This window comes from Thamnophis sirtalis, unplaced genomic scaffold, assembly GCF_051295495.1.
Source record: "Thamnophis sirtalis isolate CommonGarterSnake01/CBP01778 unplaced genomic scaffold, rThaSir2_p1.2 scaffold_1, whole genome shotgun sequence".
Taxonomy (NCBI): Eukaryota; Metazoa; Chordata; class Lepidosauria; order Squamata; family Natricidae; genus Thamnophis; species Thamnophis sirtalis.
This window is the reverse complement of record NW_028261381.1, coordinates 69,973,796-70,105,475: the sequence shown is the minus strand read 5'-3', so window position 1 is coordinate 70,105,475 and position 131,680 is coordinate 69,973,796. Positions and strand designations below refer to the sequence as shown.

The following is a 131,680-nucleotide window of genomic DNA, read 5'->3' as shown; positions in this document are numbered from 1 at the left end:
TGAAACTCTATGGAAAGTCAGAAATAGAAATCCAATCATTGATAAACACAGTCCGAGTATTCAGCACCAATATTTCAATGCAGTTTGGCATGGAAAAAATGTGCCACTGTATCCATAAAAAGGGGCAAAATCACTGCATGTGAGGGAATTGAAATGCCCAATGGCCAACTAATTAAATGCAACGAAAATGAAGCCTACAAATACTTAGGCATTCTGCAATTGGATAACATCAAGCATGGAGAAGTAAAAACTATTGTCAGGCGAGAGTACACCAACAGAGTTAGGAAAATTTTGAAATCTAAATTGAATGGTGGAAATACAATCAAGGCCATAAATACCTGGGCAATACCAGTTATAAGAAGTTGAGCGACTGTGGAAAAAGAAATTGTGTATTGTCCCGATTGTAATTGGAGCCCTTGGAGCAATACCTAAAGGGTTAGCTCGCTATTTGGAAATTTTAAATTTATCAGACTTGAACATTCTGATTCTACAAAAAACCACCCTACTTGGAACAGCTTATATCCTCCAACGTTACCTTAACAGTTCCTAGGTCCCTCGAGCTGTTGAGTTACCAACCAGCCCCAAAGGCTGTGAATCTCACCAAAGATTAACCACATTTGATGATGATGATGGTGGTGGTGGTGGTGGTGGTGGTGGTGGTGGTGGTGGTGGTGATGTGTACAAAATTCATACAGACAATATACTGTTGACCAAGCATTTTTGGAAGTTAAAGAAACCACTTTATATATATATATATAAAGTTAAAGAGCACAGTGAAAAATAATGGAAGAGGTTAAATATTAAAAAAATGAAACTAATGACAATAGGTACAATGAACAGCCTTAGGACTGACAATAAAGATATATATGGTCACCAATTTAGGATTGGTCACTTAGCAGCAGTTAGAAGTTATGATAGATCTCCCCCAAAATGTATTTTTAATCCAATCTTGAAATTCCAACAGAGACCCCACTGCAATCACATGACTGTATTTTGCCACTCAGGAACTGGCCTACATTTATAGTCATTTTCAATGTCACATATAAATCACATGACATGCAATTTACGTTTTTGAAAAATGGGGAACTTCTGTTTTTCAGCAAAAAGCACTCCATGCTATTTGTTTAAAGGCTGCCACCAAAACAGTCGTAAAAATTGGGTCTAGTCACATGATGATCTGTTTTATAACCATCACCGCTTACAACCATAATGGGCAGGGTCGATTATGGCTATAAACTAAGACTGAAGGAGTAGATATCTTTTGCCATTGAGGATCAACTATCAATAGCAGAGAAATAACCATGCAGGAAATACAAGCAGGAAGTGGGCTGGAGTAACATGTATGCTTTTAAAAGTGAAACTGCTCTTTACAGCAAACATAAAAGTGAGTGGACAAAGTCTGCTTAGCAATTCAGGATCGGATTGTGCCTGTAACTTTTCACTGCAAAGTGGTAAGTCTAAAAACCATATTATTTAACATGGATCAACTGATGCTAGTATGGTATTTTGGTGAATGAGCACAAACTATTAGATACATCCAGATAGTTCAAGTAGGAAATGGCAGTATTTCCTTGCACTTTATTTAAGCAATGAAGGGTTAGCAAGCAGCAATTTCATATCACTCACCCTGGGCAGTAACTGATTTGAGAAAAGCTGTTACCTCATATGGCAAACATCAACCAGAAGTTAAACCCCAATAGCTGGCTAAGCGTGTGGGCAGCTAGAATGTTTCAGATATTACTACGCAGACAATTTGCAGATCACTTTGGTTGTTGTGTTTTGATAGCTGGGGCGGAGATTGATTAAATATGAATTTTATTCTGTCCTTGGGATTGACTCAGATCAATGATCTACCTTCTCCCCCTCCCCTAATATGAGGAGAAATATTCATCCCCCTCTGCTTCAGAGTCAGAAACCACCTCCTACAACCTGGAGACTCTCTTGCTGCGTTGCATTGATGGTGGGGTGGGGGTGTGGAAGCAGCAGGGAGAACTTTGTCGTGTCTGCTGAAGAGTTTACTCTTTTTCATAAGCAGAGTTTGTAATTGGCCTATTTGTCCATAGCCAGGTCATATAGTCCATGGAAACTAGGCAGCTGGATTAGACTGATCTTAAAGAATTTCAGTCCAGGAATTTAAAAAAGCAGAACTTGGTTTGCTCTGGGACTGAACAGTTAATAGATAGGAGTTCTTTCCTGCGATACTAGGATACCCTCCAACCCTCAGTCTACATGGACTTACACAGACACTCTCCCCTAAAACACACATATAGAAAGAAAAAGCTGGAGCCGCTTTTGCATTCCAAACTAGGTAAAGGTAAAGGTTCCCCTCGCACATGTGCTAATCATTCCCAACTCTAGGGGGCAGTGCTCATCTCCGTTTCAAAGCCAAAGAGCCAGTGCTGTCCGAAGATGTCTCCATGGTCATATGGCAGGCATGACTAAACACCGAAGGAGCATGGAACACTGTTAGGTTCCTACCATAGTGGTTCCTATTTTTCTACTTGCATTTTTTACATGCTTTCGAACTGCTAGGTTGGCAGAAACTGGGACAAGTAATGAGAGCTTAGCCTGTTATGCGGCACGGGGATTCGAACCACTGAGCTGCCGAACTTTCAATCGATAACCTGGATTTATTCCCTGCTTTGTTATCTGATCTGCATCTTTGCCATCAGATTCTTGCCCACCCCCTGCATGCCAACCTCTATGTCTTGCAAACACTGAACCCCTTTACAGAAGATGATCCAGGATTCCTTGACGTCATCAGCCTGTAATTCAGCACAGTAATTCCCTGTACCATGCAGGGAATCATATGAAATGTCAGACCTTTTCAGATTTGGGGTTTGGGTGCCAATGAGCAGTGAAATTTTCTTGGGGATGAAGAACTTCCAAATAGCTAAAAAATAACAGGTTTAAAATATTGTTTATTCATGAGGAAATAACAGAGTTTCTTTCTTCGTTTATATATAAAATAGCAGATGAAGATGATTTATATACATATCTTGGAGAGATTGAATCACACTCACAAAAGAAAGTTCTTCTTTATATTTAATCAATCGTATACATAAAATATATTGTGTACCATATTTCAAATATTAGTGTATATATATTGTGAGAATCAAGAAATGTAGCCTATTGATCTATTAGATTCAATAAGTCCTATGGGTAATAAAAGGCCCCAGAAGAAAGAGATATGAACCAAAGTTTTCAGCTAGGATGATTTCAAAATTTACCAGAAATATTTGTAATCCTGCTGAACTGTTGCTAAATGTGAAATATGTTTTTTTACAAAATATGCACTTGTATGGATTCGTTTAAACCAGGAAGAGAACTGTTGGAAATGAGGAATTGAAAGGAATGTACACAGTTGTTCACAGAAAGTGACAGTTAGTGAAATTGTGAATCATGTATGTGGTTAGAAGAACAGTATAAAGGATCGGGTTCAAGATCAGCTCAGGGCTCTTTGATTTATAGCAGTCCTTGTAGGACTTGCTATTTCTCATTGGCCCTCTGCATTTATATGTTAATGCAGTGTATTACTGCTATTATATCTTTTATATCTACTCATTTCTAACATTCCAAATTATTAGAAACAATAAACCTCTGATTTTAAAGTAAGAATTATTGCTTGTGTTGTTGCCTTTGTTTCCTAGTAGAATTTTCTTATGACAATAATGAAGAACATGAACTTTAGTTCATAATGGTTCATGATTAGTTTGATAAGCAGAATTAGACTAACACTCCCACTTCCTTCTGCAGTGCTGAAGCCTTTTCTAAAGCAATTACTTTAGATTTTCATGGAGGCCACCTTAATGATGCTTGCCATGCTTCAGTCACAAAGGTTTTATATCAATACCAGAGGTGAGTTCCTACCAGTTCGCACCTATTCGGTAGAACCGGTTCGTCAAATCTACCGAACTGGTTAGAAGAGGTTCCACCAATGGACCTGGAAAGCAGGCCACACCTACAGAAGAGGTTCCAAAAAAATTTGAAACCCACCACTGATCAATACTTATGGGATACAAGCCATCTTGGGTCAGCTGTTCCTCCAGTCATGGTCGAAACAGCTCAATCTCTCCATATCTCTGAAATAGGATAAATTGAATCTGGCCACTTGTACTTCGAGGGATAACTCTAAATTAATATTTTTGATGATCCATTAGGTTTCTTTGAAGAATTTGGCAGCATCAGCTGAGTTTTGCTATCAAATTCTGTAGCAGAATAATCTCATTAAATAACCCATCCAAGAGATTTTATAGATCTGATTGATTCCTGATGGGTGATTGGCAAGTTTCCTGTTGGTGCCTTGTTGAAGCCTGGAATAAAAAAAGTGCCAAAGGCATTACATATGCTTCCTCTAAGAGTGGCTTTTTTCCTGATCACCAATACTAGGCTGCTCCTTGCAAACTGAATTGCTCTGGCAGAGGAAGCATCAGAAGTGATACTTGAAGTGGTGCTTGTAAAAAAAATAAGAAGTGGACATAACAGATATTGGTCTAAGCTCAGGTTTGAACTTACACTGTGATGATAAAATGGCTTCTTTTCAGACTTTGTTTCTTCCAATTCTTTATAAATGTTTTAATGCTGCTTCTTGTCCCTTCTAAGTTCTTTCCTGAAATGTATTGTCTTTCTTAGCTTTGGCCACTCTTTTCTTCACCACAATTTCCACCATTTGTTCTGATTACTTTCTCATGTTTTTTCACTCTGACAGTCTCTTTCCACACTCATCCTTAATGACTTCTTGAAATTCATTCCATAATTCCTCTGGGTTTTTTTTAAATCAATAATGTTAAGGATTTCAAAGCAATTCCTGATGTACCCCTTGAAAATATTGGGAATATATTCAACATCATACCTAATGGTGATATTCAAAAATTTTGCCTACCAGTTCTGTGGGTGTGGCTTGGTGGATGCGGCTGGTCATGTGACTGGGCACACATGGCCGAACAACTGATTCACACACAATGTAAAAGCAGCTAGACTTCACACAAAATGGCTTCTGCAACAAGCAAGAACCTCACAGACAATCAGGCAGAGCTGATTGTCACACAGTTGATTACCGGAACTTTGAAAAACTTTTTCTAACATTTTTTACTGTAGGTTTGAGCGAATAGGTAGTACAAAAATGCTTTAAAAAAGTCAAAAAAGATTTTTAAAAAAGCACAGCTGATCATTGTAACTTTTTAAAAAATTAAGCATATTTTTTTACTACCAGTTTGGGCGAATGGTAGCATTTTTTACTACCAGTTTGGGTGAACCGGCCTGAACCGGTAGCATTTCACCCCTGATCATACCTTATCTCTTCTTCTTCAACTTAAGTTGTATCTTGCATATTATCAGTTCTTGATTTGTTCTACAGTAAACACTGGCCATGCCTTTGATGCTATAATTGAGGTCCTCCACCTCCTTTTAGCAATAATATAGTGATGTCTATGTATAGAGGCATTATCTGCATTGTTTGAAGACAGTCTTAAGTATGTGATCCCTTCAGACCTCATTTTCCATATTAGTTTCTCTCATTTTAATTTTAGATTGGATGTAACCCACAGTTAACATGAATAAAACTGTGAAAGAAGATATTTACAATGCATTGAATGAACTCTGTGAGACGGAATTTAAAGCATTTAAATGGAGGCTCAATTCTATTAATTATGATGAAAGGTCAAACATTCCTAACAGTTCACTGGAGAAAGCTAACCAACAAGAAGTTGTAGATCTCCTAATTCAACATTATGGAAATGATGCTCTAAAGGTGTGCACTGATGTCCTTCAAAAATGCAATAGAAATGATCTTGCAAAAAACCTGGAAGAAAAGAAAGGTAAGAAAACTCAACATATATATGTGTGTGTGTGTGTGTGTGTGTGTGTGTGTGTGTGTGTGTATGTATATGTATATGTATATGTATATATGTATGTATGTATGTATGTATGTATGTATGTATATATATATATATATATTACTTTTATTAAACATTTATAGGCCGCCCTTTTCCCTGAGGGGACTCAGGGCGGCTTACAATAATAGGGGGGGGGGGAGTGCAGGGCAGGACAAAACACAAAAAGAAAATGTGAGTAAAAATAATTAGCGGTAAAACACAACATTCACTCAACATTCGGGAGGGGCGAGAGTAAAGTCTTATCCCCAGGCCTGACGGGATAGCCAGATCTTGAGGGCTGTGCGGAAGGCCTGGACGGTGGTGAGGGTGCGGATCTCCACGGGGAGATTGTTCCATAGCGTCGGAGCTGCAACTGAGAAGGCTCTCCTCCGCGTGGTCGCCAGTCGGCACTGACTGGCGGATGGAATTCGGAGGAGGCCTACTCTATGCGATCTGATGGGACGAAGGGAGGTAATTGGCAGAAGGCGGTCTCTCAAATAGCCAGATCCACTACCATGGAGCGCTTTACAGAAATGTTCTCTCCGCTTAAAATTAAATAGCAATATATAAAGACCCATTGTTTTTTGTTTCCAGGTAAATCTTGTTTAATCAATTTGTTGTTGATGATTATGACTAGCAATGGCACCTTAGCATTTCAGAGTGGGGCTTTCCTTCTAGTCTGAGATTCCTTGTCTTGAGCCTAGAATCAAACCTGAGTTAAGCATCAACATTATCACTCAATTTGGCTCTTTCCTATCACTGTCAAAGAAAATATTAAGCCAAGTTCAAGAAATAGGTCCATTGATCTAAATTTAAGGGAGATCCTTGAAAGTTGAATTGAGTCCATCCTTTTTTCTAGCATGCTTCCTGACATGATATAGAATTAAGGCATCTTACAGCTGTTGATGCTATTGTTGCTATTAGGGAAGAGAGCAAGGCATGTAATGCTGGGTGGATACAGAGAACAAAGAAGCGCAGCGTTCTCTTGCAGAAGCTCCAAGTAGAAAGAAACTGAGAGCTGACTTTAGGGAATTACAGCTTCCAAATATCTGAAAATCTTCTGTGTACATATCTACACCAGGAATCCTAAAATGGAGAGCCAGCAAGTGGCCCCAAAACAGTCAAATTCCATGAAGAAATCCCTTTTGTGCCTTGTTGCAACCTATATGCCTGCTTCACTTGGTCTGACATTCTATTGGATATAGGATTGGGTTTCCAATTTTTTAGTACTGGTTCCGTCAGCATGGCTAGGTGGGGGGCATGTGACTGAGTGGGCATGGCCTACTTGATGTCACTCACACACATGCAGTCACATGCCCCCCACCTAGCCACACCCACAGAAACGTGAAAATTTGTTTTGCCAGCTGGGAAGCTGGCACAGGAGCCTCGGTTTCCCCTGCTGCTATGGCTCTCAGAGGAAAGAGGCAGGGATCCTGGCCAGCGCTCATTTCCCCTACCACTCACCACCACTCGCCCCCTTGCCGCTTTCCCGGCCAGTTGTCCAGCTAAGAATGGCAGGCAGGCCAAGGCTGCAGCCAGCAAGGAGGGGGCAGGTGATGTTCTGTCCCACAGGGACGGCGGTGGTGAGTGGTAAGGGAAGCGAGTGCCAGCCATCATCCCTGCCTCCTTTGTCCAAGAGCCATGACAGCGGGAGAAACCAAGGCTCCTTTGCCAGCCTCCCAGCTGATCTGTTCCATCCAGCTTCCCTTACACACACACACACACACACACACACCGCTTGCTGTGGCACGAGGTGGGCATGGCTGGGGTGAAATCAGGAGGAGAGGGAGGAGAAGGCCATCCCTAGCAGAAGCTTGGCTTTCTCCTCCCCCTCCCCCTGATTTCTCCCCATGGCAAGCAAGGCGCCTCTCAAAGAGAATGAAGTGGCTGTGGGCACTTCTTCCAACAGTGGGGGGGGGGTCTCTGCCTTTGCAGAAACAGAGCAGATGCATGTGCAGCAGCCCCAGGATGTCCACTTGCCTTCCCGCAGCATTGCTTCCCTCCCCTCTCAGATCCAGCACAGCATCTGCATTTCCACCTACCCTAAGGTGACCAGATTTTCAGATTGGAAAAGAGGGACACCCTTGACCGGGGGGGGGGGGGGGGGGGGCTTGATTAAAAAAACTTTTTTTGTCAAAAGGTCACCCCAGGACACTGAAACCAGAATAAATACGAATCTGTTGCCAAACAAAATTTTGATCACGTGACCATGAGGATGCTGCAACGGTCGCTAAGTGTGAAAAATGGTCGCAACGGTCGCTAAGTGTGAAAAATGGTCATCAGTCACTTTTTTCAATGCCATTGTAACTTTGGTCACTAAATGTTTTCCCCCTTCTCGAGACTCCTCACTTCTTCCTTCATTCCTCTTGCTTATCTACCTTCACCTTATCTGTCTTCTGCTCTTTCCCTCTCTTCCTTCCTTCCTCCCTCCTTCCATCCTCTTCTTTCCTCACTCACTCCCTTCCTCCTTTTTTCTCTTCCTTCCTCCTTCCATTCTTTATACGATATAAAATTCAATGAGGGTGAAACACACAAAATCTGGCAAAGCTGCCTTGCACCAACCTGGCCTGCCCATAGAATAGCAGCCACTTTGAGACACATAAACCTGGTTTGAACATATTACATCACAAAGATTTGCAAAGATCACATTTGCAAAAAGGAACATTTCTTGTAGTAAATACATTTTATAAACAATTTAAAAGTAAAAATCCCCCCAAAATAATAAAAAAGGTATTCTATAAATAAAAGAAATCCTTAAAAACCATTGTTAAGTATTACACCAGCAATAATTTATACTGTCACCATTTCAAACTATCATCAGAAATACGAATCCGTTGCCAAACATCAACACTGACTGAGACAGTGAGCACTCAGGCCCACATATTGTTTTCCTAGAAGGGGTTGAGGGGGAACTCAAGGGCAAGGAAACAGGACAATCTACTTTAAAGGGAGTGACAGTTCACAGTCTCCTTAAGAGCTATCACTGGATCCATTGTCACTGAATAATTTTAGTCTGCTCTGCAAATTTCCCTTTTTAGGGAAGGTTCTTGAGAAGATGATAGACTGGCAACTGAGGCGCACTGGAGGAAACGATTATATAGATCCTTTCCACTTGTGTTTCAGGTTGGGTTATCGCCCTGAGATGGTACTGATGACATTCATAAATGGTCCCAGGACATAGGTACTATATTTGTCCTAGTCCTAATTGATCTCTGAATGACTTTGATACTATTGATCACGATATTCTTTTGGCTTAATGTCTGAGGAACAGGGATAATGGTTTAATGGTAGTTGTCCTTCTTCCAAGCAATCTAGAGCTGGGAGAGAGGGCAAGGGGACAATTACCTACTGTAATTTTTACCAATACATGTGTCATCCTGGTCCCTTCAAGGCTGCCTATGAAAGAAAAAGGGGGAAAAGGAAAATACAGGTGAAACTCGAAAAATTAGAATATCGTGCAAAAGTTCATTTATTTCAGTAATGCAACTTAAAAGGTGAAACTAATATATGAGATAGACTCATTACATGCAAAGCAAGATAGTTCAAGCTATGATTTGTCATAATTGTGATGATTATGGCTTGCAGCTCATGAAAACCCCAAATCCATAATCTCAGAAAATTAGAATATTGTGAAAAGGTGCAATATTCTAGGCTCAAAGTGTCCCACTCTAATCAGCTAATTAAGCCATAACACCTGCAAAGGGTTCCTGAGCCTTTAAATCGTCTTTCAGTCTCATTCAGTAGGAATCACAATCATGGGAAAGACTGTTGACCTGACAGTTGTGCAGAAAACCATCATCAACACCCTCCATAAGGAGGGAAAGCCTCAAAAGGTAATTGCAAAAGAAGTTGGATATTCCCAAAGTACTGTATCAAAGCACATTAATAGAAAGTTATGTGGAAGAGAAAAGTGTGGAAGAAAAAGGTGCACAAGCAGCAAGGATGACTGCAGCCTGGAGAGGATTATCAGGAAAAGGCCATTCAAAAGTGTTGGGGACTTTCACAAGGAGTGGACTGAGGCTGCAGTCAGTGCATCAAGAGCCACCACACACAGACAAATCCTGGACATGGGCTTCAAATGTCGTATTCCTCTTGTCAAGCTGCTCCTGAACAACAAACAACGTCAGAAGCGTCTTACCTGAGCTAAAGAAGAACAGACCTGGTATGTTGCTCAGTGGTCCAAAGTCCTCTTTTCTGATGAGAGCAACTTTTGCATCTCATTTGGAAACCAAGGACCCAGTGTATGGAGGAAGAATGGCGAGGCACACACTGCAAGATTCTTGAAGTCTAGTGTAAAGTTTCCACAGTCTGTGTTGATTTGGGGAGCCATGTCATCTGCTGGTGTTGGTCCACTGTACTTCATTAAGTCCAGGGTCAACATAGCAGTCTACCAGGAGATTTTGGAGCACTTCATGCTTCTTCCGTAGACGAGCTTTATGGGGATGCTGACTTCATTTTCCAGCAGGACGTGGCACCTGCCCACACTGCCAAAAGCACCAAAACCTGGTTCAATGACCGTGGAATTACTGTGCTTGATTGGCCAGCAAACTCGCCTGACCTGAACCTCTATGGGGCATTGCCAAGAGAAAGATGAGAGACATGAGACTGAACAATGCAGAAGAGCTGAAGGCCGCTATTGAAGCATCCTGATCTTCCATAACACCTCAGCAGTGCCACAGGCTGATAGCTTCCATGCCACACCGCACTAAAGCAGTAATTGCTGCAAAAGAGGCCCAAACCAAGTACTGAGTACATATGCATGCTTATACTTTTCAGATGTCCAATATTGTTCTATGTACAATCTTTGTTTTATTGCTTGCATGTAATATTCTAATTTTTTGAGATTGTGGATTTGGGGTTTTCATGAGCTGTACGCCATAATCATCACAATTATGACAAATCACGGCTTGAACTATCTTGCTTTCCATGTAATGAGTCCATCTCATATATTAGTTTCACCTTTTAAGTTGCATTACTGAAATAAATGAACTTTTGCATGATATTCTAATTTTTCAAGTTTCACCTGTAAATATATAGAAAGCATAGGAATTATGAGAAATCTAATATACATTATATATGTAGACATTGATAGAAAATATACACCCATGCATTTTTTTTAAAAAAACTCTATGATTTACCAATTTTTATATGTATTTCACTAATTCTAGTTCATCTTTAGTTGCAGATGCTGATGCTTGCCAACTTCCAGTTTTAGTAGGTAAGACAGGAATCATTCAAAGAATTATTGAATTATGTGTAGAACTAACTTTGCATGAGCAGTTTCTCCCTTCTTCTTCCCTTCTATGCAAACTACTGTAAATATTAATTACCTCAAAAACTTTAAAGGAGGAAACTCTGGGATGGTTTTGCAATGCTAACTAGGAGAAAAAGAAGGGAAAGGGAAGAATTCAAATGTTCCCTGCCATCTTCCCAAAGGGAAACTCAGTGGAAAAGCCAGCAGGAAATTGTTCCCACTCTCACTGTTTTTTGCCCTCAGTTTCATTTTCTCTGTAAGGAAAGTTATCTAAAATAAAGTCCCAACAGGGCAGAGGTTATTTAGTATTACGTTATACTTGCCCATTCATAGTTTCTGTTTTTGCACAATTTATTCAAAACTTATAATAAAATAAAGTTTTCTGTCGATTGATTAATTAAGGCCATCATTTTTTTTTCAATCTTAAACAAAGAAATGTAACAAAGAAATAAATAAATTGATACAACCCTCCTACTGCTAAGAATAACACAGAGAATCCATTTCTGTTGTCCAGCCATCATTTCCATGAAATAGTTCAAAAGAAGGTACCATTACAAAAAGTTAAAATCCAAATTTGACTGATGTATATAACAATCTCTCTTCCAAACATAATATACATTGCAAAAATGTATTTTAAATGGGATGTTAGTCTTGGTACATCTCCAAAATAGCAATGTTTATTGATTCTTTTTCTATACAAATGTTCCAGAGAACTACAAATAAAAAATATTATTTTGTTGAAAAAATATTTTTAATAATCTATATTATTAAATATTTTAATGTAGATTTGATGTCAAGATTATTAATCTTATGTTGTTAAATTAGATCCAATCTCTACTTATTTATTGCATTCACATTTTAAAATGGGCAAATCAAAGTGATTTATTGAACACCATTATTAATAAAGAGTAGTGGAATGTGGAGTGTCATAAGTTTTGATGATCACTTCTAATGATTTATGTGTCTCTCTCTCTCAAGTTAAAATACTGCTGGTCCAAATTAGGATGACAACTGGGGTGTCTTTATGGTGGTCACAGCATCTCCTGGTCAGAGGAAGAGTCAGATACAGAGGCACAACACTTAATTGGGTGTCTTGTGTAGGCTAATTTTATTCTTCCTTTAGATTACAGAAACTACATTAAACAAAAATTTGCAACAATCAAAGATCCTAATGCTATGCCTGGTGAATATGTGGCCCTAAACCAGAGATACTCAAAGCTAATCATCCTAGATTATCACCCATCAGAAGAGGAGAAAGAAGATGAAATTCTGGCGATGGGAAGGAAACATCTTGAAATCATCAGCAAAAGAGCTAAATCTTCAGCCAGCATTGAAACGTTATTTAACCCTGATAAATATGGATTAATTCCACAAGTTGTTGTGTTGCAAGGAGCTGCAGGAATTGGAAAAACAATGATGGCGAAAAAAATAATGTTTGATTGGGCTTCTCAACAAATTTACCAAGACAAATTTAATTATGCTTTCTATATCAGCTGCAGTGAGATGAATTTCCATGCAGAGTCCCAGAAAACTAGTATTGCAGAAGTAATTTCAAATGAATGGCTCAAGTGTCACGAAGTGAAAAATGTCATTCAAAACATACTGAAGAATGAAGAGAAGCTTCTGTTCATAATTGATGGGTTTGATGAATTAAGGTATTCCTTTGATCAGCCAAAAGATTCCTTTTGCATTGATCCCTGGAAGAAGGAGCCAGTGAGAATTCTTCTGAGCAGTTTATTTCAAAAAAAGATTCTTCCTAAATCCTCTCTTATAATCACAACAAGACCAATGGCTTTGGAGAAACTCCATCAATGTTTAGAATATCCACGGTATTTTCAGATATTGGGGTTTTCCACAAAAGAAAGAGAAGAATATTTCTATAATTTTTTTGAAAACGAAGACCAAGCAATGCAAGCTTTCAGATATGTTAAACAAAATGATACGCTTTTCACCATGTGTGTCATTCCCCTTGTGAGTTGGATCATCTGCACAGTGATGAAACAGGAGATGGAGAGAGGCAAGGATCTTCAGAAGACACCATACACCCTCACTGCAATATATATGTTGTATTTCTCCAGTTTATTAAAGTTTCACCATAAAGAATCCAAACCGGATGTCCAAGGAAATGTAAAAAGTTTATGCTCTTTGGCTGAAGAAGGAATCTGGAAACAGCAAATACTTTTTATGGAGGAAGAAGTCAAAAAGCACAGTTTAGATCAGAGAGACTACCTCCCCCTCTTTCTGAATCAAAGTGTCTTCAAAAGGGATATTGATCGTATTCAAACCTATAACTTCATTCACTTAAGCTTCCAGGAATTCTTTGCTGCTTTGTTTTATGTCCTAGAAGAAGGAGAGGCGCAGCATTCTGAAAACTGGAATAAAAATTTGCAGACACTGTTAGAAAGTCATAAATCTTTTAGGCGTGACTTTGCAGTAGGATTTCGCTTTCTTTTTGGTTTTTTAAATGAAGAAAAAAGAATGAGGCAGCTGAAAAAAGAATTTGGATGGGAAATTTCTCCTAAGAATAAAGAGTTTTTATTAGACTGGGTGAAAAATAAAATTAACAGAAGAATTAATTTCCGTCGGCAAAAAGAAATCTTAGCTTATTTATATGAGACACAAGATGACAATTTTGTAAATGATGCACTATGTGGTGTCACTGAAATAATTTATCAATGCAATTCTGATATGGAATTGATGATCCTGGCCTATTGTATACAGCATTGCCAAAATTTGAAGAAACTCGTTATTAAAAGCCCTACGTTTCCATATCGGGAGTCGGAAAATTTATTTTTTTCAAAAACTGAGTAAGTATGTTTTGAAAGTTTATAACTCATTGAGCATTTAATTCTGTTTATAACCCTACCACCACTACTCTAACCTTAATAGCAGTAGACTTATATACCGCTTCATAGGCCTTTCAGGCCTCTCTAAGCAGTTTACAGAGAGTCAGCATATTGCCCCCAACAATCTGGGTCCTCATTTTACCCACCTTGGAAGGATGGAAGGCTGAGTCAACCCTGAGCCGGTGAGATTTGAACCGCTGAACTGCTGATCTAGCAGTCAGCCTGCAGTGCTGCATTTAACCACTGCGCCACCTTGGCTCATAAATGTAACAATAGACCAGAAAAATGCCACTTAGAATTATGCATAAACATCTTTGAGCAGTTAAAGAGAGCTCTCAATCCTTGGCAGTGGAAGATAAGAGATGGCTTGGGCTAGGTAGATTGGGAGGATGATTAACTAAAAACAAGCAGTTGTCTATTGGTCAGGTCAATACCAATCAATCACTCTTGCACTTAAAGAACTGGATCATTATATTACGAGGAAGCGCTCAGTTCAAGATCAAAGAGACAATTGCTGTTGAGATCTGAAAGCTGTAGCCATTTAAAATAGAATCACTTTTTTTAAAAGTGTTGTTTTGTTTTCTACATAGCCTGACACTGATGTCTTTAAAGACTGATTTGAAGCCCTCTGGGCCATAGCAAAGTCCACTGTCTTTAAAGACTATATGGTTTTATCTAAAAAATTTAATTCAAACACTACCTTATTTTTAATCTTAAATAAGAGGAGTGGATTGAGAAATTAATGGAATTCCACCCTGTGGTGTGACTTGGACCAGTTTTTAGGAGAATATTTTCTCTGCTTCAGCACTGAATTGGGGGTCATTTTCTAGTGTTGTTGAGGAAATTGCTATACTGAATAAACTGTAGGATTAACATTTAAGGGTTCTCCTATAAAACTTTATAGTTTCGCAATACTTTTAAAAAATATTGTTTTTGAATAAACACAAACAGACAAAACACAACAAACACCACAAAATTATCTTTCATTACAAATGATAAAGAGTGTGTCAATTGGTTACAAAGAGCTTCCGTGCATCCCTTCCAAAGTCACCACCTACAATTCATATCAGGTTATATGTTTTAAATCAAATATATTTATATATATTACTATCATACCTCAATCTTCATATGACTATGATTATTTTTATGTCCTTCTATATAAAATATTCCAACATTTAAAGCAAAACCACATGATGGCATTCCATTATCTATTCTCAATATCATCCAGCAACATTATATCTTTATGACACTTCTAAATAAAAAATTAATTATGTTTAATAACAAAGTTTCTAGACCTCTTTCTTAATCACTGTTTACAATTTATATCCAATTTCCCTTTTATCATGTCAATACAAATATTACATTATTAGCATTATCAATCATTTATTTAGCAACATCCGTCATCATTTCATTTTTATTTTTTATTTTTTGGTCTTAGTTTAACCAAATTTGACTTACTCTTTTTTTAATATTATAAGCTTTTATACATAACAGAGTTTCTAAACTTCCTTTCATGATCACCATTTAGAATTTTTACCAAATTTCTTTTTATCAAGCCAATAAATATGTGTACATTGTTATCATTACCAATTATTTATCTAACTATATCCATTATCACTTCATTTTTAACATAATGCTCTAATTTAAACTAAATTTGACTAATATTTTGTTATTAGTTTTCATATCTCAACCTGTGTCTTTCCAGTAATAGTGTAGTATTATGTCTTTTGCCATTTATGGAATTAGTCTTCTGGTTATTTCCTGAATCAAATTTGTGTAGACTTCTTTTCGCAACTTGTTGCTTTTTGTACATCTTGTAAAATCTCGAGACCCTCTGCCCGCTTCTTTAATCAGCTTATCTTTGGTTATCAGTAGTGCTTTTGTCAAAGTTTCTCTCCTTGGATCCATCAATTCTTCTCTTTTTTCTTCTTCTAAAACTTGAAATCTTGGGTAGAGCTCCTTTCCATCTATCTTCCCTTTCCATGTTCCATTCTTTCCATCTCCAACCACACTCAGTTCACTGTCAATAGCCACAATTATCTTGCCTCTTTGTTCATTTTCCTCTTGGGCTTTTAGGACTCTAACCTCCACTTTTTCCATTTGCTGGATATCTTCAATTTTTCCATCAAATTTTACTGCATTACAATCTATATTTTCCAATTTCTTCTCAAGTCTCCCTGTTGTTTCTAATAATATTTGAATTTCGAACATAATCTGTTGTAATGTTATGGTTTCTTTTTATTGTGTCATACTGCCAACTAGTAAACATTGCCACTCTAGTTTCAAAATAAGATTTTGTTTTCATTTCACTCCAGCTGCCAAAGAAACACCCAAAGAGCACCTGTGTAAACAGCCTGTGCTCTTCTCCTTATCTCTTCTGTAAACAAGCTGAAGCCTTTGAAGTGCAAAATCAAAATGATCAAAGAGAAAAGAGAGAAAGCAATATTCCCAGGACTCAGCCTCCAAGTGGCAGTGTAACTTCTTTTCCCTCTGATGTTACTACCCTCTTTATATTCCTTTTATATCTTCTTTATATTCCAGGCTTAAAAGAAACAAAATTCTTAAATGGAGCAAAAAAGAGAGAAAAAAACCCTCCAAACCAATATTATAAAAATAAAGAAAAAGATTTAATCCATAGGTGAAAAAAGAAATAAAAGAAGAGAAACCAATACTTTAACTTTAAAAAGTAGGGAATACTTGCAAAACTTCCATCCATAAAAAAGGGGGGAAGGATAACATACTGTCCAATATAGCTTAATTTCACTGCTTATTTTTCTTTTCTTTGCAAGTTTAATTTAGCTCTGATTTTTTGGGGGCAGTCTCTTTTATAACAATAAAATTTCCTCATCAGATGGACACACTTTCTCTTTCCGCTTTCCTCCTGTTGCGGAGTTGTTCCAACTTCAGCAACTTTTGGCTGCGCTTCTGTCGCCAGCAAGAAGAGATTATCTTGGATCAATCAGGGACTTTGCGATGTCCCTGAGATCAGCAAGACGTACTCTTCCCTGTCTTCAGGATGGTTTAGGTCCAAAAGGACCATCCAGCGGCAAAAGTATTGACTGCGATATCGGAGCTCTGAGATCACATGTCATACTAGTGCAATGTCAACTCCTGTCTCCCATAGTTTCACAATACTTTTGTTTAATACTTGTGAACTTTGACTTCAATGTAGATTGTTTTCTCCAGTAGAAGGAAACATGGATAATTTCCTCATTGTAGTTTTTAGCTGCTTGTTATTTGTTGGAATTGAAGCTGTCTGAAGGGCTTTTTCCAGATTGCAGTGTCTTCTTCTGCTGTAGCCATAGGTGTGAGCTCATGTTCTGCTCAGACTGTGCTCACTACAGCTCCCAGTGAGACCATTTCCTCCTTTTTTAAAATATATTTTTATTATTTTTACATTTAAAACAATGCAGCACCGCGAAGTTGAAGTGACCATACATTCACATTATATACAGCTAGTCTCAACCATTAACAATTAGCCTACTTAATACATTGTCTATCCTTCTGTCCAATAACAATATATACAGTTTGTTCCAGTCTTGTCACCTTGCCTTATACCAGTCATAAAATCTGTTTCAGACTTCAAAATATTCTGATTCCCCTTTATTTTTAAGTTCAAGAGTGAGCCTATCTGCTTCCGCACGGGCCAACACTTTTCTGATTATATCTAGCTCTGATGGTGTATTTTCTTTTTTCCAATATTGTGCATAGGTTATTTTCCAATATTTTTTTGCCTCCTTGCACGTCCACCACATATGATAAAAAGTGTCTGGTGTTTTTTTACACTTCCAACAATTTGGGGCCAGATTTTTGAACATTTTGGAGAGCCATGCTGGGGGGAGATGCCATCTGTAGAACATCTTATAAAGATTTTCTTTATACGCCGTAGCCATTGTTAGTTTCTGATTAACTATCCAAAGTTTTTCCCACTTGGCCAATTCTACATTATAACTGAAATTTTTCACCCAGGCGACCATAGTTTCTTTGACATGTTCCTCCTCTAGCTTGTATTCCAACAAAAATCTATACAACACTTTGATCAGCCTATTTTCTGTCTGTATCAAAAGTGCATGTTGTGTAATCTTTGGCAATACCTTCCTTCTTCCTATCCTGTGCAAACCTTGATTGTATCTGTAAATAAGACCACCATTCTACTTCCACAAGTAGAATGTCAATCACTTGACATACAAGTGATGTCAATTCTAATCTAGTTTTGATCTCCCCCTGTCTGTTCAATAACTCTTTATATGTAACTATATTTTCCATATTAATTAAATTTGGGTGTATGTATGCTTCCATCGTAGATAGCCAAATGGGTATTTTGGTGTAGTGGTCGTGTTTAATTTTGTTCCATATTAATAACAGGGACTGTCTGACATAATGTCTACTGAAATATTTATGTGCAGGTCCTTTTTCATACCAAAGGAAGGCATGCCATTCTACTTGGAGGTCATGACCTTCCAATTTTCCAATCTTTTATTTCTCAACATTATCCATTCTCTTAGCCATGTTAGAGTGGCTGCAGTATAATAAAGTTCCCAATCTGGTACGCCAAATCCTCCTTTTTCCTTAGTGTCTTGCATAGCCTTGAGTTTTATTCTTGGTTTTCTTCCCTGCCAAATAAATTTCGAAACCAGTTGATTCAAATCTTTAAAAAAATCTTTTTCTAATTTAATAGGAATAGTCTGAAATAGGAAAGAAATTTTGGTAATACATTCATTTTTATGACTGCGATCCTACCCATCAGGGACAGTTATAGGTTTTTCCACCTTTCTAAGTCTTTCTTAGTTTTATTGATCAAATTAGCATAGTTATCTTCTTTGATGGTCACACATCTCGCAGATAAATGTATACTAAGATATTTGACTTTTTTGACAATTTGGATACCCAATTTCTTCGTTAACTCCTCTTTCGCTTTTGATGTCATATTTTTAACCAACATTTTAGTCTTAGTCATATTTATCTTTAAACACTATTTTCCCATACTCTGTCAATTCCTCAATAAGTTTCATACCAGACTTTATAGGATCCTCTAACACAAACACTAGATCATCCGCAAAAGCCTGTAACTTAAATTGTTCCTTTTTGATTTCTAGTCCCTTTATCTGTTCCTCTTTACATACATTCCTGGCTAAAACTTCTAAGGTTAATATAAACAGCAGCGGGGATAGGGGACAACCTTGTCTTGTACCTTTCTGGATTGCTATACTTTGCGTTAATTCACCATTAATTATTACTCTGGCTTTTTGATTTGTGTATATTGCTCTAATCGTGTTTATAAATTTATCCCCAAATTCCATGTGTTCCAATTGTTGATGCAAAAATTCTCAGTTCACATTATCAAATGCCTTTTAGGCATTGAGAAAAAATAGTGCAACCTGTTTTTCATTATGCACGTCATGATATTCAAGAATGTTCAGCATAATTCTCATATTGTTTTTAATTTGTCTTCTGGGGAGGAATCCATTTTGATCTGTGTGGATGAATGATATAAGGATTTTTTTCAGCCGTTCTGCTATTATTAGAGCAAAAAATTTGTAATCTGCATTTAGCACTGAGATTGGTCTGTAATTTTGTATAAGCATCTGATCTGTGTCTACCTTAGGTAATAATACAATATTAGCCACCATCAATGATAACGGTGTCTTCGCCTCTTTAAACACAGCATTATAAACTTCCAACAGCGTTGGAACAAGCACATCCTGGAACTCTTTATATATTTCCGCTGGCAGCCCATCCGGCCCTGCAGCTTTATTATTCTTTTGTCTTTGTATGGCTTCAATTATCTCTGATGTTTTAATGTCTTCATTGAGCATATCCTTTATTTCCTCTGGTATCTTTGGCAGATCTGGCTTTTCCAGATATTGTAGTATAGTGTCGGTTTTCTCTTATATAATTGTTCATAGAACTCTTGGGTAATCCTTTTCTTTTCCTCTAGTTGATAGCAGATCTCACCTTTTTCATCTTGTAATTTATTGATCCAATTCTCTTGCTTTTGCTTCCTCAGCCTATAGGATAGCCACCCCCCTGGTTTATTTGCATTCTCAAAGAAATTTTGTTTTGCTTTTTTTATAGACTGTGTCAATTTTGGTTTTTCAAATATAGCCAATTCATGTTTGATCAATTCCACACTTCCTTTTGTACTTCTATTTTGTGGTTTCTTTTGAAGTTCACTCTCTAAATTTCTATACCTTACTTTCAACTCTCTTATTTTTTGATTCTCAATTTTTTTCTTCCTAGCTGTACCAGATATTGTGACCGCTCTTATAAATGTCCCAGAGGTTTTGTATGGATGTGTCTCCTGGCCAGTTTTCTTTGAAGAAAAGTCTTAATTCCTGATTAACTCTTTTAATATATTCCTGATCCTTTAGGATTGTTCTATTGAATAACCAATAATAACTGCCCTTCTGTTTTTTCCACATAATAGCAATAGCAATAGCAGTAGACTTATATACCGCTTCATAGGCCTTTCAGGCCTCTCTAAGCGGTTTACAGAGAGTCAGCATATTGCCCCCAACAATCTGGGTCCTCATTTTACCCACCTCAGAAGGATGGAAGGCTGAGTCAACCCTGAGCCGGTGAGATTTGAACCGCTGACCTGCTGATCTAGCAGTAGCCTGCAGTGCTGCATTTAACCACTGCGCCACCTTGGCTCTTATAATCCTCATGGGATTGTAGTCAGCCCATAAATTGGGTTCTATATCTATCTCCTTCACTTCCGAAATTAACTCCATCGACATCCAGACCATATCTATCCTTGACCAGGATTCCTGTCTATTCACGTAGAAGGTATATTGCTTTCCCTCGGGACATCTTTCTCTCCGTACATCATAAATATTAAGTTCTTCAGCCATTTGGAAGAATGACCTTGGCAAAATTCTCCTAGCTCCTTTTCTCTTCTTTCCACTTTTATAGTCCCATTTCTGGTCAACTATAGCATTGAAATCACCTATTAAACAGACATTTTCATTTCCCATCTCTCAAATAATGCTATGTAGTCTATAATAAAATTTTTCCTGACCTTCATTAGGTGCATATATTACAACCAGTGATACCTTTTTTTTGTTTAACATTATTTCTACAATTAGTATTCTCCCTTCCTCATCATGAAAAATTAGTTCCTTCTTTCACTCAACCTTTCCTTCGGTATATTTCTATTACCTTCCAGTATATTCGGTTTGTTCTATTTTCGCACTAACATTGAAAAGCCACAGTATACAAATACAATCATGGAATTTAACACATATTGTATTTCCCCCCTCCCCCCTCCCCCTAAATCCCCACCTCCCTTCCCTCCCCCCGAATTCCCAAAGACCATATGTGGTATAACTTTTGGACAATCACAGTCTAAAATATCTCTACATTGAACTCAGCTTCTTACTGTTACCCAAATTTTAAACAATTTAAATTGTTACTGATACTAAGCATACGCTATCTGGAGTTTCTTAGTCCCATATTTACTTTTTATGTAATCAATCCATTTTTTCCAGTCTCGTTTATATCTCTCGTTTGAATGTTCTTTGAGATATGCTGAAATTTTGGGCATTTCGGCTAAGTTCATAACTTTCAAAGTCCATTCTTGAATTGTAGGTAAATCTTTCTTCTTCCAATACTGCGCCACCAAGAGTCTTGCTGCCGTTATTAAATACAGAACCAAATTAGTCTCTGCTGCTGTAAAGTCAATACATATACCCAGTAAAAACAACTGGGGGGTAAATTTTATCCTTCTTTTGAAGATGTTTTGCAGGATCCACCATATTTTTATCCAAAATGCCTTGACATTACGACATGTCCACCATATATGAAAATTTGTAGCATCACAAGAACCACATCTCCAACATTTAGGTTGAACATTTGGATACATAGAGGCAAGCTTTTTAGGATCTAGGTGCCATCTATAAAACATCTTATAAAAATTTTCTCTCAAGTTTTGTGCTTGTGTAAATTTCACATTTCTTACCCAGATTCTTTCCCATGTTTCAAGCATTATTGGTTCCTCGATATTCTGAGCCCATTTTATCATACAATCCTTAATCAGTTCCGTTTCAGAAACCATCTGTATTAGTACATTGTATATCCTCTTTATATGCATTGAGCTTTGATCTCTTATTTGTTTAAACAAATTATCCTCAACTTTTACAAAGCCAATTTTTTGATCTGTTTTCCACCTAGCCTGTAGTTGACCATACTGAAACCACGTTTGAACTACCTTCTCTTCTTTAAGTACCTCTAAAGATTTTAGTTGCATCACCCCTCTTTCTGAGATAAGAAGTTGTCTATAGGTGGTTCTATCGTGTTTTTGTTCTACATTCATATTTTCAATTGCATGTCTAGGAATTGCCCACATGGGCACTTTATCATTTAATTTATGTTGATATTTTTTCCAATCCCGCAATAAAGCATTTCTTAAGATATGATTTTTAAATTTCTTATCCATTTTTTTGTTAAATAACAGGTAAGCATGCCAACCATATAACAAGTCATATCCCTCGATATTCAAAATTCTGTCATTAGTTAGATGAATCCAGTCACTAATTGCAGATAATGCCACTGCGTCGTAGTATAATTTTAAGTTAGGTAATTTCAATCCTCCTCTTTCACGTGCATCTTGCATTATTTTCATCTTTACCCTCGGCTTCTTTCCTGCCCACACAAATTTGTTGATACCCTTCTGCCATTCTAAAAGATTCGCATCTCTTTTAAGTATTGGTAACATTTGAAAAAGAAATAAAAATTTTGGTAAAATGTTCATTTTTACTGCCGCTATTCTACCCAGCAAGGACAAATGCAGTTTTTCCCACCTTTTCAACTCCAACTGTATACTATGCCAAAGTGGTTCATAATTATGCTTATATAATTTCCCATTTGAGATTAAAATATTGACTCCAAGATATTTAACTTTTTTAACTACCTCACATCTTAGCATCGCCCCCAGTTCTTCCTTCTGTTTGATAGTCATATTTATAGCTAATATTTTGGTTTTTCCTAGATTTATTTTAAATCCCGAGACTTGACCATATTGATTGATCATGTTCAATAATACCCTACTAGATTCCTGTGGTTGTTCCAATATTATAACCAGATCATCCGCAAATGCACGGACTCTATATTCTTGCTGTCTAATTTTAATCCCTTTTAGACCGCCCAAGCCCCGTATCTTATTCAACAGTATTTCCAAAGTTATAATAAACAATAATGGGGACAGAGGACAGCCCTGTCTTGTACCTTTTTCAATTTGAAAGGAGTCTGTCAGACTTCCATTGACAATGATCTGGGCTGTTTGCTGCTGATATATTGCACCAATTGACCGTAAAAATCCATCTCCTATCTGCATTTTTTGCAATGTCTTCAGCAGGAATTGCCAATTAACTCGATCAAAGGCTTTCTCCGCATCCAAAAATATGAATGCGGCCGGGATTTGATTGTTCTTTCCCAGGTATTCTAAAGCGTTAATAATTAATCTAACATTGTTCTTCATTTGTCTGCCCTGTATAAAACCAGTTTGATCGGTATGTATCAATTGTTGAATTACCCCCATTAGCCTATTTGCTAATATTTTAATTAAAATTTTTATAATCTACATTGAGTAATGAAATAGGTCTATAATTTTTTGGTTGGGTAAGGTCTTGGTCTTCTTTGGGTATCAACGATATGAACGCAGTCTTCCACGAAGGGGGCACTTTCCCTCCCGATTGAATTTTATTGAATAGTTCTCTGAGGGGTTCTACCATTTCTAACTGTAAATTTTTGTAATAAACAGCTGTTAAACCATCTGTGCCTGGTGCTTTCCCTAACTTTAATTGTTTAATTGCCTGCAAAATTTCCCCAGAGGTTATAGGTTGATTCAGCTTATGCCTATGTTCTTCTCTAACTAGGGGGGTTTTCTCTTTATCTAGGTATTTGTCTATATCTACGTCCTTAATTTTATCCCCTTTATACAACTCTGTAAAAAATTCCCGAAATACCTTTTGAATCTCTTCCTGTTGAAACACTTCCTTCCCTCTGTAACACAATTTGGATACATTTCGAGCTTTCTTTTTTTTTCTAATCTGATAAGCCAACCACCTACCGGGTTTATTTGCATTGCAGAAAGTATTATGTTTAGCATATAATAAACTGGTGGCTACCTGGTCAGAGATCAGCATATCAAACTGAGATTTTAATATAGCAATTGTTTCCCTAATCTTTGTATCTCCTGGATTCAATGTTAATTCTGACTCTTTCCCTTTAATTTCCTCTTCCAATTCTTTTCGGTTTTGCCCTTGTTTGTGTCTATGTATTTTGTTTATATTCATTAATACTCCTCTCATATACGCTTTGCTTGCATCCCATACATATTCCATAGATGTACCCTTATTCATATTGAGAACAAAATATTCCAATAGCAATTTTTTACAATCATTAACATACTTTTCATATCTAAATAAGTTTTCATTCAACCTCCAGGACCTTCTTGCCTGGGCTACCCTTCCCAATTCCATCCAGACTGGATTATGATCTGAAAGAACTCTCACCATAATCTTTGTCTTCTTCACCCTGCAAAGTAAATCATTTGTAATTAGTATAAAATCAATCCTTGAAAGAGATTGATGTCTGTTGGAAAAAAAGGTAAAGTCATATTCTTCTGCATGCCTCTCGCGCCAAGCGTCTCGCAATTCAAAGTCGTCCAGCATGTCAAAAAAGGGTTTGGGTAACTTAGCTCGAAATTTGGTGTTCGGGCGAGCTGTCTTCTTATCTCTTTTGGTGTCGATCACGCCATTCCAGTCACCCAATAGTATACAAGACTCAAAGTCCCACTGTACTAATTTAGCATGGAGATTTCTATAAAATCCATCTTGTTGTTGATTAGGAGCATAAATTCCCAAAAGTAACGTCTTTTTCCCTTCTAAGATTAAATCTAATGCAATATATCTTCCAAAGGGATCTGCTTCAATTAGCTCAGCTTTAATGTCTTTTCTTAAGTATACTACTATGCCGTTTTTCTTTTCCATGGCTGAGGTCGCAAAATGTTGGCCCAGTTTGGGGTTAAACAAATATTTTTGATCGGTTGATTTGATATGAGTTTCTTGCAAACAAATTATGTCATTCTTAAACTGTTTGAGATAATGAAATATTTTCTTTCTTTTCTGTGGAGAGTTCAGTCCGTTAACATTCCATGTCAAAATCTTAGTTGTCATTTTTGGTTGCCTGAAGCTTTTTTAGAGCCTCCCGCAAGGCTTGTCTCACCTTTGGTTTGGCTCCTCCCACAGCTTCTGAGCTTGTTGCAATAGCTCCTTGATCAGTGGCCAACGATTGTTGAGATTGTTGCATAGTAGCTTGTTTATCCGTTTGTCTGGTGGTCATACGGTTGGATCTTTTTTCCTTGACTCCTTGCCCTTCCGGGAGAGGGAGATGATACATTTTATCTGATGGTTGTGTGGTTTGCTGTTTATCTTGTTCGTCTCATGGTTTTTCACCATATCCCGAAGATTCAGGGTATCCCATCTTCAGAATCTTATGATAGAAATCACGAGCTTTCCATACAGAACTGAGACGATATCTTTGTTTGTCTATTGTAACTATAATACCGAATGGGGCATCCCATCTGTACTGTATCTGACGCTTTCTGAGCTCTTCCACCAGAAAAGCATAATCTCTTCTGGCTCTTAGCATCTGAGGTGGTATTTCTTTCAAAACAATCAGGTCCTGTCCACCAATTTGAAGCTTAGTATTATAAGACTCTTGTAATATCATATTTCTAGATTCTCTTGTAACAAAGTATATTACCACATCTCGGGGAAGTTGCCTTTGTTTTGCCGCCCATGAGTTAACACGAAAAGTCTTGTCAATCTGCCAATCAAAATTGGATCCCGGTTTTCCCACCAGACGGTCAAAAGCTTCAGAAAACATTTGCTTTAAGTTCTCCTGCTTTTCTTCACGCAGCCCCCTCACTCTTAATGCAAGCTCCATCTGCTTATACTGTATCATAATAATTTGTTTTTCAGCATTATCAATTTTTTGTTCCACCACTTCAGTTTTGGATATCAGGTTAGTTTTAGCTTCATTGAGAATTTCTAAATTATCTTCCATTCCAGAAATATATTCTGTTATCACATTTACAATTCCCATCATATTATCATTCATTTTAGTGACCCTAGTATCGAATTTGTCATATAGAACTTCCATCTCATTCCTTATTTCATCTTTGAACTCTCTAAGCATTTCTAGATTCTGTTCTCTGGACTCTCTAAACATTTCTAAGTTCTGTTCTCTGGATTCTTTGAACATTTCCAGGAAAAATTCTTTTGTTAGTACGTCTCCACTAGGGGGCATAGATGGTGGGGGCTGCAACTTTGTGCCAGGTATGGGAGACGTTTTCGGAGGTAATTTCACAGAGGTTGATTTGGATGCCATTATATTTTGGTTTTAATTATTTATTCTAAATTGCTAATCCACTGTGCTATTTGGAGAAAAAGAAATTCCTCCCCCCACCCTTTTTTTTTTACAAAGGGTTTTACGGAGGATTTCAAAAGAGAAAGTCTGTTTGGAATGTTTGGAATGTCTCTGTATCAACAACAAAGAGTCTTTGAAGGCTTTAAGGGAGTAGGTCTAATTAAATTATAAGAGGTTGTTTCTTTGATTCTGTAGCAGGAAGCCAGAGATAACAAATGCAGAAGCTGTAAACGCCATTTTGAAGACAATTAAACAAAAGAGGTTTTTATAACATTGAAGCTGGTATTTCAGATAGAGAAAAGTTTTAAAGTTCACAAGTTTGGTCTTTGCTCGTATTGATTTTTAATAGTCTGTTTTCTAAAGATTGTCCTAAGGGGGAGGGGTTCCTGTCTTGTGCTGTAAATAACAGCTGCGAAGTTCAGGTCGAAGTTGAATGACTCAGCTTTGGGTTGATCCTCCCCCTCCGTCCACAGCCCAAAAAGAAACAAACTGTGAACTTCAAAGAAGATTCTTACCAGCTGAGATTCCTCACTGCTTTTTTCTTGTCTGAAAAAAGAGTTATCTTCTTGATATTGAGTAGATAACGAACCAGAACTCTGAACTCTGTTAAGCTGCCGACGGCGACAGGCCACTCCCCGGAAGCCGGTAGATTGTTCTTTTTTGCGTAGTTTGTCTGGATTCCATATGTCTTGTCGATCTCACTTGCCATCTCATCCTTTCCTATTCCCAAAGCCTTTGCCATAAGGTCTGCCATCGTGTCTGGTAAATCCTCGCCTTTTTCTTCCTTTACAGTCTGAAACCGTAGAAATTGGGCTGCTTACTCTGATTCTAACGTGGGGACCGTTAACTCAAGTTCTTTGTTTGCCTGAATCAGCCTAGAACTCAGTTGCTCCATTTCCCCATCTCATTCTCCAACTTTCCTTCTATTCCATTTATTCTTTGTTTGTGTTTATTGATCTGTTCCTGGAACTTCTCAAATTTATCATCCATCTTCTGCATCCTCTCCTTTAGTTCTCCAGTATCATTTCTTATTTCTCTAATATCCTTTTTTAGTTCTTCGTGATTTTTAGCCATTACCTCTTGCATAGTCTATAATATCATCTGAAGCTCCTTAGTTGAATTGGATATTTCTCTCTGTAGCATATCCTCTGAAGATCTTTGGTTCGAAGGGCAGCCACTAGAGATGGTTGGGATGCTGGCTTCCTCCCCGTGCCAATTTTCATTAGATTTGTAGTGCTTTTCATTTTTTGGAAGAATTGGATCCCTAATTTAGTTATTTTCCAAAACTCCCACTTTCTTCTCTCCCTCGTAACTTTCTCCTGTCTGTCTGTCTGTCTGTCTTTCTTTCTTTCTTTCTTTCTTCCTTTCTTTCTTTCTCTTTCTTTCTTCCTTTCTTCCCTCCCTCCTTCCTTCTTTCCTTCCTTCCTTCCTTTCTGCCTTCTTTCCTCTCCCTCTCCTCCCTTTCCCTCTCCTCTTCCCTCTTCCTCTACTCAATTATCAATTTTAAGTAATATTAAGGGGTGGTATCAATAGATTCGTATATTATATGAAAACAACTATTATAGGATAGAAAGAGAATTATATATATATATATATATATATATATATATATATATATATATATATATATATATATATATATATATATATATATATATATATATATATATATATATATATATATATCACTTATAATATTCCTATATTTCTATTAATCTATTAATCTATTCTATTAACCTAAGAGTAAATTCTAAGAAAGAATTGCTTATAGTTATTGATTAAATTGTAATCAAACCATCTCCTTAATTAATCAATACTAATGCCAATAATATCAAAACTTGGTGGAATTAATAATCTTATAGCAATAACAATACCAATGGCAGTAACAGTATATTCCTTTGATAGTAGTATTATAACATTAATTCCTATTCTTACATGTGACCCTCCTGAGTTAAGTAATTATATGAAAATGTTCTGGGTCCCCTTGGTCCGGTAAATCTTCTTTCTCTCTCTCCGGTTATTTCTTTTAGTAATGTCCAAAGATTAACATCAGAATTCTCCAATAATCAGCTCTCTTGTTATCCAAGGGGTATCAAGTCACCAAAAGTTCTGTTTTCTCTTAAGGTGTATCATAGGGGGAGGGGGGAATTCCAGATTTCGCCAATAGATGTCATTCTTCCACAGCAAAAGCTACTTACAATTCAAGTCTGAACCTATGGCTGCTGCAACCAACTAACAGCAGGAATGCTGCAATGTGCTCCCATCTACCTGTCCATTCCCCACAGGCCTTCATTCTGCTTCCCACCTCACTGGGTCCCATGCTCTCCTCCTCACTTTGAATCACCCATTGCAAAAAAGAACTCTGGAACACCAGAGTTTTAGTTAGGGAAGGAGGGAAGTCCACTCTGCTCATGGGCCATGTGGCATGATCCCAGCTTTGGCCACCATTTGCAGAGTGATCAACTGAGTTGTGGTCAATCCAAATGGTGTTCACTTCTGAAAATGGGCCATGCAGGTTAGCAGTGCCATCTCTGGTTCCACAGTTTTTCACAGCACCCCATAGATCATATTGAAGAAGATGAGCAAGCTAGTCCATCAGTAGGCTACATGGGCCACTCCCGGAATTCATTGCAGATGGTTTAAAAATGGCACTTGCTTACAGAAAGACAATTGAACAATTGGTGATGACAGGGAAAGAGAAGCATATGGGATCTGGAAGGTTGGGAAACAGGCTAAAAGCCTGCAGGGAGCTTGAATGGAAGGAAGCAAAGCATGGGGTTACCTCAGTGGTGGGGAAGGCCATGGCAGAGCCTGCACTAGATCTCCAGCAATGGGTCTATGACAATTCACAACAGCCAACTTTCCACAGCCAACTTTCCATGGCTGACTCACCACAGGCAACTTGCTGTGGGACAATTCATCATGGTTCATCATGGCTAACTTTCCATGGAAAAACTCACTTTGGGACAAGAATTACACTAATATCAAAGAAATGATGGGATAGAATCATTAAAGAAAGGATACAAAAGGAGGGACAGAATGAAATGTAAATGGCAAGAATTAAAATATATTTTTAATTTCTTTTAAATAATTAAATAGAATTGTTAAATTGTCCCACAGTGAGTTGTCTCATGGTGAGTTTACTATGGCGGTTGGCCACAGCAAATTGTCCCATTCTGTCCTGGAACTTCCCCCTGAAACCCTGGTGTATCCTGTGCTTCATTTAATGACTAAAACAGGGTGAGAATGAATGGAGTAGTCATAAGCCAATCTCATGTGCACTTCCCATACTGGAACAGGAATACATCTATTTATATACATCTATTCAAGAGCCAAGGTGGCGCAGTGGTTAAATGCAGCACTGCAGGCTACTGCTAGATCAGCAGTTCAGCAGTTCAAATCTCACCGGCTCAGGGTTGACTCAGCCTTCCAACCTTCCAAGGTGGGTAAAATGAGGACCCAGATTGTTGGGGGCAATATGCTGACTCTCTGTAAACCGCTTAGAGAGGCCTGAAAGGCCTATGAAGCGGTATATAAGTCTACTGCTATTGCTATTGTGGTTACTTTACAAATAGACTGGAATGCTAATTGTATTTCCTAACTATAGGAACTGGAAATACTGAAGGAAAAGTCTGACAACAAAAATGTGTTTTCCTTCTAGGGAATGGAGTTTGGATGAAAGATATAGGGAAGATTTTTTTAAAGCACTGACAAAGCTGAGAAACTTAACATACCTGAGGTAAGAAACTGCATGAATTTTATCCTAGATGTTATTGATACAGAAACCTGTTCTGAACCCCCTCTTTGCTCGTTCAGAAACGACAGCCACACACAGCTTGCAAAGGAATGTCTTTATCAGTCCCGGCTCAAGCTGGCTGCGAGCCCAAAATAAACATAGATAAATTCTCTGGCAAAAAGTTAAACAGCAAATGCAAAAACAAACTCTCACAAACCAGGTTTACATAAAGCAAATCACTTATCCAAGTGCTTCTTTGAATCATGAACACGAACTAGAACCGGAATGGAACTAATGAACAAACGAACGTCGTTGACTTCTGCCACTAAGGCGTGGCACCATCAGTCTTTTATCCACAGGAGGAGATCCCTAATGAGCCCCAGCTACTTGTTATCTTCTCCTGTGAGCCTCCTGAAACCACTCACAGAAGATTTCTGTGTCAATCTGATAGCAGCTCCAAAGGCTCCTAGCAAGCCACAACACTATCCCCCACTGCAGGGCCCTTCCCCCGGGTCTGACGGTCTGGATGTGGTCGGAATGGATTGTCCATAAGATGGCCCGCACTCATCTCCTGTGTTTCCTCCTTCGTAATTCCCAAATACCTGCAGGAACATTCCCCTTGATCCAATGCTCCCCAGGTATCCGGTGGCCACCACGTCTCCTCCTGCCCTGCGTGGCATCGACACCCCATCCAGGGTCCTCCACCCTCTTCAAGACCGACCCACCAGCCCCCGTGCTGTCGTATTCTAGTGGCAGCTCTAACAGCTCCGGCTGAGCCCTAACACCCTGTCCAGGGTCCTCCATCTCCTCCAAGTCCAACTCATAAGACCCCTTGCCATCGGAGTCTAGCGGCAGCTCTACCAACTCCTGCCGGGCCACCACAGAAACCTATGCATAATAGTTATGTGTGTAAATAATGGACTAGATGGGGTGTCAAACTTGCGGCATCACTTTGTCATCACATGACATATTGCGTACTTCCCCCCTTCGCTAAAATGGGGGTGGGCGTGGCCAGTGCATGATGCATCGGGCCCACGGGCCAGGAGTTTGATATCCCTGGACTAAATGATCTAAACTGGCTTTGGCCATGGTTATCTCATTCTTTAAAATGCCATGCTTGACTTCAAAGTTATTATAAATGTGCTGGTCATGTTCTCTGATAAGGAGGATGGAGAGAAAGTGAAGTTTCTTGGCCTGGACAATAGTCTTGGCTTGGATGATTCCAGTAGTAGCGGAGCCAAAGTTCAGTCCAGTAAACCCCCAGGATGTCTTGCTTTCACCCCATGACAACTCCTAATATAGAAGAATTTGGAAGATCTGAGAGATTTGGTAGGAAAGGAACCTGCAAAATAGCCAAAGCTGAGAAGGAAACTGCCACAGCTGTGTATTGGGTGGGAGCTCAGTGTAGTTGATTGATTGACCTCATTCCTTGAGAGCAAATGCTGAGAACAACTTTGTAAGCCTCAGATCTGTCAGGCTTCCCATCACTGGGTTTCTTGGTGTTTTTCTTTGCATTTCTCACTTGTGACTGGATTCCCAGCCTCAGCCTATGTCAAGCTTGTGGCTAGATTTACATTGCCATTGAACAATATTGATCAAAAAATTCTCAAAGTTCTGCCTGAACTTGCATGTCACTGGAATGGGAAGATATCCACTTCACTACCTTGCTGCTTGGCAGCCATTAGTGCTGGCACAAAATAGATTATTCTGAGCCTTAAAAATAAAATAAATGGAATGTAAGAGAATATAAACTCTGCAAATTTGTTGATTAACTGCCCATAACTATTGCTTTTAACTATTTTTAATTATTATTGTTTTTACCATCTATTTTTATATGTGATACTACTAACCAGAAGGTATCATTTTAATTCTTCTGAGTGATTGCTGTTCTTTCAGTTTGAATGGATGGTCCATCACAGAGTCCTGCAGTAGGCACCTTGCTGAAGTCTTCAAGAAAAACCAGAGATTGGAAGTATTACAGTTGTCCCTTGAAGACACAGATGACAGAGCAGCCAAATTGCTGTGTGAGGGGCTTCAACATGCAGACTGTAAAGTAGGCACACTAGGGTGAATGTTCCATATTTCTTTCTCAGTTTGATGTGTGATGCTTTCTCTTGAGTTCTGGAAAGTATCCATGAAAAGACAGTTACAGTTGTGATATTTAACCATATTCTCTTCAGAGAACTGTTTTCCAAGATACAATTTGATCTGTCATCATAATCGAAAGACCATGAAAATAGTTTGCTGGGAGATATGAGATGGAGAGTGGGGATTTTTAGTAGTGGAGCTTAGAAGTCTATAAATGATCATTAAGCAATTTTTCAAATATCAATGAAAGTGATAAAAGTTTAGAGATAGACTTTACATATTCTATATTTGGTCATTCTTTGTAAATTCTCAAGATACTTAAATTTTTTAAAATTCTATGGCAAGTTTTTAGTATTTATTTGAAATTTACAACAATCTTTTTGTTATTTGGTGGTTTATGCTTGTAAGGTGGCAAGCATGCCCAGAACTGCACAGCATATACCCAGGAAGACTCAGCAAGTTCCAGTAAGCATTTATTCCCTAGGCTAGTTACACACTCAGTTCCCAGCACCAACTTTACACAGTTCAGAAGATACTTCATTTAGACAATTGAGAAGATAATTGCAGAGAGCCAGTTCAGATACCACAGATAATCACATTTCATTCAATAATCATAAAAATACATTCAAGGCTTCTTTTTTAAAAAGATAACTGTAATTTTCTATATTCTGTTCTGCAGGCTTGCAGGAAAGACCATCAATGAATCCAGTAGCAGGCATCTTGCAGAAGTACTCAGTAAAAAACAGAGATTGACAATATTGAACTTGTCTCTCAGGAACCCAGATGACAAACCAATGGAGATGCTGTGTAGAGGACTCAAACATCCAGACTGTACAATAGAGAATCTAGAGTAAGTGATTTTTTCCCCTTTTGGTTTGTAATGTCAACTGGCTTCTTATGCTTAATATTCTGGAATTTCATCCAGGGAGAGGCAGTTCAGTTTCCATACATTATTGCATTCCCTTCAGTTGTCCATGTTTGTTTTTCAAGAAGTAATTGGTTTTTTTTTGGGGGGGGGGACTCTTCCCTGCAGACTTGTTATAGATACCCTGACTGAATCCTGCAGCAGGCATCTTGCAGAAGTACTTGGAAAAAATCAGAAATTGAGTGCGTTATACTTGTCACTCAATAATCCAGATGACAAACCAATGGAGGTGCTGTGTACAGGACTCAAAAATGCAGAATGTAAAATAGAAAGACTAAAGTAAGTGATTTCCCCCCCCCCTTCCTGATTGATCTCCGCAACCATCTTTTGATGGTTACTCTTTTCTGCAGGCTTGGTGGAAAGATCCTGACAGAATGTTGCAGCAGGAATCTTGAAGAAGTACTCAGGGAAAACCAGAGATTGAAAACATTACATATGTTCCTTGATAACACAGATGACAAAATAATGCAACTACTGTGTGATGGGCTCAGTCATCCAGAATGTAAAATAGAAACAATACAGTAACTAATTTTTCCCCTTTCAGTTTATTCTCCAGGACCATCTTTTGATGGTTAATATTTTGGAAATATATCCAGGGAGAAGCTGTTAAATTGCTGTACATAATCACATTTCTTTCAGTTCCTACAAAGCACATTCTATGCTTGATTTTCAACAAATAACTTTAATTATTCAGCCTATTTATCTGCAGGCTAAATCTAAAGACCCTGACTGAATCTTGCAGCAGACGTCTTGCAGAAGTATTCAGGAAAAACCAAAAATTGACTGTGTTATACTTGTTCTTAAATAACCCTGATGACAAAACAATGGAATTGCTGTGCGAGGGGCTCAAACATCCAGAATGTACAATACAAAGACTAGAGTAAGTGGTTGTTGTTTTCCTTTCAGTTTCATTTGTACAACTGTTTATGGACTGATAATATTCTGGAAATATATCCAGGGAGAAACAGTTTGGTTGGCATATATGATCACACTCCCTTCAGTTTCCATAAAAATATTTGTTTTTCAACAGGTAATTGTATTTTTTTTCGGCTTTTCTCTGCAGGCTTGATATTCAGTGTCTGACAGAATCCTGCAGCTGGCATCTTGCAGAAGTACTCAGGAAAAACCACAGCTTGAGAGAGTTGTACTTGTACCTTGAGGATGCAAATGACAGAAGAATGGAAGTTCTGTGTGATGGTCTCAAACATCCAGAATGTACAATAAAGAAGCTACAGTAAGTGAATTTTATCCTTTCATATTGATCTGTGCATCTGTATTTTTGGCAGTTAATAGTCCTGAAATATATCCAGGGAGAGGCTGTTCAGTTGCCATACATAATCACATCCCTTTCAATTCCTATATAAATATAGTCCATTCTTATTTTTCAAGAAATAATAATTATTGGCTTCCAGGGGGCGGAGCCTGTCGCCGAAGAGGGCTCAACGGAGCTCCTCTCAGAGATCTGGTCTGTATATCTAAATAAGATCATAGATATCACCCCTTTTTGGCCAGAAAGGGGCAGGGAGTTTTAACTCTGTGGCTAGGGTCTATTCGTAGTTCACAGCCTTCTCTCTTTTTTTGGCTGTGGACAGAGATTAGATCCAGCGTAAGCAGAGCCTTTATCTCCAGCCAGTTCTTCTCAGCTGTTTTTTTTGCAGCCCTAGACAGGCGACTCCCCCCCCCCCAGGACAAAGCAAAGTTGTTTGAAGCTAGGATTAATACGGGCGGGTCCCACCCCTGTGAGATTTTTGCTTTTATTACTATCTTAAACACCAGCCTCATTTGTCACAGAGGCTTCTTTGTTTAAACGGACTTCAAAATGGCGATTTCTCTCCGTTGGTGACTGATAGGGGACGTACTTAGCCGGCTTTATCTTCCTGCAGACTGCTCCTTAACAAAATAATTTTTTTCTTTTGGAAACAGAGGGGAGCGAGAGCGCTGTTTATTTGTTTATTTATAATGCCACCCAGGTCAAAAGCGAAGCGTTTTTCTACGAATGTGCTTAAAGAATCTATGAATGAATCTAAAGAGTCTACTATGAAATCATTGCCCTTGTCTCCTACGCCCTCTACTGGAGAATTCTTAACACAGGAATTTCTCTTTCAAATACTTAAGGATTTTAAACAGGAAATCAAGGAATTTGTATTGGAGCTATATGGTAATTTAAAGTCTAAAATTGCCCAACTGAAGGCGAGTACGTCTGTAGCTGTGTCTACCCTGACAGATTATACCGCTGAAATGGAGAATAAATTGGAAAGCTTGGAGGAGGCTAATTCTAAATTGACTATAATATTCAAACTTTACAACAAAAAATTAGAGATACTCAAGAACAGCTCGTTATGATAAATTTTAACAAGAAGGCATTTGCAATAAGAGTCAGAGGATTGCGCGAAAAGGAGCGAGAGAATCTGAAACAGACCTTTGTTGAGGCCTTCAGCCATGCGGTGGGAAGCCCGGGACTTAATTTTGATTGGCAGATCTGGAAAATCTATCGCCAGAACTCGATGGTAGCGGAACAGCGACAGCTCCCGAGGGACATAATTATATATTTCTCCACAAAAGAATCCAGAAATACGATTATGCAAAAGTTTTACAATAACAGGTTGCGAATCGATGGGCAGGAACTGATTGTCTTCAAAGAAATACCATCCCAGATGTTAAAAGCAAGAAGAGGCTATACTTTCCTAACTAAGGAGCTTATAAACCACCAGATTCAATATAGATGGGAGGCCCCAGCCGGCATTATGATCACATTTGAGAATCAAAGATTTCGTCTCAATTCTGTTTCGGAGGCTCGAGATTTCTACTATAAGACTTTGAAGGCGGGACTTCCTGATTTACTTGGAAAAGAGGAGAGACAAGCCGAAGGAGAAGGCAAGCAGCAGACCACATGGCTGCAAGATGGAGGGGGTAGCTTTCCCTCTCTCGGAGAAGCAGAAGAGCGGAGACCGAGGATTTAGACATTCCAAAATATTCGCCAAAGTTTTGGATTGAATGGGGGTTTGCGATCTCTCTCCGGTAGAAAAAGTGGAACTGGATATTGGTGGTGCGATATTGGGACTGAATTATGTGGATGCTGAATGTATACTTCACGGGACTTGTATGTCTGAATTTTAATTTAAACTGTCCAGGACTCTAAAGTGAAGAGAGTGGTGATGGTAACTTTATTGAACTTTAGTTGGGGAGGAGGGAGTCGGGTAACACGAGATAGGTGGAGGGGGAGCGAAAGCCTGATCAGAGTATTTCGAGTTAAAAGGTAAATTGACCTCTGTGTGAATTATTGTTTGAAAATAAGGTTAAGAAAGTTTATTTGGAGGGACTATGGGAAATAGTGGTAAACATCAGAGAAGCAAGGTATGAGAGTAAAATGCACGCGGAATGATTTATGTTGTTTAAATGCAAAGGACAAGGGTAAAATGCATGCGAAATGATTTACGTTGTCTAAATTCTATTAGAAGGAAAAGCATGATGAGATTATTTTAAAATAGAAGGCAAATTGATTCTTGTGTAAAGTATATGTGGAATGATCCACGCTGCTTAATTTTTATTAGAAGGGAAAGTTTGGTGAGATTATTTTGAGCTAGATTGTATACCGATGTCTGTATAAATTTGTATAAGTTTTTATTTGAATATAAGGTTAGCTGGAGGAGAGTATTTTAAGATAGAATGCAAACGGATTTTTGTGTAAAGTATTATTTGAATATGTGGATAGATCCACGCTGCTTAAATCTTATTAGAAGGGAAAGCTTGGTGAGATTATTTTGAGCTAGATCGTAAACTGATGTCTGCACAAATTTGTATAAATTTTTATTTGAAAATAAGGTTAAGGAAGACGAACTGGAGAGTCTATAGGAGGTTGGGGTAAATAACAAAGAAGCAAGAGACGAGAATAGAATACATATAGAATGATTTATACTGTCTAAATATAAATAAAGATGGGGGGCTGAGCTTAATACAAAGAGCTCTTTTTTTCTTTTTTTCTTTTTTTTCTTTTCTTTTCCTTTTTATAATTTGTAATCTCTTTTTTATCTATTTTATATATATATATATATATTACTTTTATTTTGAATTCATACGATCATAAGATACTTTAGAAGGGGTTTAACAGAAGGCAGTGCCAGGTGTGGGCCCTGGGAAGTCGGGGGGACTAGGGATGGGGATTTATGGGGGGTGGGTGGGTGGGAGCTTATATAGTTTCAATAAGAAGAAGAATGCACTTATATACGGTTGTTCTTTCTTTTTTTCTTTTCCTTCTTTATTTTTTATTTTTTCCCTTGGTTTATTTTACTTTTTATTTCTTTATTTTTTTATCATATTATAGCTCAATAAGAGTTGAATAAAGGAATACACCAAGGGGAGAGGTAGAGGGAAAGAAGAGGGAGGAGTAAGGAAGGAGTAAGGGGAATGTAAGGAGGGTGTAAGGGGAATGCTAGGAGGAAGGGGAGAAAGGAAGGTTTGAGGGGATAGGGAAGTAGGAGGGGAGTGTTAGAGGGAGGAAAGGAAAGTTGGAGGGGAAAGATGGGGTGTATGGAGGATGGAAGTGTCAGGTGGGGTTGTGAATGATGATGAGTTGTGTCTTCTTTTTTATTTTATTTTATTTCTTTTCTTATAGCAAATATCCAGTATATAAGTGATTGTAAAATGGAATCTGAAAATGAATAAAATATATATTTAGAAATTGAAAAAAAAGGAAAAAAAAGAAATAATAATTATTTTTGGATCATTTATGCAGACTTGATGGAGACGTCTTGCCTGAATCCTGCAGCAGGCATCTTGCTGAAGTACTGGGGAAAAATCAGAGATTGAGAGAGCTAATGCTGTCCCTCAACAACCCAGATGACAAAATAATGGAAGTGCTGTGCGATGGGCTGAAACAACCAGAATGTACAATAGAGATCCTAAAGTAAGTGACAGTTATTTTTCCTTTCAGTTTCCTCTGCGGAATCATCCTTTGGCAATTAATATTCTGGAAATGTATTTAGAGAGAGGATTTGCCCCACATAATCACATTTCCTTTAGTTCCTCTAAAATACATTCCATGGTTTTGTCCATGGATATTCTCAATCATCCAGGTTATGGTTGTCCCAAGAGCATGAGTTCCCCCCCCCACACACATTTGTGCAAAAACTGGATTTTATTTTTTTCTTTTGAATATGTTTTGCTTCTCATCCAAGAAGCAAAAATGGAGAGGCAATTCATTTGCCATACATTCCCTTAAATTCCTATAAGAATAAATTGCATGATTGTTTTTCAACAGATAATTGTTATTTTTCCTCACTTTTTGTCCAGTCTTATTGGACGGAGCCTCACCAAATCTAGCAGCAGGCATCTTGCAGAAGTACTCAGGAAGAACCAGAGACTGAGCGTGTTACTCTTGTACCTCAACAATGAAGATGACAAAACAATGGAAGTGCTGTGCGAGGGCCTCAAACATCCAGAATGTACTATAAAGACACTACAGTAAGTGATTTTTCCCCTTTCATTTTGATCTACATCACTGTTTTTGACCATTACAATTCTGAGAATATAACTGGGGGAGGCAGTTCAATTGTCATTCAGAATAATATTCCCTTCATTCCCTTTAAGAATATATTCCAGACATTTTTGTCAGAAGATAAAGGTAATTTTTTCACACTTTTTTGCAGACTTGTTGGATCCATCCCAACAGAATGCTGCAGCAGGCATCTTGCAGAAGTACTCTGGAAAAACCAGACCTTGAGAAAGTTACATTTGTTGCTTAATAACACAGATGGCAAAATAATGAAACTACTGTGTGATGGGCTCAGTCATCCAGAATGTAAAATAGAAACAATACAGTAAGTGATTTTTCCCTCTTTCAGTTTAGTTTAGTTTACTTTACTTTACTTTACTTTACTGTCATTGCACCTCGTACAATGAAATTAAATGCGATCTTCAGTGTACAATGACAGTTCAAGCTGTGGTTGATCTCCGCAACTGTCTTTTGATGGTTAATATTTTGAAAATATATCCAGGGAGAGGCTGCTATGTTTCTGTGCATAATAATCAAATTTTCTTCAATTCCTACAAAATACATTCTATGTTTATTTTTCAACAAATAACTTTAATTATTCATTCTATTTATCTGCAGGCTAGGTGGAAAGACCCTGACTGAATCTTGCAGCAGACATTTTGCAGAAGTAGTCAGAAAAAATCAAAAATTGAGTGTGTTTTTCTTGTCCCTAAACCCAGTTGACAAAACAATTGAATTGCTATGCAAGGGGCTCAAACATCCAGAATGTACAATGTAGAGACTAGTGTACAGTATTTTTCAGAATACCTTTCCCCGCGCAAAAAAAAAGAGGGTGAAAATTTGGGTGTGTCTTATACACCGAATGTACCCCTACCAGAGGCCAAAAATGCGAGGCATGGAGTCAGCAATGGTCTGTGGCAATCCCTGCAGTCTGGAACAGCTGATTGGGGGTATTCCAGCAGTCCGATCCACCCGCCAAAGCTGTGCTGAATCAGGCTGCAATAAGTGCTGAAGCTGACCTGGCTGGTCAGAGTTTGCAGCAACAATCACATTCAGAAAACACACACAAGTAAATCATTTAGCTGGAATAATAATAATAATAATAATAATAATAATAATAATAATAATAACAACAACAACAACAACAACAACAACAACAACTCCGCTGTTGCCAGTCCCAAGCCCGGATGAGAAAGGAGGAGGGTTGGGGTCAGGTTGGCATCTGGTCCCGTAAAAAAACCCCCCGCCAACCCATACAATATGGTGAAAAAACAAATAAGAATTCCATACCGCATCGGTCGTGCGGGTTAACAAGGGCCGCGGCAGATGTTGGGGTCCCTGGACATCCGTCGACAAGTGGGCTACAAGTGGACCAGCCAACAAAACGACAAAAATATAGTGCAGATGAAAACCGTGCCATAATGGCCTGTTACTACAACTCAGAGCCAGAAAAAAGAGGCTATTTAAAGCGAATGTATGAATTATGGAAACAACAATATCCAGATTCAAATGTTAGTGAACAACGACTAGCAGATCAAAGGCGATTTATAATACGGAATAAAGTGTTTAGTGAAGTTGAACATGAGGAAATTCAGGCAAATTGCAAAACCCAAAAAACAATATCACAAGCGGAAATAACTGATATTTAAGACACAACTAAAGACATTATAGTAGAACTCCCAGAAGAAGCTCTCGGGGAGGAAATAACATCACCACTACTAGAACCAGTTATCACTGAACCAACTGATGAACTAACTCAAAAACAAAAAGAATTGAAGGATAAGATCATGGAACATTTTCTGCTTAATGAGGAAAGGCAACGTTTACCATCACTAAAAACTGTGCCTAAGAAAATTTTGGCCTCTATCATGAAAATGGTTAATGCAGTGTTTTCAACAATTGAACCGGAATCCATCTTGGAAACAAACCAGTTAATGTACAGCGTAGCTGTAATAGTCACTAATGAACTAGGCATTAAAATTAAAGTACCTAGTCACACAACAGAAAAAGCATCAAAGCCAAAGTGGAAAATCCATTTAGAACAAAAAATCAAAAAATTAAGAGCAGATGCTAATAACTTAAAGAACATGCATGAGCAACGGCTTAAAAACAACAAAATCATAGATCGGCTAATCAGAAGATATAGATTGGATACAAGAAACATCAATGAAGCTGTAGAGATTGTAAAACAGCAGATAACAGCAACAGCTAGAAAAATTGAAAGATATGAGGCACGAATCATCCAATATGAACAAAATCAGCAATTTCGATCAGACCAACGGCATTTTTATCAAAGTCTTAATGTGAATGGTGACACCAAAAGTGAAAAACCAGAAAAACAGGCCACAGTTGAATTCTGGAAAAAATTGTGGGAAAATGCAAAGGACTACAACAAGGAAGCAAAGTGGATACATGACTTTGAGAAAAGCATTGGCAACAAACAAATGCAAGTATTAGAAACAACAACTGAGATGGTCAAAAATCGAGTTAAAAAGGTAAAGAATTGGACATCACCTGGAAAGGACCAATTACATGGTTTCTGGCTCAAATATCTGACCAATTTACATGCAATATTGGCCAGGCAACTGAATGAAATTTTACAAAAGGGCCAAATTGATGAATGGTTGACAACTGGAAAAACATACTTGATTCAGAAAGATGCAACTAAAGGAACAACACCTGAAAACTACAGACCAATAACATGCTTGCCAACAACCTTCAAATTACTCACAGGCATTATTGCAGATAACATGATGGATTATTTGGAAACAAACAACATCTTGCCAGTAGAGCAAAAAGGCAACAAAAGAAGGAGCAGGGGCACAAAAGATCAGCTTCTAATTGATAAAATGATATTAGAAAATTGTAAGAACAGAAAAACGAACTTGAATATGGTCTGGATTGATTATAAAAAGGCATTTGACTCACTGCCACATAGTTGGATCATAAAATGCTTAGAAACAACTGGCATTAGCAAAAATATTACATCCTTTACTGAAAAGGCGATGAAACAATGGAGAACTGAGTCGGCAGTAGGGAATGAGATCTACGGAATGGTTAATATCAAGCGAGGAATTTTCCAGGGTGATTTACTTTCACCTCTTCTCTTCATCATCGCAACGATCCCACTATCAGTAATCTTAAAAAAAATGAAATTAGGCTACCAAACAGCCAAAGAAGCTGAAAAAATTTCGCATTTACTATATATGGATGATTTGAAACTCTATGGAAAGTCAGAAATAGAAATCCAATCATTGACAAACACAGTCCGAGTATTCAGCACCGATATTTCAATGCAGTTTGGCATGGAAAAATGTGCCACTGTATCCATAAAAAGGGGTAAAATCACTGCATGTGAGGGAATTGAAATGCCCAATGGCCAACTAATTAAATGCAACGAAAATGAAGCCTACAAATACTTAGGCATTCTGCAATTGGATAACATCAAGCATGGAGAAGTAAAAACTATTGTCAGGTGAGAGTACACCAACAGAGTTAGGAAAATTTTGAAATCTAAATTGAATGGTGGAAATACAATCAAGGCCATAAATACCTGGGCAATACCAGTTATAAGATACACAGCTGGTATAGTTAACTGGACACAAGCTGATTTGGACCTTTTGGACCAAAAAACCAGGAAACTAATGACAATGCACTACAGTTTACATCCACGTGGTGATACTGATAGACTATATCTGCCCCGAAAATCAGGTAGCAGAGGATTATTACAAGTGAAGCAAACAGTTGAAGAAGAAAAACATGCACTGGCTGATTATTTAAAAGAAAGTCAAGAACATCTATTAATCGAAGTAAAGAACAAAAATCTACTGAAGGCCCAACAGACGAAACAAGAATACAGAAAAGATGTGATAAAATCAAGAGTGGAGAGTTGGCAGAACAAAGCACTGCATGGCCAATTTCTGGAAAAAATAAAAGATAAAGTGGACAGTGAACAAACTTGGTTATGGTTAACAACAGGTATATTAAAGAAAGAAACAGAGTCACTAATCCTGGCTGCGCAAGAACAAGCTATCCGCACAAATGCCATTAAGGCCAAAATCGAAAAATCCTCTGATGATGCCAAATGCAGACTTTGCAAAGAAGCTGACGAAACTGTTGATCACATACTCAGCTGCTGTAAAAAAATCGCGCAGACTGATTATAAATTGCGGCACAATTCAGTAGCACAAATGATCCATTGGAATTTGTGCAAAAATTATAATATTAAAACAGCAACAAACTGGTGGGAACATCAGCCTGAAAAAGTCACCGAAAATCAGAAGGTCAAGATCTTGTGGGATTTCCGTATACAAACCGACAAAATACTGGCACATAATACACCAGACATCACACTGGTTGAGAAAAATAAGGTCACAATCATAGACATCGCAATACCAGGTGATAGCAGGGTCGCTGAGAAGGAACATGAAAAAATCGCAAGATACCAGGACTTAAAAATCGAAATTCAACGACTATGGCACAAACCAGCAGTGGTAATTCCAGTGGTAATTGGCACATTGGGTGCTATTCCAAAAGCACTGGAATTACATTTAAAACAGTTAAAAATTGACAAAATCACCATCAGTCAACTGCAAAAAGCTGCACTGCTTGGATCTGCACGTATATTACGAAAATACGTTACGACGTCCTAGGCCCCTGGGTGGGGCCCGACTAGTAACCAATGCCAAATCCGGCGAAACAACTGGCCGCTGTGATACAATTGTACAATAATAATAATAATAATAATATACAATACAATACCAAAAAGCAGGTTTTCCAAGGTAGCAGTAAATACAAGCAAAACACAAGCAGTTTCACTTTCAGTTCTCAGTTAAGCCAGGCTTCTTCGTGTCTCCTTGTTGCTCACATGGCAAATACTGTTTCAGAGTCCAAATAGCCCTCATTGGCTGACTTAGTTGCTATGCCTATTGGAAAACGACTAGTTTAAAAGAGCTGACAACGCTCCAGCACAAACCCAGTCAGAGCGATCAACATTGGGCACCAGATGGCCATTTTGAACAGGAAATACAAAGTTGTCTCAGTTCATTGAAATGATTACACATGCCCAACCAGCTCCCTATGATGCAGCCATGGCGCACCGGGACTCCTACATGACCAGGTTCAAGTGCTCCATGGAGGTTAATGACCTTCTCAGCCTATCAGAAAACAGGAAGAGGGTTCTCTTCCTGAGCTACTGTAGGCCTGAAGTGTTCAACAACACCACCAAGGCACTATCCTAGCCAACTCTGGTCCAGAAGGTCACATGGGCCATGCTAGAGAATATCCTAAAGACTCACTACGCACCCAAGTCCTCCAAATTTCAACATGTGCAGCCAGAAAGAAGGAGAGACCATCAAACAGTATGTTGCTGAGCTTTGCAAGGCCGCAGCATACTGGAAGTTCCGAGACTTGGATGAGTTGTTGCTTGACCGAATAATTTGCAGAGTGAGAGACATTGACTTACAACAAATGTTGCTAGCGAAGACTAACCTCCCACTACAAATTGCATTAGATGAGACAAAAGCAACTGAGTCATCAACAAAGTTGACATAAATGCTACAAAAGCATGGCAGTCCAAAAACCATCTGCCGAGCTGTAACGGTACATCGCAAGACTACCAAACACGAGCTATCATCTGACAGCAAGGACGAAGTGTGCCGCCTTTATTTGGAAAAGAAAAAATCAGTGTACAAGATTGAAGGACATTTCCCTCCATGTGCAGGCTGCAGAGGAAACCATCCAAGGGCAAACTGCAGGTTTAGGGATGCCATCTGCCATAGGTGCGACCGGAAGAGGCACCTGGCCTGAATCTGCAACGCAAACCTACTAGATGTGCAACAGTGAAAAACCAGTTGGGACAACCAAAGCCAGCCAGATATAACATCTAAAAATCCCAGCAGAAGCAAAAAAGAGCAGAATCAACAGAAGCATTCCAGACCAAGATTTGGCAAGGCAGCACGCCAAGAAACAAGAAGCTGAGGGTAACAATCAAGATCGATGGGCTCCATGCAGTATGGAAATCAACACCGTGTCATCCCTGACCATCGTATCCTGGGCTACACTGAAGAAGGCCATCCTGAGCCTCCGGAAGAAGCAGCTAAAATGCCAACAACTATGGCTCAGCGATTACCAGGGAAATTGCATCCCTGTCCATGGCTGTGGCACATTCTGGGTGCAGTTTAAATCATTTGACAGGCTTCTCACACTAATGTTGGTGAGCAGCCCAAGCCTGCTCAGCTTGTAGTGGTTTGAGTCCCTGAGCATGGGGATAACCGGCATCAACACCATCAATGATGACAGCAGTGAAAAATTACTCCCCGAGTTCGAAGACATCTTCAGCGGAAACCTGGGCAAGTATGTGAGGACTCCTATCTCATTTAGCCTAGACTCCAATATTGTGCCAATGAGATTGAAGCCCTGGAGGGTTCCTTTCGCCCTCCAAATCAAAATTGATGAAGAATTGGGCAAATTAATTGGCCAGGGAATCCTGGAGCCTGTCAACCATGCCCAGTGGGAAATCCCAATAGTGACCCCTGTTAAACCTGATTGGTCAATCCGCATCTGTTGGGATTATAAGTACAACCTGAATAAAGTCCTGGAGCAAAGAGCATATCCAGTACAATTGTCTAGCATTTGTTTCATAGCCTGGAAAAATATTCGCCAAATTAGATCTGGTGCAGGCCTACCAGCAATTGCCAGTAGATGGCGCTTCCACAGAGGCTCAAACCATCATAACACACAGTCGTGCATTCAAATGCAACAGACTGCAATTTGGTATCAGCATTGCCCCCGGACTGTTCCAAAGTGTTATGGAATGACTTTTGCAGGTACTACCAGTAGAAGTCCTCTATTTCAATGATGTCCCGGTATCCACCACAAATAAGGAACAACTATTCAAATGGTTAAGAATCACCCTAAGCAGATTTAGGGAAAAAGGCCTCTGCATGAAAAAAGAGAAATGCCAAATTGCAATGCCAAAAGTTGAATTCCTGGGGTACTTGGTAGATGGCTCCGAGATATGCCCTACAAATTCTAAAATTAAGGCTATTCAGGATGCCCCCACAACCAGACCGAGCTGCAGGCGTTCCTGGGCCTTCTTAATTTTTACAGCATTTTATTACAACAGAAGGAGACTGTAGTGGAACCTTTGCATCGGCTTTTGGGAAAGAAAGCCAAGTGGACCTGGGGCAAATCTGAAGCCACAGCATTTGCCACTGTCAAACAGCTACTGTCAGTGGACAGCCTTCTGATTCAGTACAGCCAGACTCTCCCTCTGATCTTGACATGTGACGCATCACCCTTTGGCATAGGGGATGTCCTCAGCCACCATCTCCCAATGGAACCAAGGCTCCGATCATCTATTATTCAAGATCCTGTCCATCACAGAATGGAGCTTTAGCCAGTTGGACAGGGAAGCACTGGTTGTGGTGGCAGGGGTCAAGAGGTTCCATGAGTATTTATACAGTCAGAAATTCAAACTCATTACCAACCACAAACCACTTCTTGGGCTTTTGGCTGGGGACTGCCATTCTCCTGTATCCCTCTTGCCATGAATGACTAGGTGGACTATCTTTTTAGCAGCCTAAAGCTATAGACTCACCCATCGCCCCCAGAAAACACTGGGTCGTGCTGATGCCCTCAGCACATGCCCTTTGCCAGAACTTTTGGATGATCCCACTCATGGCACACCAGTTTTGCTTATTGACTGCCTGGACACTGGTCCTGTAACATCCAGGTTGAAGTTGCAAGACATTCTGCAAAAGACAGAACCATTGCCAAGGTTCTGAACTGGGGGTGGAGGGGGTGGCCCAAGCGGCTGGTTGGGGCTGAATTCAAACCATATATGTTAAAACAGAATGAACAGCCTGGTCCAGGGTGCACATTGATTTTGCAGGGCCCGCGCATGGCCAAACTTTCCTCATATTTGTGGATGCCTATTCAAAATGGTTAGAAGTAATCCTCATGACCACCACCATGGCAGAGACGGCCATCCAGGTGCTACAGAGACTTTTCTCCACACACAGCCTACCCAATGTTCTGGTTTTGGATAACGGGCCCCAATTTACAGGCATCCAATTTGAAACCTCCTTAGCAAAGCAAGAATCAGACATGCCCTGGTCGCCCCTTTCCACCTGGCCAGCAATGGTCAAGCAGAAAGAATGGTGCGATCCATTAAAGAAGCCCTTTCTAGAATGGGCCCAGGTAATTGGCAAGCCCGCATTGATAAATTTCTCCTTGTACAGTACATTATGCCAAGTGCCACTACAGGAAGAAGCCCCTCTGAACTGTTGATGGGTCTCTGACTAAGGTCTCCCTTGGACCGGCTACACCCAAACTATTCTGTCGAGACCCAATTGATTCCACCAGTCAACTCCAATCATTTAGCATAGAGGATCAAGTATATGCCCAAGCTATGCTGGGGTGCTCTCTGGGTTTCTGCCACAATCATTGAAATAACTGGCCCTCGCTCTTACCGACTTGAGCTTGAGGGCTCTAGAAGCTGGAGAAGGCACATTTACTAACTCCAAGGCTCACTCAGCCACTCCACTCTTAGGCAACCAAAAATAACTTTGACATGACTTAACCAAGGCCCTACCCAAAAGGAACAAACACACACTCCTTCGACAGACTTCTCAAGCCTGAATGAGCCAGGGAACTTAGCTTGGGAAGCAGGAGTCCAAGGGCAATCTCCAGGCAAATCGGCTCTAAGAAGGCAAGCCGCACCTCAGGGAAGCTTCCAGGTGTTTCCATTGGTTGAGTCAGGAGAAGCAATAGGTCCCTCCACTCCAACTGAGCTGCGCAGGTCTGAAAGAGTTCACAAGCGCCCTGCCTACTTGTGAGACTATGTGACAAATTGGGTAAACCCAATTAAGAGGGGAGGGATGTTATATATTGAGACTGGAGCAATAGGCTTCACCAAGGACTTCCATTCAGGCAGGAAAATACTCGAAGCTGATTGGCTGAGCCGTCTGACAAATCCCTATAAAAAGGCAAGCTGAATCTGTACATAGTTTGCTGAATAAAGAGCTTGTTGTCACTGAAGTCTGAATCCTGTCTCATCCATTCACCCTATCTAACAGTCTCAAACATCCAGAATGTACAATGAAGATGCTAAAGTAAATTAATTTTATCCTTTCAGATTGATTTGTACAAGTGTATTTTTGGCTGTTAATATTCTTGAAATATATCCAGGGAGAGGCTGTTCGGTTGCCATACATAATTGTACCCCCTTCAATTCATATATAAATACAGTCCATACTTATTTTTCAGGAAATAATTATTTTTCTGATCCTTTCTGCAGGCTTGAGGTCTTGCCTGAATCCTGCAGCAGGCATCTTGCTGAAGTACTGGGGAAAAATCAGAGATTGAGAGAGCTAATGCTGTCCCTCAACAACCCAGATGACAAAATAATGGAAGTGCTGTGCGATGGGCTGAAACAACCAGAATGTACAATAGAGACCCTAAAGTAAGTGACAGTTATTTTTCCTTTCAGTTTCCTCTGCGGAATCATCCTTTGGCAATTAATATTCTGGAAATGTATTTAGAGAGAGGATTTGCCCCACATAATCACATTTCCTTTAGTTCCTCTAAAATACATTCCATGGTTTTGTCCATGGATATTCTCAATCATCCAGGTTATGGTTGTCCCAAGAGTGCGGGTTTTCGCCTCAAAAGGCAACTGGACTTTGTTTTTTCCCTTAAAATCATTTCGCTTCTTATCCAAGAAGCAAAAATGGAGAGGCAATTCATTTGCCATTCATTCCCTTTAATTCCTATAAGAATAAATTCCATGCTTGTTTTTCAACAGATAATTGTTATTTCCCTCCTTTTTTTGCCCAGGCTTACTGGAGGGATCATCACCATACCTAGCAGCAGGCATCTTGCGGAAGTATTCAAGAAAAACCAGAGATTGAGAATGTTACATTTGTTCCTTAATAATACAAATGACAAAATAATGGAACTACTGTGTGATGGGCTCAGTCATCCAGAATGTAAAATAGAAACAATACAGTAAGTGATTTTTTTCCCCTTTCAATTTGATCTCCAGAACCATGTTTTGATGGTTAATATTTTGGAAATATATCCGGAGAGGGGCTGTTAGGTTGCTGTGCATAATAATCATATTTTCTTCTGTTCCTACAAAACACATTCTATGCTTGCTTTTCAACAAATAACTTTAATTATTCAGTCTATTTATGTGCAGGATAGATGGAAAGACCCTGACTGAAACTTGCAGCAGACATCTTGCAGAAGTATTCAGGAAAAACCAAAAATTGACTGTGTTATACTTGTCCCTAAATAGCCCAGATGACAAAACAATAGAATTGCTGTGCAAGGGGCTCAAACATCCAGAATGTACAATACAGACACTACAGTAAGTGGTTGTTGTTTTCCTTTCAGTTTCATTTGTACAACTGTTTATGGATTGTTAATATTCTGGAAATATATTTAGGGAGAAACAGTTTGGTTGGCATATATGATCACATTCACTTCAGTTTCTGTAAAAAATACTTGCTTTTCAACAGGTAATTATATTTTTTTTTTTGCTTTTCTCGGCAGGCTTGATATTCAGTGTCTGACAGAATCCTGCAGCTGGCATCTTGCAGAAGTACTCAGGAAAAACCACAGCTTGAGAATGTTGTACTTGTCCCTTGAGGATGCAAATGACAGAACAATGGAAATTCTGTGTGATGGTCTCAAACATCCAAAATGTACAATAAAGTTGCTACAGTAAGTTAATTTTATCTTTTCATATTGATCTGTGCATCTGTATTTTTGGCAGTTAATATTCCTGAAATATATCCAGGGAGAGGCTGTTCAGTTGCCATACATAATCACATCCCTTTCAATTCATATATAAATGCAGTCCATGCTTATTTTTCAAAAAATAATTATTATTTTTCCAATCCTTGCTGCAGGCTTGATGGAGAGTTCTTGACTGAATCCTGTAGCAAGTATCTTGCAGAATTATTCAGGAAAAATAAGAGATTGAGAGAGTTAGACCTGTCCCTTAAGAACCCAGATGACAAAATAATGGAAGTGCTATATAAAGGCCTCAAACATCCTCAATGTAATATTGAGACACTAGTGTAAGTGATCTTTTTTTTTCCCTTTTAGTTGATGTGTCAATCATTTCTTGAGTGTTTATTATTTTGAATTATATCTGTCAGCCCGGATCCATCTTTGGTCAGACTTGACAGGGCTTCCACAGTGGGAAAAGAAGAGTAGTGAAGGGAGTATAGTCATAACAACATTATTTCAAATGAGATCAAGTTCTGTCTGTTGGAACTTGGAGATGAGTGAACGAAGTTTGGTGGCAGCTGAAACAGGTGTTTGATTGGGCTGTGTGATGTGAATGTCACTGGACAGGGCAGAGTGTGAATTTTAGTCAGTGGTGGGATTCAAATAATTCCACCACTCATTTGCTGAAAATGTGAGTATGCGAGGCTTCCGTGCATGCACACATGGCTTCCATGCTTGCATGTCCACACGGCTTCTGCACATGCGTAACTTCTGCCATGCGATGAGGCTCGATTGAGCAGCCTTTCAGGGCCTCTCCCTTCATCTCTGCTCTCTTGGGCAGCAGCTGCTCCTCTTCGCACTGCTGGGAGAGCATCTTGTGCAATTTAAAAAGCGCTGCAGCACAGAAAAGCAGCAGCCATATTGAATGCTTTTTATCTCAGCTGCAGCGCTTTCCAGGTGGAACTTAGAGGAAAGCGGCAGCTCACAGCTGCTAAATTCTGCCTTCTGAACTCTGGACTTTTCTTGCCTCATGAATATGCTTGTATTGCAGATTATAATTTTGCCAGGTGGGTTTATCTTGCTTAGGAAATTTTCAAGTGCCTTGTGGACTCATTGGCCATTTGTCAGCTTTTGGCTGGACTTAATTGGAACAGCTCTGGATTTTTGGGGAACGTAATTGATCGGGAATATTAATAAACCCATTAAACATTGTTATGTGTGTGTTTGAGAGAGCGGCATAGCACAATATCCAAATATTTTGTCCAGGTTAGCCTTCCATGCTGTTCTCATAGTCAATTCAGATTAACATATTAACAGAGTTGGAAAGGACCTTGTAGGTCATCTAATTCAAACCCCCCACCCAAGGAGAAGACTTTACACCAATGATGGTGAACCTTTTTTGGCTCACTTGCCAAAAGCATGGGGAGTCAGGGGGGTTGTGTGCGGGTGTCCCACACCCATAATGCAATGTGCAACACACACACACCCAGCATGCATGCACGCATGACAGGTACAACCCCCCATTTTTTGCATGAATTTTTCACCCTCCCCAGGCTTCAGAGGGTTTATAGGAACCTGGGGAGGATGAAAAGAGCGTCCCCCCGCCCCCCAGAGGCCCTCCGGAAGCTTCAGGAGCTTCCCTTAAGCCTCCAGAGCACAAAAACCTGCCCCTACAGGCAAACCGGAATTTCAGGAATGGACTCCCAGTTTGCTTGTAGAGCCGGTTTAAGTCCTCCGGAGCCTTCCAGAGCCTTCAGAAGCCTTCCAGAGGCTTCTCTGAAGGCTCCGGATGATGAAAAACAACCCTATAAGGAAACCAGAAGCCGGTGTGCTCATAGTGTTGTTTTCGTACTCTGGAGCCTTGAGAGAAGCCTCCAGAAGGCCCCTGAAGGCTCCAGAGGGCTTAAACTGGCCTACAAGCAAACTGGAAGTCTGTTCCTAAAATTCCAGTTTGCCCATAGGGCTGGTTTTTTGCATTCCGGAGGCTTCAGGGAAGCTCCTGAAGTCTCCAGAGGGCCTCCGGGGGACAGTGGAGGCTATTTTTGCCCTCCACAGGCTCCTATAAAGCCTCTGGGGCATGGGGAGGGCAAAAAATGGCCTCAAAAAAGGCTGAAATCAGCTGGTGTGCGTGCTATCTGTGGCACGTATGCCATAGGTTCGCCATCCCAGCCTTACACCATTTCTTAGAGATGGCAGTCCAGTCTCTTCTTGAAAGCTTCCAGTAATGAAGCTCCCACAACTTCTGAAGGCAAGCTGTACCATTGGTTTATTATTCTCACTGTTGGAAAATGTCTCCTTATTTCTAAGTTGAATCTTTCCTTGATCAGTTTCCATCCATTATTCCTTGTCTGGCCTTCAGGTGCTTTGGAAAATAGCTTGACATTTACTCTCTGTGGCAGCTCCTCAAATATTGGAACTCTGCTATCATGTCTCCCCTGGTCCTTCTCCTCAGTAGACTAGCCATGATAAGTTCCTGTAATTGTTCTTCATATGTTTTAGCCTCCAGACCCCTTTTCGTCTTGGTTGCTCTTCTCTGTACTCTTTCTAGAGTCTCAACATCTCTTTTATAGTGTGGTGACCAAAACTGAATGCAGTATTCTATACCTCACTTGATCTTGATTGAATCCCTCTATTAATGCAATTTAGAATTGCATTAGTTTTTTTGGCTGTCGTCCCAAACTGTTTGTTCATCAGAGGTGAGTTGCTCCCATTTCAGCCTGGATCAGGTGAACCAATAGCAGTGGCGGTGAGAGGCTCCGCCCACCCACCCAATGCTTCTGTGCATGCAGAGAAGGGTTGCATGAGCAAACAGGTAGGAAAAAAATTGGAAACCTACCACTGTTGCTCATATTTAATTGGTTGTTCACTAAGACTCCAAGATCTATCTCACAATTATTGCTATTAAGCCTGGTTTCACCCAGTCTATATGTGTACTTTTGGTTTTTCTTGCCTAAGTGTAAAACTTTAGTTTTCTCTATATTGAATTTCATTTTGTTAGATAAGGGCCCAGTGTCCAAATTTGTCAAGATCTATCTGGATCTTGAGCCTATCATCTAGGGCACAGGTTTCAAACTCACTGCATCATGTTGCTGTCACATGATGTTTTACGATGTTTCCCCTTTTACGAAGCTGGGGTAGGTGTGGCCTGCACATGATGCATCTGATCACAGGCCGCCAGTTTGACATCCCTGATCTAGGGTATTGGCTATTTCTGCCAACTTAGTATCATCTGCAAATATGGTAAGTTCCCCTTCTATTCCCTCAACTAAGTCATTTATGAAGATATTGAAGAGTACTAGGCCTAAGACAGAACCTGAATAAATGTCTTAAGGCAAACAATCGTGATGCACTGCACAGGCTGCAGGCAAGCCAAGAAATGCAAGGACAAGCCTCCCATGACCACCCACGCTTTCCCGCAACCAACACAGCGTATCCGGATCACCTGCCTTCCCCCACTGCACCTCTGCCTCTGTCTATTGCTGATGCTGCCAGGCAGTCTCCCGAGGTCAGCTGCCACTCTGGTCACCGACTTGGCTTTCCCATGGCCCACGTGGCACATTGTGTGCTTCCCCCCACCTCTGCCTGCTCCTTGGACAGGTATCGACTCGCTTGTGTTGTATGGTTGCTGCTGCTTCTGGACACGGTCAGCCCATGCACATTTGCTGCCTCATATGCCAGCCACTTCCACCCAACCTTCATTACGGCTTATGTTTTGGGTAGGGCTTATATTAGGGGCACGCTTAAAAATCAGGGCTTATTTTGGGGGGTTTGTCCTATTTTCGAGGAAATATGGTAGGTAGACAAAAAATGCCAAATTCATTCTGAACATCTGGCTGACGGGTGACAAATCATAATAATTCCCTCCTAAAATGGATAGGTTTTATAGGGATAGCAAATCCTCCCAAAGACAATGAAACTGAAGTTTTTTGAATCAGACAAGATGTACCTGGAAATAGTGAAATTAAATCGACCCTGGAATTATGTGGGGTGGATCAGATAATTGGAGGTCTGGGTCTACCCTCAGAGATAGTCAGGTGGGTCCCTGCGCAGCTCTGAAAGGAGACATTACTGAGCACTTATCTTGTAATAGATTAAAATAAGTTTTTGTTTTTCATTATAGGTTGAATGGAAAAAGTATTATACGGTATGGTGAATGGATGGACATGAGCCACATTGCTAGAACCTCCATGTAAATGTTCTTTCTTCATGCTTGCTTGCTTGATCTATTTTTATTTCCATTCAGAATATGGTTAGGAAGACTTGGAATTTAATATCAAGAACGTCTAAAGAACTTTCTTTCAGCAACTAGAATTTGAACTGAGGACTTCTGAAATTGAAAAATGCCAAGCTAGGTGAATAAAAGTTAGCCCCCAAAATTGTAAATTATAACAATTCTTTTACATTAGGAGATTATTATTGTCCTTTGATGTCTGAATAAGAGAAGGAAACATTGGCTGCTTGACTGTTTGATTAAGTGCCATCAAGTCCCCATTGATCCTTAGTGACTAGGCAGACTAAATTTGTCTGCTTCTCAGTATTTTTATGGCCAGCTAGTCAGCCAGGGGCCCCTCATCCAGGTTAACGGTTACTGTCCTGCATGGGGCCTGGACCATTTAACCTCCAACTTACTTTTTGTCACTCCTTTATCCTCCCAATTCTCTCACTAGTTCATTGATGGAATAGTAAAACTACTGAAATCCTTTCCAGTGGTGGGATGTAAAACATTTTACTACGGGTTCTGTGGACATTACTTGGTGGGCGTGGCTTGGTGGGCATGACAGGGGAAGGATACTGTAAAAGCTCCATTCCCTCCCCATTCCAGGGGAAGGTTACTGCAAAATTCCCATTTCCTCCCAATCAGCTGGGACTCAGGAGGCAGAGAATAGATGGTGGTGGGGCCAGTCAGAGGTGGTATTTACCATTTCTCCAAATACTCAAAATTTCTGCTACCGGTTCTCCAGAACTGGTCAGGACCTGGTCCTTTCCCTTGTTTTTTCCCCACATGGAAGTCATGATGGATTCTAGGCATTTGTTATCTGGTCTCTTCCTGTTTTCTTTCAGCAGTTGGGTTAATCAGTGTAGGAGTGGTACAGTGGCCTAGAGGCGGAGCTCTCACCTCACAATCAGGAGGCTGTGAGTTTGATCCTAGATAGAGGCAGATATTTCTCTCTCTGGTCACAATGAGTATGTATCTGCTGAATAAAGCTCTGCATTGGTGACAGAAATGGCATCCAGCCAGTAAACACTCTGCTAGCTCCTTTCAGTTGCCCAGACTCCACCCTGCAAGGGATTATGGGGTCGTTAAATGGTGATGGTGATGGTGATGATGGGGTCAATCAGTGTCCTCACTAGAAGAAAAAAGGAAAAATGGATCAATTAGGCAGGCAAAGGCAACCCATAGAAGGACCACCCTCATGTGCCCACCCCAGCAAGCTCTAGTAATGGGAGGACACAGCAGCAGAGAATTGGCTAATGAGGATGTAGCTATCCCACAGTTCAGACAGAGGCCTGGTTGGTCACTGCTGGAGCATCACTGTCTAAGCCAGTGTTTTTCAACCTTGGCAACTTGAAGATGTCCGGACTTCAACTCCCAGAATTCCTCAGCCAGCATTCGGGAGTTGAAATCCAGACATCTTCAAGTTGCTAAGGTTGAGAAACACTGGTCTAAGCAGAGTCTCCATAAACTGGCATTGAATCTAGACACCATCAATACAGGATGAAGGTGGCTTAATGCAATGCTGAATTACTCTGTTAATTAAAAAAAAAATTCTCAGAACCTCTTCTCACTTTCTCACTAGGGAGGATCCCAAAAGAGCTTTTGTTTTCTATGGCTTATAGTTATTAATAGTTACCACAGTAAAAATTAAAATCAACAGGTTCTTTTTTGTATACTCAAGTTAGTGGGCTCAAAACCCAAGTGAGACAACCCAAGAACACAGGTCTCTAGACAGCATACATACAAGCACTCAAAGGCTGGTACTCACTGCTCCACTCTTTCCCACTTCTACTATACCTACTGCTTCTCTAATTACTCCTACTGGGACCTGTTGCTGGGGAACAGTTTCTCTTCCTATTTATTTTAGGCTGTTACAGGCAGCTTTATATCCAAAGACAAATACACACATCCAATGTTCCCTCTATTTTTTTTTCAGTGTGTGTGGAAAAATATAGTGTTTGAGCAGCACATTTTCATGCCTGAGCACCTGATTTTTTTTTAGCATAATTGCCATCAGAGCAGATGTTGGGAGGGGGCAAGGAGGAAAAGGGGCCCCTCCCTCTCCCTCAGACCCCCAGGAAGGGAGGGAGGGGGAGGGAAAGGAAAGAAAATGGGAAACAAGAAAAGGAAAGGAAATAGAAAAGAAGGAAAGGAAAGGGGAAAGGAAACGGGAAAGAGAAAGGAAAGGAAAAGAGAAAGGAAAGGAAAAGAGAAAGGAAATAGAAAAGAAGGAAAGGAAAAAGGAAAGGAAATGGGAAAGAAGAAAAGAAAGGAAAAGAGAAAGGAAAGAAAAAAGGAAAGGAAATGGAAAAGAAGGAAAGGAAAAAGAAAAGAAGGAAAGGCAAAGAGAAAGGAAAGGAAAGGAGAAAGAAAAGGAAAAGAAGGAAAGGCAAAGAGAAAGGAAGTTAGAAGAAGGACAGAAAGGAAAAGGAAAGAGTGGAAAGGATTGGTACTGCTCAAAAATCAAGTCTCAAGATCCCGTGGACCCCTTTGGTTCAGGCAGTCCTATCCCACGCTGCTTCCCTCTCTCCCCAAAGCGAAGGGATCGCAGAAAAAATGCTGAGCCTAGAACGGGGCTTCAGACGAGGCAATGCCTGGGAAACCCCAGATGTGCAGAGAAACGCAGGCTACAACCAGCGAATCCCGTTTTCCCAGGAACTGACGAAGCCCCAGAGGACCAATGGGAATTCTCCCTTCTTCAGCGTCATCGATCTCCGGGCAGAGTCTTCCTTGATTTCACCAATCAGAAATCAGAGTTCAGAAGGGAGGAAAGGGGGATATTTTCAGTCACATTTAAAGGCATTAAAAAACACTGCGCTGCACTTTGAAACTTGTTTTTTTGTTACCTGCGCGGCCGCTCACGCGCGCACCTTAGAGGGAACGCTACACACATCTCCTTTCCTCTCTTCAACCACCAACACTAGTGCACCCTGCTGCCTTTCTGCTCTGTTTTTATAGCCAATGGTTGCTGTGCTGGCTAGGGAGATAGCTTAAAGGGTCATTAACTTTGTAAGTAGCCTATCCTTTCACATACCTCTTTTAACACCTTTAACTTTAAACAACAATAACAAATCACTATTCTTTTGTAAGGTCCCAAAATGCTCTTGAGTGCCAAAAATGAGACTCAAGAAGAGGCTTGAAAAATTGACAGCTTTTATTTGTACAAGGAAAGACCTGGTAGACCATTCCGCAACCTACAGACAAAGAACATGCTGTGAAAGGCCACATCTTGGAGAAAGTATGACATCCTTTTACACTTCCAGAGACATCAGCTTGGTACCCAGTTCTGCTCCTCCTTTGTAGCCCATTGTGTCCATGCTCTCCTTTGGCAGTGCAGCAAGGAATTGGGGTGGAGGGTTGACTATCAACAGAGTGGCTGGTTGTTTAAACAACACAGATATTTGCCCAAAGTCTGCGCCCTGCGGGACCATATCATACCCCACACAAGACACTGAGTTGTACACTGAGTTGTCTGACAAGCAAAATCAATGGGGAAGCCAGATTCACTTTACAGCTGTGTTACTAACTTAATATCTGCAGTAATTCACAAGAAAAGTTGTAACATGGGGCACAACTCACTTAACAAGTGTCTCGCTTAGCAACATAAACGTTGGGCTCAATTATAGTCATAAGCTGAGTATGATCTGTAGTTATACACATGCTATTTTAATGATTATAAGAAGTTTGTAACCAATCATTGTATTGTTGTTTTTAACTTCCTGTATCCTGATGTATAAACACACAATGCCATTCCTGCTCAGGGTTTCTCACAGCTGCTTTCTTTGCTAACAGATTGAAAATAAAGTGACAAATTTCTTGGTCTCTTTGTAATTGGCCTTGGTCAACAAACCGCAGATTGGCTCTTGGCCATCACTAGCTGTGTATAAGGCTCCCCTCCCCCAATAAATGCCTATGAAGGAGATCCTGCACTGCACTACCTTTTCTGAGAGGAGCAGAAGATGTGGAAAAGGAGGGACTGGGCTGGAGGTTCCCAAAGTCTCAGAGGCTGCTGTTATATGGCTGTCTCAGAACAGAGGTCCTCAAACTATGGCCTGAGGACTGAATACAGGCTGCCGAAGCCATTAATCCAGCCCGCGTAGGAACATGAGGCTACCCCGCCCACATCATCCCACCTACCCGCTGGCCCCCGCCCTTCGGCCAAACACAAGACTTACCTTTGTGAGCTCCACTGGCTGGAACTGGAAGGTAAGGCCAACATTTTTGGGTGGCAGAATGCTACTGGGGTGGGGGACGCCAAAAACAGGGTGCGCAGAGGCCCCCAGGAGGCCTCTGAGTGCCCTTTTTATGGCCAGCAGAGTGCTATTGGAGTAGGGGTGGCAAAAATGGGGTGCATGGAGGCTTCTTGAGGCCGGCAGTGTGTTGCAGGAGAACTGGATTGAAGGAGGAGGGCCGCCTGCTTGCCCACTCGCCAGCCCAACTAGTCTTCAAAGTTTCAAGTGAAAGAGATGTGTTACTTTTGGGGAGACAACAGGATTGTCCCACCAGCTAGCTGGTCTGGCACACTGCTCATCGGCCTCCAGACGTCAGATTCCCACCACCCAGCACCAGTTCAGGGGTTTCGCCCCCCCCCCAGTGGACAAAGAGAGTGAGACAGACAGAGAGATAAACAGAGAGGGAGGGAGGAAAAGAGAGTTTGTGAGATGAGAGAGAGAGAGGGTGGGAGAGAGAGAGAGAGAGAGGCTTGTTGATTGTAAGCTCCTTAGAGCTGAGAAGAATTGCTGCAAAAGTGAGTTTCCTGAAATGGACCACTAGACTCCTAAACAACTTAAAAAATGACCCAGTAAAAAGAAAAATCAACCAAAAGAGCAACATGCAAAGAAAAGCAAATAAAACACCCACAAAAGCAAAACAAATTACAGCTAAATTGGTTTATATTATTTAGTGGACTGCTAAATTGGCTATGCCCACCCAGTCACATGATCACCTCACCATGTCCACCCAGCTGGTCCAGCTCCTCCAACAATCTGAATTTGCCCCCTGTTTAAAAAGTTTGAGGACCCCTGTCTTAGAAGATTGTTCTGAAGAAAAGCTCCTTCATGCTGGATGGGCCTGGTGCTCCAGGCAGTGAAGGCAGGAGCCTAATGGACCTGTGTGAGCTGCTGGTGACCTCGGTGGTGGCAGAGGCCCATGACAGGGCCAAGGTGCATCAAGTATGTGAGAGGAATGTGCTCAATGTGTGGAACAACAGCAAGACCCATCAGGGAGCTGAGGAGATGACCAGCGGTGACCAGCTCTTCAACCACAAGCCAAAATAGACAGGATGAAGTAGGCAGGCAAATGGTGTCTTGCAGCAGCCACGCCGCACCCTCTTCATCTTGTCTTGGCCCACGGCCACAGCAGTCGCCAGAGGCACAGGCACAGTGGAGAGACATGAGTTCTGGTCTGCTGGATGCACCGAACAGTCACCGGCCCTGTCCCAGACACATGGGATGGAACAGGCACATCCGGTGTCTCTGCATCACATACCTCCCCCTTGACTCTGGCTGCTGCCGGTGCTGCTGGTTCCACCTGCCTTATTTTGTCTCCTGTCTCCTCCTGTGTACACACGCGCCTGCCAGGATGCCATGGGCCCGCCATCTCCTGTGCACATGCATACCTGCCAGGATGGGATTGGCTGGGCCAAAGTAACATGGGCTGAAGCAACATAAGCCGGTTCTTACCATTTCCAGGGGGGCTGCCCAGGCCAGATCCAACCACATTGCAGGCCGGATTTGGCCCGTGGGCCTTGAGTTTGATAACCCTGCTGTAGATACCTGTTTTGGTGGCTGTATCGTGATTATATATAATGGGAATATGGGAAAAGATGAATATTAATAGATTCAAGAGGAAAGTTTACAGGTCACTCTTTTAGGAACTATTGTCTGGACCCAGGACTATTTGGAAGAATCCGTATTGGACTTTTCCTCTGATTGCTGAAAATGCAAAATATCTGCAAATTCAAGGAATAAATGTTAAAGAGCCCCCTCCCCCAAAAATTGGACTAAGATTAAATATGTAGAAAATCAAACTAATAACAGATGAAGCAAATATCTGCAGGATTGACAGTGAAGATACAAGTAGTCCTCGAATTATGATCATTTGTTTAATGACTGTTAAAAATTCCAAAAGACTCCTCCCCCCAAAAAACATACATATGAACCAATTCCAAAGTTCTGACAGATGCCTTCCCAATCACATGACTGCATTTTGGGCACTTGCCATCCAGCCCGCATTTATGCCATTTGTGGTATCACATGATAACATGACCATGATTTCTGACATTTTTGTTGAAAACTGATGTTTACTTCTGCTTTTCAGCAAAAATGTCACATAGCGATAATGAGCACAACATTTGCTTAACAGCTGCTGCAAAAAGACTTTTAAAATGGGGTCTGGTCACATGGTGACCCACTTTATGACTGTCTTGGGTTACGATTTAATGGGTGGGCTCTATTAAGTCAAGGATCGAAGTGGCGGATTTCTTCTGCCTTATAGGATCAACCATCAACGCTAAGGAAATGAGCAGTCAAGAGATACAGGCAGGAAGTAGGTTAGAATAACACATGTACTTTTGAAAATGAAACAAAGTCCTTACATTCAACTTAGGAGTATTCCTGTAACTATTCACTGCAAAGTGGTAAGTGTAAACAGTACATCATTTAACAAGCAGCAGCAGTGGTGGGTTTCAAAAATTGTTCGAACCTACTCTGTGGGTATGGCCTCCTTTGTGGGAGTGACTTGCCGCCCATGTGACCGGATGGGAGTGGCTTGCCACCCATGTGACCGGATATGAAGATGCCGACGACACTTGTCAGAACCACCTTAAATTACCTCACACACAGCACTGGCATGCATAAGAATATGATGTAAACTTGTTTTTTAAAGGCATCTTTGGTTTGCATTAAAACAACTTCAACACACGCAATGTTCTGATTGCACCACAAACGCAGTAGTCATCCTTACCTTTCACAGAGGCACTGAGTTTTATAAATATGAGCATGATAGTGTAGAATAATCATATCCAAGGACCAGTGGTGGGTTTCAAAAAAATTTGGAACCTCTTCTGCAGGTGTGGCCTGATTTCCAGGTCCACTGGTGGAACCTCTTCTAACCAGTTCGGTAGATTTGACGAACCGGTTCTACCGAATAGGTGCGAACTGGTAGGAACCCACCTCTGGGCGGCAGTAGCTTTTCAGGATAGATGCTTGTATGAGGTGCTTCTGAATGGGCTGTCATGGTTCCAAATAATATACCCATCACAAACAGAATTCCGAGGCAGGGTAGATGCCACAAACAGTTTATTGGATATATCACACTGGCACAGGCTGATGAAAACCAACTCTGAATATTCCCATGGTTTTCACCAAATTAAAAGATAAAGTTTTTCCCTTTACCAAACAATCAATCACATGGGTTAGCAAGCAGCAATTTCTGGTCACTCACCATGAGCTGTAACTTGACAATAGCAAAGCTGTTACCTACCATGTTACCTGGAGCTCTGTTATTGGCTACATAGACCTTCAGGAAAGGCCTCTTTAGGAAAGGCCTCTGCAGCCAATAACAGAGCTCCGGATAGATCCAGAGCTCTGTTATTGGCTGCAGAGACCTTCAGGAAAGCCTTGCTGGCCTTGCCAGCTGCAGAAGAAATGGGCTGGCAAGGCAGGTGTTGGGGTGTGCGAGGCCTGGCTGGAACTGTCCAAATGTAAGTAGTAGGGCAGTTTCACCCCCCAAACCCCACTCTAACTTAATTTTTACCTGTGCACCCTTAACCTGGTCTTAATGAGGGCTTATTTTGGGGCTAGGGCTTACATTGGGCTCCCCTCTGTCCTCCCTCCTCCGATCTCCCAAAGTTTTTTCCCCAGTGTGTGATAGCTTTCTACTGGGTTTCCCTCTGTCCTGCCTTCTCCGATCTCCCTAATTTTGGCCCTTAATCCTCCAGCTGTCTATTTTTGGAAGGTTTTCCCCTCTCTTCCCCCCACTTCATAGGAGTCCCAAAAGTTTTTGCCACATGGCTTGGGGGGGGTGGTCATGTGACTGAGTTTGCATGAGTGATGACAAGTTGTCCATACCTGCCCAGTCACATGGCTGCCAAGCCACACCCACAAAATAGGCCACACCCACAGAATAGGTTCTAAAAAAATTTGAAACCCACCACTGGATTACAAGTTCTCTCCATGTAAAATCAAATGGAAATAAATAATGATTGTGGTTTGTTTTCCATTGAATCATGTTCAGTTTTATTGTTAACTAGAATTGGCAATGACTTCTAGGGATTTGAATATTTGAGGGAAGCATCTGCTCTGTCACTCAACTTGGTATTGGACCTGGGTACTTGAGAGACCGCCTCCTGCCAATTACCTCCCTACGACCAATTAGATCCCACAGATTAGGCCTCCTCCGGATTCCATCAGCTAGCCAATGTCGACTGTCGATCCCCGGGGGAGGGCCTTCTCTGTGGCTGCTCCGGCCCTCTGGAACGATCTCCCCATGGAGATTCGGACCCTCACCATCCTTCAGGCTTTCTGCAAAGCCGTTAAGACCTGGCTGTTCCGGCAGGCCTGGGGCTGATGAGTTCCCAGCCCCACTCGAATTGTTGCGGCTGTTGATGAGTTTTTTAATCTGTTTTTTGTATTTTGTTTGTCTTGTTTGTTTTCTTTGTATTGCCCCCCTTCCCTATTTGGTTTGTTAGTCGCCCTGAGTCTCCCCGGGAATAGGGCGGCATACAAGTTTAATAAACTAAACTAAACTAAACTTGGCATTTTCCTATCACTATGCATAAATGATATGCCTAGTTCAATACAAACAAGTAGACATGCATAGGAATTATTAAATAAGAAATCAAAAAAACATTATAAATCTACACATTCTTCGAAGTCATACAACCATGTATTTTCCTATTTTAAAAATGCACATTATATTATTATAATGTGCATTTCAGTAATTCTAGTCCCATGATGGCGAACCTATGGCAAGCCAGCCATCGCCCCAGCCCAGCTCCACTGTGCACCCATGCACCTCCCACTAGCCAGATGGTCTTCGGGTTTCTGCCGTGCATGCAGGGGAGTGAGGCACAAGCAGGGAAAGCACATGCACATGTGTGGCAGGAAGGGCACATGGACGGGAGGTGCATACATGGAAGCTGCTGGCATTGTATTTGAAGGGAATTGTGCACCATGCCCGATTTTGGTCCTGGAAGGCCTCCTGCAACAACCTGGAAGCCAAATTGGGGCATTGAGGGAGGGCTCGCACAGCAGCCCATGCCCCGTGTGTGTTGAGTTGAGTTGAGTTTATTGGTCTTATATGCCGCCCACTCCCGAAGGACTCTGGGCGGCTTACAATAAACAAGGGAAGGGGATAAATAAACAAAACAACATTTTAAAATACACAACAGTCACAGTTTCCGTGGGGCTGGATATTTCGAAAGTCCACCGGCCTGCTGGAGCAGCCAGGACTTAACGGCTTTGCGGAAGGCCGGGAGGGTAGTAAGGGTCTGGATCTCCACGGGGAGGTCATTCCAGAGGGCTGGAGCTGCGACAGAGAAGGCTCTCCCCCGGGGAGTCGCCAGCCGACATTGGCTGGCAGATGGGATCCAGAGAAGACCTAACCTGTGAGATCTAATCGGTCTATGGGAGGTGCCCTGTTTTAGCTTCTAGGTTGGTGCAGGAGACCTTCTAGGCCCAAAATGCACACGAACACTCCCAAAATACAATACGAGCAGCCCCCATACATGCACCCCCATGCATTGGCTCTGCCCCCATGCATGTGTGCATCCCCTGCATGCGCCCTACCCCCTGCACATGCATGGCAGAGACCCAAAGATCAGCTGGTCGGCGGGAGGCACACATGCATGTGCAATTGAGCTGGGCTGGGGTTCCCTCCTGCACCAACCTGGAAGCCAAAAGGAGCATGAGGGCCCCCACAAGGCCCCCGTGCCCCCTTTTGGACTTGGAAAGCCTTCCACACCAATCTGGAAGTCAAAATGGAACATGGGGGTGCCGCATGAGAGGCCCCTCGTGCCCCATTTTGGGCCTGGAAAGCCTCCTGCACCAGCCTGGATGCCAAAAATGGGCCAAGGAAGGAGTGGGTGCATGCGCAGGGGATGTGTGCGAATCTGCAGGGCACGGGGCACATGCATGGGGCGCTTGCATTACATTTTAGGAATGCACACAAAAGTGCACATTCATGCACATTCATGCACACTTTTGGCACTCAGCACCAAAAAGATTAGCCATCACTGGTATAGGGTTTGCTGCCTGAGCAGGAAGTTGGGCTATAAGACCTCCAAGGTCCCTTCCAATTCTATTCTATTCTATCAATTATAGACAATTATTTCCTGAAATATTCTCTATGCTTTCTTTTTGTATCTAGGATGCCATGGTAAATCTTAACTTCCTGTAAGCATTCACTTACGAAAGGATTTTTTTTACTATTACTTTTCTGTTCTGACCCCCTCCTCCGTCCAATAACGAAAGCCGAGACATGCTTAATGAGAATGTTCTTTAATAACAAGACCAGAATCTCGGTGGCTGAAAGCCAAGTAAACAAACAGATAAGGACCTTGGCAGCAAGGCCAACAACCTTGGCAGCAATTCAGACTAACTCTGGCAGCAATCCAGCCTGCCAAGTTAGTTTTTCTTTAGTCAAAGCGTTGACTTCTGCAAGAAGGGTATGGCACAAGCAGTCTTTTTTATAGTCTGGAGAGGAGCCTAATGACCATCAGCTGAGCATAATTATCTCCTGTAATTACGTAGTTGTTCTTGACGCCGAGTAGCTCTTCGACGGCGTGCAACAACTCACTGTTGGTTTCTGGATCACTCTCCCTTGTCTTCTCCTCACTGATCCAAGGCTCAGGCACCAACTGGTGGCCAACCAGTCTCTCTGCATCCTGCTCGGAGTCGGAACCCTGTCCAGGGTCCTCCACATCCTCCAGGGCCGACTCATAGGGCCCCTCACTGTCGGAGTCTGGTGGCAGCTCCAACGGCTCCTGCTGGGCCACAACACTTTCCCATATTAAAATATGAATACATTCATTTGTGGTTACTTTACAAATTTTACAATTATATATCCAAAGTATAGAGACTGGAAACACTGAAGTCTGAGAGCAAAACTGTCTGTTCCCTTTAGGAAATGGAGTTTGGATGAAGGATACGTGGAGGACTTCTTTAAAGCACTGACGCAGTGCTTTAAAGTGGGTCCAAGCACACAGTGACCTGTTTTACAACCATCACAATTTACAACCATAATGGGCAGGATTAATTATGGCTGTAAACCAAGGACTGTGGGGTGGGCATCTTTTGCCATGACGATCAACCATCCGTAGTAGAGAAATAAGCAGCCAGGAAATACAAGTAGGAAGAGGGTTGGAACAACAGGTATGCTTTTAAAAGTGAATCTGGTCTTTACAACAGGTATAAAAGTGAGAGGACAAAGTCTGCTTAGCAATTCAGGATTGGGTTGTGCCTGTAACTTTTCACTGCAGAGTGGCAAGTCTAAACACCATATTATTTAACATAGATCAACTGATGCTTGTATGATATTGTGGTGAATGAGCACAAACTATCAGGTACATCCAGATAGTTCACGTAGGAAATGGCAGTATTTCCTTGTACTTTATTTATAACTACATTTCCTTCAGTTGTCCATGTTTGTTTTTCAATAAATAATTGTGGGGGTTTTTTCCCCCTGGAATTCTTCCCTGCAGACTTGATGGAGATATCCTGACTGTATCTTGCAGCAAGCATCTTGCAAAAGTGCTCAGTAAAAACCAGAGATTGAGAACATTAGGCTTGTCCCTCAAGAACATCGATGACAAACCAATGGAGGTGCTGTGTAGAGGACTCAAACATCCAGAATGTACAATAGAGGTGCTAGAGTAAGTGATTTTCCCCCCTTTCAGTTCATAATGCCTTCTTTTGCTTAATATTCTGAAAATACATCCAGGGAAAGGCAGATCTATTTCCATACATAATTACACACCTTAAGGTTGTCCATGTTTGCTTTTCAAGAAATAATTGTGATTTTTTTTTTTACTCTTCCTGTAGTCTTAATAGAGATATGCTGATTGTACCCTACAGCAGACATCTTGCAGAAGTACTCAGAAAAAAACAGAGATTGAGTGAGTTATACTTGACCCTCAACAACTCAGATAACAAAACAATGAAAGTGCTATGTGATGCACTCAAACAACCGGAATGTACAATACAGAGGCTAAAGTAAGTAACAGTTATTTTCCCTTTCAGTTTGAGCTGCACAACCATTTTTGATGGTTAACATTGAGGAAATATATCCAGGAAAAGACAGCTGAAACATAATTACATCCCCTTCAGTTCCTATAAAAACAAGCTACATGCTTGTTTTTCAGGACTTATTTGTAATTTTTCAGACTCCTCTCTGCAGGCTTGCTGGAGAGATCTTGACTGAATCCTGCAGCAGGCATCTTGCTGAAGTACTGAGGAAAAATCAGAGATTGAGAGTGTTAGATCTCGCCCTCCGGAACCCAGATGACAAAATAATGGAAGTGCTGTGTGAAGGGCTCAAACAATCAGAATGTACAATAGAGACCCTAAATTAAGTTAGAGTTATTTTTCATTTCTCTACATTGAATTACATTTTGTTAGATAGGGCCCAATGTTCAAGTCTGTCAAGATCCATCTGGATCTTGAGCTTATCATCTAGTGCACAGGTGTCAAACTCGCCGCGTCACGTTGCTGTCACATGAAGTTTCATGTTTTCCCCTTTACGGAGCTGGGGTGGGTGGGGACTACACATGACACATCCAGCCCACAGGCCACCAATTTGACACTACAAATATGGTAGGTTCCCCTTCTATTCACTCATCTAAGTTGTTTATGAAGATATTGAAGAGTACTGGGCCTAAGATAGAACCTTAATAAACAACTTAAGGCATGTGATCATGATGCGCTGCAAAGGCCACAGGCAAGCCTCCCATAGCCACTCACCTGCTCCAGCCCACTGGCTTTCAGCTTTTCTGCGGCTGACACAGCACATCTGGACACACACACACACACACTGTCAGCATTCCAAATATCATCCAGAATTAAATCAGAGTTCAAAGCATAGCTTTCATCAAAGTTCCAATTTAATAAGAGAGACATAATGGTACAATCTATGGAAACCCGAATCTGAAAGCTTCCGGGGTTTCCCACCAGGTTGAAAGTTCATAATCTTGCCTCCACACCCACAAGTCCATCACATGGTCCAATCTTCCACTGCCATGCTGGCATTTCCACTCATCCACTTCCAGTCAAGTGGAGAGGTGCAAAGACAAAGAGTGACCTTGATTTCTAGAAAGGAATGTTTTATTTTGAAAACAAACACATTCTACTCCTTACTATTCCCCCTCCCAATTCCCCACTAATGAAACAACATAATAAAGAAAGAGTGAGTGTGTGGCAAGCTAAAGATCCTAAAAGGAATATGACTGCAGGCGTGACACAAGCACGCACACACACACACAAAAAACTTCTGCCTCCATATGCTGCCAATGCTGCCATGAGAAGATGAGCCTCTCATGGCTGGCTGTCACTCCAGTCCGCCCACTTGCCTTTCCCACAAGCCCACATGGCACACTGTATGTCTCCCTCCACTTCTTCCTCCACCTGCTGCTTGGACAGGTAATCAATTCACCTGTGTGGCATGAGCTGTGGCTGCTGCCAGACACCGTCAGCTCATGCATGCTCACCGCGTCATGTGCCAACCACACACACCTTCACTAGGGCTTATTGTTAGGGTATGGTTTATATTAAGCACATGCTTAAAAATCAGACTAGGGCTAATTTTCGGGATAGGTCCTGTTTTTTGGGTAAACACAGTAGGTAGACAAAAAATGCCAAATCCAATCTGAACATCTAGCTGACTGCGTGACAAATCATAATTCCCTCCTAAAATGTATGAATTTTATAGGGATAGCAAATCCTCCCAAAGACAATGAAAATAAAGTTTTTTGAACCAGACAAGAGATACCTGGAAATAGTGAAATCAAATAAACCTTGAAATTCTGTGAGGTGGATCAGATAATTGGAGGTCTGGGTCTACCCTCAGAGATAGTCAGGTGGGTCCCTGCGCAGCTCTGATAAGAGACATTACTGAGCACCTTGTAATAGATTAAAATATGTTTTTGTTTTTCATTATAGGTTGAATGGAAAATGTATTATGCTGTATGGTGAATGGATGGACATGAGCCACATTGCTAGAACCTCCATGTAAATGTTCTTTCTTCATGCTTGCTTCCTTGATCTATTTTTATTTCCATTCAGAAAATGGTTAGGAAGACTTGGAATTTAATATCAAGAACGTCTAAAGAACTTTCTTTCAGCAACTAGAATTTGAACTGAGGACTTCTGAAATTGAAAAATGCCAAGGTAGGTGAATAAAAGTTAGCCCCCAAAATTGTAAATTATAACAATTATTTTACATTAGATTATTATTGTCCTTTGATGTCTGAATAAGAGAAGGAAACATTGGCTGCTTGACTGTTTGATTAGGTGCCATCAAGTCCCCATTGATCCTTAGTGACTAGGCAGACTAAAGTTGTCTGCTTTTCAGTATTTTTATGGCCAGCTAGTCAGCCAGGGGCCCCTCATCCAGGTTAACGGTTACTGTCCTGCATGGCCATTTTGGGCCTGGACCATATAACCTCCAACTTACTTTTTGTCACTCCTTTATCCTCCCAATTCTCTCACTAGTTCATTGATGGAATAGTAAAACTACGGAAATTCTTTCCAGTGGTGGGATGCAAAACATTTTACCACCTCAGAGATAGTCAGGCAGGTCTTTGCACAGCTCTGATAAGAGACATTACTAAGCACTTCTCTTTTGATAGATTAAAATAAGTTTTTGTTTTTCATTATAGGTGGAATGGAAAATATATTACACGGTATAGAGAATGGATGGACACAGCTAGAGTCTCCGGTGCAAATGCTGTTTCTTCATGCTTGTTTGCTTGATCTATTTTTATTTCCATTCAGAATATGATTAGGAAGATTTGGAATTTAATATATTTCAAGTGAAAATCTAAAGAGTTTTCTTTCAGCAACCATAATTTGAACTGAAGAGTTCTGAAAATGAAAAATGCCAAGCTGGGGAGATAAAAGTTAACCCCAAAAATTATAAATTATAAAAAATCTTTTACATTATGAGATGATTATTGTCCTTTGAAGTCTGATTGCGAAGGAAACATAGGGATGATTCACTGTTTGAATAAGTGTCTTCAAGTCCTCATTGACCCTTAGTGACTAGGCACACTAAAGCTGTCTACTTCTCAGTATTTTTGTGGCCAGGTAGCCAGCCAGGTGTACAGGACCCCAACCATTTTCAGAAGGGAGGATCTGATGTGCTGCCCTCATCCCCAGGCCACTGTCAATGTCATCTCCATTCCTGTCTTCCTGCTCCAAGATGAAAGAATATTTGTTGGCTTGTACAAATTACAGCAGGGCTTAGTTTGCTTGTTCTGCTTTTCTTCCATCTGGGAAACTCCTGACCTTCATTTAGCATTGAAGTGCAGTGGCTGGGATGTGCCCCTCATCCAAGTTAACGGTTATTGCCCTGCATGCCCATTTTGGGCCTGGGCCATTTAACCTCCAACTTACTTTTTTTCACTCCTTTAGCCTCCCAATTCCCTCCACTAATTCATTGATGGAATAGTGCAAGTACTGCAGTCCTTTCCCTTGCTTTGTTTCCCCCACATGGAAGTCATGATGGATTATGGGCCTTGTGGAATAGTAAATGCTGTCTTCTCTTTAGAATAGGTAGGATTTGCCTGTATCCTTTGGTTAAATCCAAAGAGGATACATTTTTGGCTCCACTTAGGCCATCCAAGAGCTCATCCACACTGGGAATCAGGTAGCTATCAAACTTTGCCACTGTGTTTCTTTGTTTGAAGTCTAACACAAAACCATATATTGTATCTCCTTTTGGCTTTGTTCTACAACACAACTGTAGAGCACTAGTTGCTTACTGATGTTTCTATAATGTCCATCTGGAACCACTTTTTCACTTCTGTTTTTACAAGTGCACCTTCACGCATGCATGCTCGCTCACCACTTCCGCGGCCCGGTTCCAAATGTTGCCCAGCACTGGGCCATGGACCAGGGGTTTGGGACCGCCCTCCCATAAGGGCCACTGTCTATTGGTTGGATTTCACCCATTTCTATTTTGTGTTCAACAAAGACAGTTGTCCCTGGTTGTATGGTAAGTGCATGTTTACAGTCCTCTAATATTTTTTCTATCTCCTCCTTTTGATCACCCACTACAGTGATGGGCAACCTTTTTGGCATGGTGTGTCAAAAATCGGCAAAAAATCGAGCACAACTCGCGTTGTGTGTCACTTTGACAAAAACATAATTTTGCGCAATTTATAGTTTAAACTACAAAAATATATAATTGCAATATAATTGTATTTAATAAACCAAAAACAAATTATTTAACATAGCTGCTTAGTAACTTCTTTGTTCATCAGTCGATTTCGTATGTTGCCCTTGATATTATTATCAGTATCACTTACCAACGGTCCTGCTTAGCAACCAAAATGTTGGCTCAGAAACTCTGGCATTGAAGCGTGCAAGTCTTAAAGCTGTCAAGTTACAAGACCCTTGCACCCCTAACCCTTTAGGAAAAAAACCCCAGGGGTCTTCAAACCTGACAGCTTTAAGCCTTGTGGACTTCAACTCTTCAACTAAAAGAGAGACTGATAAATATTAAAAAAAATAAAACCAAAAAGCAGCTACTGCAGTGGCTTAGAATTTTACTCAATTACTGTTGAGCCCATGGAAAGTTCTGCAGCCCCAGGAGCAAAGGAAGGGGGACGGAGAGAGAGAGATTGGCTGTTTGGGGTGCTTGAAACCACCTGGCCCTCCCCAAAGGAAACCCTCATTTGCAGGATGAGCCTCGACTGGCTCTGCCCAGCGGGGTTACCCCAAGCGCCATTGGGCAGCGACGGATGCTTATCCTTTTTCCTTCGGCTGCTTCAGCTGGGACTTCAGACACCCCAAGGGAGGGACTTTATCGGGCCTCCCCCTCCCCACCCTTTGAATGAAGGTGTGATATGGCTCCTCCATCCCTGCTCTTTAACCCAGCCAGAATTACAGGAGGGCTGCCCCCGTTCTGCTTTCCGAGCTGGGTCTTAGCCGAGGGACACTAAGACCCCAGAATGGGTGGGGGGTGGGGGAAGAGCTTCTTGACGGAGGCCACGATTGACTTTTGGAAGTTGTGTTTTCGTAAAATAAGATCAACCTTTGGATGTGTTTGTTCCGCTCGGCCAGCGGCATTTTCTCCCACTTAATCCCGGCGGATCCTGATATCTGAGCTGGAAAACTGCAACCCCCCGGAAATGATGACGCCCCGCTGAGTAGCTGGGACTTGCAGAAAAAGGCTGCAGAGAGAGAAGCCTTCGATCCGTAATCCGTCTGTGGGGGGCGCTGGGGACAGGCCGGGCCCCTTCTTCCCACCTCTATCCCCCCCCCACTCTTGAGGGACAAGCCCTTTCCCCTGTCCCAACGGTGGAATTTGAGGCTACCTCTGCTTTCCCTCTCCCTCCCTCAGTTGTGCAGCAGCGGCAGCGGCAGCTCTCAGCCTGGGCGGCAGCGTCACGCAGGCTGTGGAAGGAGGGGGAGGAGGAGGGAACCAAAGAGAGCTTTTACCGAGTCTGCGCCCCACAGCCAGGACCGTCCTGGCGCCTCAAGCCGCGTTTCTTCCTGCAAAGCCCTTCTGGCGTCAAGCGGAACTCTCGGGTTGCCCGAAGGGCTTTGCAGGAAGAAACGCGGCTTGAGGCGCAAGGACGATCCTGGCTGTGGGGCGCAGACCCGGTAAAAGCCTCTCTTTGGTTGGTTCCCTCCTCCTCCTCCTCCTCCTTCCACAGTCTGTGTGACGCTGCCGCCCAGGCTGAGAGCTGCCGCTGAAACAAGTTTGGGGAGCATGTGCGTGTCACCCGAAATGGCTACGCGTGTCAGCACTGACACGCGTGTCATAGGTTCGCCATCACTGACCCACTAGGTCAGAATTGATACGTATTTTTCCCTGGGATGGTTATAGTATTGTATCTCAACCTTGAACCAACAATTCCGAATGCTTTTCTTTCAGTACCAGCAAAGCCATTTCAGGTTCAGCTCTATTGTGCCATTTTCTCAGGAGGATGTCATAGTATATATTCTTTTTCTTCTCTCCTAATTCAATTTCATAATTTACTGGCTCAGTTCTCCTCTTTACTATGCAGGGACCCTGCCATTTAGTCTATTGTTTGCTTTATTAGGCAATAGTAACAGGTTTTGAAAGCAGCCTGTCCTCTCACAGACACATTCATTATCTTTACCATTTCTCGTGATTGTTTGATGAGGTTTTAATAATGTATTATTTTTGGACATAGACTAGAAAACAGTTTTGATTTTGTGCATATCTGCGAAGGCCTTCTTTTTAGGTACTAAAAGAAAATTTGATTATAAGTCTTTTGAAAACTGTGGGTCTTTAGTTACTCTTCCTTAGGGAAGATCTAGGCCAGTCTACTCTGTGCATTTATTCAAAGAAGAGAAGCTTCTAGCCTTATGGAACCTGTACAATACATCATCAGAGCAGAACATATTTAGCTCAGAGTTGAACATAAAATTTTACATCAATTTCTCACGATTTTTCTATAAATTGTTTCTGGTTTGTCTGTTACTTCAATAAATTTTGAATTGGTTTTTGTCTCAGTGTGATTTATCTTTCTACTTGAAGGTGCTTCATAAAATAAAAAGGGCCATCAAGTGGGCATTTATTTCAAACAAAATAAAAATCCTTTGAGGATTTTAGCCAGCTTGAATATTTTCAAATAAGCTGCACAGTTCTAAACTAATTCCAAACCAAGGCAAAATCTTAAGAGACTTGACTGAATTTGGAAACCGTATAACACAAAATTTAGAGCATTTGCTGGGACTCCTTTATAGATTGCCACCTGATTAAAAAACGATGCAGAATTTGAACCAGTCAAATATTCTATATCAGCGATGACTAACCTTTTGTTGTCGCGTGCCAAAAGCACCCCCGCACGCAAAACAGCACACACACGTGTGCCCACACCCATAATGCAATGCATGTGCAACCCCATGTGCCCCATCCCGTGCATATGTGCATGACCCATTGTGCTCCCCCGGCCCCCTGCGCATGCATGTGCGAACCCACGCATGCACGTGACCCGTGCATGCATGTGTGAACCCCCCGCTTCCCATTTTGAGCCTAGCAGGCCTCCCTGCAGCATTCTGGGACCAAACACAGGGCGCAGGAGGGTGCGCCACATGCTCCCGTGCTCTCCCCTGCACATGCATGCACATGTAAACCTCCCCCCCGTATACACGTGCATCTCCCATATGCGCCCTATCCACCACGCATCCGCAGCAGAGACCCAAAAATCAGCTGGCTGGTGGGAGGCGCACACACACATGCACAATGGAGCTGAGTTGGGGCGCTGGCTCGTGTGCAAACAGAGAGGGCTCCATGTGCCATCCGTGGCACATGTGCCATGGGTTCACCCTCACTGCTCTATATTGATATGCAACAATAGGAATTTCAATGGAAGAAAAATATAAAATTTACACAGAACGTTATACTTGAAGAAAACTGCCATGTTTCATCAAAGCACATATCATTCTAGCGCCCAATTATTAAAACTGAATTTTTTGGGGAAATGTAATGATCATATTTGATCACTGTGTCATATACGATGGTAATACTATAAAGACAGGAATTTTGCAGAATTATTTGTTAAAATATGAAACAAATGCTACAAATAAAGCAGCCTTTTCCGTCAACTACTGTTTAAAAACTTACATATATTAAAACTTCTATTCCTACATACTGAACTAGCCCTGAATATGATTACAGCTACAAGGGCACTCATATTGCAAAGCACAGAAAGCTTATACAGAGTAAGAATAAAAAGAGTAAGAATAAACACTGGGGCCTATCTAACAAAATAAATTCAATGTAGAGAAAAATAAAGTCTTACACTTAGGCAAGAAAAACCAAAAGTACACATACATATAGACTGGGTGAAACCAGGTTTAATAGAGGTAACTGTGAGAGGGATCTTGGATCCCAATTAAATATAAGAATAGTTTGTGGCGGCAGCCAAAAAAGCCAATGCAATCCTAAATTGCAGAGGGATTCAATCAAGATCAAGTGAGGTACTAACTCCACTCTTTAAAGCCTTAGTAAGACCACACCAGAGGCGGGTTCCTACCAGTTCGCACCTATTCGGTAGAACCGGTTAGTCAAATCTACCGAACCGGTTAGAAGAGGTTCCACCAGTGGACCCGGAAAGCAGGCCACACCTACAGAAGAGATTCCAAATTTTTTTGAAACCCACCACTGGCAAGGATCTTGTAACTTGACAGCTTTAAGACTTGCATGCTTCAATGCCAGAGTTTCTGAATAGCTACTTGGGCCAATCTAAGTACTAATTCATAATTTCAAATCTGGTCACATGGGCGGCAAGCCACTCCCACAAAGGAGACCACACCCACAGAGTAGGTTCCAATAATTTTTGAAACCCACCACTGGACCATACCTAAAATACTGCATCCAGTTTTTGTCACCACTATAAAAAAGATGTTGAGACTCTAGAAATAGTGCAAAGAACAGCCAAGAGGATTAGGAGACTGGAGGCTAAAACATGATTTAAGTGTTAATATATTTTGCATGCACTTGTACTAAGCAATCTCTATTCCAACACTATGGTGATCTGGCTTCTATTGATATATTAAATCCACAGCAAAACGTAACAGCCATACAAAACCTCTTCTCACTTAATGGCAGTGCACTCATTGCAAACGACCAACTTGCAGGACTTGACTCTTGAGAGCTTCCTACTGTTTCATCCTAGTTGTTCCTCTCAGGATGAAGTGGGAAGAAGAAATTTCTAAGTGCTGTCAGCAATCAGTACATGAAGTAAACAGAAATCCCAGAAGTTGAAAAACGCCACCTCCAGAATAAGACCTGTAAAAAAAGTATGGTCAGCCAGAAAATCAACAGCTGCTTATATCAAGACTTCAATGGGATAATTGATACCCATTAGCAGAAAGCTGGCAAAAGGACCAACTCAAACCTACTGAAGGAGACATTAACTTCACAAGTTAATGTCCATCAAGAGTCTAATTACAAGCAATGCCAGTGCTACTTTCCAAAGTGCAAATAGCAAGATTGATAGCAATGGTGTCACACATTCACAAACAGAAGGTCCTTCAGAAGGGAATTGACAGGAACATGAAAAGTTAGACAAATACTTTTCCAGCAGAGAGGGAGAAGGGAGGAGACCATTTTCTAGGCTTAAATTCATCTCAGAAGAGTTTTGTCTTCCCTGCACCCTGCTCCATGTCTTTGTCCTCCTTCAGCTCTTGCAAATGGGAAAAAAAGAATCTACACATACTCAAAAACCCTTTCCTGACACTACAATTCTGCAGACAAACAAACGGGAAAGAACATTAAGGGAAGCAGCGGCTGTGTATCTTCACTTAAATCTTTGTGGAGGAAAGGCATTTTCAAGGCTTGCACAGCCCTGTTATGGCCAATTAAGTACAACTGCTGTGAAACGTTTCCTCTCTTGAAACATTTGCCTCAGGACCCGGCAGAGAAAACACGACGCACACAAAATACTGCGGGGATGAAAGGAGGGGCACTTTTGAAAACGAAAGTGCTTTTAACAGGACCTCCACGAAAGATCGCCTTCTTATCGGTGTGTTTACAATGTCTGGACCAATTTAGCTTTGAGACTCCTGTTTTTCACCATGGAAAGGTAAGCCCGACACCCCACGTACTTAAATATGGGAAGATTGGATTTTGCGATACGTGTTGTTTGTGTGATAAACTCTTTTCCGGAGGAGCAAAAGCGTGCAGCCTTTGAGAAAGACTTTGCAGCGCGACTCCTGCGGGGAGGAAACGCCTCTGCGAAGGAAAGAGGCCCTTCAGCTGAACTTGAAATGGATCTGGCGATGGAGGGTTTCTGATAAGCCTATAAGCATACGAAGGTTTTTCGGAAATTTATCTTGGCGATCTCTGGTTTCTCATACAGGGCGTTTACTTGATATCAGAATGAAATAACTTCAAGGGCGCGTTCTCTGTCCTGTTTGAGAACTTCCAAACATTGTTTTTATGTTGTCAAAATCTCCTGTGTTCTGAAATGCCATATGGAGCTCAGTCTCTCATAACATTTAATGTTTAATCATATGCTTTAGCAGAAGAGATTGAAGGCCTGGGACTCCAAACGTCACCTCTCCAAACTTCATCCTTAAAAGCATCCATTTTACAGAAGCCTCTTTTTTTTTCTTTCCACGTTGCTCTCCCTTCCCTTTACCCTCTTTGCACAGAAGCATAAACAGGAAACCGCCAATTGCTTATCTAAACCAAAGCAAGAAATTATATTTAGTTCTGCAGGATGCCATTAGAAGAGTACCTAGAAGCTTGTTTCAGCCTGGGTTGAGGGGCGAGCATGGGCCTAGGTGGTATAAGAACAGCAGAGCAGCACTACTTGTACAAGTGGTTTTCCAAAATGAACAGCCCTCTAGCTAGTCCTTGACTTACAACAGTTTGTTTAGTGACCATTTGAAATCAACAGCACTGAAAAAGTGATGTTTGACTTTTCACATTTATGACCATTGCTGCATCACTGGGGTCATGTAACCAAAATTCAGATGCTCATATTTTTGATAGTTGTAATGTCCCAGTGCTCTGTGACCACCTTTTGCAAACTTCTGACAAGCAAAATCAATGGGGAAGCCAGATTCACTTTACAGCTGTATTACTAACTTAACATCTGCAGTAATCCACAAGAAAGGTGGTAAAATGGGGCACAACTCATGTAACAAGTTTCCCGCTTAGCAACAGAACTTTTGGGCTCAATTAGAATAGAATAGAATTCTTTATTGGCCAAGTGTGATTGGACACACAAGGAATTTGTCTTTGATGCATTTGCTCTCAGTTTACATAAAGAAAAATAAAATAGAATACATTCATCAAGAATCATAAGATACAACACTTAGTGATAGTTCATAGGTTACTAATTACAATCTGATTATAGTAGGAAACAAAACAATATCAGTTTTAAAGATACAAGCAATGTGGTTATAGTCATAAGTGGGAAGAGATAGGTACTAGGAAGGAGGAGAAGAAGAAGAATGATACAGTCTTAGTAGATAATTTAACAGTGTTGTGGAACTTAGTTGTTTAGCAGAGTGATGGCATTCAGGAAAAAATTGTCCTTGTGTTAGTTGTTCTGGTGTGCAGTGCTTTAAAGCGTCATTTTGAAGGTAAAAATTGAAACAATTTATGTCCAGGATGTGAGAGGTCTGTAGTTATTTTCACAGCCCTCTTTGATTTATGCAGTATACAGGTCTTTGCTGGAAAGCAGGTTGGTAGCAATCATAAGCTGAGCATTATCTGTACTTGTATGCATGCTATTTTAGTGATGATAAGATGTTTATAACCAATCATTGTTGTTTTTAACTTCCGGTATCCTGAGATATAAACATACAATGCCATTATTGCTCATAGTTCCTCTCAACTGCTTTCTTTGCCAACAGGAAGCCCCTTTGTTTCTGATCTGAAAAAAAGGGTCAAATTTTCATTTTCCTAGACTCTCTGTAATTGACTGGACTTGGTCAAGGAACCACAGATTGGCTCTTGGCCATCACTAGCTGTATATACAGGAGGATAAGGCTCCCACTCTCCTGATATATGCCTGTGTAGGAGATGTTGCACTGCACTATCATTTCTGAGAGGAGCAGAAGATGTGGAAAAGGAGGGACTGGGCTGGAGGTTCCCGAGCCTCAGAGGCTGCTATTATAAGCCATGGATGTCTTAGAAGATTGGTCTGAAGATTAGCTATATTTGGGGAGACACTGTTTAAGATTTGTTTGTTTGTTTCTCAATGTATAACTATTGCTTCTCATGCTTCTTTGTTTTCTCTCCCTCTCCCCCTTCTCCATGCTTCATCTTTATGTAGTTTGTCTTTTCCATTCCTCTCCTTCATGAGTGCAATCCTTTCTCTTTCCCCCTCTCCATACTGTCTTTTTTTTCAATCCCTTTCATTTTAGCTGTATCTGCTCGAAGGAGCGAAGAGAATATGGCTATTGCATTTTAGTAAAAGAGAGGGCTAACAGTATTTACTGGTGGAGATCAATTTATGTGTCCCCATGGAAGGAGGGAGCAGGAGCTCTGCAGAGGATTTTTGTCTGTTTCTTTTTTCTGTTTGAAGGCTATTTTAAAGGGGGGGCATTGAGAAGACACAACTCTGAAGTCCCATCAAGTGGCAACATTTAAGGGAGAGGATACAGAGTGCACTACCTTATCTACCCTAGTAGGATGAGTAGCTACCCAGTAAGAGAGGTGGTCATGCAAATATCCTGGGCCTCTGCCCTACAGGGTTCGTTTTTGGTCCATAACCAGCACCTTGAATTGCAATTGGAAGCCAGTGCAGGTCATATGGCAATGGTGTTTTATTTATTTTTATTTATGAAATTTGTTTGCTGCTCATCTCACCTCAAGTTACTGAGATGAAGAGCAGGGCACCCAGCACTGGGATGAACGTAGGTGGTGCTGCATTCTGAAGCAATTACAGCTTCTGGATTGTCCTCAAGGGAAACCCCGTGTAGAGCACTTTCCAGTAATTCAAATGGGAGGCATGAGTGACTATGAGAAAGGCCTTCCAGTCCAGGAATGGATGCAAAGCTCCCTTCCCCTGCCCCCTCGGCCAATGCTACTACCCACTCTTCCAGCAGCAGTCCGAAGTACCATATCTACTCTGGTGAATGTTACCATGGTTAAATTGCCAAAGTAACATTGCAGCTGTTTATTCTCCATCATGGCCCTTAGAACTGTGATGGCGAACCACAGGTTGCACATGGAGCCATATTTTCTGGCACACCAGTTGTCACTTCCAATGCGCATGTGTGCGCCAGCCAGGTCATTTTTGGTTTTCCAGAGGACTGGGGGAGGCCGTTTTCGCTCTCCCCAGGCTTCAGGAAGGCCTCCGGAGGCTGGGGAGGGAATGAACTTTGGCCCATGGGGGCTTTCCTGAAGCAAGGGGAGGGCGAAAAACAGTCCTAACAAACTCGTTTGGAAATGATTCATTTCTGGCTTCCGAAGGGGGCCGGGAGAGGCAGTTTTTGCCCTTCCCAGTCTTCAGGAAAGCCTCTGGAGCCTCTGGGAGATTGCGCACACATGTGCAGGTTGGCAGGGAGGATTGGTGTGGGCAGGCGTGCACACGCGATGGCACGTATGATAGCATGGGCACACACAATTTTGGCACGCCATAAGAAAAAGTTTCACTATCACTCCCTTAGAGCTTCCAGGCACTGCCAGCACCTGGGCACCTATGTTCAGAGATATTAATTTTTAATATCCCATCAAATCATCATTTTTGAAGGATAATCAAATAACAGAATGTCAACTCCATACTGCATCTATAGGAAAATTATGAATTCAACAATTTTACTGAGCTGCTAAGGCAAATATATCTGAGTATATATTTCATCTGTCACCCAGCACAATCAAGAGACTCTTGAGGATTAAAATCTCAATAGTAAAATGTTCTCAGTATAAATCATTTTATTTTGTCAGAGAATTCATGACTGGCAAAGACATGATAGCAAGGTCAGCAAATGAATAGGCAAAGCAACTAAGTCAGCCAATGAGGGCTGTTTAGAAACTCAAACAGTTTTTGCTGGAGACAGACTAGAGCCAGGGGGTGGTTTAGTCCTGCAACTTCTGAGTCTGTGCAAGAGAATAAAGTAGCCTGGACTTGTCTGCTCTGAACTCTAAACTGAAACCAATCATAGTGGTGAGTTCTGAGAGGCTAGGCAGATAAAGAAAGAAAAGGTGGAAAGTTGGGGCATTCCTAACATTCAGACATGGAAAAATTTATAACATGAGAAAGCTTTGCATATTAGTTTACTCAGAAAAAAAAGGTTTGCAGACCAATTTAAAATATATTGGGATGGGGGAGGGGATTCCTCTTCTAAAGGAATAGATTTTGTAGTGGTACAGGAGGTAATCACCTGAAAAAAGAAGAGAAATCAGATTTTTGAAATCAGACTAAACAAATGGGAAATATGGCTCAGTCTATTTCTGATGGAAATCAATAGATCTGTCTAGTTCTGGGTCTTGCCTAAATATGATCAGCTGGTTCGTGCTATAGTCCTAATAGAAACATTAATTGTGGAGAGCTTAATTTCAATAATTTTTATTATTTTCTTTGTTACAAGTTAAATGGAGAATTTATTATGCAATGGAAAACGGATGAACAACTATTGTAACTGTAAAGCCTCTGCTTGCTGGTTTTATCATGATTGTATATAGTGGGAATATAAGTAAAGATGGAATTTAATATAATCTAGAGCAGGGGTGCTCAAACTTGGCAACTTTAAGACTTGTGGACCTCAACTCCCAGAATTCTCCAGCCAGCTATGCTGGGAAGTAAAGTCCAGAAGTCTTAAAATTGCCAAGTTTGAAGACCTCTGTTCTAGAGAAAAGTCTAGTTCTTTTAGGAACTATTGTCTGAACCAAGGATTGTTTGCAAGAATCCATATTGGATATTCCTCTGATTGCTGAAAATGCAACGTATCTGCAAACTCAAGTAATGAATGTTAAGGAGCCCAACCCCCCCCCAATGAGACTAGGATTAAATATATAGGAAACCAAACTAATAGCAACAGGTGAAGCAAATAACTGCAAGATTGACAATGAAGATACAAGTCCTCGAATTATGACCATTTGCTTAATGACTATTACAACTTCCAACGGACCCTTCTCCCACCAACTGTACTTATCACCCAGTTCCAAAGTTCTGACAGATGCCCCACCAATCACATGACTGCATTTTGGATACTTGCCATCAGGTCCCCATTTATGCCATTTGTGGTATCACATGATTACATGACTGATTTCTGATACTTTTGCTGAAAACTGGCATTTTCTTCTGCTTTTCAACAAAAATGTCCCATAGGAATAATGAGCACAATGTTTGTTTAACAGCTGCTGCAAAAACATTTGTAAAATTGGGACTGGTCACATGGTAACCCACTTTATGACCGTCTTGAGTTGCGACTTAATGGGGGGGTCTATTACAGTCTTATGTCAAGGATTGAAGTGGTGGCTTTCTTCTGTCTTTTAGGATCGACCATCAACACTAAGGAAAAGTGGACTTGAGATACAAGGAGGAAGTGGGTTGGAATAACTGTACTTTTGAAAGTGAAATAGAAAGTTCTTTTCATCTGCTATGCAATTCAGCATAGGATTATTCACTGCAGAGTGGTAAGTCTAAACAGTACATCGTTTAACATGGGCCACTAGCTTTTCAGGATAGATGCTTATAGGAGGTGTTTGTGAATGGGCACATGCAGAAACTTCTAGTGATCAGAGACCTCCAGACTGTTCCTGTAGCAAAAGCCAGCCTAAAGGAAAGTATTTCCTTGTATTTTATTTAAGCAATGAAGGGTTGGCAAGCAGAGATTTCTCATCACTCATTGTCAGCTGTATCTTTACTGTAGTAAAGCTGTTACCTAGTAGGGCAAGCATCAACCAGAAACTAAGCCCCAATAGCTGGCTGAGGGTGGTTAAAGAAAAAAAAAGGTTTAAAGCACTAATAATGCAGTTTATTTAGTTGGAAATAATAATAGCTTTTCTCTTCTTGTTTTCATATGTAAAATATGAAAGGTAAATGTGGTTTATGTACAGTTTTTGGTTGGACTGAATCACAATCACAAAAGAGAAAAGAGAATTGTAAACATCCTGATGCAGACCCAGTGGAAGAGTGAATTCACCACCTGGAGGGAGCAGGCATTTCTCCCCTCTCCCGGGATCAAGGACTTTGGTGCTATCTGAGAAGGAAGAATAAAGCAGCTCCAGCTCTCTTTAATTAGGGAGATTGTTTTCTGAAAAGGGAACTGAATGGGAGTCTGGCCTGGGGTGTCGGGAAAAGAACTATGCCAGGAAGAGACTCTGGAAAGAGAAGACTCCAACCCCAAAGCAACACCTCAGCAGAAGTCTTCGGACAGCAAGAGAAACCCCAACGCTTGCAGTTGAAAAACTGGAGAAGGTGACAAAGGAGTCTCCAGGATCTCCAAAGTTTCATGAAGCCTGGGGCTCCTTCTAGATCAAAGGCTATCCATATAGAACAACATTGAGCTTGAAATTGAATTATGTCCCTATGGGGAACACCTAACTGCAAAAATGTGCACACTTCTGTTGAGATTTGAATGTTGGAAACAGATGAAAACACATCTAAGAATGATGGTTATAACATACAAATTGGAGATGTGGTCAAAAGCTCTGAAATGAACATCTTAGAGAATTTTTATAAATGATATACCTTTGGTATATGGCATCTGACACATTATCTGAAATGTATAAAACTACTTCTAAGCAGTGGTGAAATTCTTTTTTTTTTACTACCAGTTCTGTGGGCATGGATTGGTGGGTATGGCAGGGGAGGGATACTGCAAAATCCCCATTCGCTCCCCAATCCTGGGGGAACGATATTGCAAAATCTCCATTCCCACCCTACTCTGGGGCCAGCCAGATATGGTATTTGCCGGTTCTTCAAACTACTCAAAATTTCCGCTAGTGGTTTTCCAGGACCTGCTGAATTTTACCCCTGCTTCTAAGTGCTGTTGGGAATGTGTAAACCAGAAAGGAACATTTTACCATGCATGGCAGACTAGTGAAATAACAAAAAAAAATATTGGATGCCAATATGTATGGTTATGCAGAGAATTAAAAACTATTCAGATGAAACCAGATTTTTTCTTACTAGAACTTATGGATAAACAATTAAATATATTCATGATTTTATATATGGTCACTGAGGGAGGCTATTATATGCAAAGAAAATATGGAAAATATAGAAATATACACAAAAGAGGAGTTGATTGTGAAGATGGTAGAATTTACAGAAATGGCTAAATTGATTGTTTGATTAGGGAGGGAAAAACAATCACTGTATAAAAAATGGAAATTACCTTACAGATGTTTTGCTGAAAATGGATAAAAATGAACATGATTATTGATTAAAAAGGACTGTGCATGCCTTTGTGAATGAGTTATCTAGTTTAATTTGAAAATAGAAAATATTGTTCCCATCAAATTTCATTTCCAAAAATGTTAGTTTAATTGTTTAATTCTAATTTTAGATATAATCCATAATAATTGAAATGAACAGCACTGAGAGAGATGATCTTTACATAGCATTGAATAGTCTTCTTGAGGATGAGTTTGAAGAATTTAAATGGAGGCTAAAATCTATTCACTATAATGGAAAGGAAAACATTCCTACAGCTCTATTGGAGAAAGCTAAGCGACCAGAAATTGTAGATTTTCTGATTCGATATTATGAAGAAGATGCTGTAGATGTGTGCATCAATGTCCTTCAAAAAAGCAATTTAAATGATATTGCTAAAAATCTTCAAGAAGTTGAACAGAAAGGTAAGTAAATCCAATCTATTTACATGGATTAGAAGTTCTCTTCATGTAAGATCAACTGGAAATAAGTGATGATTGTGGTTTGTTTCCACTGAATGTTGTTCAGATTTGTTGTTGACTAGGATTGGCAGTGACTCTCTGAGATTTCAGAGAGGGGCTTTCTTTCTAGCCTGGAATCCCATGTATTGACCCTGGAATCAAATTTAAGGGAAGCATCTGCTCTGACACTCAACGTGGCATTTTCCTATCACTGTCAAATAAATGAGATGCCAAGTTGAAGAGAAACAAATTAGTTCATTGATCTAAATTTCAGGAGATCCTTAAAAGCTGAGTTTTAGTCCATGCTTTTTTCTAATGTGCTTCCTGACATGATACAGTATTATGATATCTCCCAGGTGATGCTGTTGTTGCTATTAGGGAAGAGAGCAGGGCATTAAATGTTGAGTGGAGCCAGAGAACAAAGAAACCAACATTCTCTTGCAGGTGGCCCAAGTGGAAAGGATCTGAGATATTTAGGACAGTCCCCAAATACCTAAAACACCCTCAGCACATTTCTGCAGGGGGATTGTCAAATTAGGGAACCAAGAAGTGTCCCAGAGCCAGTCCTAATCCCAAGAAGAAATCCCATTTGTGTCTTTTTGCAATCTATAGCACTGCTTTGTTTGCCTGATGTCCTGTCAGATGGCATCAGACTGGGCTCTGTAACAACAGCAGCCTACTTGAAGGAGGGTATAACCTGCTCATCAGAGGCAGGTTCTGACCAGTTCTGGAAAATCGCTAGTGGAAATTTTGAGTAGTTTGGAGAACCGATAAATACAACCTCTGACTGGCTCCGCCCCCATCTAGTCTCTGCCTCCCGAGTCCCAGCTGATCGGGAGGGAATGGGGATTTTGCAGTAACCTTCCCTGCCACGTCCACCAAGCCATGTGCCCACCAAGCCATGCCCAGACCTGCCAAGCCACACCCACCAAGCCATGCCCACAGAACTGGTAGTAAAGCATTTTTAATCCCACCACTGCCACTTATCCCTTGAAGATCTAGGGGGCTGCAATTTCATTAAACTACTTAGGCTAGAAAATAAAATAATAAAAAGTTGATTGGAAATGTTATCCAAAATGTGGGCTTTGGTAAAGACATACCGTATTTTTTCCTCCATAAGATGCACTCCTCCTCCCCCCAAAAAAGTCTGTGCATCTTATGGTGCACATATTTCGTTAGCACCACCTGGAACTGCTGATCAGCAGTATTCTGGGAGGCCGATCCAACTGTCGGTCAGCAGCGAAGGCTCCTGCGTTTCCTGGTGGAAGCAGCAGACCCAAGGAGGCAGCAATGGTGGTGTTTCTGGTCAGCCAGCCCACTGATTGGCGGGACTACGGGAGGCTGTGATCCAGTCGTCGCTCAGCTGTCCGGTGGTGGGCACAAAGGAGCAGAATATTTTTTTTTCTTCTTTTCCTCCTCTAAACCTAGGTGTGTCTTATGGAGCAAAAAATATGGTACTTTAAAAATAAATTGTGGAGGGGTATAAAATTGGGAAGCACCCACCCAACATCTCAAAGGCCTCACTGGGATAGAAATATAGAGGTGAAGGGTGGGCTGTTGTGAAAGGAATTAGGGAACCTGATGACAGAACTAGTGAGCACTCAGTGCTTTCCAGAAGAAGGGGAGGTCAAAGGTGAAGAACCATCTCAACTCTAATTTAAAAGGTAGCAGTTGAGACGAAATAATTTTTGTCCTTCCTGGCAAGACAAGCTTTGCTATATAAAAAGAACAACGTTCCTGATGTTTCCTTATTGGTAACCTCATTTCAAACTCTACAATATGCTGTTTCTCTGCTTCACTCAGTCTTCAGCTCTGGTGCATGTGGATCCCTCACCAAATTCTCTGTCAGTCACCCACTGCACATTGCAGAAGCCAACTAGTCCTTTCATCCAATTAGACTTGAGGAAGTAGCTGGGCTCCTTGGGAAGATTCAATTGTGTCTTCTTTTGCAACCATGTCCTTCCTGGTTAGTAAAGGCCTCCCAGGAGACCACGTATAGCTGAATCCAGCAAACGGAAAGTGATACTTGATCAAATGAAGTGAGAGAGCACTGGAGGAAATAATTATCTTGATTCTTTCCACTTGTGTTTCAGGTTGACATATAGCACTGAGATACTATTGATTGAATTTGTGGATGGCCCCAGGAGATATTTGTCCAACCTCTACTTGAGCTCTGTTATAGCTTTGATACTGTTGATTATAATATGCTTTTGGAATGGCTTAGTGTCTTAGGAGTGGGAAGAATGGTTTAATGGCAGTTCTTCTTCTTAGATCAGTTTTGCAACCCAAACTGCAAGACAGGGCAAGAGCACAGTTAGATATGTCTGGTCATTTTTATCATGCCTATAAAAGAAAAAGGGGAAATAAGAAAATATGTAGAAATGCATAGGAATTATTAGATAAAACATCTTGTGTGTGTGTGTGTGTGTGTGTGTGTGTGTGTGTGTGTGTGTGTATATACATATATATATATACATATATATATACATACATACATACATACATACATACATACATACATATATATATATATATATATATATATATATATATAAATGTAGACATTCATAGAAGTCATACAATCATGTATTTAACTATTTTAAAAATGCATTATGATTTATCCATTATTATAAAGTGTATTTTACTAATTCAAATCCATTTTTAGTTGCAGATGTTGATGCTCACCAACTTATATCAGGTAAGGCAGAAAACATTCAAAGGGTCATTGAATTATGTTTAAACCTAATTCAGCATTATCAGGTCCTCTTCTTTGCCTCCCCATCTATGCAAAAGCTACTGTGAATAATAATCACCCCAAAAATCCTCCTTGGGAAAGCTGCAGGGTGCTTTTGCAGTGCTGACCATAAGGAAGGGGGGGGGGGGGGAGGAAAGACGGAGGGAAAGATTTCCAGGGTTTCCTGCCAATCTCCTGCAGGGAAACTCAATGGGGAAGCCAGCAGGAAGTTCAAATTCACTTCCACTCTCACTGCTATTTTGCCCTCCTATGTCATTCTATTTCTCTCTTTAGATAAGGAAATATTTCTAAAAAAATGACTCAACAGAGCATGGATTTTCTAGTATTATTTTATAATTATCCATTATAATCTCTCGTCATACACAACATGTTCAGAACATATAAGTAACAAAACAATCTTCTGTCCATTGGTTAATTGAAGCCATAAATGTTTCTTTGCAATCTTCAGCAAAAAAATCTCCTAATGCCAAGAATGGCATTGAGAATCCATTTCTGTTGTCCAGCCATCATTTTCCATGTAATAGTTCAAAAAATGTAACCATCACAAAAAGTTAAAAACCAAATACAACTAATGTATTCTCATTCCATCCCCAAAACGGCAATGGTTATTGATTCTTTTTCTGTATATAGATAGGATAGGATAATATAACAGCATAACATGGCTCTACAAATCCAAAGCATTATTTTGTTGAAGAAATTATAATCTATATTGGACAGTTTAATATAAATTTGATGTTAAGACAATCTTTTGTTGTCAGATTAGGTTAGCTGTCCACTGATGTATTATTCCATTCACTTTTTAAATGTGCATATCAAAGAGATTTATAAAAAAAACCATTACTAATAAAGAGTAATGTGGTATTTTAAGGTATATAACATTTGATTATCACTTCTAATCATTTATTTGTCCCTCAAGCTGAAATGCTGCTTCATCCAAGTTAATTATCCAAATTTATATGGCATTTGATGTGCATTTCTGACAGTCACAGTATCCCATGATTTCATGCTCGCCATTTGCGACCTTCGTAGCCGGCTACCAACAAAGTCAAGGGGGAAGCTGGGAGAAAAATGCAAATCATAGTCACATGATATTTTGCTTAAACCCCTGTGGTGATTTACTAATGACCACAGTGAAAACTGCAGTAGTAACTCAGGAGTAGTCACATGATTTTTACCTTAGGACTACAACACTTAACAACTAAGTTACTGGTCCCAATGGCAGTTGATAAATGAGGACTAACTATAGCTATAATTGCTGCATGTGAGATGCTGAATTTATTTTTGAAGAAAGGGAATAGTAAAATTCCATCTTTATCGTTCCCTAGCTTGTTTAAAGTAAAAACTCTTCTTGATACCACAGTTTTTTAAAAAAAATAATTTTAAAGTTTGGATTATTTCATTGCATCAATTTAAACAAGAAAAGGGATAAAAAATGCATTTTTTTCTGAAATAATATACCATGTTATTCAGCTTGATATAGTAGTAAGAGGAGTTATGGCTAATATGTTTTGAAAACAGTGCTACCAAGAATGCCACTTATGAATATTCCAAAATACCATAGGAAGGAAAATTTATACCAAATCAAGTTGCTCCAATGTGGAATTATCAGAATATGTGCATAATGATATAATTATTCAGGAGCCTCCCAAACCCCCTGCACGCCTCATTTTTTGCAAAAAAAAAAAAGAGGGGGGGACATGCAGAGCTTTGGGAGGCTTGTAGAGTGCTCCTGGCAGCTGGGGGTTCTCTGTTAATGGTCTGTTATTATATTAAATGCCAAGAAACTCTATAGACAATTCCCATATTCTTATAAATAGGTCCAAAACTTTGTCTCTAAACCATACAGTTAATTTCAGTAATTCTGCCAACTCCAGTTGGCAGGTCCAGTTTTCTGGTAGGCCTCTAACTCTTAAGTAAGATCTCAGATCCATTAATAATAAATTGTTTATTGGTTCCATCTGCATATCTAAATTTCTTCTCTCATATGAATATTCATGAAATCTTCTTTTAGTTGATTTAACCAATTGCATGGTCTATTTTTCCATTTAAATTTTTTGCCACTACTACTTCAACTTCAACAAAGCTCTTTTTTATTTTTAAAATAAAAATATTATTAATAAAAAAAAATCAGAGAAATTTTTGCTCAGAATTGTCTACAGCAGATTAAATCTTAAATTCCTCTAAATTGTTTTTTCTTTAAAAGTATTATTAGTAGCCAATTAAATACATAGATTACTTGATCTCTTCAGCAAATTGAAGGTTAGAAGCAGTGGGGGTTCTTGTTATATTTACAACACAGAGCAAGTTGAGATAACAGTTCCCACAGAAAAAAGTGGAGGATTTTCCTCTTCTTGATTTAGAGAACAAAGGCAGAAACATCATGAATACAATTGAGAATCTTTAAAGTTGGTATATTATATAGAAGCCTTTTGGTAAATAGTCAAAGCAAGTAAAGTCACTTGCATGCAAAAGAAAGGACCAACATTGCCACCAATTTTCCTTGCAATAAATTAAGTCTCCTCATGTCTTTGAATAAACAATAAAAATGATTTACTGCAATCTATCTAGAGGTATGAAGTTTGGCAATGCTCAACCAGGCAATTAACTTACCCACTTACAAAAAATAATAATAATAAAAAAAGAAAACACATTATAAAAGTGAAAAAATAAGCTTGTAGTCCGACAAGATCTCCTATCCCTGCTTTCCCTCTTATGCTCACCCTAGACTGAAAAACACATGGATCTCTCATCCCAATGAGTCAGGAAGCCATCAGAAACTTTTATGATAGCAATAGCAATAGCAGTTAGACTTATATACCACTTCATAGGGCTTTCAGCCTTCTCTAAGCGGTTTACAGAGTCAGCATATCGCCCCTAACAGTCTGGGTCCTCATTTCACCCACTTCGGAAGGATGGAAGGCTGAGTCAACCTTGAGCCGGTGAGATTAGAACCGCTATGAGGTAATTCCAACCTGCTGTCTTCCAAACCAAATGTTTTCACTGCCAAAAAACCAGTTTTGCTGCAAAAATCAGCTGTCTACTGACAGAGGAAACAAAAGACTCTGCCATTCAGAATGCCATTTTCTGGAGAACTTCTTCTATTGACATCAATACTGGCATACCAATTGCAAAATACCTATGTATAACTTCCCTCAACACCTTAAAATCCAAAGGGTGAATGGGGGTGGCTTCGAGGAGAAGATACAGAGACAAAACACTTAATTGAATGTCTTGTCCAGGCCTTGTTTTTCACACTTCTAATTTGATTCATTTTTCCTTTAGATTACAGAAATGACATTAAAAAAAGAATTGAAAAAATGAAAGATCCTAATGCTGTTCTTGGCGAATATGTGCTCCTAAATCAGAGATACTCAAAGCTAATCATCCTAGATTATCATCGGTCTGAAGATGAGAAAGAAGATGAAATTCTGGCGATGGGAAGGAAACATCTTGAAATCATCAGCAAAAGAGCTAAATCTTCAACCAGCATTGAAACATTATTTAACCCTGATAAACATGGATCAATTCCACAAGTTGTTGTGTTGCAAGGAGCTGCAGGAATTGGAAAAACTATGATGGCCAAAAAAATCATGTTTGATTGGGCTTCTCAACAACTTTACCATGATAGATTTGATTATGTTTTCTATATTAGCTGTAGGGAGATGAATCTCCATGCAGAGACAGAGAAAAGTAGCATTGAAGAGATAATTTCAAAACAATGGCCAAAGTGTTATGCAGTAAAAAATTTCATTCAAAACATACGCAAGAATGAAGAGAAGATTCTATTCATAATTGATGGGTTTGATGAATTCGGGTATTCCTTTGATCATCCTGAAAGCTACTTTTGTACTAAAACCTGGAAGAAGGAGCCAGTGAGAATTCTTTTGAGCAGTTTATTTCAAAAAAAGCTTCTTCCTAAATCCTCTCTTATAATCACAACAAGACCTACTGCTTTGGAGAAACTCCATCGATATTTAGAATATCCACGGCATTGTGAGATATTGGGGTTTTCCACAAAAGAGAGAGAAGAATATTTCTACAATTTTTTTAAAAATAAAGACCAAGCAATTCAAGCTTTCAGACTTGTGGAACAAAATGATACTCTTTTCACCATGTGTGTCATTCCCCTTGTGAGCTGGATCATCTGCACAGTGATGGAGCAGGAGATGGAGAGAGGCAAAGATCTTCAGAAGACACCATGCACCCTCACTGCAATCTATATACGGTATTTCTCCAGTTTGTTACAGTTTCACCTTAAAGAATCCAAACAGGATGTCAAATCCTATGTGAAAGGCTTATGTTCTTTGGCTGCAGAAGGCATCTGGAATCAGAAAACATTGTTTTTGGAAGAAGATGTCAAGGAGCACATTTTGGATCAGGGAGTCCCCCTCACCCTCTTTCTGAATCAGAACCTCTTCAAGAGGGACATTGATTGTATCCAAATCTATAGCTTTATTCATTTAAGTTTTCAAGAGTTTTTTGCTGCTATGTTTTATGTCCTAGAAGAAGGAGATGAGCAGCATTCTCAAAATTGGAATAAAAATTTGCAGACACTGTTAGAAAGACATAAATCTTTTAAACCTAATTTTGCAGTCGGATTGCACTTCCTCTTCGGGTTTTTAAATGAAGATAAAAGAATGACAAGATTAAAACAAAAATTTGGATGGCAAATTTCTCCTAAGAATAAAGAATTCTTGTTAGACTGTGTGAAAAATAATTTTAAAAAAAATAGGCGTAATTTCCAATTGCAAAAAGAAATGTTTGGTTATTTATATGAGACACAAGATGAAAATTTTGTAAAATATGCAGTACATGATATCACTGAAATAATTTATCAGTGCAACTCAGATATGGACTTGATGATCCTGGGCTATTGTGTACAACACTGCCAGAATTTGGAGCATCTCCATGTTAAAGTCCTTGAATTTCTGTATCCTACAGAAACCAAATATTTTCTTCCAGAAAATGAGTAAGTATTTTAGAAAATCTTTTGAAGATTTCATCCAGTTTATTCTCATACCACCCCTATTCTCTAACCCCATGATGGCAAACCTAAGACACGCATGCCACAGATGACACAAAGAGCCTTTTGTTAGGGCATGTGAGGCATTGCCTCATCCAGCGCGCATGCACACGGTGGCCAGCTGCCTTCAGCCTTCATTTTTGGCCATTTTCCACCCTACGGGCAAACTGGAAGTTCAGGAATGGACTTCCGGTTTGTGCATTGGGGCCGTTTTTCACCCTCCAGAGCATTCAGGGAAGCCCCCTGAAGCCTCCGGAGGGCCTTGGGGGGGGGGGGGGGCAGGGAAGCAGTTCTTGTTCTCTCTAGACTCCTAGAAAGCCTCTGGAGGCCAAAAGCGGTGGGGAGGGTGGGGGTCATGCATCCATGCAAGGGTTGTGCATGCATGCACATGGTGAGTCGTGCATGCACGTGCATAGAATTATGGGGGTGGACACCCCACAGACGACCCCCTACATTCCCTCTGCTTTTGTCACGTGATGAGAAAAAGGTTAGCATCACTGCTCTAACCTATTGTCTCACATATAATTAAATTAAAGAAACCTCTCAATCCTTTGTAGTAAAGACAAGAAAGGGCTTGGGCTGGGTGGATTGGGAGGATGTTTAACTAAAAATGAGCAGTTGTGTATTATTGAAGCCAACACCAATCAATTCACCTTGCACTTAAAGAGCCTGATAATTATACCATCAGGAAATACTCAGCTCAGCTCAAGATCAGAGGGCCAATAGCTTTCGAGATCTAGAAGCTGTAACCATTTTAAATAAATAGTTTTTTTAAATCGTGATTTTTTTTAATAAATAGCCCAACATTGGCAGTCTTTAAAGGCTGACTGGAAGCTCACTTGGCCATAGCAAAGCTTAGCGTGTTTCTCTCTAAACAAAAAAGAGCTACATTTAATACCCTCAAATGTTCCATGGTACTGCATTTGAAAATTCCATTGCATATGAAATTTTCCAGCTTAAATGGCAGATACTATAAGTAGGTGCTTCTGTAATAATTGGAAACTTCCTAAACTCCTCTCTTAAAACAAAGTCATATAGAATATATTTCCATCCACTGGATCCCACAACCTACTCGTCACTCTATGTCATCCATTGCACATTTGCCTTTCTGGAGTTTCACAGATTGGGTTAGAGAAGGAGGGAACCTTGCCTTGTTCTGGGACTTGTGGCAGGATCTCAGATGCAGTTGTCATTTTCAGGACAGCCAACTAAATTCTGTTAAATCCAAAATGGTGCTCACTTCTGAAAGTGGGCTATGCAGGTTAGCAACTGAGCAGTTTGCTCTTCTCTAATGCAATCTCCAGAGAGCTCTGCAGCTCTTTGCAGCACTCCGAATACATCTCGCATTGGAGAAGAATGTGAGGAGGCATGGCCTAAGAACTCAGAAATGAACGCCATTTTGCAGCAGCCACAATTCATTGCAGCTGGTCTGAAAATTGGCAGTTGCTTCTGGAACCGGACCAGACAGCTTAGGTACAGTGCAGCTTCTGCTTCTCCCATGTGAACATGGCATGCCTCAGGGGAGGGGAGGCCTTAGGAGGCCCATGGCAGAACCTGCACTAGACCTCCCAGAGCCTCCCACCAAGCCCCCTGGTGTACCCTTTGCTTTATTTAATGGCCACATTGGAACAACATATGTGGGGGTTGCATTTAATTGTGGTTACTTTTCAAATATTTGCAAAGTAGAGGAACTGGAAACACTCAAGTGGAAGTCTGAGAGCAAAAACGTCTTTTCTCCTTTAGGGAAGGGAATTTGGATGAAAGATATGTGGAAAGCCTCTTTAAAGCACTGACAGAACTGAGAAACTTAAGAGAGTTAAGGTAAGAAACCTTCATGTTAACCTCCTTTAATCTGTTTGGGAGTCATTATCCGCCATTTTGTTGTATGGATGGGGTGACTGCTTTTAACAGTCACTTTATAATTTATTATTGACATCCAGTTCGTAACCAAAATATGTCAAAAATTTATTATTAAATGAAGGAATAGTATAGAGAGAAAGCAGTGGGAATTTCAGTGGAACTAGAACTTAAATTCACAATATACTTAAAGCAATTTGGTTTAAGATGTTTCACCATAGTCTAGTCATGATTTTGAAAATAAGTTTTTGTGTGAAATGCTGAAAATGTAATGAAAAAATTCAATTCCTCTTCCATATGTGGTAGCAGTGTTTCAAAGCTAATAAATCCTCTTTTGGAATTAATTTTGAAAATCTTAATTCCATTATAGTCTAAGATTTTTATTAAAAATTAAACCATGCATTTCTTTAATATGCTGAAAATACTGAATACCAGCATTGAATATGTTAAGAGCTACAAGGATTTTATATATTCTTTATTGGAAAAAGATATTTGATCCTCTGTAAAGAAAGGCTAACAAAATTGTGGGAATATATAATATGTCTAGATTAACTTCATATTTTAAAAGGAAATTATATTTAGAATTCCATTCAATGTGAAATACATTTTATTTTACAACTGCACACATGAAATGATGCCAAATCCAACATATGTGTTTCAGAGCTTATTTCTTCCTTTGACATATAATCTATATATTATTTATAGGATAATTTAAATATATTGTTTATATCTAACCATATGATATTTTAACTGCCCATAACCATTGCTTTTAATTATTTCTTATTATTAACTGTACCACCTACTTTTTTAAATAAAGTTTTTTATTTCTTTCAGTTTCATAACATATAATCAAATGTATACTATTACATAGCCAACATCATATTGTATTATTAAATGTTTACATCGATTCATCTTACCATTAACTCCCAAAAACAATTATTGACTCTTCTGTTCTCCATACACCATATTTGTATCTTAGCCATCACTTTCTTCACTTTCTTCTCTCTTTCTCCTCCCCCTCCCTACCTCCTTTGTTCCCTCTGCCATCTTTTTCTACTTCCCCTTCCTCTCTCCTTCTCTCTCTCCTTTCCACTCCTCATTTCTCTCCTCCTCTTTCCCCTCTTGCCCTCTCTCCTATCTCTCTCTTCTTTCCTCTCTCTCCTCTACTTCCCACTCTTCATCTCATTTATTTGGTATATTTCAGCCTCTGAGCAAGCTCCATTTTATGTTGATGGTATTTATAATTCCTTTTCAATATACATATTTAATTTTAACATGTATTCTCCTTTTTAAAAAAAATAGAATAAAAAAATATACCTATATAGTCATTGTACTTTTAACACCCTCCCACCCAGCCTAATTTTGGCCAAGATGTAGACCTAGTTACAATTCCAAGATATTCTCATCATTATCTTTATATAATTATACATCCTTACCTGCCCCCAGTTAGTGATTCTGTCTTTAAATCTCAATAGTTTTCCATTGTAGGTGTATTCCATGTTCCCTCTCCATTTTCCATATCTAATTGCCTTGTCCCCTTTCTTCTTTAAATTCTTCTTTAGATATCTGCTTCTCTCAGTTCAGAATACTATTTAGGCTTGATTTTAACGATTTATGCATATTTTTATAATTTCACGTAGTTAGTTCTTCAAATTTCCAGCTTTCCATGATGTCCAGTTCCAAAGTTACAGTTAGTTATACAGTTCTTATTTCAGAGTTGTTGTCCACCTTAAATTTATCTACTTCAGTTGCTGTGGGGAAGAGCAATGGGAGCCAACTTGGTCTCTTGTTCTTCCTTAATGTCCAGTTCCAAAATTGCAGTTAGTTATACAAATCTTATTTCGAGGGGTCTGATCCACCTTAAATTTCAACTACTGTGAGACCAGAAGAGAAGCTGGTGCCATCTTATTCTTTTGCAGAGAAAAAAAAGGACGAAAGGGCCTTCGCATTTCCCAGTTCTTGACTTTATAATAATTCTTTCCCCTGTCACCTTCCGCCTCCAGTCAGCCACAGCTGCTCAGAACTAGGTTATCAGTTATCAGTGCGAAGAAGTGTTTTTTTTTCCCTTAATTTTTTTGGAGTTGCTAAAAAACAAAGTAAGCCTTCGGAATGTTTGATATCTATTTCGTATCCGAAACCAAATTTAGAGTTTATATTTGAAGGGGTTTGTTACTTCTCTGCTTTCTCCTTTTCTGTCCAAATTTGTTTTAAGCAAAATAGCTTGGGGGGGGGGGGTGTTTCAACCATTTTCCTTTTCTTCCTTTCTTTCTTTTGGAGAAAATCCCGGTCTGACCATCAATATTATTTATGCTCTCAAGATTTCTTTGCCTTTACTAGGTTTGATTTATGACTGTGGGTTAGATAAATTTTCTTACCCATTTGCTTAGATGAAAAGTCAGCATCTTGTCAGCCATATTGCAGGCTGCTGCCCCCACTCCGATTCATAAGGCAAATCTCCGACCTGTGAGGGACCTGTTTCCTCCCTCTGGGTCTGGTGAGACACTGCCCTTCTTTGTCTCCCCTCCAGGAGGGCTCTGATCCAAAGAAAGGATCACCTGAGTAAGTTTGTCAGACAGGGTTCATGTGAGGCTCTTCAGAGTTCACATTCCCCACGTCTGTCCAACTGGAGAACTTCCTGTTGACTCCTGTATCGTCTATTTTTATATGTGATGCTACTACTAGAAGATATAATTTGAATTCCGTTGTACTGATATTACTAACCAGACGGTATCATTCTATTTTTCCTGAGTGATTGCTGTTCTTTCAGTTTGGTAGGGTGGTCCTTCACAGAGTCTTACAGCAGGCATCTTGTTGAAGTCTTTAAAAACAACCAGAGATTGAAAGTGTTACAGTTGTCCCTTGACGATACAGACGACAGAGCAGCGGAATTGCTGTGTGAGGGGCTCCAACACGCAGACTGTAAAGTAGAAACACTAGTGTGAGTGTACAGTATTTTTTTTTTCAGTTTGATGTGTGATGCTTTCTCATGAGTTCTGGAAAAATATCCAGGGAAACACAGATGCAGTTATGACATTTAACCATGTTATCTTTAGTTTCTACTAGAGTACTATGTCATTGATGGCGAACATTTTTGGCACCAAGTACCAAAAAGGGAGCGCACATACACGCATTCATCAGGGCTGTGACCTGGAAGAGGAGCTGCCCGGGGAACATGCGCTTGCCAGAAAATGAACTTCCACCATACCGGTCAGCAAGTCTTCCGGTTATGGCACACATGCACATGCGACGATCTGGCCCGTGCACATGCTCACGCCGGAAAACAGAAGACCAGCTCTTCCAGTTTCCAACACTGCCGCACCCACAAAGGCCACCTGATCATTGCAGGCACATGTATGCCAGAAACCTGGAAGAGAAATGGGCGATGTCACGCGTGCCAGGTGACATGGCTCCGAGTGCCACTTCGGGCACTTGTGCCATAGGTTTGCCATCACAGACATAGATCTACAAATTTGTAAAGTACAGCTGTGGATATTTCAATCAGTATAATTGTTATATCTGAAAATTGCTTAATTAATGTTTATAAACTTAAACTATAAATCAGTGCTGGCCAGCTGATTTTCAGCCATCCGGAGGGTAGCGGGAGGGTGTTTTCGCCCTCATCAGGCTTCAGGAAAGCCTCCAGAGCCTGTGGATGGTGAAATACCACACAACAGACCTACTGGACGTCCGGAGGCTTCAGTGAGGTCTGTATTCATGCGTGGGAAGAGCTTGGGGTGTGTGTGCACTCATGCGCTGGGGTGGGTGGGCATTGCATTATGGGGGTGGGCATGCATACACGTGCATCCTTTTGGTACTCAGGCAGAAAAACATTCAACATCACTGCTATAGTGTATTTTCCAAAAATAATTGTAATGTTTTGCACTCATACCTGCAGGTTTACAGGAGAATCCATGACCGAATTCTGTAGCAGGCATGTTGCAGAAGTACTCTGTAAAAGCCAGAGTTTGAGAGAGTTAAAATTATGGCTGCACAATCCAGATGACAGAGTAGCGGAAATGCTATGTGTGGGGCTCCAAAATCAAGACTGTAGAATAGAGAAACTAGGGTAAGTGTTCAGTATCTCGTTTTGTTTTTCAATGTGATATGTGTTACTTTCTCTTGACTGCTTGTCTTCTGAAAATACATCCAGGAAGAGCAGTTCATCTGCAATATATAAACACATTTGTTACAATTCCTGCAATAGTATTCTCAATGCTTGTTTTTGAAGGCATTATTATTATTTTTACTTCTTTATAGGATTGCTACAGAGTTTCTGACCAATGTCTGCACCAGGCATCTTGCAGAAGTAATAAGGGAAAATCAAAGATTGAGAGAGATAGAGTTTTCCCTCAGAAAAATAGATGGCAAAATAACAGAAGTGATGAATAAGGGTCTCAAACATGCAGAATGTTTAATTGAAATGCTACAGTAAGTAATTGCTTTTCCCTTTCAATTTAATGTGCACAATCGTCTCTTAAGGGTTAATATTGTAGAAATTTATCCAGGGAACGGTTTAATCATACCCTCTTCAGTTCCTACAGGAATACAGTGCATGTGGCTTACAGTGACGATATCTCTCTGCTTTTGGACTGACACTGATTCCGCAAGGTTTTATACTGGTGTTTCTAAGTTTGATTAAACGTAGAAGGGGAATGTTGTGGGCTGTAGGCTGCCTGCCTCTCCAGCAGCTGAATCAGATGAGGAGGAGGAGGCATGGGAGTCAGGGTCAGCATTAAGGCAACCTAAGAGCTCAGAGGGGGAAGAGGGAATGGAGCTGGCATAGAGAGAGACAGAGGCAACAGCAGTGGAAATGCATGGGTTGATCCTTGGAAAGGAAGAGCCACACTGTTAGTGAAGCCCAGTGGTGGGATTCAATTTTTTTACTAGTTTTTTTACTGGTTCTGTGGGCGTGGCTTGGTCATGGCTCATGGCCAACTCAATGTCACTCCCACCCAGTCATATTACCCCACCAGCCACACCTACCCAGATTTTGTGGCTCCCGGTGTTTTTTGTGGGAAATGGGTCATGTGACTAGGTGGGTATGGCCAACTTGATTGGTCTCACCCTTACATTTCTCCTTAATCCAACTCACAATAAAATAACACAATAAAATAGCACTGTTCCAATATTTAGAATAAAATAGAATAACAGAGTTGGAAAGAACCTTGGAGGTCTTCTAGTCCATCCCTGCTTAGGCAGGAAACCCTACACCACTTCAGACAAATGATTATCCAATCTCTTCTTAAAAACCTCCAGTGTTGGAGCGTTTACAACTTCTAGAGGCAGGTTCTTCCACTGATTAATTGTTCTGTCAGGAAATTTGAGGGGCTCCTACAAAACTGAGGGAGTCAATCTATTTTCCAAAGCACCAAAAGGCACAACAAGAAACAATGGATGGAAATTAACCAAAGAGAGAAGCAACCTAGGACTAAGGAGAACTTTCCTAAGGGTGAGACCAATTAACCAATGGAATAGCTTGCCTTCAGAAGTTGTGGATGCTCCGTCACTAGAGGCTTTCAAAAAGAGAGAGAGAAGTATTCCCCAAAAGGACAGCGCCTGGAACTACTAAAACAATGCAGAAAACTTAAAATAGCCATTTCCCTTTTTTTTAAAAGTCAACCCCAAAGCAAACACAGCAACTGAGAGGAAACTAAGAGCGGCTACTAATTGAAAGCCTGGGCATGCTGCCAAAAGCCATTCACCCTTCCAACTCTATTATTCTATGTTCTCTTATGTTCTAAATTGGGTGCTTCACAGCAGAAGCAATACAGCTGGCAGGATCATACATGCACTAAATTCGCAGCCTGTATGATCCAGCTGCATCATTGTCCCCTCCTGTATCTTTTCTCCCAGGAACAAACAAGAAATAGCTAACACTGCAGCAGTTATAAACAGTCTTGGGAAACTCCAGGGAGTATCAGCTGATCGCAGACGTGTTTATAATGAAAATGTTTGTAATCTTGTCTTTCTTCCTGAAGGGAAGAGGTTAATCCCATCCCTAGATGAGTGATTGATGTGTCTGCCTGCCCTAATCCTGTCAGTTTCTGTTGATTTACCTTCTGTCGTAAAAAGAGGCTGTTGGCTACAGCTTCCTTGCCCCTTTTTGTTGAAACATCACTTCTGAAATTCCATGACTTTAATATGGTGAGGAATTGTTGTAACCAAACCAGAGTAAAGAAGCCATACTCTACTTTAAAAACTATTTCTGAAATTTTAGGACATAAATCTCTTAAAAGATGTTACTTCTTTTAAACTGACTCTACTGAACTTCTTCCTTTTTAGAATAAAGACTGTTTAAATGGTGCTTTGAGTCTGTTGTAAGGAGGGGGAAAAGTTCCAATTTTACTTGCTTCTGATTGGAGGAGAAGTCACTAGTTTAAAGCTGTCTATAATGAGAAGTTTGACCACAGAAAGCGAATAAACCTGCAAATTACTGTATTTTTCAGAGTATAAAGACGCCCCGGAGTATAAGACCCACCTTAGTTTGGGGGGGGAGAAAAATAAAAAAAAATCTGCCTCTGCCTACCAGCATCCATTGGTATTCATTTGGCTAGCCTCCTTAGCAAAAAGCCTGGTCAGCTTCAGCACATTAGCATGATTCAGCACAAGCAGTTTGAGAGGCTGCCTTTGCAAAGAGAAGCTCCTTTGCAAACGGAGCTTTTGGAGGCTGTTTGAGAGGCTCTCTCTTTGAGAGAGTAGCCCCGCCCACTCGCCCCCACCCTTCGGCCTCCACATGTCCTCTCAAACGGAGGACCTCACAAACAGCCTCCAAAAGCTCCATTTGGGAAGCTGAGTTTGCAGCCTCCAAAAGCTTTATTTGAAGGGCTGCCTCTCAATTTGAGAGGCTGCCTTTGCAAAGAGAAGGTCCTTTGCAAACGGAGCTTTTGGAGGCTGTTTGAGAGGCTCTCCGTTTGAGAGACTGCCTTTGCAGCCTCCAAAAGCTCCCTTTGAGAGGACATGTGGAGGCCGAAGGGTGAGGGTGAGCAAGGCTACATTTGGTGTATAAGACACACCCAAATTTTCACCCTTTCAGGGAGGGGAAAAAGTGTCTTATACTTTATATTGTTTTGGTGTAGTGGTGCTGTTTGACCACAGGAGGGAGCCAAAGACTGTAATATTACTAATGGAAGTAATGTTATTAATAGGACAGGGAAGGAGGAACTTGTCCATGGAGTCGTGATGGGTCCGATACGACTTTGCAGTTAACAATGTTATTAATATTTAAATAGTTATATCTTAAATTAGACAATGTCAACACAAAATATTAAAAAGAAGAGGATCAGGGAATTAGAACCTTTAAGAACTATTCTGGAGGAACATATAAGCAAAACACACGAAGTAATCCAGGCAATAAGAGCAAAGCTTGAATCCAAAAGGGATATACTTTCAAGGGAACTCCATGAGACCATACATCATTTAAGTGGAGGTATTAAACAGATAAAGGAGAATGGATTTCCTGAAGTGTAAATTGGAGATGTCCAAATAAGAAGGATGGTGCTTATTTAGATGTATAGGAAGTTAAAACCCACACCTCTCCTAGAAAAATGAAATATCCTGGGAAATATTGAAAAGGCAGAATATTACATTTCTCTGGATAAGAAATGAAACAGATTCCCTCTTAATAGCCCCCACCCTTTGTCTATTCTACATAACAAAGATCCCCCTTCAGCTGTAGGGTGATGGGATTAAGGCATGATAGTAGTACCCCTTTACCCATCTCACCACAGGGCACCTGGGAAGAAGCAATGCACAACTAAACTTGGACTCAAAATACAGCTTATAGAGTTGCCCCTGCATGTCCCCATGGGAGTCTGACAACCAATCGGAATTCAAGATCAAGATCAAAGCCCAGAGAGGGCATAAAACCAGGGACTTTCAGCATCTGTCTCTTTTCTTCTTCACTCAACATCTGGAAGCATGTGATCCCTCTTTTCTGTTCAGGAGCGCAATCCATGTGATCCTGTCCACCATTAAACCATTTTTCTAAGCAGCCTCCATGTTTCCAGTGTCTTTTTCCCCACTTGGAACTGAACACAGAAGGACATTTCTTCCAACAGATGAAAGTGCTGTTCTGGAATTACCATATTTTTGGAGTATAAGACGCCCCAAAGTTTTGAAGAGGCAATTTTTTTAAAAAAAAAAAAGTAGGTAGGTAGCTAGAGGGAAATAGAAATACAGTAGGGAGGGAGGGAGAGAGACGGTAGGTAGATAGAGGGATAAAGAGAGAGAGAAATACAGTAGGTAGGTAGGGAGAGAAGGTAGGTAGGGAGAGGTAGAGGGAGAAACACAGTAGGTAGATAGGGGGAGAGAGAGAGTAGGTAGGTAGGTAGGTAGGTAGAAGGATATATATAGAGAGAAATATAGTAGGTAGGTAGGTAGGTAGAGAGAGTAGGTAGATAGGTAGGGAGAGAGAGGGAGAGAAATAGAGTAGGTAGGTAGGGAGATGTGTCCAGGTGTATTTATCCATGTAGTGGAGAAGGAAATCTGACAATCTGCAGCACCTAAGACTAGTTTCTGGTGGCACAGCACTTGATCAATGTAATTCTCATCAATCACTCTAACTAAAGAGCTTTCCGAAAGGAAAAAAAAAAAGTTTTTGCACTCTGCAAACCTCCCCAAAACGGCCCATTTTTTGCAAAAATGGGCCCGGTTTTTTTCAAATAAAAGGCATGAATAGCCCGGGGGGGGTGGTTGCAGAGTGCTCGGGGGGGGCAAAAAAGAGCAAAAAAAAACGGCCTGTTTTTCACAAAAATGGCACCGTTTTTTGTCAAAAAAATTGCATGCATAGTCTTATTGAGGCTTAGGGTGTAAAAAACGGGGAGCTGAGGGCGTAAAAAATGGCCCATTTTTTGCTCATTTCTGCCCTCCCCAGCCCCCAGGAGCTCTCTGAAAGTCTCCATAAGGCTATGCCATTTTAGTGAAGGGGGTGGAGCATTGGGAGGCAAAAAAAATGCTGTATTCGATGTATAAGACACACCCAGATTTTCAGTCTCTTTTGAGGAAAAAAGATGTGTCTTATACGTTGAAAAATACGGTACATCTTAAGCAATGCCAGTACAAATTTTGAGCAGTTCATGAATTATCTAGAGAGGATATTGGATCGAGAAAAATTAAATCTTTGGCTCAATTAATTAATTGGAAATAAAAAAATGGTGCTTGAAGTGGATGAAATATATAGAGTAAACTCTAGAATTGCCACCATAAGAAAACCACCAAGAGATATCTTAGTCTACATTGTAAGAATAAGAAACTACTTTTTGAATTGCCATTTCAAATCTAAATTGACAATACGTGAATATAAGTTGAAAAAGGGTAAAATATCTGATATTTATACTCACAAATATCAATTCTAAATTGCAGAATGAGTATATAAAAGCACTGTACGACTCAGTATATAATATACTGATATAATATAAGGCTTGAACAATGGGAAAATATGTGGACAAAAGGTTTAAAATTTACATTAAATTATAAATTTTAAAATGTTTATAAGATGATGGTGGTGTTGGTGTCTAACACTGGACAAATTGTGAAAAATGTATAAAGGTACTTCAAATGAATGTTGGAAAAGTAAATGTAAAGAAGGAACTTTTACCATTTATGGTACTACTGAGGCTTGACTTTCGGAAGCCAATCCCCCACTGTAGGGAGGGGGAACCGATTAGGTGGTTCCACCCCAGGTGCCTGATGGACCCTATGGGATTTCAGACGGCGCTTGGAGAACTACCTGACACTATCGTCCACAATCTGGTAGAGTCCTTAGTCGTGGCGGGGGCTCTAAACCAAATTGCGCCTTTGCGACCTCTCCGAGACAGCAGATCCAGGAGGGCCCCTTGGTTTACCGAGGAACTCCGGGAGATGAAGCGCCAAAAGAGACGCCTAGAGCGCCGCTGAAGGGCCAGTAAGTCTGAGTCAGACCGAGCACTGATGAGAGCCTTTATTAGAGCCTATCTCGTGGCAATACGGGCGACGAAATGTTCGCATTTTGCCGCCCTTATTGCATCCGCTGAATCATGCCCAACCGCCTTGTTTAGAATAACCCGCTCCCTCTTGAAAGGGAGAGATGCGGATGACCCTTTACAAGGAAGAGCTGAGGAATTTGTTCAGTATTTAATGGATAAAGTCGCTCGGATTCGGACAGAGCTGGACTCCAATTGCATGATACCAGCCGAGGTACCGGGGAAAGATCTTGAGCATACTTTATGGATTGAGTTTCAACGTGCTTCTCCTGAGGAAGTGGACAAGGCCATGGGAGCGGTGAGTGCCTCCACTTGTATACTGGACCCGTGTCCCTCCTGGCTGGTCTCGACCAGCAGGGAGGTGACACGCGACTGGATCCAGATGATTGTTAACACCTCTCTCCAGGAGGGAATCTTCCCACCCCTCCTAAAGGATGCGGTGGTGAGACCCCTCCTGAAGAAAACGTCTCTGGACCCAGCCATTTTGAGCAACTATCGCCCAGTCTCCAACCTTCCCTTTGTTGGGAAGGTTGTTGAGAAAGTGGTGGCCTCTCAACTCCGATGGTCCTTGGATGAAGCCGATTATCTAGACTCCTTTCAGTCGGGCTTCAGGCCTGGCTACAGCACGGAAACTGCTTTGGTCTCGCTGATCGATGATCTCTGGCGAGCCAGGGATAGGGGCCACCCCTCTATCCTTGTGCTCCTTGACCTCTCAGCGGCCTTCGATACCATCGACCATGGTATCCTTCTGCGACGGTTGCGAGAGGTGGGAGTGGGAGGCACCGTTCTTCGGTGATTCTCCTCCCACCTCTCGGACAGGTTGCAGTCGGTGTTGGTCGGAGGGCAGAGATCGACCCCAAGGCCCCTCAATTATGGGGTACCGCAGGGTTCGGTCCTGTCCCCCCTCCTGTTTAACATCTACATGAAGCCGCTGGGTGAGATCATACGCCGGCACGGGATTAAGTACCATCAATACGCAGACGATACGCAGTTGTATCTGTCTGCCCCGTGCCAATTCAGCGAAGCAGTAGAAGTGATGTGCCAGTGCCTGGAGACTGTTAGAGTCTGGATGGGAGCAAACAAGTTGGCACTCAATCCAAACAAGACCGAGTGGCTTCTGATGTTCCCTCCCAAAGATTGGCCAATTATTCCATCTCTCAGGCTGGGGGGTGAAATTATACACCCCTCAGAGAGGGTTCGCAATTTGGGAGTCCTCCTGGATCCGCAGCTGACTTTAGAACACCACGTGTCGGCTGTGACCAGGGGGACCTTTGCCCAGGTTCGCCTGGTGCACCAATTGCGACCCTACCTGGATCGGGAGGCCCTTCAGACAGTCACTCACGCCCTTGTGACCTCAAGACTGGATTATTGTAATGCGCTCTACATGGGGCTGCCCTTGAAGAGTGTTTGAAGACTCCATTTAACCCAGAACGCAGCCGCGTGAGCAATTGTGGGTGCACCCAGGTACACCCACGTCACACCTATCCTCCGCGAGCTGCACTGGCTACCCATTAGTCTCCGAATCCGCTTCAAGGTGCTGGTCGCTACCTATAAAGCCCTACGTGGCATCGGACCTGGGTACCTGAGAGACCGCCTCCTGCCGATTACCTCCCTCAGACCGATTAGATCTCACAGGTTAGGTCTCCTCCAGATTCCATCTGCCAGCCAATGTCGGCTGGCGACCCCCCGGGGGAGAGCCTTCTCTGTTGCAGCTCCAGCCCTCTGGAATGATCTCCCTGTCGAGATCCGGACCCTTACTACCCTCCCGGCCTTCCGCAAAGCCACCAAGTCCTGGCTGCTCCAGCTGGCCAGGGGGCCTGTGAAATATCCAGCACACGGAAATTGTGAATGTTGTGGTTTTGTTTTTAAGATGTTGTCTTTGTCTAGTTTTCCCCCTTTCCCTTGTCTATTGGGAGCCGCCTGGAGTCCTTCGGGAGTGGGTGGCATACGAGACAAATAAAATCAAATTAATCAAACATGTAACAAATCAAAGAAATGGAGTAGGATTCACATTTTAATACAGAAAATTTAAATGAATATAAAGATAAATCCAGAGTATTTTCTTTTGGGCTTAATGAATAAAGAATTTGGGGGGAAAATTGGAACTTTGATGCTATATATTCTGACAGCAGCAAGAATACTCTATGTAAAAAAATGGAAGGATACTTTGATTCTCACAATGAACAAATAGCTGCAAAAAGTTGACAGAGTTAGCAGAAATAACTAAATTGACTGTTTTGGTTTAAGAAAAGAATACAATTCATTTTGTTTCTACTTCAAAACCACTTTTGGACTTTGTGCTTAAGGGTGGAAAAAAAATGAAACTTTGATTTGCTGATTAGATATTGTTATTATAGAAATGGCTAGCATATATTAAGTAAAAGAAGAATACAATCTATATGTGTTTATCAAGAGATAACTGTAATGTTTTGGACTTTTCTCTGTAGGCTTATTGGACAGGTCCTGATAGAATCCGACAGCAGGGATCCTGCGGAGGTACTGGGGACAAGCGAGATATTGAGAGCATTAGCGTTGCCCGTGAAGGATGAATTTGACAAAGTAATAGAACTGATACTTGAAGTACTCAGTTATCCAGATATAACACTAGAGTCAATATGGTAATATTTTTTTTACTTTCAGTTTGATATGCACAACTCTCTTTTAACAGTTACATATCGAAAGAAAGGCAAATCAGTTGTCATACATAATCATATTTTCTTCAGTTCTATTGTAAAATTCATTCTTGTTTTTCAAGAAATGTAATTTTTCAGTATATTCTCTGCAGGTATTTGCTACATTTCCTGTTAAATTCCTTCAACACTGAGTTCCCAGAATTACTCAGAAAGAACCAGACATTGGGAGAGTTAGAGTTGTTGTCCAAAAACCCAGATGACAAAGCAGTGGAATTGTTTCTTGGGGGGCTCAAAGATTTCGATTGTAAAATAGAGTTGATAGTGTAAGTAATTGGTTTCTTATTTTCAGTTTAATGTGTACATTTGTCTCTAAATGATTAATATTCTGGAACTATATTCAGGAAGAGGCAGTTCAGTTACTGTACATAAATCATATTCTCTTCAGTTCCCATAAGAATATAATCCATTCTTGTTTTTCCAAGAAATAATTATAATCTTTGAACTCTTATCTGCAGGCTTACTATACAGTTTCTGAGTACATCTTGCATTAAGCATCTTGCAGAACGTCTCAAGAAAAAACCGAAATTTAGAGACTTAGATTCATTGGTGAACAACACTGTTGACAAAGTATTAGAACTGCTCCTTGAGGAATTCAAAGACCCAGAATACACAAAAGAGGCAGCATGGTAACTTATTATTTTTCCTTTCAGATGAAGGTATATAACATTCTCTTAACAGTTAATATTCTGGAAATATATCCAGAGAGAGGCAGTTTAGTTGTCATACTTATTCTTTTCAATTCCTACAACACAGTCCATGCTTGTTTTTCAAGAGTTAATTGTAATTTTTCTGATTCATCCCTGCAGGGATGTTGGATACTTCCCGAATGAATGCTGCAGCAATTTATTTGAACTAGTTAGGGGAAATCATGGATTTAGAGAAGTGCAAAAGTTACTGAAGAATGCAATTGCTAAATTCATAGAACTGCTGCTTGAGGTGTTCAAAGATCCAGAATGTACAAAAGAAAGAGTACAGTAAGTTATTTTCCCCTTTCAGTTCAAGATACACAAACTTTTCTTAATGATGAATATTTTGGAAATATATCCAGAGAGTGGCAGTTTAATTGTCATACATAATCATATTCTCTTCAGTTTCTACAATAACCGATGCTTGTTTTTCAAGAGTTAATTGTAATTTTTCTGACTCTTCCGTGCAGGAATGTTGGACAATTCCTGAATGAATTCTGCAGTGTTTTACATAAGGGATTCAGCAAACATCAGGAACGGAATGAAATGGAGTTATTCCTGAACAGCATAAATGACCAAACAATGAAATTACTGTGTGAGGGGCTCAAAGATCCAGAATGTAAAATAGAGACCCTACGGTAAATGACTGGTTTTTTTTCCTTCCGTTTCATCTGCAAAACTGTCCTTTGATGGTTAATATGCTGGAGGTATATTCAGGGGGAGGCAGTTTCAATGCCATACGTATTCATATTCTCTTCAATTTCTGCGAGAAGACAGTCCATGCTTGTTTTCAAGAGATAATTGTAATATTTCAAACTCTCCTCTGCAGACTTCTTGGAAAAATCCCAAATGAATATTGCAGCAGGCTTTTTGTAGAGGTACTGAAGAAAAACCAGAGATTGAGAGTGTTAATGTTGTCCCTCAAGAATTCAGATGACACAGCAATGGAACAGCTGTATGATGGACTCAAACATTCAGAATGTACAATTGAGTCACTACAGTGAGTGATGTTTTTCCTTTCACTTTGATCTATGCAACTGTCTTTTAGATGGTTAATGTTCTGGAAAGCATATCCAGAGAGAGGCAGTACAATTGCAATACATAATCATATTCCCTATAGTTCCTATATAAGAATATAGTCCGTGTTTGTTTTTCAACAAAATAATTGTAAGTTTCTGAACAAATCACTGCAGGGTAGCCAGAAAGATCCTGACTAAATCCTGTAGCAGGCATCTTGCAGAAGTACTCAAGAAAACCCAGAGATTGGAAGTGTGTTAGAATGCAGATGACAGAATACTGCAAATCCTTTTTGAGGAGCTCACACATCCAGAAAATAAAATAGAGACACTACAGTAAACCCCTTAGTTCTTCTCCATCCTGTTTCATTTATGAACTGTGTCCTATTCTGAAATTTACAGATTGGTGCCTCCTGCAGCCACCAACAATTAGACATATTAATCCTCAGGATGTCATAAGATCCAATTTTAAAACTATCTCTTGCAGCTTCCTACATCTCAATAACAAAGGCAGTGGGGATTCTAAATTTTCCTGTGATGAAAAGAGCAGTATACAACATTGTGGTAAAAGTAAATTAAAATATCATCAGCATAATTATACTATATGGGAAAAGATGGGGTCAAACATCACAGTCAAAACATGACATCAAATATTGGGATGTGGCAAGGAGAAGAAGAGAGGAAGAAACTGAAGATATGAATGACCCCAAGAGCTCCACAATCATAAAGAAAAGTATCAAATAAGAATACAAGAAAAGATGGAGGAGCAAAGGGAAGATCAACTAAGGTATAAGTGACAAACACTAAGTAGTGAGAGAGTTCCTCAATGTAACAATACCCACCTATAACAAGAAGACTCCAACAAAGTAAGAGCAAAGCAAAGTGCAGGATTTTTGCAGTGTAGAATTTCTGCTGATACTGGTGCCATGGTCAAAATCTTCCCTCACTGTCATGCATTCCTATTCTTTGGAAAAGGCACCAATTTCTACTATATGAAGGGAGAGGTCAGGATAAGCCTTTTGCAATCTCTACCTAAAGAACTCTCAATTTATATAGAGTTAGTGAACCTATTGAGAACAAGTTCAGGAAGAAAATCAAGATGACACAATTGCCTCTTCCCAATGAAAAAAAAAAGTCCTTCCAATGAGGAATGGATGGAATCCATCTCTAATTACTACATTGGACATACCAGACACCAACCAGCTAGTTCAATTTATTCAAATCTACTTCATGGATCCTCAAGAGAGTGTAGAATTGATAATGAGTATATTCTACAATGTTGGAATTTAACATGAGATTGTTGAATTATTGGAGAAGCTACTATGACAATGAAACCCATTGTGTCCCTTTGACTTACAAAAGAATAATTTTGAGATGCTTCCATTGTAATTGATCCTGACTGGAGATTAGCATTTGAACATGAGAAAAGATTTAATGCCTCAATTGCCAATGAAGACACCAACATTATACCAATCAACACAGAAACTGAACCAACATCATGGCACATTATGTTGAATGAGAAGATGATTTCCAAATTAAAGTTATTTTAAGGAAGAACTTGAATCTTCCAAGGTTTTACAGTGGAATGCAGGTGATTATGAAAGAACTCCACAAGATGTCACTGTAACAAAACTAAAGATTGGTGTATTTAAAAATGATATGATTCCAAGACTTATGCTCAATTTATCTGAAGATTAACATGTGCCTCTTCAGTGGACACAGTTCCTAATACAGTCATGCTTTGTTTTCACTGTATGTAAAGATGAAGGACAAATCATAGAGCATGTGCTGGTTTACCTGGAGAAACCAATATTTCAACATGATCAGCTATACATCACTTTAAGAAGAGGAAAAAGAAGTGAAAAACTAAGAGTATCCTTTAAGAATGGCAAATCAACCAGAAATGTTATCAAATTTGTGCTTTACTAAACGAAAAGCATCTATGTTTAGTTTGCTACATATCTTTGAGACAGATAGGATGGATTCTCTGGACCCCTTCCAGTTAGGCTTCCAGCCTAGATGTCAAAGTTCCAAGTAACACCTCTAACGAAAGAAAACTCTGAGACTAGCAATTCCTCAAAGTTACATTTTAGTAAAGGTAAAGGTTCCCCTCGCACATATGTGCTAGTCATTCCCGACTCTAGGGGGGGGGGGTCATCTCCATTTCAAAGCAGAAGAGCCAGCGCTGTCCAAAGACGTCTGTCTGGTCATGTGGCTGGCATGACTAAACACCGAAGGCGCATGGAACACCTTCTCACCAAAGATCCCTATTTTTTCTACTTGCATTTTTACATGCTGTCAAACTGCTAGGTTGGCAGAAGCTGGGACAAGTAACGGGAGCTCACTCCGTTACACAGCGCTAGGGATTTGAACCACCAACTGCCAACTTTTCTAATCGACAAGCTCAGGGTCTTAGTCACTGAGCCACCACATCCATTTTATTAGCAGTGTCAAATTGGCACATCTGGAAAAACACCATGCTGAAAGTTTCGGGGTTTTCCCTACCCAAAAGAAAGTCAAATATCCATCCCCTGCACTCAGAAGTCCATCACATGTCCCAATCATTTCGCCATCCCAACTGGAGACGATCCCCAGTCACTCCCATCCAGGTGCAGGCCGATTATCCTTGACTCCCAGAGATAGGAATGTTGTTATGGCTCATTCTCCACTGATCCCTTGTAATCCCCCCTCCCATTTTCTCAGGCACTAATTGTGGCAACCCTGAAGCTCCAAAGAAAAAGATGGCTTCCAGGGTTACACTGATATGGGACAGAAACAAAATTGGTTGCACTTGTGAATGACCTCTGGCAGGAATGGGATGGGGTAGTGTATGCATCCCGGCTCTTCTTGATCTCCCAGCATAATATCTTTTTCAGTCAACTCAGGGAGGGGGGTGGAGGTGGCTCAATTTTGTTCTGTTTCACCTTCTTCCCTGAGACTAGCCCCAATTAATGTTGATAGGGAATGAGAGGTTCAGCCCATGACTACTGCATTGTAGGATGCCATAGGGCTCAGTTCTTTCTCCACTTCTTTTTAACATGAAGCTCCTAGGTCAGGCCTGTAAACTGGTGGCCCATGGGCCATGGACACCCCGGCTCTGCAAAGGTGCAACACATCATGATACACCCCGATTTGACATCCCTGTCCTAGGTGAAATCTTTTATATTCAGATGAAACCCAGATATACATCTCTGCCCCAGAAAAAGCAAGCGCTACTGTGGATGTCCTTACATTGTGCTTGGAGACTGTGGGGTGGGGATGAGGGACAAGAGGTTTCACTGAATTCTGGTAAGATGGAATGGCTCTGGGTAGGTGGCTCCTCTGTATTTGGGCCTTTACCATCTTTGTCTTGGAATGGGTAGCAGTGCCCCAGACAGATCCGATGTGTAATATGGGGATCTTCTTGCACTCCCAAGTCTTGCTCAAGGAACACGTGGCAGTCATGGCTGGGAGGGCTTTTGCTCAACTTCAGGTTGTACGCAAGTTATACTCTTCCAGTGTCGAGAGATGCTAGAGTAAATCACTGTCTTTTCCCTTTCAGTTCGATCTACACAACCTTTTTTTGATGGTTAATATTCTGAAAATATATCCAGAGAGAGTCGGTTCAGTTGCCATACCTAATTGTTGTTTAATCACTAAGTCCTGTCCAATTCTTCGTAACCCCATAGATCATAGCAGGTTAGGCTCCCCTTTCCTCCTGGTGTTTGCCCAGATTTATGTCCATTGTGTCGCTGACACTGCCTAACCATCTCCCCATCTGCCATTCCCTTCTCCTTTTGTCTTGACTCTTTCCCAAGATAGGATATTTTTCAGTAAGTCTTCTTTCTTCTCATTAGTTGAGCATTTTTTGGCTTTGGCACAGGCGCTTCACTCTTTTTGGAGTACCTATAATTTCCCTCCAATCTTACCCAGTAGCATATTAGATATCTTCCAACCCAAAGGGCTCATCGTCAGGTATCATGTCTTTTCGTCTTTTGATACTCTTCATGGGGTTTTCTTGGCAAAGAGAAAATACCTGGATTGCCATTTCATTCTCCAGTGGACCATGTTTTGTCAAGCCTATAACCTATCCATTTTGAGTGGTCCAGCATGGCATAGTTCATAGCTTCATTCATCTATGCAGGCCCCTTTGCCACAACAACATAGTGATCCATGAGTGGGCCATGCATACCTTTAGTTCCAATAAATATATGATACATGCTAGCTTTTCAGGAGATGATTGTAATTTTCAAACTCCTCTCTGCAGGCTTTTTGGGGGGATCCTAACTGATTCCTGCAGGAGGCATCTTGGAGAAGTATTTAGGAAAAACCCAACGTGCAAAGAGTTAAAGCTGTCCTTCAAGAATCTAGATGAAAAAACAATGGTGGTACTGTGTGATGGGCTCAAAGATCCAGAAAGTACAATAGAGATGCTACAGTAAGTGATTTTTTTTTTCTTTCAATCTGCACAACTGCCTGTTGAAGAGTAATGTTTTGGCAATATATCCATGGAATAGCGGTTCACTTGCCATACATAATTACACAATTCCTTTAATTCCTGAAAAAGTATAGTCCATGCTTCTTTTTCAAGACATAATGGTGATTTTTTCGGACTCTTCTCTACAGACTTGATGGAGAGATCCTGAGTGAATCTTGCAGCAGGCAACTTGTAGTAGTAGCCAGGAAAAACCAGAGAATGAATGTGTTGTGCTTGTCCTTCAAGAACCCAGATAACAAAACAATGGAGGTGCTGTGTGATGCTCTCAAACATTCAGAATGTACAATAAAGTCACTTCAGTAAGTGATTTCTTTTTCCTTTTCAGGTTGAATTGCACAATTGTCTTTTGACGGTTAATATTCTGTAAATTTATCCAGAGGGAGGCCATTTAGTTGTCATGCTTAATCATATTCCCTTCAGTTACTATACCAAGATATTCCATGCTTTTTTCAAGGTTTACTTGTAATTTTGGACCCTTCTCTGCAGGCTTGCTGGAGACATCCTGACTGAATCCTGCATCAGACATCTTGCAGAAGTATTCTGGAAAAACCAGAGATTGAGAGAGTTAAAGCTGTCCCTCCAGAATCCAGATGACAAAATATTGGAACTGCTGTGTGACAGCCTCAAACATCCAAAATGTAAAATAGAGACACTACTGTAAGTCACTATTGGTTGGTTGTTTTTTCAATTTGATGTGCAACTCTCTACTGAGTGTTTATCTTCTGGAAATATACCCAAATTGAGGCAGTTCAGTTGCCATACCTAATTACATTCCCTTTAGTTACTATAAGAATAAACTCTGCTGCACTAGGCCTCCCAGAGTTTCCTCCTCCCTGAGTCACCCCAGGCTCTACCTAAAGACCCATGCACGCAACCTGTGCATTTGTTTAACAAATGCATTGGGGAAAGCAGGGGTGGGAAGGTCATTAATTATGCACTTCTTTTAATGCACTCCTTGACTGCCGAACGAGTAGGCCCCATTACTGTTGTAAGTTGAGGACTACCTGCATTGTAATTCTTCTCATCTTTTCTGCAGGCTTGATGGAGAGTTCCTGACAGAATCCTGTAGCAAGCATCTTGCAGAAGTACTCAGGACAAATCAGAGACTGAGAGTGTTACACTTGTCCCTCAAAAATCCAGATGACATAACAATGGAGGGGCTGTGTGAGGGGCTAAAACATTCCGAATGTAGAATAGAGACACTTGAGTAAGTGATTTTTTTAGGTGTTTGAGGAATGTTTAAACAAAATGGTTTACGTTATAAATGATTTATGTTCTAAAGATGTTATGAGAGAAGAGCAAGAAGAACAAATGGCTCAAATAATTGCAAAAAAGATGAGTAATTCATAGATGCAATTATGTGTAGAAAGGACTTCTTTTTTTGGTGTTAGTTCTAGAAGGTATTGTAGATCTTCATATTGTCAACTTCAGCCTCCTTGGCATTGCTGGTTGGGACATAAGAGTTAGGTTACTGTGATGTTAAATAATTGGTCTTGGTTTTGAACCGAGATCACTCTCTAGTACTGCTTTTTCCTGTCTTTTATTGGCTCTGAGTTCTACTACGGCAAGGGTGTCATACTGACATCATCACGGCGGTTTCACATAATGTATCAGGGTTTTTTTTCCCTTCTCTAAACTGGGCATGGCCAGCGCAAGATGCATCCGTCCCACGGGCCAGGAGTTTGACAGCCCTCTTCTAAGGGATTCTTGCCCACAATAGCACTTAAGACTTGTATACCCCTTCACAGTGTTTTACATTCCTCTCTAAGTAGGTTACAGAGTCAGCATATTGCCCCCAACAATTTGGGTCCTCATTTTACCCATCTTGTAAGGATGGAAGACTGAGTCAACCTAGAGCCTGGTGAGATTTGAACTGCCAAATTGCAGGTAGCCAGGAGTCAGCAGAAGTAGCCTCCAGTACTGCATTCTAACCACTATGCCAGTATAACTAATATTGGATATAATAGTTATCTGAATTAAATTTGCCCATTCCCATCCTTTTGAGTTCACTGATTTGAAGATATCAATCTTCAAATTTGCCATCTCATATTTGACCACATCAATCTTTCCTTGATTCATAGATCTTATCTTCCAGATCCCTATGCAACACAGTTCTTTCTACTATCAGACTTTCCCTTCACCACCAAACACATCCACAGCTGACCATCCTTTTGGCTTTGGCCCAGCCACTTCCCTCTTTCTAGAGCTACCTGCAATTGCCCTCCACTCTTATCCAGTAGTATATTGGGCACCTATTCCACATATTCCAATCTTCTAGCTTATATTTTAGCCTTTTGATACTGTCCACAGTTTTCATGGCAAGGATACTGGAGTGGGTTGTCATTTCCATCTCCAGTGGACCATGTTTTCTCATAACTCTCAGCTGGCCCTGGACTGCCTGGCTCATAGCTTCATTGACCTACACAGGTCCCTTCCCTACAACAAGGTAGTGATCCATGAAGGACCATACATAATCACATTCTCTTTGGTTCCGATAAAAATACAATACATGCTAGTTTTTCAGGCAATAGTTGTAATTTTCAGATTCCTCATTACAGGGTGGTTGGAGAGATCCTAACTGAATCCTATAGTAGGCATCTTGCCGAAGTATACAGGAAAAACCAGAGATTGAGAGAGCTAAAACTGTCCCTCAAGAACCCAGATGAAAAAACAATGGAGGTGCTGTGTGATGAGCTCAAATATCCAGAATGTAAAATAGAGACATTAGAGTAAGTAATGTTTTTGCTTTTATTTCGAACTGCATATCTGTCTTTTGAAGGCTGATATTTTGGAAATATATCCACAAGGAGGTAGTTGAGTTGCCATACATTATTGCATTACCTTCAGTTCCCCTCTAACAAATACAGTCCATGCTTGTTTTTCAAGAAATAATTATGATTTTTTTTTTGGACTTCCTTTACAGGCTTGATGGAGAAATTCTGAGTGAATCCAACAGTAGGCAACTTGCTGTAGTAGTCAGGAAAAAACAAGGAAAGAATATGTTGAGCTTGTCCCTCAAGAACCCAGATGACAAAACAATGGAAGTGCTGTGTGGGGTACTTGAACACCCAGAATGTACAATAGAGACGCTACAGTAAGTGACTTTTTTCCTTTCAGTTTCATTTGAACAACCATGTTTTGATGGTTAATATTCTGGAAATGTATCCAGGAGAGCCAGCTCAGTTGCTCTACACAATCACATTGCCTTCAGTTATAAAAAATAGTATCTGTGCTTGTTTTTGAAGAATAGATTGTGATATTTTTTTCGGACACTTCTCTGCAGGCTTTCTGGAGACATATTGACTGACTCCTGCAGCAGGCATCTTGCAAAAGTACTCAGGAAAAAACAGAACTTGGGTATCTTATTTTTGTCACTCAAAGACCCAGAAGACAAAACGATGGAAATGCTGTGTGATGTGCTCAAACATTCAGAATGTACAATAGAGATGCTACAGTAAGTGACTGGTTTTTTGTATGTTTTTTTTAAAAAAAATTATTTTAAAATTTCATTTGCACCACTGTATTTTGACAGTTAATATCCTAGAAATATATTCAGGGAGAGGCAGTTAAGTTGCCATAATCATGTACCTTCAATAGAAATAGTGTCTGTACTTTTTTTTCAAGAAATAATTGTGATTATTTTGGACTCTTATTTGTAGGGTTGTTGGAGAGGTCCTGGCAGGATCCTGCAGCAGGCATCTTGTAGAAGTATTCAGGAAAAACCAGAGATTGAGGGTATTATACTGGTCTCTCAAGAACCAAGATGACAAAGCAATGGAAGTGCTGTGTGAGGGACTCAAACATCCAGAATGTACAATAGAGATGCTACAGTGAGTTATTTTTTTCCCTTTTCAGTTTGATCTGCAAAATCATCTTTTGATGGTTAATGTTTTGGATATATATCCAGGAGAGAAGTTCAGTTGCCATACATAATCACCTTCAGTTTCCATAAAATACATACAATGCCTGTTGTTCAAGAAATAATTGTAATTACTTGGACTGTTGTCTACAGGCTAGATGGTGGGATCCTGACCGAATCCTGCAGCAAGCATCTTGCCGAAGTACTGAAAGAAAACCACAGGTTGAATGTGCTATACTTGTCCCTAAAAAACCCAGATGACAAAGCAATGGAAGCACTGTGTGAGGGACTCAAACATCCCAAATGTACAATAGAGATTCTACAGTAAGTAACTATCTTTTTCCTCTCAAGTTCATCTGCAAAACTGTCTCTTGACAGACAATATTCTAGACATCCAGGAGAACCAGTTCAGTTGCTGTACTCCCTTCACAGGGGTGGGTTCCAGCAGCCACTACTGCCATTTGTACGTGGGCATGTCACACACGCATGCACAGTGCCTTAAAAATTGTTATGCACATACACAGAAGCAAAAAACAAGATGGCAGTGCCTATGGTGCCACCTAAAGAACCGGTTTGGGGCCATGGCAGGCCTGGGTCACTGCCAGTTCCAACGACCTAGGCCGCCAAACTACTACCGGTTCAGCTGGACCGGTCCAAACCGGTAGGAACCCACCACTGTCCCTTCAGTTCCTATAAAAATAGTGTCTTCGTTGGTTTCTCAAGAAATAATTTGATTATTATTATTATTATTTACTCTTCTCTGCAGGCTTGCTGGAGTGATCCTGACAGAATCCTGCAGGAAGCACCTTGAGGAAGTACTCAGGGAAAACCACAAATTGAATGTGTTACACTTGTACCTTGAGAATGCAGATGATGAAACAGTGGAAGTGCTCTGTGATTGCCTCAAACATTCAGAATGTACAATAGAGAGGCTACAGTAAGTAACCATGTGTTTCATTCAGTTTGATCAGCACAATTGAATGTTGATGGTGAATATTTTTGAAATGCATCCTGGGAGAGGCTGTTCACTTGTCATACATAATCACATTCCCTTTAATTCAAATAAAAATGCAATCCAAGCTTTTTTTTTCTCTTGCTTGTTTTGTTTGAGGAATCTATTGTAACTTTTCGGTTTGCTCTCTGTAGGCTTGTTGGAGAAATCCTGACTGACTCCTGCAGCAGGAATCTGGCACAAGTATTCAAGAAAAATGTGAGATTGAGAGAGTTAAAGCTGTCCCTCAAGAATCCAGATGAGAAAACAATGGAACTGCTGTGTGAAGGCCTCAAATATCCAGAATGTAACATAGAGACATTACTGTAAGTGACCATTGGTTTCTCTTCAGTCAACTAACTCTTGAATTTTTACCTTCTGGAATTAGAGTCAAGAAGTAGTTCAGCTGCCATACACAATCACCTTCCCTTCAGTTTCTATAAGAATATTTGCGATGCTTATTTTTCAATAGATTATTGTATTTTTTCTCTCTTTTCTGCAGGTTTACTGGAGAGATCCTGACTGAACCCTGCAGCTGGCATCTTGCACAAGTACTCAAGACAAACCAGAGATTGAAAAGGTTATACTTGTCCCTTCAAAACCCAGATGACAGAACAATGGAATTGTTATGTGATGGGATCAAACATCCAGGATGTGCAATAAAGAGACTACAGTAAGTGATTTCCCCCCCCCCCCATTCCCCAGATTGATCTGTACACAGTTTGTGTTATTCTGTTGACCACTTTTTTAACATATACATTATGATTAGATGTTGGGTCAATTTGCTTATTAGGCAGATTTCCACAACTACAATATTTGGTTACGATAGATTAGATTAGATTAGATTAGATTAGATTAGATTAGATTAGATAGATAGATAGATAGATAGATAGATAGATAGATAGATAGATAGATAGATAGATAGATAGATAGATAGATAGATAGATAACAGAAATCTTACAATTAGGAGGAGGAAAATCTATTAGTTTATTTATTTTTCAGCATCCAGCCAAGGTAGATTCTTTATATTTAATGTTACATTTACTTGATAATTGGGTTTTTTTTTTCCTTTTTTTATACACAAGATTTTTTTGTTCTCTTTACACTGTTTGGGTTTAATTTTCCTTTTTCTGTTTTTAATTTTATCTTATTTGATAAAAGAAAATAAATATGTACAAATGAAAAAATGATATATGCAATCATATTTTGGGCCATTAATATTCCTGAAATATATCCAAGGAGAGGCTGTTCAGTTGCCATACATAATCACATTCCCTTCAATTCCTGTACATCTTAGGTATCTTAGGTATCGTAGTATTCAATTGCTTTGAAACTCATTGAATTTGGTACTCAATGCATTTTGACAAGAAAATTTTGTCCTGGTCATTCATCATTTGTTTGGTACTCAACACACAAGCTAGAACCTGTCTGTGTCTGTTACCTTTTGACTCAGTACATTATTCCTGATGGGGAAAATTTGTTCGGTGCACATCATTTTTGGTACTCATCATGCTTCCTGAAACCAACTAATGATGATTACCAAGATGTATAAATTACCAACTGTATAAATACAGCCCATGCTTGTTTTTCAATAAATCATTATTTTTTTGGATCCTTCTTTGCAGGCTTGATGGAGAGTTCTTGACTGAATCTTGCAGCAGGTATCTTGCAGAGGTACTCAGGAAAAACCAAAGATTGAGAAAGTTAGAACTGTCCATCAAGAATCCAGATGACAAAACAATGAAACTGTTGTGTGAAGGGTTCAAAGATCCACAGTGTAAATTGGAGACCCTACAGTAAGTGACCTTTTTTCCCCCAGTTTGATGTTCCAACCATCTGTTGGACTGTTTATCTTCTGGAAAAATATGCAGGGAGGTGTAATTCCAATTGCAATAGATAGTTTTCTATGCCTTCGTGAATTCATGTTTCTTTTCCAAGATCTATACATCACTAAAACTCTCATGCTGACCTTTAAGTGGGTGAAGCAGTTGAACATAGGGCAATAGTCTTTGAACCAAACTAACTCAAATGGGCAACTTATGCAATTTTCCAAAATATGGGTCCCCATCTCCTGATGGAATAAATTTTTTGCCATTGTGCTTGCTTCACTGTTATTGTCTGCTGCTATGCTAGTGCTCCAATTCCATGATCTCTTCCTCCCTCCTGCCCCAAAGCAGCAAGGAATTATCTCATCATGAAGGTCTTTAAAAAGCAAGAAGCCTAATATGCATGAAGGAAGGACTGGATATTTTTATTATTTTGTGTATATGCACACAAACATACACATGTAACTGTATCCCATGTTTTTTTGTGGACTAAACTACCTCTTGGGCCTCAATTTAAAAAAAAGCCAGAAGCAGGGATTCTAATTTTTTCTGAGCTGAGAACAGCAATATAAAGCATTGTGGTAAAATTAAATTAAATTAAAATATCAGCATAATGATGCCAGATGGAAATGAGGAAGCCATCATAGTCATGACATGACAGCAAAAAATGAAGTATGGAAATGAGGAGAGGAAGAAACTGAGGATGAAGATTCCGCGTATCTCCAGAATCACAAGGTACAGAATGAAGAGGCAAGAAAAGATAGAGGAGCAAAAGAAAGCTCAAATCCAGAATATTTGACAAATACTATAATAATAATAATAATAATAATAATAATAATAATAATAATAATAATAATAATAATAATAATACTCGGCCGTTGCCGGTCCCAAGCCCGGATGAGAAAGGAGGAGGGTTGGGGTCAGGTTGGCATCTGGTCCCGTTAAAAAAAAACCCGCCAACCCATACAATATGGTGAAAAAAACAAATAAGAATTCCATACCCCATCGGTCGTCGCACGGGTTAACAAGGGCCGCGGCGGATGGTGGGGTCCCTGGACATCCGTCGACAAGTGGGCTACAAGTGGACCAGCCAACAAAACGACAAAAATATAGTGCAGATGAAAACCGTGCCATAATGGCCTGTTACTACAACTCAGAGCCAGAAAAAAGAGGCTATTTAAAGCGAATTTATGAATTATGGAAACAACAATATCCAGATTCAAATGTTAGTGAATAACGACTAGCAGATCAAAGGCGATTTATTATACGGAATAAAGTGTTTAGTGAAGGTGAATATGAGGAAATTCAGGCAAATTGCAAAACCCAAAAAACAATATCACAAGCGGAAATAACTGATATTCAAGACACAACTAAAGACATTATAGTAGAACTCCCAGAAGAAGCTCTCTGGGAGGAAATAACATCACCACTACTAGAACCAGTTATCACTGAACCAACTGATGAACTAACTCAAAAACAAAAAGAATTGAAGGATAAGATCATGGAACATTTTCTGCTTAATGAGGAAAGGCAACGTTTACCATCACTAAAAACTGTGCCTAAGAAAATTTTGGCCTCTATCATGAAAATGGTTAATGCAGTGTTTTCAACAATTGAACCGGAATCCATCTTGGAAACAAACCAGTTAATGTACAGCGCAGCTGTAATAGTCACTAATGAACTAGGCATTAAAATTAAAGTACCTAGTCACACAACAGAAAAAGCATCAAAGCCAAAGTGGAAAATCCATTTAGAACAAAAAATCAAAAAATTAAGGGCAGATGCTAGTAACTTAAAGAACATGCATGAGCAACGGCTTAAAAACAACAAAATCATAGATCGGCTAATCAAAAGATATAGATTGGATACAAGAAACATTAATGAAGCTGTAGAGATTGTAAAACAGCAGATAACAGCAACAGCTAGAAAAATTGAAAGATATGAGGCACGAATCATCCAATATAAACAAAATCAGCAATTTCGATCAGACCAACGGCGTTTTTATCAAAGTCTTAATGTGAATGGTGACACCAAAAGTGAAAAACCAGAAAAACAGGCCACAGTTGAATTCTGGAAAGAATTGTGGGAAAATGCAAAGGACTACAACAAGAAAGCAAAGTGGATACATGACTTTGAGAAAAGCATTGGCAACAAACAAATGCAAATATTAGAAATAACAACTGAGATGGTCAAAAATCGAGTTTAAAAGGTAAAGAATTGGACATCACCTGGAAAGGACCAATTACATGGTTTCTGGCTCAAATATCTGACCAGTTTACATGCAATATTGGCCAGGCAACTGAATGAAATTTTACAAAAGGGCCAAATTGATGAATGGTTGACAACTGGAAAAACATACTTGATTCAGAAAGATGCAACTAAAGGAACAACATCTGAAAACTACAGACCAATAACATGCTTGTACGAGTCCTACAGATGTTTATTCAAACCCCCAAACTGATCCTTGGAAAGCACCCCTGTTGCACAGGTCCAGATTCCAAGTTCAGTACAGCAAGAGACCCTAATGGGCTCACATGAAATCCAGGAAAGCAGTTCAGGAGTCCAACAGCCAGGATAAAAGGCTATATAAGGCACAGAACTGGGCACATTGCTCCAGCAACATTCAAGTCCTTAGAGCTGGGTTAAGTAAGCAATGCTGGTACAGCCCTTCATGAGAGTTTGCCTCCTCATAAGTACTCTAACTGACGAGTGTTATGTCTGTTGCCTCTCTGTTCTGTGTCTCTTTGGATCAGGAGAAAATGTGGATTCCATCTCCTTCTCATTGCTAACAGGCAGCAGACACTCCCAGTCCTCACCTAGAGTCTCCTGGCCAACCTGCTGCAGTTATGGCTAGCCTCCCTCAGCCTCACGCTCATCCAGTTGACCCAGCTGAGGCTGCTCCATCAGGCTAGCAATCTTTGATCCCCAGTCCTGAATTCTGTGATTATCACACTGGACATTTAATGGCAGATCCAAACCAGCAAGCCATTGATTCAAGTTTATTTCGTGGATCCTCAAGACCAGTGGTCCCCAACCCCCGGTCCGCGGACCGGTGCCGGGCCGCGGAGTACCTGGCACCGGGCCGCGCAGCGGCCGGGGGCCATGATCCCTGCAGCTGGGCGCCGTGGCTCTCCTGCTGCGCCAGCCGCTCCTCTTCCAGCCGCTCGCCCAGCGCGCAAAGCTCCCGGCAGCGGCGCGACAGCTCCTCGAGGCTCCGGCGGCTCTCCTGGTTCTGCGCGCGCAGCTTGCGCAGGTCCTCTTGGCCCAGGCGGCCCCCTTCCAGCTCCTGCATCGCCCGCAACTCGGCCTCGTATCGCTCCAGGCTCTGCGCGCAGCTCCAGCTCACCACCAGCGTGTAGTTGGAGGCCAGCTGCCGCTTCTCGGAGCGCCCGGCCCGGAGGACGCGCGGGGCAGACAGCAGCGCGGCTGGCCGCTGCTTGCGCGCTTCCTGCAGCCCTTCGTGCTCGGCCAGGAGCTGCTCCAGCAGCGCCTCCAGAGCGGCGCAGTCGGCCCACAGCCCCTCCAGCTGCTGCCGCCGCCGGGCCAGCTCGGGCTCCAGGCGGCGGAGACGCAGCTCTCCAAGTTGCGCGCTCAGCCTCTCCAAGCTCTCCAACTCGTGGCGTAGCGCGTCCCGCTCCAGCTCGCCTTGAGGTGATCTCAAAAAATAAGCTACGTTGGATATGACTGGGATAAGATTTCCAGATGTTGACTTGGCTCAAGTCCTTTTTCTTGCTGAATGAAAACTCCTGCATCATGGTTGTATGTAGGATGTATTTAGAAAAATTCAAGATGGGAACCATCTTGGTTTTTATGTGATGCAAATAAAAGAATAAATAGGCTTTTAATTTCATAGTCATGGCTATTACCTTGACATTTTCGATGTCACTCTGACACCCCTGTCCCAGATAATTTGGTGAATGGACAGAGAGGCTACCAGCTAGTAGTAGGCTGGCTTGAATGCACTTACTAAGAAAGGATTCACAGTGAATTCAATGAATAACATTTTTGGGTGATCATCAATCTGATGGGAGCTATATATCTATTGCAGCATTTACCTGCAAATTTAAAGGAAGTCCAGAAAGCGATTGCAATCTATTTGGCATATATTTACAAATACATATTGAAAATAATGCAACATCTAACATTTTCTGATCATGGTGCTGTCATTGGTGTACTATCCTGGTAATTAAAAATGGTGTCTGTAGAAGAATAAAAATGTGGTTGTGTTAACAAAAGAATAGAAACTATAAGCATATAATCTTCCATTCAAATAGTTAGAAATTAACTAGAAATAGTTAGTCCAGTTTACAAGCAACAGCCTGACGGTAGATCAGTTTACTGAAATATGGATTACTTAAAGGGGTACTCCGGGCTGGGAGTTTTTTTACACCCCCACCCCCCCACCCCTGCGCGCGCTCAGTGGGCCACGGTAAAATTATCACAGGCTGACTGGTCCGCGGCGATAAAAAGGTTGGGGACCACTGCTCAAGACTATAGAATTGAGAATGGATATTCTTTACAACGTTGGGATTTAATATGAAGTTGTTGAAGTATTAAGGAAACTTCTATGACAATGAACCCATGCATTGTATCTTGTTTGACTTGCAAAAGAACAACTTTGAGACATACCATATGCTTCCATTGTCACTGGTCCTGACTGGAGATTAGCATTTAAACATGAGAAAAGATTTAAAGCACCAATTGCCAACAAAATCATCATTATAACAAACAGCACTGAAACTGAACCAACTTCATGGCACATTTTTTATCTTTTTGCCGCTTGTGTTGAATTTTCATTTTTCTGTTTTCTATTTTATCATTGATAAAAGAAAACAAATATGTTAAAAAGATTGAGGTGTGCAACCATATTTTTGGCTGTTAATATTCCTGAAATAATATTCCTCTACATCCATGGAGAGGCTGTTCAGTTGCCATATATAATTACATTCCCTTCAAAATTCCTATACAGGGGTAAGCTAGTACTCAACAACATTGGATCTCAATGCGTTTTGAGGTGAAAATTTGGTCCATCATTTATGCACATTTTTTCAGTGCACAAAGTAGAACATGTCTATGTCATTTGCCTTGTGACTACATACTGTCCCTTTGACTTGCAAAAGAACAATTTTTGAGATGCTTCCATTGTAATTGATCCTGACTGGAGATTACCATTTGAACAATGCAGAAGATTTAATGCCCAATTGCCAAAGAAGTCACCATCATTATACCAAACAACACTGAAACTGAACCAACATTTTAGAATATGTTGAAAGATTGAGGAGATGGTTTTCAAATTAAAGTCATTTCAGTGAGGAACTTGGATTTTCCAAGGTTTTACAATGGAATTCAACTGCATAACATCTGAACGTAACAAAGATAAGTAAACTTAAGGAGATAAATAATGGTGTGACTAAAAGATCCAAACCCCCTACATATCTACAAATTTCAGAGATTACATTTAAAAATCAGGAATACCAGAACAATAGTGTGTAACTTTTGGCCTGCCTTGAATACTGTGGTCATGATTATCAAAAAGATTCACCTGGGAGTCCACCACTTTGGGCAAAATCATGAACATAGCAGCTTAACATGGCATTAAAATAATTGGATCAAATAATTGCAGCTTTAATATTTAATATAGCTATACAGTCAGCCATCTCATTTACATAACTCTGGGCAGCTGACAAAATAAGATAAAAACAAAAGTCCAAAGAGAACTAAAATTATAAACATAAATAACATAAAACACTGCTGTCTCCCAGCCTCACAGAGTCTATATAATCATAAGAAAGGATCACACATGCTTTCAGGGCTCCAGAAATCATGACAATACCAAGTTTTTAATGCCTTGTGAAAGGTCAGAAGGACATGGGGCAATTGATCATGGGAGGATAATGTTCCAGGGAAGGGTGCCGCATGTCTTAGTTTATTTTTTCCATAGAAGCCATTTAATTTAAGCTTTATATTTCACCCCTGATTTTTTGAACTATAGTTTTCTTGTTAATAATAATTTATTTGTTCTTTTCTTTCATATTTGTTGACCTTCCCGATTTGTCCTAAGGGAATTTATAGAGCCTTAAATCAAAGTACTCCTAGAAGTAAACTTTTTGTCTTGAATCAAAGTGAGCCTTTTGACCAATCCTTCAATGGCTGCTTCACTCAGCAGGCCCCTTTCTATCGATCCATTATTAGCCCCCAGTGACATCTAGGGCAGAGGATGAAATTATAGAAGACAGTTTCTTGAGTAATGATTGGGAGGCACTATTGAGAACTGGGCTGGATAAATAAGGGAGGGGAGGGGCTCCACTCAGGTTGAGAGAGAAATAATAATATGAGAAAGCTATGACTTTTACTGATTCTGGGGGGAAATTTGTAGATAAATTTTGAGAAACCAATAATAATATAACTGGGGAATATAACAAAACAGATCTGCAAATAGAAATAGAACTACTGTGGCAAAAGTAAGCAAAGGCAGCACCAATAGTAATAGGCACCCAATTCCAAAACAACTGGAGCATCACTTGACATTGGCATTCACCATCAGTCAATTGAAAAAGGCTGCTTTTATTCAGAACAGCTTACATCCTGCGACAATATCTATAACACTATCAAATAGCCCCATCTGCGTATCCCAAGACCTGTAGAAGGTCTCAATAGGTAGAAACAAATACCAAATCTACTCTGAACATCTAGCTGACTGTACAACAAACCATAATGATCCTCTACTAAAATGGTAAATTTTATAGGGCTCCCAAAGACAAAGGAAATTAAGTTTTTTTAATTATACAGAACGTGTCTAGAAATAATGAAATAAATTCTGGAATTCTATGGGGTGGATCAGATTAGAAGTCAGGTCAGAGATGGCCAGGGGGTCCCTGCACAGTCTGATAGAGACATTACTGAGCACTTATCTTTTGGTGGGAGATTAAAGTAAGATTTTGTTTTTCATTATAGGTTGAATGGAAAATGTATTCTACAGAAAGGAAAATGGATGGATGCAAACCATACAATCTTCCTTGTGAATTTCTTCTGTTTTTTCATGCTTGCTTGTTTGATCTATTTTTATTTCCGTTAAGAATATGGTTAATAAGATTTGGAATTTAATATATTTCAAGTGAAGGTCTGAAGAACTTTCTTTCAACAACTATAATCTGAACTAAGGACTTTTCTCTCTTTGCAGCTAAAAAATGCCACACTAGAAAGATAAAAGTTAGCCCACAAACTTGTTCATGGAAATATGGCAAATAAATTGTAATACTTCTTTTACATTGTGACATTATTATTGTTTTTTGAAATCTGTATAAGAGAAGGAACCTTGGCTGATTGTTTGATTAGGGGCCATCAAGTCCATCTTGCCCCCTAGTGTCTACTCAGACTAAAGCTGTCTGGTTTTCAGCACTTGTATGGCCAGGTAGACAGCCAGGTGTACAGGACCCCAACCATTTTCCCAAAGGGAGGATCTGATATGCTACCCTCATCCACTGCCAATGCCATCTCCATTGCTGTCTGCCTGCTCCAAGATTAAAGGAATCCTTTCTGGCTTGTACCAGTTATAGCAGAGCTCAGTTTCTTCCATCTGGTAAACTCCTGCCCTTCATTTAGCATTGGAGTGCAATGGCTGGGGTGGCCCCTCATCCAGATTAATGGTTACTGCCCTGCATGGCCATTTTGGGCCTGGATTGTTTAACCTCCAACTTAATTTTTTCACTCTCTTATCCTCCCAATTCCCTGCACTAGTTCACTGAGGGAATAGTGAAAGTACAGCAGTCCCCCCCCCTTTTTTGTTGTTGTTGTTAATGAAACTTTTTTCTCAAAGCCCTTCAAAAGTTAGGGAGGATCTCAAAAGAGCTTTTCTTTGTAGGGTTATATTTAAAATTAATTTAATAAATTATATTTAAGATTAAAATCAACAGGTTCTTTTACATATACCCAAGTCAGTTGCTTCAAAACCCAAGAGAGCTAACTTAAGAGTATAGATCTCTAGACATCATATATCCAAGCACTCAAAGGCTAGTACTCACTGATCCACTCTTTCTCATTTTTACTACACCTGGTGCTCCCCCAACTACTACTACTTATGAATCCCATTGCTGGAGAACAGTTTCTTTTCCTATTTTAGTCCACTGCAGAAGGTTCATCTCCAAAGACAAATGCATACCTCCTTCCCTCACACCAACACTACCACACCCAGCTGCCTTTCTGCTCAGCTTTTATAGCCAACAGATGCTGTGCTGGTAGGAAAAGACCATAAGGGATAGTGAAAATTGCAATAACTCTGAAAAAAGAGTAGCGAGTAAGAATAAAAGTGCATTGAAGCGTTTTTAGCATTTTAGTGTTAATATTTTTATTTGGCATGCACTTGTATTAAGGTTGTATTAAGTACAACTCTAACACACAGTAGTAGTCTGACCTACTGAAGGAGATCTCACCAAGTTCACAAGTTAATGTCCATCAAGAGTCTAATTACAAGCAATGCCAGTACTACTTTCCAAAGTTCAAATAGCAAGATGGATAGCCATGGTGTCTCACAAACAGGAAGAGCTTCAGGAGGGAATTGACAGGAACATGAAAGTTAGGCAAATATTTCTGTCTAGAGCTGAGGGTGAAAAGGGAGGTGGAGACCATTTTCTAGACTTACATTCCCTTCAGGAAAAGAGCTTTTCTGTGGCTTCCTTCATGTTCTTGGCCTCCTCGATCTATTGGAATGGGAATAAAAATCTGCACGTGCCCCAAAACCCTTTCCCCACTGTTACAACTCTGCAAGAGGTTTTAAAAAAATCAGAAGAGCTGCGGAAGACATTAAGCGAAGCAGTAGGTGTGTATCTTCATTTAAACCTTTGTGGAGGAAAGGCATCTTCAAGGCTCGCAAAGCCCTATTATCTGATATAACCGATTAAGCAAAACTGCTATGAAACTTTTCCTCCTTTAAAGCAGCTGCAGAGGAAATGTAACTCACACAATAGGAGGAAGGGCGGGGCACTTTTGAAAAGGAAAGTACTTTTAACAGGAGGCCTGAGTTTTATCTGTCTCATTAAAAAATCAGGACCAATTTAGCTTTGAGACTCCTGTTTTTCACCATGTAAAGGTAAGCCTGATATCCTAAGTGCTTAAGTATGGGAAGATTGGATTTTGTGATACCATATGTGTTTGTGTCAAAGGCTCTTCTCAGGAAGAGCCAATGCTTTGCAAAAGCATGCCGCCTTTGGAAAAGACTTTTGCAGCACAAATTTCTCTGGGGTGGAAACGTCACCTTCAGCCGAGCTTGAAATGGATCTGGCAATGGAAGGTCCCTGATCTCCACCATAAGCCTATAAACATGTGAAGGCTTTTTGGAAGTTTTGCTTGGAGATCATTAAAGCCTGGCTCCCCACAGGGGTTACTTGATACTGGAATGTCCAACTTGAGAACTTCCAAAGCATGGTTTCTGGGAAGGACTATTAATAGTAACAGAGTTGGAAGGGACCTTGGAGGTCATCTAGTCCAACTGTACTAGGGATTCAAACCGCCAACCTTTCTAATTGACAAGCTCAGTGTCTTAGCCACTGAGCCACCTAGTCAGGTTTTAAAAAGCCAATTCCTATGATTTCAAATTGACAAAATCTTCTATGTTTTGAAATGCCATGTCAAGCTTAGCCTTTCTGCATTTAATGTTTAATCACATATTTTAGCAGAAGAGATGTGAGCCAGACATTTGTCTAGTGCAGATCTGGGCATTTTATGGCTCCTGTTGCCCTGGAAGACCTTCAGTGTTGGTGGCCTTGGCATGAGGGGGTGATATTTCACCACAATCCCACTTTCTCATATGGCCCCCTTGAAAAAGTCAATTACTTGCCCCTGATCCAGCAGGAACATCCCTTTAAGGCAAAATCTGATTCCTCCCATGTGTCTGTGGTCTTGCATCCCAGGGGGTGCCAAGCATTATAGGACAGATGCAGAAGAACTCCCAGCATGGTTCCTTCTGTGGGGCTTCTGTTCTGAAGAAGTTTCTCTTGGGTGAGAAGTAAAACATCTTCAAAGAAAAACCAGAAAATCCAGTTGCCTCTTGAAAAAAAGCTCCTTTGGGACTACCATGCTCTGGGTGAATGAGAATCTCCATAGACATATCACTTTGACAATTTTTCCTGGGTTTTCTACGATCCTGTTGATGTATTTTTGTAGTAATAAGATTTATATGGCCACCCAGGCAAATAAGGCAAATGCTGATGCCTGAGTCAGGATAGCATCACACAAATGATGTGATTTGTCTGCTTCTACCCGACATAATTTTTGTGATGTAAAATATTGCCATTTTGAAGTCATTGTGGCCTTTTATGACTCCTGTTTTAAAGCTAGAACTTCTGTCTCTATGGGCCCATTGGTGTGTAGGAGTAGCCCCTTCTGAAGAAAGTTTATCTGTCCATTTGGCCATTATATGGTCTCTACAATACAAGAAAAGTGTTTGTGCAACCTGGCTGGCGGAAGAGATAATGGGCTGGATGCAGACTACAGTACATGATGCAGAATAAAAGACACACTATTGTTCTATCCAGTTTCATTCCCATGAGATCTTGACCACTGCACAAAGCACTGGTCTTTAATCCTTTAAAAATCAGAAGCTGAAATATGGAGGATCAGCTTCTCATTCTAATGCTGCACACAGAGGTGATCTTCTACCACTTGAAGGAATTATTGAGTTCACTATAGTTTACTTTTTAGGATGATACCGAGACCATATTTGACAGAAATTGTCTCTCAGTCACATTATTAGTCTCCCATTACTAAAGTTCCGTGCGTCTTGGCAAATTCTGCATTTTGTTTGGAGAATCAACCATTATACCCTTTCTTTTATTTCAGTGGGAGCAGGGTATTGGGCACCAACAATATTATAGTTTTTGTTCACTGATCCATGTATCTTAACCCAGGGCTCTTTACAGTATTACAGAATTCCTTCATTTGGATTTCTGCTATTTGTGAATACTTTTAATATATATGGACGTCCCTCTTTCCATTCTATTTTTGAGCAAATTTTATTCTTTAAGTATTAAATTCTAGGCTGGGGGCCCATCTCACCAGTTCTTCTGTATATTTATTCAGTCCTATACATAAAATGTATTGTTTCCTGTATTTTGAGTATTACGGTACCTATAAGGAAGATCATGAACTTTGGTTCATAATGATTCATTGAGTAGTGTGATAAGCATTGTTAGATTAACACACCTATTTCCTTCTGCAGTGCTGAAGCTTTTCTGGAGTTTTACGTTTTCACTTTCACCTCCTACTAAATTTATTTTAATGACATCTTAATGATGTTTACCATGTTTCCATCTGTTTTATGTCTGTATTTGTATCACTGTATCTTAAATTACAACCAGATACATCTTCAATTCACAACTCACCCCATTTTTTATAAACTCTTCTCTATATTTGTAGTTCTTCTTATTCAATCAAAGTCCAGAAAATGTTAAGAAAAATACTTATATAATATGCATATAATTTCCCTTTCCATGTAGGTGAAATCCCTCTCACCCCTCCTTAATAAATAGAATAGAATAAAGCTGGAAGGGACCTTGGAGGTATTTTAGTCCAGCCCCCTGCTCAAGGAGGAGATACTATACCATTTCAGACAAGTGACTGCCCAGTCTCTTCTTAAAAACCTCCAGGGATGAAGCACCCACAATATCTGAATGCAAGCTTATATATTACATAAATAAGAATAAGAGCAATAAAATTTAAAATTATTCAGCTGTACCAGAAATAATAGTCTTTTATTTAGATACCCCAATCCTGCCAATCACCTCCTCGCGACCAATTCGATCACACAGATTAGTCCTCCTCCGAATTCCATCTGCCAGTCAATGTCGACTGGCGACTACGCGGAGGAGAGCCTTCTCTGTAGTAGCTCCGACCCTGTGGAACGATCTCCCCATGGAGATCCGTACCCTCACCACCCTCCAGACCTTCCGCACAGCCCTTAAGATCTGGCTATCCCGTCAGGCCTGGGGTTAGATTGTAATCCGTCCCCACCCGAATGAATGAATGTTGTGTTTTATTTTTAATTATGTATTGTTATATGTTTTACTGTTTGTGTTCCCCTCCCTATGGGTTGTAAGCTGCCCTGAGTCCCCCCAGGGAAAAGGGCGGCCTATAAATAACTTTCCTATTCCTATTCCTATTCCTATTTACAAACTAATCAATTACTCCATTAAATGTTTCCCAAAGAATCAATCCTTAATATTTGTTTGGTCAATGACTTGCAAATTTGAAAGGAACAAAACAAAAAGAGAATGGAGCAAATAAATAAAATAGTATGCCACCAGCTAGCAAAATAAACTACAGAATATAACATGTTCTCCTTTATTACTCTATTAATACAATTATTATCCAGGTGATAAATCTAAAACATTAATGCATATAAACTTTTAAAAATCCCTAAACATCACCCAAAAAAGCAACAGTCAAATAATTGAATTTTGCAGTTTTTTTCCCCATCTTCCTTCCAACAATGCTTCAATTCCACTGATTCTAACTCCAGTTTTCTTATAGTCACTTTTCATTCTTCTCTTGCACTTTCTATTTTTATCCATTTGTAGTGACTCCAGTAAACCTGTATTTCAATTTATGAGGATACCCCAAGAGGATATTAGGTGCATTATTTAATGACCTTTGGGGATTTTAAAATAATTAGTGAAATCATGTAAATCCAATATTTCCATCTTTTTCTCATAAATTCAAATTTTTAAGTGCACCTAAATCTCAATTTCAGCTGTTTTCAAAAGTGTTTGTTTATTTTCAGTAACAAGTTTGTTTTTCTAGGAAAGAATTGACTTGTTTCATTACAGAAGGAACAACAATCACTTTTATTAAACACTGAAAATCTCTTACGTTTTTTTTTTGTTTTTTTTTTTTGCTGAAAATGGATAAAAATAAATGGATCTTTTCTGGATTTATTGATTAAAAAGAACTGTATATGGGATAAATGGAACTATATTATGTAACTTTGAGGAGGGAAATAGTATCAAGTAGCTATTGTAAAGAAGATTGGCAATAGCTCCCTTTCCTCTTATTTCTTCTCATGCAGGAGCCCGCACTCTCCAAACAATCAACTACAACTGTACTGAAATTTTAATGCCTGTTAGAGATCTCCAATAAATGAACATTCATGCAGGCATGTTAAAATGAAATCCCAGAGTAGCTCAGTAGCTTAGAGGAATGTTTGGTGAGAATCCAGTGAAATAGAAATATTTTATTCCAAGCAAGTCTGAAAGGGAAAACAAAAGGTGTTCCTTCAGAAAGACTTACAGCAGATGAGGTAAACATGTGTAACATTTTTAATGAGCCTCAAAATTACTAGGAAGCATTAAATTTGCCTATGGCAGAACAAAGAAATGGAATTGTTTATTTATTTGGTGTATGGCAAATACATGGACTTATAGTGGTCCAAATGTTAATATCCGTCCAC

At 40.4% G+C, this 131,680-nt stretch overlaps 2 protein-coding genes across 3 annotated transcripts; both read left to right on the top strand.

Moving 5' to 3' along the window:
• Positions 1-12,115: 12,115 nt before the first annotated feature.
• Positions 12,116-53,764, top strand: LOC106551611 (NACHT, LRR and PYD domains-containing protein 12). The gene is made up of 17 exons (XM_087715662.1): positions 12,116-13,934; positions 30,067-30,144; positions 32,038-32,208; positions 32,909-33,079; positions 33,263-33,433; positions 33,505-33,675; positions 33,864-34,034; positions 34,218-34,388; positions 37,887-38,057; positions 38,444-38,614; positions 38,800-38,970; positions 47,947-48,111; positions 48,486-48,656; positions 48,850-49,020; positions 49,206-49,376; positions 49,565-49,735; positions 53,509-53,764. Exons 1-17 carry the CDS (start codon positions 12,304-12,306, stop codon positions 53,579-53,581), a joined length of 4,170 nt encoding a protein of 1,389 aa, XP_087571788.1. The 5' UTR covers positions 12,116-12,303; the 3' UTR covers positions 53,582-53,764.
• A 21,455-nt stretch (positions 53,765-75,219) lies between these two features.
• LOC106549142 (NACHT, LRR and PYD domains-containing protein 12) lies at positions 75,220-125,508 on the top strand. Of its 2 annotated transcripts, XM_087715646.1 has the most exons (29): positions 75,221-75,382; positions 80,756-80,895; positions 82,773-83,064; positions 85,766-85,798; positions 89,138-90,824; positions 92,622-92,699; positions 95,503-95,673; positions 96,631-96,801; positions 96,993-97,163; positions 105,142-105,312; positions 105,480-105,650; positions 105,843-106,013; positions 106,194-106,361; positions 106,544-106,711; positions 106,903-107,073; positions 111,336-111,506; positions 111,695-111,865; positions 112,053-112,223; positions 112,603-112,773; positions 114,125-114,295; positions 114,490-114,660; positions 114,850-115,020; positions 115,226-115,396; positions 115,579-115,749; positions 116,192-116,362; positions 116,572-116,742; positions 116,919-117,089; positions 118,042-118,212; positions 125,197-125,508. In XM_087715646.1, the coding sequence occupies exons 3-29, from the start codon at positions 82,794-82,796 to the stop codon at positions 125,315-125,317; spliced, it is 5,946 nt and encodes a 1,981-aa protein (XP_087571772.1). In that variant the 5' UTR covers positions 75,221-75,382; positions 80,756-80,895; positions 82,773-82,793; the 3' UTR covers positions 125,318-125,508. The 2 variants fall into 2 exon arrangements, with proteins under 2 accessions (XP_087571780.1, XP_087571772.1); XM_087715654.1 differs by lacking the exon at positions 115,226-115,396 and having other exon boundaries at positions 75,220-75,382.
• Positions 125,509-131,680: the final 6,172 nt, after the last annotated feature.

Bases quoted from the DNA above. Each gene is read 5' to 3' on its own strand.
- LOC106551611 (XM_087715662.1), top strand. From the start codon at position 12,304: ATGCCTGGTGAATATGTGGCCCTAAACCAGAGATACTCAAAGCTAATC. The intron at 30,145-32,037 runs GTAAGAAACTGC...CTGTTCTTTCAG, and splicing joins AGAAACTTAACATACCTGAG to TTTGAATGGATGGTCCATCA. The intron at 48,112-48,485 runs GTAAGTGACAGT...TTTTTTGCCCAG, and splicing joins TGTACAATAGAGACCCTAAA to GCTTACTGGAGGGATCATCA.
- LOC106549142 (XM_087715646.1), top strand. From the start codon at position 82,794: ATGAACAGCACTGAGAGAGATGATCTTTACATAGCATTGAATAGTCTT. The intron at 96,802-96,992 runs GTAAGTGTTCAG...ACTTCTTTATAG, and splicing joins TGTAGAATAGAGAAACTAGG to GATTGCTACAGAGTTTCTGA. The intron at 111,866-112,052 runs GTAAGTGATTTC...CCTTCTCTGCAG, and splicing joins TGTACAATAAAGTCACTTCA to GCTTGCTGGAGACATCCTGA.